This window comes from Lycium ferocissimum, chromosome 10 (assembly GCF_029784015.1).
Source record: "Lycium ferocissimum isolate CSIRO_LF1 chromosome 10, AGI_CSIRO_Lferr_CH_V1, whole genome shotgun sequence".
Taxonomy (NCBI): domain Eukaryota; kingdom Viridiplantae; phylum Streptophyta; class Magnoliopsida; order Solanales; family Solanaceae; genus Lycium; species Lycium ferocissimum.
The window spans coordinates 27,316,687-27,420,156 of record NC_081351.1 but is presented as its reverse complement, the minus strand read 5'-3'; the positions used below and the strand labels follow the sequence as shown (position 1 = coordinate 27,420,156).

The 103,470-nt window shown below is 33.8% G+C and overlaps 12 protein-coding genes across 19 annotated transcripts; 7 read left to right on the top strand and 5 right to left on the bottom strand.

Moving 5' to 3' along the window:
- Positions 1–14,710: 14,710 nt before the first annotated feature.
- LOC132033134 (putative HVA22-like protein g) lies at positions 14,711–18,539 on the top strand. The gene is made up of 7 exons (XM_059423016.1): positions 14,711–14,909; positions 15,655–15,695; positions 15,802–15,900; positions 15,979–16,035; positions 16,146–16,209; positions 16,325–16,531; positions 17,655–18,539. The coding sequence occupies exons 2-7, from the start codon at positions 15,664–15,666 to the stop codon at positions 18,090–18,092; spliced, it is 897 nt and encodes a 298-aa protein (XP_059278999.1). The 5' UTR covers positions 14,711–14,909; positions 15,655–15,663; the 3' UTR covers positions 18,093–18,539.
- Positions 18,540–19,599: 1,060 nt separating this feature from the next.
- On the bottom strand, positions 19,600–25,533 carry LOC132033132 (transcription factor E2FC-like). Its single transcript, XM_059423015.1, has 13 exons — positions 25,173–25,533; positions 22,368–22,539; positions 22,220–22,273; positions 22,037–22,122; positions 21,781–21,869; positions 21,651–21,705; positions 21,330–21,382; positions 21,195–21,245; positions 21,063–21,111; positions 20,920–20,985; positions 20,758–20,843; positions 20,411–20,576; positions 19,600–20,028 (listed from the first exon to the last, which is right to left on the bottom strand). Exons 1-13 carry the CDS (start codon positions 25,374–25,376, stop codon positions 19,960–19,962), a joined length of 1,200 nt encoding a protein of 399 aa, XP_059278998.1. The 5' UTR covers positions 25,377–25,533; the 3' UTR covers positions 19,600–19,959.
- Positions 25,534–26,650: 1,117 nt separating this feature from the next.
- LOC132033131 (uncharacterized) lies at positions 26,651–33,177 on the bottom strand. Its single transcript, XM_059423014.1, has 13 exons — positions 32,900–33,177; positions 32,317–32,444; positions 31,189–31,297; positions 30,618–30,699; positions 30,477–30,547; positions 29,870–29,911; positions 29,428–29,552; positions 29,040–29,133; positions 28,767–28,833; positions 28,467–28,654; positions 28,276–28,381; positions 27,384–27,470; positions 26,651–26,984 (listed from the first exon to the last, which is right to left on the bottom strand). Exons 1-13 carry the CDS (start codon positions 33,043–33,045, stop codon positions 26,877–26,879), a joined length of 1,353 nt encoding a protein of 450 aa, XP_059278997.1. The 5' UTR covers positions 33,046–33,177; the 3' UTR covers positions 26,651–26,876.
- Positions 33,178–42,316: 9,139 nt separating this feature from the next.
- Positions 42,317–46,546, top strand: LOC132033130 (uncharacterized). Its single transcript, XM_059423013.1, has 4 exons — positions 42,317–42,757; positions 43,468–43,719; positions 43,822–43,922; positions 45,650–46,546. The coding sequence occupies exons 1-4, from the start codon at positions 42,501–42,503 to the stop codon at positions 46,309–46,311; spliced, it is 1,272 nt and encodes a 423-aa protein (XP_059278996.1). The 5' UTR covers positions 42,317–42,500; the 3' UTR covers positions 46,312–46,546.
- A 7,594-nt stretch (positions 46,547–54,140) lies between these two features.
- Positions 54,141–54,728, top strand: LOC132032368 (uncharacterized). Its single transcript, XM_059421976.1, has one exon. The coding sequence runs from the start codon at positions 54,168–54,170 to the stop codon at positions 54,576–54,578; it is 411 nt and encodes a 136-aa protein (XP_059277959.1). The 5' UTR covers positions 54,141–54,167; the 3' UTR covers positions 54,579–54,728.
- Positions 54,729–55,190: 462 nt separating this feature from the next.
- LOC132035269 (WEB family protein At1g75720) lies at positions 55,191–57,289 on the bottom strand. Its single transcript, XM_059425542.1, has 2 exons — positions 56,985–57,289; positions 55,191–55,937 (listed from the first exon to the last, which is right to left on the bottom strand). The coding sequence occupies exons 1-2, from the start codon at positions 57,138–57,140 to the stop codon at positions 55,473–55,475; spliced, it is 621 nt and encodes a 206-aa protein (XP_059281525.1). The 5' UTR covers positions 57,141–57,289; the 3' UTR covers positions 55,191–55,472.
- Positions 57,290–59,691: 2,402 nt separating this feature from the next.
- Positions 59,692–64,419, top strand: LOC132033129 (hexokinase-2, chloroplastic). The gene is made up of 9 exons (XM_059423012.1): positions 59,692–60,299; positions 61,023–61,173; positions 61,261–61,443; positions 61,837–61,911; positions 62,015–62,170; positions 62,259–62,354; positions 62,456–62,589; positions 62,894–62,975; positions 63,725–64,419. Exons 1-9 carry the CDS (start codon positions 60,013–60,015, stop codon positions 64,061–64,063), a joined length of 1,503 nt encoding a protein of 500 aa, XP_059278995.1. The 5' UTR covers positions 59,692–60,012; the 3' UTR covers positions 64,064–64,419.
- A 1,016-nt stretch (positions 64,420–65,435) lies between these two features.
- LOC132033128 (AP-2 complex subunit sigma) lies at positions 65,436–69,036 on the top strand. Its single transcript, XM_059423010.1, has 6 exons — positions 65,436–65,597; positions 65,769–65,867; positions 65,960–66,010; positions 67,759–67,932; positions 68,449–68,508; positions 68,742–69,036. Exons 1-6 carry the CDS (start codon positions 65,595–65,597, stop codon positions 68,781–68,783), a joined length of 429 nt encoding a protein of 142 aa, XP_059278993.1. The 5' UTR covers positions 65,436–65,594; the 3' UTR covers positions 68,784–69,036.
- A 549-nt stretch (positions 69,037–69,585) lies between these two features.
- LOC132033127 (uncharacterized) lies at positions 69,586–74,598 on the bottom strand. Of its 5 annotated transcripts, none has more exons than XM_059423004.1 (12): positions 74,497–74,598; positions 73,049–73,205; positions 72,895–72,952; positions 72,401–72,522; positions 72,094–72,298; positions 71,873–72,003; positions 71,735–71,795; positions 71,297–71,366; positions 71,129–71,219; positions 70,718–71,050; positions 70,497–70,649; positions 69,586–70,296 (listed from the first exon to the last, which is right to left on the bottom strand). In XM_059423004.1, the coding sequence occupies exons 2-12, from the start codon at positions 73,112–73,114 to the stop codon at positions 69,886–69,888; spliced, it is 1,701 nt and encodes a 566-aa protein (XP_059278987.1). In that variant the 5' UTR covers positions 73,115–73,205; positions 74,497–74,598; the 3' UTR covers positions 69,586–69,885. The 5 variants fall into 5 exon arrangements, with proteins under 5 accessions (XP_059278987.1, XP_059278991.1, XP_059278990.1 ...); XM_059423008.1 differs by having other exon boundaries at positions 69,586–70,290; XM_059423007.1 differs by lacking the exon at positions 74,497–74,598 and adding an exon at positions 74,074–74,206.
- Positions 74,599–77,622: 3,024 nt separating this feature from the next.
- LOC132033126 (mediator of RNA polymerase II transcription subunit 7a-like) lies at positions 77,623–82,684 on the top strand. Its single transcript, XM_059423003.1, has 6 exons — positions 77,623–77,726; positions 79,127–79,518; positions 80,048–80,117; positions 80,848–81,014; positions 81,119–81,192; positions 82,278–82,684. Exons 2-6 carry the CDS (start codon positions 79,384–79,386, stop codon positions 82,336–82,338), a joined length of 507 nt encoding a protein of 168 aa, XP_059278986.1. The 5' UTR covers positions 77,623–77,726; positions 79,127–79,383; the 3' UTR covers positions 82,339–82,684.
- Positions 82,685–83,144: 460 nt separating this feature from the next.
- Positions 83,145–90,727, bottom strand: LOC132033124 (probable alkaline/neutral invertase D). Of its 3 annotated transcripts, none has more exons than XM_059423000.1 (5): positions 90,327–90,727; positions 89,199–89,673; positions 85,995–86,426; positions 84,466–85,024; positions 83,145–83,625 (listed from the first exon to the last, which is right to left on the bottom strand). In XM_059423000.1, the coding sequence occupies exons 2-5, from the start codon at positions 89,622–89,624 to the stop codon at positions 83,330–83,332; spliced, it is 1,713 nt and encodes a 570-aa protein (XP_059278983.1). In that variant the 5' UTR covers positions 89,625–89,673; positions 90,327–90,727; the 3' UTR covers positions 83,145–83,329. The 3 variants fall into 3 exon arrangements, with proteins under 3 accessions (XP_059278983.1, XP_059278984.1, XP_059278985.1); XM_059423001.1 differs by having other exon boundaries at positions 90,348–90,727; XM_059423002.1 differs by having other exon boundaries at positions 90,515–90,727.
- Positions 90,728–97,700: 6,973 nt separating this feature from the next.
- LOC132033123 (uncharacterized) lies at positions 97,701–102,360 on the top strand. 2 transcript variants are annotated; one of them, XM_059422998.1, is made up of 5 exons: positions 97,701–97,957; positions 98,428–98,539; positions 100,243–100,307; positions 100,443–100,985; positions 101,955–102,360. In XM_059422998.1, the coding sequence occupies exons 1-5, from the start codon at positions 97,754–97,756 to the stop codon at positions 102,063–102,065; spliced, it is 1,035 nt and encodes a 344-aa protein (XP_059278981.1). In that variant the 5' UTR covers positions 97,701–97,753; the 3' UTR covers positions 102,066–102,360. The 2 variants fall into 2 exon arrangements, with proteins under 2 accessions (XP_059278981.1, XP_059278982.1); XM_059422999.1 differs by lacking the exon at positions 97,701–97,957 and adding an exon at positions 98,161–98,310.
- Positions 102,361–103,470: the final 1,110 nt, after the last annotated feature.

Genomic DNA, 103,470 nt, shown 5'->3' with positions numbered 1-103,470 from the left:
CGCCATTATTGTTAAAGCTAGAAAGGAGAGAACAATTTCTGAGAAGACGAAAACTTAGAGAGAAAGTCTGAATTGCAGGTGGTGGTGGGTCAATATTTGTGATAAAAATTTGAATTATTTAAAATGTACTGAATTATTTTATATAATGGTAAAAAATTTAGAATATTACTAGTTGATGATAAACTTGAAAGAAATATTACATCAACCTTTAATATTCCTTAAAATATTACATAAGTATTTGTAAATGGTAAAGATGTATATGAAATGAATTGAACACTACCTTCATTAAAAAAAAAATATTAGATTAAAATAAATACAAATTTTAGTATAAATTAAAACCTCTTATTAGAGTTGCACTTTAAGCCCAAAATTGCAACTTCTCTCAATCCCTGCCCTTCCAACATGTAGCCAGTAGCATTGCTTACTCGACTTTCATAAAAATGCAATAATTTTTTTCATAGAAGCATTAGAACTAATAAATATTTATAAATTAAAATAATAAAATAGTACTAGCACAAATCAGATCTCATTTAATGACATCGTGAAGCTAACCATGTCTACCTCGTTGCAAAGCTCCCCAAAAATGAAAAAAATGTAGTCCTTTCCACCGATTTCCTTTTTAAAACAGTCAACCACCAAACGCTCCCTATTGGCTATGGCCAATTATGGGGGTTATATACGTATTTGACAAATACAAAAATAAAACCTTCTTCAGAACGGTTATATAGACCCTCTTTCTTCTTCAAAGTTACTGTTGATTGCTTCGTGACATTCCGGCAGCAGTTCAATCACGAATCAATCATTTATCTTCTGGTTGGTGTCTCGATCGCCCTTAAGTGTTATCGCCTCATTTGTGGTTCTTACCATCGGCATTATAGTCCATGAGAAGAAAAGGTTTCCTCTTGTATTTCATTAGATGTTGCATCACATATCCATCCACGTCATTTGTAAAGAATGATTTAGAATATAAAAAAGAGAACAAAGTGTAGTTATTTCGTCTCAACCTCTTATCAACACATGTAATTTAGAACCTCTAGCTATTGTATCAAAATTAGGTTATACTTTATAGTTCTTTCTATGTATCTCAAAGAAGGGAAATTTATCTGACTTGATTTCATTCTTGCAAACATGTAATTTAAGTAAGAAAATCAATCACTACATTTCTATTTTATTTGATTTAATCAAGCATAAGAATGTTCACCTCTCAAAATGGAGAAATTTAACAAATGTGTTCCTATGAGCATTATATTTTATTATCTCAAATTTTATCACTTCACCAACTTCATTTGACAATTTTGCGAATTGACCTTTCTAGTTAGCATAACCATTTATCATCAAAAATTGTATCACCTTGCTGAATTCATTTTGCAATCCACATGTAATAACATGACTTATTTAATATAATTAAGGGGTAACCAGGTGCACTAAGCTCCCGCTATGCGTGAAGTCCGGGGAAGAGCCGGACCACAAAGGTCTTTTGTACGCAGGCTTACCTCACATTTTTGCAAGAGGCTGTTTTCACGACTCGAACCCGTGACCTCCTGATCACATAACAACAACTTTATCAGTTACGGCAAGACTCCCCTTCATTTAATATAGTTATATATTTAATTAGAACTAATTAACAAATGTACTCCCTCCATTCCATAATAAGTGACTCTTTTAGCTCATGCACACCCTTTAAAAAATTGCTTACTCCTAGAAAATTATGAGTATTTTTACTAATTTACCCCTAATTAATGCTTAGAAAAAAAAAATTATTTAATGATTCTTGATTATAAATAAGGGTAAGCTTGAAAGAATAGGATTGATTTCTTTTTGAAATCCTAAAACGTCACTTATTTTGAAACAAAATAAAAAACCTAAAGGGTCACTTAATAAGGAATGGAGGAGGTATATAGATTAAAATAGTACTAGTACAAATCGGATCTCGTTTAATGACATCTTGAAAATTGTTGCAGTATTTATTTCAGACACCCAATGTAATTTTGGATATTTCTTTCACTATCTTTGTATTTGTGATTCTTTTGGAAGAGTTATGCACATTTTGATTCTTATTAAACTATGTATACTTTTTAGTAATTGCATTTTTTTTTTAAAAAGAAAGGAGATAAATCATATAGCTAGGTAATTTGAAGGACAATTACTACAGAGTTTGAATCTAGTCTAGAGGTACAAGAGCGACATTGTTCGTAAGAAAATATCAATATAAACCCAACACAACTCTCTAGGCTCCATCGACTCGCCCCATGTTGCTGACCATTAAAAAGTCTAAATCAGCCAACATATTGTTGAAAGTCGTTTCTGCCTCGACCATATAATCGACATACTCATCACAAGTATCCACATCTGGCTTCAAAAACAGCCTAAAGAGGCGAAAGAGGCTAAAAAGTGGAAATTAGGTTAACATTAATCCCTCGGTATCGGGATTATAAATTAGGTGAAACGTCAGGAGTAAAATAAGTATGAAAGTCTCCATGGGTATGTTTTTCACTCCCAATCATCAACTCCTGCAATAGTCTTGTCTTATCTCTAATTCAACATGGAATCTTGTTTCTTTACTTATAGTCAGATTGTCAGACTTCTTTTATATTATATATTTAAGGATTGAAAAAGAATTTGTTGCAATAGAATAAATCTCCTGAGAATGAAGGAAAACCTCAATTTGAGTACATGACATCCCTTTGAGTGTGACACAACACCAAAGTTTTGTGAAGTAAGTAGTGAAGTCAAAACCCTGTACAACTACAACAATAACATTCTCTTTTGTATTAGTTCTCCACTCTTCCAATGCCGCCCAAATTTCACTTCCTGATAATGGAGGATCCTGAATTAATGATAGACGGAGGAGAGAGATGAAGGTTCTGAGTTTGACGAGGGTTTAATGACTTTGAAGGATTCGAGTGTAGTAATTGCTTGCATTGATTGAAATGTCATTTCTATGTTAACAAAGGGAATTGCTTTAATATTTCTTTACATGTAAAGTGTTAATATGATATAATTGAGACATTTTTAAAAAAATAATTAAAGTCATAATTCTCTACGATATGTAAGTCGAAGTCGAACAAAATATAGTTACTGACCTATTGTATCAAACTTTATCTAAACAAAAATATAGAACTATACCGAGTTAATTTAATATGATAATAATATAATAATTTTAAAAATCAAAATTCAAAATTAACACTAAAGTTTTCCATACCTACCATAAACACCAGTAATTGCTACACGTGGCTGCCCTTTCCCCCCTCATTCAACTTGTTAAGACCGCTCGCCACCTGGGCCCTATGTTTTGGTATTACTTTCAGTTTTGTAGCTATCGAGCAGCGCGGTAAGTGAATTTTTAGTCAAATTGTTCATTTTTGAGATAATTATTTAGTAAATGATTCTCTTTTTGTTTATTTTGTTATATATAAACCTTTTAAATCATGGTTTGAAAAATTTCTTTTGAAAGAAACTGAAAATTTTATGAAAAAAGATAGAGTCCGGTTTAAAATTTTGTAATTTATCACCAAAAATTTGTCTTTAAGGTTGAGCATATGAGTAAACATTAAACTCGAGTCTAACGTTAGCCAAGGGTAATTTCTCAAGAGTTATATTTATACAACTTTTAAATATAGGGACAAAATTTAAGTGTTGGACAGAAGAAAGGATATATGAGTAAATCAGCCGAGCAGTTATGCAATTCTAAAAGTAGATTCCTGTCGGAACATATCCCGTCGAAACGTGTTGAAGTATTGAAAATGAAATCAAATAGGCAAGGAGGAAATGAGACCAATCTCTTGTTCATTCCATCCTTATAGCTTACGATTGTAATTGGGCAATAGAATGAATCCTTAAATATACACGATATAACATTGATTTTCTACGGTAATCCAGCAAAAAATTGAACTTGCTAAAATAGATTAAATTGTAACGCTAATATAACAAGAGTTTACATACATATTGTGGACTCTTTGACCAAAATAAGCTATTATTTCAACCAATTCACCAAAATAATACATTTTTTAAAAAATTTACAGAACTAGAATAAACGTATTTCACAGTAACGTATTAGATATTATTTTATTCAGAAAATTCAACGGGCAAAAAAGTTAAAGGTTAACGGTGTTAAAGGGTAATTCGTTAATGTGAGTAACGTCTTATGGTTAATATGTTACGCGAAATGAACGACTCTAAAGAATACAAAATGCGACATTGATTGATCTTAAAGTCAGTAACTCGGAGTTATAATTTCGGACTAAAACGTAGAATCGACGATAACGTTTTCTACGTAATCCGCATGTGAGCGCTTAAATCGTGGAAAGAATCCTTCAAATTACGAACCCTTCTGATTGATGTAATTATAAAATTTTACCGACAATATTGATTACCCTTAAAAAAAGTATCGATTAGCCTTACAAAAAGATACTGATTAGCCTTAAAAAATTGATTAGGATTAAAAAAATATTGATTAGCCTTATAAAAAAAAAGTATTGATTAGCTAAATAAAGTAGCAGTTTTTCAATTTCAAAACAACACCAGCAGTGGGAAATTATATGAGCAGAAGTTGGTTAATTCTCCCTTTCAACATTTTCTTGTACATTTTAAATGACAAGATGGTTAAGACCCAAAAGAAATTAAAGATACAATGTCTTAAGTTTACAACAATAACTACTAGTAATTAATGCTTATATATCACAGTCTTTTCATATATGAAAATTAAGAAGCAACCTTCTTTCATATCTATTGCTTAACAAAAAATACTCCATCTTCTAGAAGCAAAACAACAGCTAAATTTGGTCTCTCAATTTACTTCACTGGAACTAAATTTGTATAAAGCAAAACGACAACTAAGAATGGTTTCCATCAAGTTGTAGACTAAGAGACCTTAGTGACTTAGTGAATGATATATACTCCATAAAATAAAGCACTCAAATCAGTTAGGATAAAATAAAGAACTCAAATCAGTGGAATATTGAAACCATTAATTAACCATAAAACATTACTCACAGTAACGTATTAATCATAAAACGTTACTCACAGTAACAAATTACCCTTTAACACCGTTAACCTTTAACTTTTTTGCCCGTTGAATTTTTTGAATAAAACAATGCATAATACGTTACTGCGGAATACGTTTATTCTACTTCTATAAATTTTCAAAAGAATATATTATTTTGGTGAATTGGCTGAAATAATAGCTTACTTTGGTAAAAAAATTCCATATTATGAATACATATATAACTAAAAACCCCACAGTAAAGGTCATACACCAACTGAAGAGGAGACTGAGGACTTACTAATTGATTGTAAAAGTGGTGGAATGGATAGAATGTTCAATTCCTTCATCCTTAATTAAAGTTTTTGAGTTCAAATTTTGAATATAGAAAAAATTATGTTAGGAAGTTCTCCCTCAAATGAGTTTTATGGGACACGAATCTCAAATGAGTTTTATGCGATACGAATTCAAATAGACGAATTCCAATAAGAGTAGCTGACGTTGAATGTACAAACAAATAAAAATAAATTAAAGAAGGGTCAAGGGTGTGAGAGTGACAGGCCATCAAAGTGCCATCATGACAAAGCATGTGATGGTGTGACCACATCCCGTAGTCCCTCCTCTTCCATACAACAAAGTCATTTCTCTCAACTCCATCATTTTATGGTTCCCATATTGTCAAGGCCTTTAAACATGGGCATTTAAGGAATTGTCCATTTGGAAAAAGATCTTCAAAAATGTGGTATTTGATGTTGCTCGAATCCTCCAATAATATTATCATAATTGTATTAAATTCTTAAAAGAATAGTATAATTTTTGAGGAATCTACACACACAAGAATAATATAATTTTGTTGAGGATTCAAGCAAAATAGATGATATCCGAGCAATATATATACGTTACTCAAAGTATCATATGGACGGCTATAAAGAGAAAGGCAAAAGTCATGATACCCCTATACATTTTCCTTTGCACGTAAACCGAGAAAGAATATCTAAACTCCTATGAATTTGTACCCATTGGATACTTTTTGCTGATGTGGCAAAAAAAGTGAAGCACACTTTTCTTGGGCGCGTGGTTCACTCTTAAATGTTAATTTTCTTTTTCTTTTTTTGATTAAAAACTCACCTTTTGACTTTAATTAAATTTAAGAAGAAAAAAAAAACATTGGCCCACTCTTCAGTCCCCTCCCCTCTTCCCTCTTCGTCTTCTCCACTTCTGTCTTCTTCTTCGTCTTCTTCTTCTTTTTTTTTTTTCTTTATATTTTGTTCATAAAAATTAACTTAAAAAATACAAGCTGGGCCGGGTCTTCCTCCTCAATTCTTCCATCCAACTATTTTCCCACCCCTCCATTCCCGTCATCTCTCTCGATTCGACTTCTTCTATCTTTTTTTGTTTTTGTTTTTTTTTTAGTTTCTTTGTATTTTGTTCATTAGGAACATGTATCAGATTTAGGTCTCAAAAATTTCTGGCAAAGCTCCATTTTTTCCGGCAAGATTGACACAAATTAATTATTTTTTTCAGGTGAAAGTCCATTCTTGCTCCTCGTAATTGTCACACCCCAATCTTCATCAAGGCGTGACGGGCACCCGACTCTCATCAGAGTCAAGCGAACCCTTAAATGTTAATCTTTTTTTTTTTTTTTTTTTAAAACAAGAATTTAAAAATTTTGATTAAAAAAAATCGACTGGCTCAAGGCATCTCAAAAACATATCATATATATATACATACGACACGGAACAAAGGCGAGCCAAAAGGCCTCCGCCACTTCGTACAACAAAATAATGGCCGACAAGTGCCAAAAAGTACAAGACAGTATGACACATGCAGTTAAAGCTATGCAAAACAAGGACGCGTGACTCCCTTTGGTTCCCTAAATGTTAATTTTCTTTTCTTTTTTTTGATTATCAAAAGCATCGAGAAAAGTACAACAATAAGTAAGTTTAGGATACTAAATTCAATATTTAAATAAAATAGACTTTTAATTAAATTTAATAATGAAAAAAAAAAAATAATCATTGGTAAAATGATGGCCCCACGGGCATGCACTCTTCAGTCCCATGCTCCCCATCTTCCCACTCTTCGTCTTCTCCACTTCTAATGTCTTAAGTCTTCTTCGCTTCTTCTTCTCTTATATAATAAAATTTTTCTTTTTTTTTTTTAATAAAATTTCTTTATATTTTGTTTCGATCTACCTAAAAATTACGACTATTTCGAAAAAAAGGAATCATATTAGGAACATTATTACTCCACAAGATATATTACAGAACTTAATGGAGTCATTTATGAAGGTTATAGATGTTTGAACATTTTTCCAATCAAGATATGAAGATCCTAATTCAATTCTTCCATCTATGAAACAACCCTTATTAGTACACCTAGGACATCCACCCTCACGGACGTCTTATGCTCCTTATCAATTCCCGTTTCATCTCTCTCGATTCGAGTCTTTAGAGATTCATTCTTAGCCCTTTCTATCTTTTTTTTTTTCAAAACAATCACAACAACCCAACAACAACATTAGCAACATCAACAATCACAATAGTTTCTTTGCTTCCATTTTTTTCAAACCAACACCATCATTCATTAACCAAAATCATTACAATACCAACATGTATTTCTACAATATATATACAAAGTATACCACATATACAAACTTTCCAACATAAGGCCATAATTCTTCCAACACTTCCAAATCAATACAAACTTACACCATTTTTCCTCCGTTTAGATTATAAGAATCATAACAATACATCCACATATCAAACAAAACAATTCATCATTATCTCCAATTCTTCCATAGCCACGGCCAACATCCATACTTTCCAATTCAACACAATTCATTCAACTTTCATTTCCAATATAAATTTCACATGGGATCCATAACTAGAATACAACATAAAATTAACTCAACCTTACCTACACCACAACACACATACACGGCCATGCACACACACACCACAATTTCATGGTAGTATATGTAACCTTCCATAACCTAGTAAAAGCATGAAATTCTTTTTTCAATGATTTCTTCTTGCCACCAAACCACTCTCTTGCCAAACTAATTATACCAACTTGTAGAGAATCTTAAACTTAGTAGGAATACAAAGAAATAGTTCTTGAATCAAGGTTGAAAGCTTGGAAATTTTTTCTCTTTTTTTTATTTTTCTCTTTCTCTCTTGGCCGAATGGCTTCTTCTTTTTTTCTTGATTTTTCCTTTGATTTCATGAAACTTCTAAGGCTAATCATCCTTTTATAATTTAATAAGCACATGGGAAATTTAATCAATTGGTGGGTTGGGCCATGGGTTGGGTTACCCTTCCAAACTTGGGCCTAAATTTTTTTTTTTTGAGCCCAATTGCCTATGAATCTTATTTTGCAAATTCCCGAAACAAATTTCCAAGATTCCAATTTTGCCCTTGGCCTTCTCCAATGTTCTCGTGTCAATATTTTCCATAAGTAACGACATACACCACATAAAATCAAAGCACGGCCTTATTCTTACAAATCACAATTATGTCCAAATTTTAGAATGTGCAAAAACACGGGATGTAACGTAATTGTGGGAAATGGGATTTTACTAGTTGGAGGAAGGTGAAATGGGGGTGGCGGTAATTTGTGCTAAAGCCGGTGGGTGGGGGTCTGGGGTTCGGTGGGGAAGAAGAAGTGCATTGAGGGAGGGGGGGGGGGGTGTTTGGGTTAATTAAAAAAAGTTTTTAAATATATTTTTGATTTATTTAACTAAAGTGTCACGTGTCACATTTTCATTGGACCAAGTTGTCATGTCATGGAGAGTGTAATACACTCTCTTAATTTTGCTGATTATTGTGAAAAAGGTATTCAATGGGTACAAATTCAGAGGAGTTTAGGTACCCAATAGGTACAACCCTCGGTTTAGGTACCCCAGAGGAAAATGTGGCAAAGTTTAAGGGGTTATCTATGACTTTTGCCAAAGAGAAATGAATGTAACTTTTAACTGGATAAAATCTATCACTGCTACAAGAGAACCAGATTATCTAACGTAACTATAAATAAATATATACAAGGACGTGATTTTTATTATACTCGATCTATTTTATGTGATATAATCTTTTCTTTTTTAGTCCGCCCTGAAAAATATGACAATAACACACCGAAAATAATTAACTTTACATTTTCATTTTACCCTGAGCAATTTTTATAACCATACAGATGTAATGACAAGTTTAAACTAACAAGTAACAAATATAATGACAAGTTTAGAATCATACAAATTTTAGATCATATGTTTTAAAAGTTTTCACTTTTTCTTATAAAATTTGTGTTAATTCAAAGTATGTCAAGTAAATTGAAATGGAGGATATGAGCTTGCTCATCCTCTCGAACTAAAGTTAGTTCTCCGATATTATAGCCAAAAGTGAGTTGTATGATTCGCTTGTTGTTCTTTTAAAAGATAGGAGTAATAAAAAGTAAAATTTTCTCAAATAGCTACCTTTTAGCTGCTTCTAACAAGCTACAACTACAGGTTCATTATTTACAATTCGTAGCTGGTTTTTCCTATATTTAGGTCCTGAACGCGTCGCATAAATATAGCCAAAATACAGACTAAATACACAGAACTGTTGAGCAAATAATGCCTCTATTTAAGGAAAAAAATCTTTTTCAAACTAAACAGAAATCTGTTTTTAATGTTTCATAAATCACGCAAATCTCATTCTCTTCCATATCTAATCACATATCTCATTCAACATCTAATCATTCACATAAAATTTGAATTAAAAAACTCTCTTCATATTTTTTCCCAAAATATAACTAAAAAAAATCTCTTTTTAATGTTCCATAAATCACGCAAAGCTTGATTTGTTCATCAACTGAATTGCATAGTGACAAGTTGAGATTGTCTCCTGATGCTATGACCATCGGTTTTGTGTTCGTTATTAAAAATATTCAATGAAATTACATTATTAAAAATCAAAATGTTCGTTACAAAAAATATTAGTTATTGAGTGCAATAAGCTGATGTTGAATATTATTTAGTAATTTTAATAAGATGGGAAAACTTGACTTCATAAAAAAACTTTAATCCCTGAGGGTGGCTTTTGATTCACTGTATTTTATCTGTATTATAATTGTATTTTTGAGTGTATTCTAATTGATCCGTAAGATTTGAATCGTAATGAATATATTTACAATATATTTCACTTGTATTTTGTATGTATTTTAGGAGTATTAAAATTGTTCTTTAATTTTTGAAGTATATTGTACAGAAAAATAAATTTTATGGTTCAATAATGAATTCAAGTGTACCATGAATATATAGAGAAAATGCATAGAACTCTTCCTGGTTCATCAATAAAATATAGTGAAAACATGTAGGAAATACAAACTTGATATTGAAATGCATTTTGTAATTTTTAGCGATAACTATACAAGAAAAATATAAATGTAATAAAAACAGAATTCAAATCTACGATTAGACTATACAACAAGCGGGATCATTACCAAAACACATAAAACTTCTTCTAAAATCTTCATAAAAATAATGTCGCAACAGTGATGTTATACATCAAAAAAAAAGTTGGAGAAAAAAAAACAACTTAAAACATAAAGAAAGCTGTTCATCATTTTACAAATCTACTCCGAACATCTATTAAAATCAACCGCATCATAATCAACGGTAGCCTTGATAGGGTATTGGTGGTTGCTCGTTATTAATAAATGCATTCAGGGTTGCCTTGTCGATTTGCGTCGTGTCTCATACGGAGAAACTTTGCACAATTTCAGCTGGAATGCGTCAAGATATACTGAAACTTTACATTAACAAAACATGAAAAAATAACAACATAACAAATTAACCACAATAAATAACAACACATTCAAGATATACTGAAAATATAATGCAAATATATCAATGTCAAATGCACTGTGGTTGTCACTACAACAGTGTGTGACTGTGCTGTAAAAATACACTTCAAATACACTGAATATATACTACAAAATATACTTTGATAAAAAGTAAACACAAATTCAAAATCGCATAAATTTACAAGTAACAAATTAGGTAGAAAAAATATATAACACACAATTAAAAACACAAACTAATTGAAATAATAAAAAATACGACAAAAATATATTAAAATGTATGCAAAATACAGATCTGGTGAATTAAAAAAACAGGAATTAACTGAAGTTCAAAACACAAACAAATTGAAATAATAAAAAATACGACAAAAATATACTTAAAATGTATGCAAAATATAGATCGGTAAATTGAAAAAACGAGGAATTAAGCGAAGTTCATCGAAAAATATGATAAAAATATACTTAAACTGCAAGTAAAATACATATCTAGTGAAGTGAAAATAGGGTCATTAATAAGAAAAAATACCTCTCGGAGAACATGAACATTTTTACTCTTGTCAATAACAAAAACTTCGGATACGTATTCAAAAATTCGGTGGCGGCGGCGGAGGGCATCTAGGAACAGTCATGAAGCTCATCGGAGCAAAAGGAATTCCATAACAAACTCTGAAAACACCTACATAAATCAATTAACTAATGGAAGAATGCGTTTTAGCCAAAAATAGAAAATCAGAAAACTTAATTAGCATGAAACTAACATACGGGAGGGATGGAAAATCCATAATGAACTTTGTGAGCACCAACATAAATCACTTAACTAATCACCGAAACCAGAAAACTGACTCCAGCATGGAAGTGATTAGTGAAGATCCATAACATACCTTACAGCACCAAAGAAAAAATACCTCTTGGAGAACATGAACATTTTTACTCTTGTCCAATAACAAAAACTTCAGATCTGTATTCAAAATCCCTCAAAAAAAAAAAAAAAAAAAAAACCTTTAAACTTCCACTGAATACAGGGAAAGATGAAATCTGTGGCTTAGTAAAGCCCAAAAAGAAACAAAGATGATGTGGGAGAACACAAAAATAATAGAGAATCTTACATATTTTAGGAAATAGAGATGAATTTTGGCAGTAAAAGGTTAAAATTAATGAGCAGTTAATACAGAGTAAAAAAAGGAAGTGAAAGAAATCAGAAATTGATTTGAAAAGCACGAAGTTAGGGGAGATGGGAGTTAGAAACATATATTTAGGAAAAGGGGGAGAGAGAGAAAGTGTGCAGCTGAAAAATAGGGGTGTGGGGAGTGGTAAGTTAATTGGTAGAAAAGTGGGTAGGCATAAGTTGTAAAAATATAATATTATAGCTACTAAACTTAATTATTAAAAAGTATAGTTATGTTCCATAAATATGTAACATAATAAGTTATGTCAAGTAAAATTTACTAATAAAAAGGAGACATGCGTGAAAGCCACTGTTCTTTTATCTAATTTGGTAACAATTAACGTTTGGACTTAACCATGGTGGTGTCACAATTTATATGATTCTTGGAAGACTCTTTATTCAATGTAAGTACCATTATAAAAGGTATCCTGGGAAAACATATATAATAGTTTTATGGATTCTCACCAAGTAATTTTCATTAAATTGAACCACACAAATTAAAAGCAGTTATTGTCCCATCAAAATTTATTCTCTCTATATATGTAGTTTCATCAGTTCAATCACATTCACATTTCTAAAAAGAATGGTCACAACACATTCTTTTAGTGATCTTTTTTCCTAAAATTTATGAAAAATTTGGATACCATTCTACACCTGTAAGTACTCAACTGCGATATTTCGATCTATAATTAAAAAAAAAATGACACGAAAGTCCATAATTCTAGAATGTCATATATAGCCGTTATGTGAGTGTGACCACATGTAATGTCGTCCAATGACCTCAAGTGTCGAAGAAGCTTTTTCGATCACACAATAATATCATATTATAACTTGTCTGGTAAATTATATGGATATACCCCCTATGAACGTACTTGAAAATTTAACTGTAGAGGCACACTAATGAAGGCTTCGAAACAAAGCCAAATTCACCTCGTTAGGCTGTTAAAATTATTGAACAAATTAATTTCAATTATTATGCGCGAACATTGTAAGTGTTTTTATCTAAAACTACCTATAAATAACCATTGATATTAACTAGAATCAGTTATCTAAAATATCAAAATATATAATTTCTTTTAATTAGAGCTTGAACAACTAATTGCATGTTTGAGATGACAAAATAAAGTAAAGTAGCCAAGACTCGAGGGTGGGGACAAGGGGTGAAGTCAAAAGCAAGGAAAAAGCTCCAAATAAAAGTGTGGTTGAGACTGACATTGAAGAAACTCAAATATTTTTAAAGAAAGAGTTTAAATTATATATTTGTTTGCGTGGATATATTATACACAACTACGATATTTTACATGTTGCGGTAGATAATCTACCTTGTTTTCAAAATGACAATATTATATCTTAAGAAGGCTTATGATCAAATGTTTCAACTCAGCTCAGATCATCCTTGGATGCTAGCGATCCTTTTACCGAAGAACTCTTCAAAGAGGACACTGACTTTCTATCTTTGAAGGGTTTCTCCACAGACCAGAGGGTTAAGGCTCTCACCTTCTTTTCAAATCAAAGAAAGAAGAGCTCATGCCAAATGAACATCCGATTTTTTTCAGGGGGAAGAGAAGAGCTCTAGGTCAAGCCTCTTATTCTATGACGTGATACTACGCACAATTATTTTTTACATATATAACAATTAAAAAAAATAGGGAAATAAAAAGGTCTTGCATGAAGAATTAAGCATATGCATTTACCTTTTGGTGGTCAAGCATCGCAGTTGTCCACAAAGAGTGTAATTGAAGTATTATTTCCATCAATTTAAGAATATTCTTTATCTTTTCTTTTTTCTGCTGTACGTATCGCTTTATAGAGGGTTAAACAATATACTTTGCATTATCCATTATGGTTTAGTTTTCATATACTTTGCACATTATCCACTTATCCCAATTCTATTTCTCCAATCCATCTGTGGACCCAGATAGCAATATTATTAGAAGAAAAAAAAGGCAATTTTCCTAGTAATAAAAAAGGCAATTTTCCTAGTAATTGTGACGTAAAAATAAGCAAAATCCAAAAGAATTGTAGTCCATCCTTCCAGAAATGTACTCCTTTATTAATACCAAGTTGTTATATTTTTTTCATTTCGAATCTTGAGTGTTTAAAATTATGTCCACAAGTTTTAGTAATTAAACATAATGAATTATCGACATCTAAGTTTACTCCAAAAATCAATTAAATTTAGGGATAATTTCCATAATGACAACAAAGATTGCTCTTGAAAATTTTCACATAATTAATCAGGAATCAGGATTATATAGAATTGGAAGGTTTAACCGAACACAATGACGAAGACAACACTAAAATTTAAACTTAAGATGTTACATTTTGTATTGAGATATTTTATCACGTTTCAAACTTAATACTATTTCGGTACAATTTGCAAGTACTAGTTTAGCCATGAAAATCAAGAAAAATATTGAATTACCAATTTGACGGTCTCACTTGAAATTCTAATTTTTAGTCTCAATACAAACATAAATTCAAATTTCACTTTAATAAGTTATCATTTTATACCAGCAAGAGATCTGATAGAGTGATAAGTACTTCTTCATACTTAACTAGAAATCTCGGGTAACACTTTATTCTAATGTGGGACTTCCCCGTGCGAACCCGAATTTCGTTGGGTTTTTGAAGGAAAAAAAATTGAAAAACTTTTTTTTTAAATATTTGTATTAAGGAACTCAAACAAATCCAATTTAAATATAAAGTCAATAAAACGGTATGAGAAAAATCCAAAACGACATAATCTAAGGAACCCTGTTTTTCTCTCTCTCTCACACACACGCCGACATCGCAACGGTTCGCCGGAATATTAAATAACTCCGTTAAGTGGCCTGCTTTGCTTCTACTGCTCTTAAATAACGGTTAATTAACAGCCGTTTGATAATCAGTTTACTGGTGATTTGGATTGATTAGCAGAAGGTATTATTGATAAGTTTCGGCTCATAGTCATTTACTAGTTTAACTGAAATATTTTTAATTTTACCGTTTCTTGAATCCTCATATTTTGTCTTTTCGTTTTTAGATAACTTTTCAAAGATATTTAGTGTTTGTTTGACAATGTTTTGATCTCAACTTTTTGGGGTTTTTTATCCAGTTTGTTTGACATATTTTGTCTTTTACTATGTTATTAGATATTTAGTATTTGTTTGACATTGTTTAAATTTCAACCTTTTTTTGGGTTTTTTATCTTACTATAAACGTTAAATAATGAGAAATAAAGAAGATTGGGATAGTATACATGTTGCATTTTTTTTTTTGATATTCATTTGCAATTAAGTTTACCATTTCTAGGATCTTCATATTTTGTCTTTTACTATGTTGTTAGATACTTTCGAAGATATTTAGTGTTTGTTTGACATTGTTTTAATTTCAACCTTTTTGGGGGTTTTGGGATTTTACTATAAACATTAAACAATGAGTAATAAAAAAGATGCAAGGCCAAAAAAAAAAAAAAAAAGAGAGGAATTTTGTGCATTTTGGATAGTATACTATGTTGCATTTTCAGGTCATTTGCAATTTTGATATTCATTTTTATACAACAAAAACAACTGCAGCTCAATTTTTAAGTTAATTGGGTAGGCTATATGAATCGTCTACATCACTGAATTTTGTTAATAGCAGAGATTGGTTAACCAGTGCTGCCTTTTTTTTTTTTCTGTGTCAGGAATTCAAGATGATTGGATCTTTTATCACCAGAGGGCTTGTGTAAATTTTCGACTACCCTTATTAAGCTTTTTAAAGACTAGTAGTAATCCTGGATTTTCTATTCCTTGAGTTGCTAAAGCTGTGATCTTTGGTGTTCCTAATGCAGGATGGTTTTTGGTTATGCTTATCCAGCTTATGAATGCTTCAAAACTGTGGAAATGAACAAACCTGATATTCAGGAACTTCGCTTTTGGTGCCAATATTGGTATCTTTGCTACATTTATTGTTTAGACCTCAATTTGTCTTGTTGTGGATCTCGGTTCTAACTACCGCCTTCCTTCAGGATCTTAATTGCTATGATGACAGTTTGTGAGAGGTTTGGTGATGCTTTTATTTCATGGTAATCATAACGAACTTGTCCGTTTATATCGTTTTTATGTTATTCCTACTTTTTATATTTTGAAAATTTGTGTTGGTATTAATTTTCTCTTAATTTGTGTTCTTTTTAAGGGTTCCAATGTACAGTGAAGCTAAGTTAGCATTCATCATTTACTTGTGGTGCCCCAAAACTAAGGTATTCATATGTATATTTTCCTTATTGGAATTGGAAAACAAATATTTAGTCCTTGACTGGTTTCAGTTTCATATTAATCTAATTGCTTCTTCATCTTATTATAAAATTACTGCAGGGAACTACATATGTCTACGATGCCTTTTTTAGACCCGTGATTTTAAGGCATGAACCTGAGATTGATAAAAATTTGTTGGAGTTGAGGATCAGAGCAGGAGATATGTTCTTTTTATACTGGCAGAAAGCTGCTAGCTATGGTCAGACAAGGGTTTTTGATGTTTTGCAGTATATTGCTTCACAGTCAAATCCACCTCCACCCACTCAGGTTTTCATTAAGACGTGTTTCAGAGTTTATATGCAAGCTCAATCATTTTCAGCATTTCAGAAGTGCTTTTTACTAAGTGATAGTCTTAGCTGTTTCACATCTGAAGATCTTATTCGTATTAGTTTTGGCGTGCTTATGAGTCCATAAATCTGTGTTGTGATGCAACTCCGGAAAATCCTTCTCTAACTGTCCATGCCGCATAATTTGAAGGTTAAGGAGTGATGATTCATCAGAACCTAAATATACATTTATAACACATACTTGTGAAACGTTGGGGTTTCATAGATAGGATGCATCTTTTTAGCCTAAGCATCTGATCTTCTTATCATCTTCTTTATCTCTGGGCAAGCAGGCCCCCTGTTGAATTAGTTTGTAAAGCTAGTTCCAACTTGTTTTTTCGACTGTGTATTACTGCATTCATGGCTTAATTTGCCAATTAGATTGGTTATTTCAAGGTATGGCCCAGGGAGGAGGGGGGCAGAGGTTGGAGGTTCACTTGTAGATAATAGACAGATTACAGAAAATATGAACCGTTGCATTTTTTTGGTGCTTTGCTGAGTGGATTTGTTTGTGTTTATCATTCTAATTAGGATATGCTAATTAATGTTCCAGTCAGGTTGTTAATGTTAGCTGGAGCTTGGAATATATAGGGGTTAGAATCTAAAGGGGAAAGTTTGTTGCTGGTGACCCGGTGTGTATTTGTCATGCTTGTTGTTGACTTTATGACTTCCCCAACTAGAGTCACCTATACAAAATTGCGCACAAACGTTTTATGTGGCTTCACGTGTAGATAATAGCCAGTTTACAGATAATATAAACCGTAGCAGTGCTTTGCTTAGTGGATAATATAAACAGTATTTTTTGGCTAAAAGGTGAACCACCATTCATGCTTCCCTTTTCCCTCTAATAATAGTCAAGAATTATGCTCCTCCCTTTTTCACTTATCAAAAAGAAAGAAATTATTAATCACGATAATTATGGACAAGAACTAAAACCTAGTACAAGAGCTTTTGGTGTTCAATTGCAATGTTGAGTGGTATTTATTGATTAGCTGTAAGACTGTGGGAGCTGAATTTAGTCCCAGTTTCAAAATATCAATTTGAGCTGTCTTTCAAAATTGCAGCCACAAAGGCAAAGCAGTAGAGGTCGTCAACCCACAGCAACACTAAATCGCAGATCATCTGCTCCAAGACAGGAACAAGCATCCCCTGCTTCTGAATCCTCAAGCGAGGATGAAGCAGATACAACAGAAGAGGCGGAATCCTCCAAAGGTCCTCCACCGGCTTCCACTGCAGCTGCAAACGCACAAAAAGCAACTCCATCCAAATCGCTGGTCTCCACTGCATCTGCTTTTCTGAACACACAAAAAGCATCTCCATCCAAAGCCCTTGCTGAAACCACGGAATCTTCGACATCTGTTGATACTCGAGCGATGGAGATTGATTCAGTGCCTTCCTCAGCCAATGAAAGTGTTAACGCTCCTGCTGAGAAAACCTTGGAGGAAGCAGCCCCAGTTACACGAGCCAGATCAAGAAAGGCAAGGACCACAAACAACCCTTGATATGTTAGTTTGAATATGTGGTTTATATTTGCTGTGAAAAAGGATTCATCCTAGGCTAGTGAGTTCAATGTAACATTTGGCATATCTTAGTTCATTCATTACTTGAAGTTGTCCATGATTTTTGAGCATGGCTTGAATAATATGAGGGTGGAGTGGATAGGAATGCCAGATGCAATTACCATTCATTATTAGATATCCAAATTAAAGTTCTTACGTTTGTGCTCGGTGATTGGGGAATAAACTCATGATTACTTGTGCTAAGATGGGACTAGCTTTTAGGTGCTGCCGCGTAGGAAAATGGTCATGAACCTATGGAGCCAGAGTTATCTTAGAGGATCTTTGTACATATAAACATCTGGTTCTTGGGATGACTTCTTGATGTACTGAATGGTAATTGACATGGGACTGAGCATCTATAATTGTATCTCTTCACCTTTTCCCTCTTCTTCTCTGTTTGCACATGCTGTTCGTAATTTAGTTTATCACTATTTTCTCATGTGTCTGCATGCGCAATCCGATAAAGGGGAAATTTTCTTGAATATGAGTCATTGAAAACAAAACTGATTCCTATAACGATTTTACTCTTTTTTTATTTTTTTTAGAAACCACTGATTATCCAGTTCGTTAGGGAGCGTTTTCTTGGAGAGACAATAGGGTTGTATCTTTCTTTTTATCACTTTTTTATTTTATTCTTGCACTGGGAAAGACTAAAACGGTGTAGTTTATAAATTTTCAAAAGCAAAGCTGCTTACGGCTGCCAGGAAATTAAATTCCATATCCTGGAGCGTATTTTTCCAAATTATAAAATTTTCATCAAGAATTTCATTTGCTCGAACTTCGGCACATTGGTTCGCCTCATTCCAGATGTGTTTTCCATCACTTTTACATGTGTCAAAAAGTAGTAGATCGTCTGCACAAAAATTCCTTCAAATCGCCCTTTGAATTCCGGATGCCATCACTATAGAAACCAGTATAATTCCTCAAGTGAGGTCTAGGGAGAGTAGGATGTAAGTAGAAGGTATGCAGGTAGAGAGGTTTCCGATAAACCCTCGGCTCAAAAGAAAAGTTTTCGAAGCAGGGTTGTAAGAAAAATATTACAGCAAAATAGCAATAGATAAAACAACAACGACAACAACCCAGTGAAATTCCACAACGTGGGGTCTGAGGAGGGTAGAGTGTATAGGGAGGGTAAAGTGTATGCAGATCTTACTCCTACCAAGGTAGAATGACTGTTTCCAAAAGACCCTCGGCTCAAAGCAATAAACAAAACAAATGAAGTAATAAATAGTAATACACATTGAAGAATAAAAAACTAGGCGGGTATGAGGCTAGCCCCGGATGCCATTACTGTAGGCAAAAACTTATTTGAAAGGGCAAGTCTGAGAAAAAAAGCGTTGACGTAATACCACTCTCTAAGCTCGTTTATTGAAAACGGAAGAAATGTACATGTAAAATGCTATAGCTCATTCACAGTAACCAGAATCGCCAGATATATAAGATTCAGAAGTTTTGTAAATATAACAGTTCACTTCAATAAATTTAAATTTTTCGCCTTAAGCAACAATGAAATAACTGCCAACCAAAATTGTTCAATGAACTGATATTTAAGCTTAGTCCCAAGTCCCAACATTGGTTAATCTTAAGACTGGTATTTCTGTGAACCATACTGATATAAATCAGCATAATTATGAGCCAAGTTGCAGGGTTTTCCCTGAAACCCAGTTATTTGCTACTATAATCTGGCTAGAGGTAGGTGAAGGTTTTTTTGCTTTTTAAAGATATGTACATGTCTCTTAGAAGCCTTATTTCTGTGTATCTTCTGGAATCCATCTATGGAGTTGTTAACCAGGCCACTCCATTTTTAAGATTATTCAATGCCCCATAGATCAGTAGCGCTGACCTCCTCCTCCGAGCGCAACCAGTAATCATCATCTATCTGCAGTTTATGGTAAGAGCATGTTGTGGGTTAAAATTAGTGTTTTTTAAAAGCGAAAACATATTTGAATTTAGCACCATAGTACTAATATTGCAATCAAAACAACTATTGTCAGCATCCAATGTACAAGAAGTGACCGTTTATCCAACTCCTTGACAAGTTGAGATTCAAAAAGGGACTGTTTATTGTTTGGATTACTTTGCCTGTTAATATTTGAAGTCCATGACTCATACCCCATGAAGAGATATCCCTTTGCGTCAAATTACTTTGTCACTTAAAACGACACGGCAGATAGTGTTTTTATCACACTGATTCATATACATTTAAGTAAGAGCTACCAATAAATCGGAAGAGAAGGAGAGGCGTTCAGTCATATACTTACACTGTTATGAGAAGGTACTATTTTGTGAACACCCGAGAGCTTTGAGGCCGTCGAATTTAAAGAGCAAGGACGTACTGGGGATAGGTAAGCATCATCCATCTTTTCCAATTCATCCAAGGGCTTCTCATGTTTTCTGGATATGTCCTCATGCTGCCTAGCCTGTTTGCTGCATTGTCGATAATAATGTCACTCAATGAGGTCCTGAAGTTCTTTTTTTTTTTTTTTCCTTGTACAGTAGAAAATCCCTTTCATTTTAAGGGAAGACCACTGCAAAGAGAATTAGTGAACCTGCCAAGCTATACATACATTAACAGTTGTGGAGAGAAGCCTGTAACGTAGTGAGATACCTCAAGAGAAACAAATCTATCGGCCCGGTTGTGCTTCTAAGAACAAGCCTATACTGCCTATACTGCCTCTCTGAGAAATCCAGCTCCTATTAACAAAAATAAGGGATCAGAGTCTAGCATATTGTCTGTAATTCTCAATGTTGCCAAAACCAGGTGACTCACCTCACATGGATCAGGAACTTCAATAGAACTAGCATATGGAGCTTTTATAGCAATAACAGTTTTATCCTGTGATAAATGCCACAGCCATTATAGAGAACTGAAACAGCATCACGAATCACAAATGTAAGATGGATGTTACATACCCTGAAATGAGGCAAGCTCATGATATCTTCCTCAGTCAGAAAGAGGCTCCTGAAGAGTCGAACCAGATGATTTTAAGAAATTGATCACATTTTCAGAGTAGAAAGAATTGCATCAGGAGAAAAAGGGCATACTTCTGGCAATTCATATCAGATTCCAGGGTCCTTATTTGCTCGAGTTTTTCCCTGTATTGAAAATTGCTTCACATTCATAAAGTAAAAAAAGATCTCAGAAACATTTTTCTCATTGATGACAAGATATTATCAAACCTTATGCAGTTATCAAGTCGGCAATCCTCTGCATTTAGATATTCAATTTCTCCCTGTCATTTCATTGAAAAGCTAGGTTCAGTTAAAGAATCAGAATGGATGAATATACAAAGTAACAGAACATCCTCCTCATTCCTACACTCAAAAGTTATTTACAAATAGTTAGGTGCAAGCAATTTCTGTTTCAGTCGTGTATTTTACGAGATTAATTGAGGCATACCGTTACATTGGTTGCTTCGTAACTCTAACTCAAAAGCTTCGTAAAATAGTATATTGCTTCTGTTTATATAACAGCCATCAAATGAAGCAATTTATACGCACCTTTAGTGTAGATACTTGATTATCCAGCCCTCGAGATCTGGGTGACCGAAACCCTCTGTCAAAGATAAATCCAGGAGTCATTACTATGTAAGGTCATTAAAAAACTGAACCAAATGCACAAGTGTATTACTTCCAACGTATACGACTCTTTGTAGTTTTCTCAATCAATCCAATTCCCTCAAGGACATTTGTGATGTCATAAATTCTCCTCTTTGCCACCTGTAGAACAAGAAAATAATTAAATTAGTATCGCATAAGAAGCTAAGGGAGCCAAATAAAGGAAAAAGAAGAACGAAGAATGTTTTCTACTAATCGTACAGATCCACATTCATAAAACCTTTATTAACATGTAACTTCTCCAGAAGATGACGCAGGGGAAAGTTTACCTCCAAAACATCTGCAGAATGGTTCAAATCAAGGGTTCCATCTTCAGCCTCCTGAAGCAAACTAATGAACTTCTTTGTCAACAAGCCTGCCAGAAAATGGCATATTTATTAGCAAATAACTCAAACATCAGCAAGAGCAGAAGCATCTGATCCTATAAATTACATTTACAAAAAGCAGCTTACCCAAAGAGTTGTCATACCGATAATTGCCACCTAAATTCAGGTTATCAAGTTGATCTGCTTTAGAAGAAAAAAGAAAGAAATTGATACATTAACAAACTTGGCCTACAAATCAATACATATCTAGTAATATACAGCCTCATTGTAGGACCTGCATTTGTTCCTTTAGCAGCTGATATGGCATCTCTAGAAGCCTTTCCTTTACTGGATTGTTTAGTACGTGCACTAGCAGCTGGTTTAAGGGGAGAATAGTTGGCTGCCAGAATCCTCTTACTAACTCCATATGCACAACTGCAATCCTTAGACTGTTCAGTTTCATTTTTCTGCTTCAAGCAATGAAAGAGCTCCATTAGTATGAAAGATATATAGGTTACACGGCTTAGTAGTATTATGCAATCTCAACTCGCCTCATGTTAGTACGATCTCAGAACTGGGAAATGATTAAAAAGGAATCAGCAGTAATATTTATTAGCAGAACAACATGTACAATCACCAGAAAAGTTCTAAGAAATCCTCATTATAAAGGATTAGATTACTTTAACTTGGAACGAATAGTGAATCCTATCATTCAACTGTATGACATTTACAAGAGGACGTTATAGGATTTGAGGTATTAAATTATGCAAACTAAGACAGCATCTCTATAATAAGAGATTAGAAGAAATTTCACTAATTAAGGTACATCCCAATAAAAATAACATGAATTATCACATGTACATAGATTGAGTCCGGAATTTTGTTTACTCATTTTAAATTGAGTATCTGTTTCCCTACCTTTTCCACTAGGATTGGAAGTCCTGTATTTTACATAGCCATACGATTGAGTCTCTTGGGTTTCCGAAATAGTGTAAAAAGAAGTGTTTTGAATCATTGCTATTTGACTCGGACCTGTTCTGAAAAAGTCAAGGTATTTCGAATTGTTTGTTGACACAAACAAAGTAAGGGAAACCTCCGAAATTATTTCAATAATGAACGTTGGACATATAGGAGTTCCCAATCGAATCTCTTTAGAAAGAAAATATTGTCTCATGGTAGTCTGCTCCAATCCCCTTACAGAACTATCGTTCCTAGGTTAGCCATGCAGTTCACATGTCTCTTGGGATTCACATGGCATCATCAAGTGATACAAGTCTTGGATAAGAATCTATAACGCACTAGAACGCTCTTGTTGACGGTCCTTTACTCCGACAACATCTAGGATTCCTCGAACAATCTGATATCTCACACCGGGTAAATCCTTAACCCTTCCCCAGACTTCCCTTTGTCTATTAATAGAAATAAAAATCATATCAACGTTTAAATTTTGAATAAAATTTTAAATTTCTTAAAATTGTGAAAGTTGTACAAAAATGAAGTATTAAGTGTGAAAAAATGAAGTATTAAGCATAGTAGTAGGTTTCATTATAAAAAAGAGGTATCATTGTTGTAGTAGTTTTCGTATAGCCTTTAAATATATAACTTTTTCAGAATAAAAATCAATGTCTACCGCACGTTGAAAAATTTTACTGCGATCTGTTCATATAATTCGTCGTTTTGACAAACTGAAATACTTGATGCTTAAGAAAAAGGCCTTAATGTTCTATAAGTAAAGTGTCAATTAAGTAGTTAAGTGAACGTTTAAGAGAGATAAATGGTAACTAAGACAAATATTTTGGTAAACAAGGCAACTAAATAATAAGTCTGCAGTGTAGTGGATAAATTTCCTGCTACAAAGCATCAGTGTCTCTCAACCAGAGAATCCAGGCTATTCAGGAAGAATCGCAACAATTTCCTAATCCTAACGAAGTAGTTCCTCCAGAATCCAATGAACAACAACGGAGGAAGTATGTTCAACAATGGAGATACACAAGTGTAAACGATAACTCTAAACTTGGATTGACAGAGTTAATTTGCATCTGTGTTGCTCGAGATAACATATAGGCAATTAAATAATTTAGATTCGCGAAACAGTGTGGAAATCACGTTATTTATATATAGGAGAAAGCGATGAAGACACAATACTCACCGGAGCAAAAAAGAATGTAGAAGAGGCAATTAATTGTAAGCATAGGAAGATAAAGTTTAGCAAAGAAGGAGAAATCCTTCTTCTCATCTTTCTAAGCTTCAATTGACAGAGTTACTCTATACCTATGTTGATCGAGATAACAGATACGCAATTAAATAACTATGATTCGCGCAACAGTACAATACAATTTGGAAATCATGTCATTTTAAAATAGGAGAAAAAGCGATGAAAACACAACACTACTCATCGGAGCAAAACCGAATGTAGAACAGGTAATTAAGTGTAAGCATAGGAAGATAAAGTGTTGTTTTTTTTTTTTAAAAAAAAAAAAAAGAAGAAGAAATCCTTCATCTCGTATCTCTAAGCTTCGATTGATAGAGTTAACTCTGTATCTATGTTGATCGAGATAACAGATACACAATCAAATAGCTAAGATTCGTGCAACAGTACAAAACAGTACGGAAATCACGTAATTTAGAAGAAAAAAAGGAGAAAGCGATGAAAGCACAGTACTACTCATCCGAGCAAAAACCAATGTAGAAGAGATAAAGTTTCCCAAAAAAAAAAAAAAAAAAGGAGAAATACTTCATCTGATATTTCTAAGCTTGGATTGACAAAATTACTTTGCATCAATGCTGATCGAGATAACAGATACACATTAAAATAACAAAGATTCACTCAACAGTACAAAACAGTACGGCAATCACGGAACTTAAAAAATAAGAGAAAAAAGCGATGAAAACACAATACTACTCGTCATCGGAGCAAAACCGAAATGTAGAAGAAGCAATTAAGTGAAAACATCGGAAGATAAAGTAATTGACAGAGTAACTCTGTATCAATGTTGATCGAAATAAAAGATACACAACTAAGATCCGCTCAAACAGTACAAAAAACAGTACGGAAATCACGTAATTCAAAAGCGATGAGAACACAATACAACTAACTCACCGGAGAAAAAACGAATGTAGAAGAGGGACACGGATTGCCGGAAACGGAGATATTAGAGAACAAAGGCCGACGGCTCCGATAAGGTGAGCTGGCAGCAGCAGCAACAATAGCTGAAGGCGAAGAAGAAGAAGACTTCACTATATGAAGTGGATTTGCTAATGATAAGTTAAGATCCAGGTCTTCACTGGCAGTAGTAGTAGACATAATGGGAACCAAAATTAACGTATTTGTTTGCAAGAGGGAAAGAAAAAAGAGGGCTGCCACAAAACAGCGGGAATGAATAGGAATGGAGGGCGTTGGGGAGGCGCTGAGTTTTGATTCGAATGAGAGAGGGCCTACCTCCGCGCCCACTTTTTATCAATATTTTGGTAAAATTATTGTGGCCCAGCGCTACTAATATGGGCCCATACCTTTATATAGTTGGGTGTAGAGGACGATAATAAACAAAGCTAGATCTCAAGGATCTTAACAATTTTAACCTACTTACTATTTCTTCCCTTCCGTTTTACTGATCAATGATCAGGGTTATTAAATATAATAATTGGTCTAAAATGTTTATCATTCTAAAAATTTAAGAGAGGAGTTAAACTTTTTTTTATTTACACTTATATGTTAATAAATGTAGAAAGAAGTTAGTGTGGTGAAAACAAGAGTATTAAATTGAGATGAAAGGAATTTAAGAAACTTTTCTTTTTGAAAAAGAAAGATTCGGGTTATTTTCTGTTGTAGGTTTTGTCGGACTGAAAATTCCTATATTTAATTTAGACGACAAGTTAATTCAGCAGGTATCTGCAAAACTTTGCACGTAATATCTTGGAAATTTTTATTTCCTAATTGGTAAGCTTTGTTGCAAAGGAATGTCACTATTTTCTTATTATTCATTCCAAAAAGAATATTAGTTTTCTAAATCTGACAACAATTTAACTTGAACACTCATATTTACCTTTAATGACATTCTTTTTGAAGTCACATAAGTATTATTACGTGCTCAATCAAATTATATCATACTATAAATTAAAGAAAAAATCGGATGAAACTTGTCCATGCCTCCAACAGTGTGGCATGAATCATGACTAGTGGATGATAAACTGACTATATTTGGTTTTTGAATTTCAAATACTGTGATCTAAAAACAAGGCGGCACTCCGCAATCTGCTCTTCATCATATTAAGTTGCTAATATCCCTGATCAAGTCGTGTTAGATTGAGGGAGTTGATGAAAATGATAATTCACAATTTGAATAGAAGAAAATAATCTAGTAAATATTACTTGCTTGTTACTTATAAATATCTTATATATTACGATAATTTATCATAAATGTGGCAAGTTTATTAGCTACGAGCCTACCATAACTCTCTTTATCCGAGCTTAGGACCAACGATATGAGCAAACTTACACATGCATAGATTTTTTTTTGCTTCAATTCTTTGCTCAGATAAGGACAGTGATATAAGGTAAGAGTTCAATGCCTTTATAACTTTCTTCAAATACTAAAGAGACTTGTCTTTTTAATTAAAAGAATTGGTTATTCAAGAATACATCGATGAATAAAAGTACAACATGAATTACCTTGTAGCTGGCCAGACAAAACGCAAGATAATCCTTACATCTATTCTAACAGACAATATTCTCAAAATTTTGAGGCAATGGCATTGCCAAGCGACATGTACAACCAAGCAGAGAGAGATACCAAATAATATCATTCTAGTTTGAGCAGGCAACGGGCTCGCTGCTAGATATTTTCGTGCCGCTTAGTATATAGCCACCAAAAGCACTCATCTGCATATGTGGATGGGTTCTTGATGGGAGTACCTGCATGTTTTCTAATTAGTAATTCAGGCATAATTAACAAGCTAGCAAGCAGAGGCAGATCTAGAGCGGGTTCAATAGGTTCAACTGAACCCATTGTTTTTGGTTTGATCATTAAGTACACATGCAAAAAGATTTATGCTTTTGTGTTTGTATTAGACTCATTTTAAACCCACTGACTTTAAACCCTAAATTCCGATAGCAAGTATAGCAATAGTTGTCACTTGTCAGTTAAAAAAATGTTTATGCATGTATCTGGAAACAACTTCAAGTGGAGCTATTATAAAATTTCTGTGATCTGCTTAACAGTCCCTGAAGAACGCAAGTAAGAATAAAGTTAAGGAATCATGTAAGTGGGCAGATCCCCTTTTTTGGGGTGGTTTGGGTTTAATTAAAACAAACCTGATATTCACGTAGCCAAGGTTCAGAAATTTGTAAGCCAATCGCCATTTTCTCAATCTGCAGGTTGTGCATACATGTAGCAAGAGGCTGCAATTAAAACAACGGATCAGTTCTTATCTTACTTCTCCAACAGAAGGGAGGGTACTATGACAAAGAGGGCGCTCCAATCATTGATCTAATAGAAGACACACACACACCCCCAAACTTATGGGAGAAAAGATACTATTTTTACAAATCTAGCAAAAATATTATAGTGGAATCCTTAATTTACATCAAAGCTTAAAATGTTTATTTGGAAGAGAAAAAGAAATAGAAGCAGAACATGCAACAAAGTATAAATTTTACATGAAGTTATTCTACCAAGATTGTTTTTTCTGATTGAAGATGTAATGGCAAAAAATTTCATAGCCTTTTCTGTTTGGATACCAACATAGAAAATCAACTGAGACATCATGACTCTAGATGAATGTGAGATCCTGCTGCAGAATCTCCTCTCAAACGCTTGTATCACTCAAATGGAAAATGAGAATGATACTTTTTTTTTTTTTTTGACAATGATAACATAAATGAGAATGATACTTTGGAAAATCTGTTCTAATTCTCACACTTATTTACACAGTTTTGGACGTTAAAGAGCAGATAAAAGGAAGTTGACTTACTACCATGATCACTACAGGGTGCCTAAATCCAACAACTTAAGGTTTTTACAATCAAACGCATTTATCTGAACTCAATTCGCAGAAAATTCTTCTTGACAAATAAAGAATGCAGAAATTGGGCTAATAAACAAGTGGATAAGAAAGGGCTTGGGTGTGTACAAAATATGAGCAGCAGCATGGCAGCTAAATAACATTATTAAGATTGGCAAGTTAAGAACAATTAAGAACAATACCTGAGCATACTGGTGATAAATTGCAAAAGGAGCTGAATATGATAAAAGAGGAAGCACGTCTTTAACAATGCCCCATGGGTCCTGTTCTGGAGCAGCAATTATTAGGCTGAAAAAATGAATTGGAAATAAGATAGAAGGCAGCAATATAATTTGGCAAAAGAGAGGGAATGAAAACCAGATTATATCCAAACCTGGAAAAACCATTTTCTTTCCACAACTTGATGGCCTCCACGGGTGCCTTCTGACCTGCTTTTACAGATTTACAAGGCTTGATTATTGGTGAAGGAACTTCCTCAGGTGTTATATCCATGCCACCGTCCTCAGCTGACACACCAACTTCTTCTAGACGGCCAGAATGAGTGGCAGGTAAGGTTTCTTCCTGCAAAAACATGTTTTAGAGAGAAGTTTAAAACACATCCACGAGCCCATTTAGAGAAGAAATAATTTATACCAAAAAAGGAACAACTTTGGTTATTACAACTTGATTTTACCTGATTCTCAGACACTGAATCTCCAGTTTGAAGTGAATTCAGGTCGGTCAGTGATGCATGCACAATTCTAGACCCACGGAAAAACAGCAAAATCATAGTTAGCACTACGCAATATACATAGACGATTTTTGGAAAATGAAACTATAAGCTATCCACTGAAATATACAGTTTTTTTCCTCGTTTGTACTATATACTAAGTACCCCTCAAAAATCAAAATCTTGTCGCATACTGTAAATGGGTTATTTTTCAAATTTAAATGCAAAGGAGTGTACCTTTTACATATCGCATCACTTAAATTAAACATCCTTGTGATATCGACAGGATATGGTGATGATCCACGATAAGTATTGCACACATAACCAGTACCTGCTAAGATCATTGTCATTAAAAGTCTATAAAGTCACCAACTTCGAATCAATTAACAGTATCTGACAATACCATAACATGTTCCGACATGGTTTCACAACTATGAAACATTAATGCCGTGTACATCAGGACAATTATAGGGTCAGTATCAGTAACAATAGCAATAATCCACAGACATGATACAGATTCGAGTAGTATAGGCTGCATAATCAAATTTAATGTGAATAAAGCAATGATCACAAATAGCCCCTTGATGTTCTTAATGTAATTAAAGTGAAGAACAAATAAACATACCGCCTAGTCGTTCCGCAATAGCACCAGTAAGAATACCACCGAGCATGTCCACTACAAGTACATCTGCATTTGCAGTAACATTTCCCAAGGAGAGCAGTAGAGATAGTGCATCCACTCGCATGAACCTGATGGAATCAAAAGAATATAAAATCAACCCCCATGTATCCAAAACCATGAATCATGCCATGCAAGATGAGCAAGCTTAGGGTTATTATGACTACAATGAACACGTGGACACATAATTATATTCTTCACTTGCATGAGCACTGCCATACCAACAGCAAATAACATCAAGGAGAATATATCAGATTTCAACATTTTCTGATTCTAAAATAAGCAATCAAGGCCTATCCTTCTTTTCCTTCAATCAAAAGAGAAATCACAACCAGAAAACAACAGATGAAGATATTTGATCAAAAGCAAGAGCAGATCATACTATTACCCAATTTTGTCAGGATGTTTCTTGAAGTAGGCCTCACAAATGCTGAAAAGAGCAAGATATACGTTAGAAATTGAAGAAAAGATCAAGGAACACAACGACTAGGGAGTTTGCAACTAGAAACCAAATGTAGCATTACGATTTTCTACAATTGACATCACCACTAATCGCTTGGGGGATTTCGAGTCCAGAAATTAAATGCAGAACTATCCTTTTATATCCTTGAAAGAACAAATAGTGCTTAGAAATTACTGCAGAACTACCATTATGTATGATTGAAACGAGGAAATCACCTGAATAAAAAAATTCATATAAAGTGAACCCAATCCACAACAGCCCTAAAATGCTTTACTTATCAAAAAAAATAAGAGGACGTACTCAGAATTCCACAGAAAAACTGAGTATTCCACATGAATGAAGTGGTATAATCCAGTTACAGCAAATTGACAGTTACTATAAGATCATTGCTCAACTAAGAAATACCGCCTTCTTCCACTTGAAGCGGTAGGGCTACATTCTGGAGTATATGAAGTAGTTCAATATTGGGAAGAAGTACGTCTAAATAGAGATCTCCAGAATAACAAAAATAAATTTAAAGCCAGGAGTCAACCTTCGTGCAAAGGGACGCCTCATTAGCACTCTAGGTGCATATTTCTTCTGTTTCTTAACTCTATACTTTTCCTGCAAACACTGAGAGTTCAGCATAATTTCTCAAATAAATAGTAATCAACACAAAAAATATCAAGCTCACTTGTGAAAATAGTGTCTTCTTCTCAAAAGTTGCACTGTTTGCAATGAGTGCTTCAACTATTTCATCCCCTTTTGCTCCCTGCCTACAACATAGTAAGATTAATACTTTTCTTCAGAAATGCTAAATGAAGACCTAAGAATCTTGCACTTTTTTCTTTTGCTTAAGAAACTCTTTTGTAACCAAAATTTCGTCCAACATATCGGAAGAAAATATAACATGTAAATTTAGAGAAATTCTAGATTCAGAAAACCTCCAATTTGTCTGTTAATATTTCAATGAAATTGGCCCAAACAGAGTGAAACGGAGGCAGAGGTTGCATACCACCATTCCAAACTAGTTTGTAGTTCCCAAACAGCCAAACCTAGAATCCTTCTATTAACTGAAAGTAGAAATTATCAACATCCACTAAATAAGGTCCTTCCTTCGCAGAGGAGGGGAAGAAAAGTATATGCAGTTACTAATTTACTTTTGACATACATCTGAAAACATAGCATCCTTAATATCTTGAAACTGACAACTAAAATTAAATAAAAATACCACATAAAACCCTGAACCTTTGACAAACTCTTACTTTCGCATCTCGTCTATATCTTCACTAGTGAGACTTTGAGCCGTGTTATTATCAACTAATGCACGGTTGTCTTTAGATCCATCCACGTCTTTTTCTTCAAGGTTGTTACCTGATAATGAAAATGCACAAAAACTACTATCAATTCCTCATAATTTGCTAATAATTGAAGAGAACAATCACATCGAAAGTAATACAAGATGCATAAACATATTTGGTTTGGTCTATCTTTGCAAACTAGCTTGGTCCATGATCCATATACCACCTCTATAACCTAATCCTTTTGTCCCTTTTCAGCTGGTTCTTTCTCCCAAAAGATTGGGGAGAATAAGCAAGAATATACTATAGTGAACAAAGAAAAGCAAAAAAGAAGACTAGTTCTGGTTTTACTGAAGAAGTTTGAGTGCATCATAGAAAGCAAGAGCTCATTCTTTGGCATTATTTGGAAACAAGGTATGTTCATTGTTCAATGTGGCAGGAAGGTTACAGGCAAAATATCATCAACTGCAGTATAAGTCCTGCATATAATTGTCCTTATTATCAAGTTAAAATTATGTCAACCATGCTTGCTCATCCGAGTCTATAAGAGTCTATGATGATGATGATCCATAATAGGAAAGAGAAGACATGTCTCTCTAAGAAAGCCAGGCAATATATTCTTTCAGATAGAGATTATGAATTCAGGGGCGAATTTACACTAGAACTTGTGGTGCACGTGAACCCATGGTCTCTCCGACAAATTAGATATTCTATGTACATATGTCCTAGAATTGATTTAATATTGCCTGCTGGCACCCATGGTCCAAAAGGCTGATTGGTTAACTTGGTTGAATGCTAAGTTATATTTATCTAAAGGAACAGGGATCAACAATTCCCACTTAATACAATCTCTTTTTTTCCCCTTTCATTAGTGGTGCACCCATATTCTAGAAATCCTATATCCCCCTCTGATTATGATTATATAACATTATGCATAATAGGGCGATTAGCTACTTCTAATACTAAGCACTCCCAGTTAATGACTACCGCCCAAATTGAGGAAGCTTATTAATACATTAAGGAGATTTCTCATACATAAAGAACAAAACAACACAATTCACAACAAATACAAAAGCTAAATCAGAAAGTTACCTTCAGCATTCGGAACAAAACGAGACAAAATGGTTCCTTCTTTTCCGGACTCCACTTGAAACAGAGACCCGAACGGACAACCAATCAAAGGCTGAAGAGAACATTTCTTATTCCCAATTTTTAATGTCCTGCATTAACAATTCAACTTCCCCGAATAAAAAAACACATTTATCCAGAAAAAACAGCAAATAAAGGGGAAATTTTCAAAAATATACAGCCCAACATAAAATATTACGCGAGATAGCCATATTTTCAGTTTATACAATATTAAATTATACCTTGGGGGGAAAGCATTATACCTAATGTATCAACCTTGCATAAAATTGTATAATAGTGTATAAAAGGTGTTTATAGACAAGTATAGGCTAAACCGGGTAACGAGCTCAAAATATGGGCTAAAGCATGTAAATATTTTCTCCCAGTAGACATAGAGCGTAATTTTCCCAAAAAAACTGCCTCTTTATGCACAAAAATCAATCAACTATACCTCAATTTCAAATTAGTTACAACTTACAATACACTATATGAATCCTTTATACAAAATTAAATACAGCAAACAGAAACTTTAACGGTAATTACTTACGAGGCAGCAGTAAGACGAGCAAAAACCAAACGGTCGCCATCATTGATGTCAAGCAATACATTGCAACCTTCATAAGTTAATCTACTCTTATCATTTTGACATTGATTTTGATTTGAATCTTCATCAACTGCTTTATTAATCGACATTATTGCTGTTTATTTCTGGTAAAAAATCAATCTTTAAGCTTTAAACGAAGCAGTTGAGAAGGAAGTTACACTTTAAGCTTCAGTTCTCTGTTAGTTTAAACCCTAGAACCCTAAAAGAGGGGTTTAAGTTTGGGATTTATAAAACAGGGATTGTAATTTGAACAAATGAATGTTTGGGTAATGAAGTGGTGCGTTCTCAAGGGGTTTAAGTTTGGGATTTATAAAACAGGGATTGTAATTTGAACAAATGAATGTTTGGGTAATGAAGCGGTATGTTCTCAAGGGGTTTAAGTTTGCAACTTGTGCCCTTTAAACTTAAGGTGTTTGGTAAAATCTCCTCAAACGTTTTTATAGTAGCAGATAACCCCCATGATCCATGAAGGTTGACTTTCAATTGACGTCAACCCGAATCTGGTCAATATCATACTATTAAGGGTCTACTCAATTCATGTTAGATCTAGACTTATTTCAATCCAACTTGTAGCTAATCTTTTGTTTAGTAACAATAAGTTAAATGAGATTTTATTTTATTCATTATTTACTCCATTTATTGGATTAGATTATTTTCAATACAACGGCACATTAAAATATTATAATATGACAAATTTTACTATGTTTGTATGCATAAATATTTGTTAACTATGCTGAGAGATACAAAATTGCATATAAAGCTAGTTAGAGAACTGGCGCTAAGAAGGGATCGTACTGATATCATATACACATATACCGCTCTTTGTGGAGTAAGTTCCAACCAACCAAATCCTTAACAACTCTCACTACCAACGGCAAGCTAGCCGATTCGTGAGCTTAGTGGACACGGGCTCCCCAAAAGGTCAGCTCGGGTCGTAGTCACTTAAATAGGCAATGTGAGTGGGGTGCTCGGCGCAGAATAGGGTCACAAGAGTACATGTCCGCCTTATTGTGTACGAAGGGAGAAATGTTTTAGGATCAATCAAAAGTTTGATCTATTTTTCTCTAGATTTAACCTTCTTTTTTGGGTGTGTGTGTGTGTGTGAACATTTAGATTTGAATTTTACCCATTTGTAATTTACAAAGCTATAACAAATTGGTCCCATGCTAAATCTACTTAGGGTTTTCAAACATAAACGGAGTCAATAATTGAAGTTTATGGGTATGAGATTCTAGTCCTTTTAAGTTACTGACTTCTAAATTAACAACTTATACATATTGAATACATTTCTTAACCCAAATATAAGATTTGGACCAAAGCTATTGAGTTCGATCGAACTCGTAACTCGTATTCTAGCTCCGCCCTGTTTACGAACAGACACTATAAGCCTTTTAATTGACAGTATCTTCACCTCAATATTAATAGAGTAGATTCTTCCTTGTAACTATTGGATTTTTTACAGTTGATAAGACAAATTAGACATGGTAATAGATAGGTAGTTACATGGGTACCTTTTAAAGATGATTGGTTGTCGCATCAACAAAGGATGGGTATTAAGAGAAGGAAAAAATGACTTTTTATATAATATGATGTTGAGATAATAAGTGAAGCTTGAAGAGTGAATTGAGCGTTCACTAGCCTAACTTAATGTCTCAACGACATATAGTCTGATGACCTCCTAACATAGATCATACGTAGAGCTGTCAAAACGAGTTGGCTCAGTTCATTCGGACTAGCCCATGTGGGCTTTTGAATTTAACGGGCCAGGTCAGGCTGGCCCACATTTTGATGGCCATTAAACAACAAACCCAATTCATCACTATGTGGGCTGTGGGCCAGCCCACCTTTTTAAAAAGAATATTTTTCATAATTCTTTAATTTAAAAATGCTAACATATATTTACAAGGTAATATTTACATGGTGTTACTCTTTGCTAACCAAGTCTCAAATCCACAAATAAGATGATTCTATAATGCTTATTAAGTTTGACTTCAATTAAAGATTTGATTGTATGGCTTCGGTATGAAATGTCTACCATTCTATGCAAATATTTTAGGTACAACTGAACAACCGTCTGCGAAACTGTATGACTTTTTGACATGGTTAACACTTAACATATTAATAACTGATATCTCTTGAATCAAATAGAGATATTAATAGCAAACTAAACAGTTAATGAATAGCAATACAACTAGCTAGATAGGAATATTAACCTAGATTTGTTCCAATAGATCTCAATAAAACGCAAAAGAAAATGACAATACTCCATCCATTTAAAGTAAAAATAAACTTCTCAAAGAAACTTCCATGGCACTTATGACGTATCCAACACCAACACATCATCTTCATCAAGCACATTTGAATCTGCTTGTGACAAGGTTGTCTTAACATCTTCACTTTCTTTCTATTTTTTATTTTTTTTAATAAATTTTTTATTTGGCCCATGGACCGGCCCAATCCACGCGCCCTCAAGCCCACTACCCAACAGACTTACTCGGGCCAGGCTAAAAAGCCTCATTTTTAAATGGGCTCCAAAAATTCAAGTCCTACCCTATCAAATCACGGGTTGGGCTGGATTGGCCCATGGGCCTTAGCCCACATTGACGGCTACTCATAGGTTGAGATGAAATTTTCAAAATCTATATATAATATAAAGTTAGGCATAGACAAGGTGATGTGGCACCTCTCTTTGGCCAAGGATTCTATTTATCTTTTTTCTCATTTTTTTTGACAACTTTCTCTATTTTTCTATTTTCTTATTGTACAAGAATAAATAAGGTAATTACTACTCCTACATTCATTTATATTCTTTAATGTAAAATTTAAATGTCTTTAAATTTAATTTACTACTCCACTCATTCCCATTCTTTATTGTAAAGATGTAAAGATATTAGAGAAGAGTTACCTTGTAATTGACATGTTATACGAAGAGACGTAACTATTCATTAAGTAAGAGAATGCAATGATATATTGAAGTTTTATTACTGGTAATCAATGTCCATACCGTGATAGTAGAGGATTAATATATACAATTAGATTCATTCTCATCCTTATCACAACAGAAGTTTCATGTAATTTAGTCTCTTCCCCAACCCTACTTTTTCAGTTTTCACCAATATATACCAGTAAAGTAAATGCCCTTTTTGCCCAGCATTTTTTTAGTACGAAGACATGATTAATTGCTTCGATCAAGATAACCGTCATATAGTTAGATGTCAACAATAGTAAAATGATTGATCTATAGTTCATAATGGTATGTCGTTAATTTCTTCCTTATCTTTTGTTGTATCTACCTGTGTTTTTTTCAGCGTTTCTTATTTTTGGTGTACTTAATTCCTCTTCACAAAATTCTCATCTTTAATCACATGTGAAACAAGAAGACATACACAAAAGCGGGCTGATCAGTTGGATTACAAAGAGACAAAATTAGAGACAGTTCGAGACGCCCTACCTCGCTCGGATTTGGGTGAGTACTCCTCAATTCCTCTTTTGCCTTCTTTAATCTTTCTATTTTTTTTTTCTCTTTAAGTGAGCTTTTGTGAGTTCTTTTTCAACTTCATAGGGATGAAGGTAGCAGCCTTTGATGCTAATTAATAAAGTAGTTGTATGTGAGGAAGGTTACTTTTATGTTCCTTTCACTTTCTTTTCTCTTCGTTCCCTCTCTTTTTCTTTCTTTGAGCCGAGGATCTTTCAGAAACAATCTCTCTCTATATCCGACAAAGACAGAAGTAAGGTATACTACATCCTACCCTCGCATACCTCACTTGTGGGATCACACTGGGTATGTGTTTTGTTATTGTAAGAAATGAAGAATCAACAAATATTTTGGGTTTATCCAAGTAATTCTATTGTACGTGTGTTTGGTGTTGTCGAATGATGATCAACTCACTTTGCTCCAAGACACTACAATAGAAATTATTTTGTAACCATATATTAGAATTGTTCAGAAAGATTGAAGATTAGAGGCGGAACCAGAATTTCAACTTTACAGGTTATATTATCGATATTACAAAATATTATCAATTGATATAGAGTTTTGAACCACATGTAAAGTAGTTAGGCTATGATGGTCCCTACATAAATAAAATTATGCTTTCTCATTTTATATTAACATTACTGAAGTTGAAGTTATTTGCTGGCAAAACATGTCGCATTTTATATCTTTTTGTTTATTTTTTCTAATTTTGAGTTTATCATTGCTTTTACAGAAATCCCTAGGCGAATGGATCATCATGATAATTGGCAAAAATATTTATGCTTCCTAGGTACATTTTTTGGAGTGCTTAATCAAACCTTTTTTTTTTTTCCAAAAAAATACTAATCAAGCTGTCAAAAAAGTTCAACTAAAACTAAAAAAATTTTTAAGAAAATTGTAATAGTGGTATTAATGAGTCCCATATAGAAATCGTAATAAGAAATCGAATTATCGAGTTCTATTACTCGCTCATGCAATTTGCCTATGAAAGTTCACTTTTAAATTGAAAATACAAGCAAGCGTGGGAATTGAAAATTGGACGTCAATAGAGAACTTTATATATTAAAAAATAGTGATTGTATTTTAGAAAAAGTAAATAATATTTTTTGAAATTGTTTTTCACGATGAATTTTATTCATTTCGGAGAGTTGAAGTGGCACTTCTTAGACCAAAAAATATATTTATTCTTTCTATTTCTTTTTCTTTTCTTATTAAAGCCCGTCTTAATATGAGTAATGATAGACTCACATTTTTATGATATTTAATTATTTATGAGGAGCTTTTAAGTATGAAATGAAAGGAACGTCTCACTTATTTTTGTCTCTATGCAAGAGTCCAAATGCAATTACTTAAAAAAATTATAATTTAAAATAACTAATATCTTCTATGATCATTATTTTTAAACAATATGGGAACTGGAGAGTTGAGATGACGTACATAAGCCTCAAAATTCTCCATGTACAATTACTTAAAATGTTATTGTACAAAATGATAAAATTAGTAATCTTTTTCATTATTAAATTTCAAAAGTCTCCAAATATAATTAATAACAAATATTATTTTTTACAACAACTTATAATATTGTTTTCGAACAACATATATAATTACTAATAATTTTTTTCTCTATCCCAAAATTCCTAATACAGCTAATTTATGCTAACAATATTTACTTTTATGGCCGCGCGCGAAGCGCGGATACATTCACTAGTTTAAGACTAAAGTTAGTGTACCAAATTACTCTTTCTACTAATAAGCTAGTTTTCAAGCTGCTGGCATTTAAACAGATGGGTGCACTAACTATTGTAATAGCGAAAAAAAAGGAATTTCATGCCTCTTTTTCTCATTTAGTTTTCTTCAAATTTCATAGCCTCGTTTTGCTTTATTAGACTTCTTCTCTTCGAGTTACTTCAAGAATTAATTGCAGATGCAGCATTTTACTTTAACGAATCAATATTGTGCAAACAATTTTTCTCATTAGAACCCCAGACCAATTTTTCTATCAGTAAAGGCACAAGCTGTTGGAGTAGTAGTCGTACGTGTACATTTTACAAATGGTAAAATAATTATAGTGTTTTATTGCATCAACATAACTTTTGTTTTGCCAATTAAAAGTTACATACTATCATATTTGTAATCAAATGGTCAGAGACTCAGAGTAGTCGAAAATATAATTTCTGTATATCCGGACTATTCTTATATCAATTAAAATACAAAGTATATTTGATTCCATTCTACGCTTGACAGTTTTATATAGGGCTTAGAACGATCTTAATTTAAAGAACGATCTTAATTTAAAAGTATATACTTTCCAAGATTTCTTTAGTTTGATAAGAATCACTTTATGAACATTAAGAACAATATCCACTTTTATCCGTTGCAAACTCGAATCTCTAGTCAAAAGAAGATCAAGTAAGTTAATTTCCACCGTGTTTCAAAAGCCAAAAGTGGATTCTATTACTTTCATCTGTTGTTTTTACTTTTAGGAATTAAGGCTTTATTCTTGAAATATATATGCATCGCATGAGCAAATGAAGATAATTAAATGTTTAAACCGGCATTAATGAAGTTTATCTGGTTGTATATTGCTTGAATACCAACCTTTTTACTGACTAACCAAAATGAGATGGAATTTTTAGTTTATGCATTCCAGACCTTTTCTTTTGCTTACTAGCTAGGTTACAGAGATTATTTGTGTATAGTACACTAATGCAAAGTGTGAATCAAAATTATTGGGTTGAGCCGAATCCGTAACTACTACTGTGGCTCCACCCTTGACACTTATAACTTTTGTAGTCACGTTATTATTTATGTATATTTTGCGCATTGACAGTATGATAAATTTTGTGTTGTCATGTTAAATTAGTAACTTATAACATGTAAATCTCCCTATGTTGATAGATTAGATAACAGATTAATTGTGTTGATAATATAAAAAAAACTATACTGCCTTTATATAAACTTAAAACTTTTTTTAAATGAGTTGTTTATATGTAGTGTCCATGAGTGAATTAATTAACAATTGTATGTGGATCAGATGATAAGGGAAATGTTGAACAGGTCCGCATATTTTGGGACGACAAGGGAACACCTTCTGCAATATCTTCCTTAGTGAATGGTTGGCCAAATCAACATCTGACTTCTAACTACTCCCATTAAGATTCTTTTTTTTTTTTTAATTTCACAAATAAACAAAATAATGTACTAGATAAAAATATATTTATGGAACAAGTACTTGGTTAAGTATTTTTCCTTATCTTTTGTGTTTATCTGCTGGCCATCCACTTAAACTGCAAGTTGTCAAGGCATAGCATGTTCCAATTTCACATGTTGCTAAGTGCCTATAGTGGGATGAAAAGATTGGAGACAATGTGGACTTATAATAGGGATGTATTTTGGGAGTTTGTACTGAAAAGATAGAGGCAATTTGTTGAATTTGAGGAACCTATATGGATATATATTCATTCATAAAAGTCAGTCACCTGCTAGTGTTTACTAATTTTCTTGGCAAAATGTATGTGTTTATTTGGATTTTACCAATTATCATTTTGCTAACTCTGGGAATCTGGATCAAACCCACCATGTGTTTTGAGGCTCAAATTGACTAGTCATTCCAAACTAACGAGAAAGTGCGTACATATAAACAATCAGAAGCTTCCAAAAGTTTGAGAGTGATACCATATAATATGAGATATATACTGAGTAGTGAGTACACGACTAAATTTGCGAGGGCCAAAATTGATCGGTAGCGGTCGAAAATGTTGATTTTCCGACTAAGAACCGATGATTTGTGGTTGTCGGAAAGTAGCACGTCGACATTAGAAACTGATAGAATCCATGTTAATTGGTGAGAGAGAAAAATCTCTATCAAAATTGATTAAGTCCGTCGATTTTCTTAAATTAAGTAATTATAAAATGCACTAGTCGGTTTCCAAGCTAATATTACATACGGGAAAGTGCGTAGATATAAACAATCAGAAGATTCCAAAAGTTTGAGCGAGATCCAATATAAGATAAAGTAGTGAAAGATAACGTGTGAAAAATTGGAAAATGACTTGATAATTTGTTCTTTGTCAAAGTCCCTTCTTTTACACTCAAAGGCATTGATTCTAGATTTTTTCTACGCAAAATACTAGTAGTAAATTTATGCATTTTTTCGAGGGCATTGTGTGAAATGTTTTTATTTTTCTTTTGTATCTCTTCCCCCTCGCAAGAAATATTGTACAAGGAAGTTGGTTACTATTATTCAAGGTAAATTTAGAATTTAATTTTTGTGAGCTGATCTTAAACTATACTTGCACATGATCTTGAGTTCTTTTGCATATATATAAATAGTTCAAAGTGAACCCACAAAACCCGCCAAAATCTGCTTCTACTATTAGATGCTCAGACTTGCAGTAAGGTGAAAAAGCTAAATAACAGTAATGAGCAGCAAGCAGGTCCTCAAGCACCGCTAGAAACAATGTATATCGGTCCCTGCACCAAAATGGCAACAACACAACCAAATTAATTAGCCTTCTTATCTACCGTTCCACATTTGAGGTCTAACCCTCCAAGCACATAGTACATGCCGATTCATGAGTAATGATTGAGACAAAATTACTGTTTGTGTTATACTGAGAGTAAAAGATTTTTTATAATATCACATCACCTAAAAGATAGCTATAGTTAGTAATTGCTTGTATTAAGTGAAATTAATTATTTTATTAAAAAAATAAGACTGACAAAGAAATATAACAAATTAAATTATATTGATTGTATAAAAAAATTCTGCACAATCAATCTATACAAGTTAAATCCTATGAATCCGCCCATCAACGTATTTTAAAGTGATTCGTTAAACGAAAATGTAAAAATGGAAAGAAGTATTGAAGTTGCCTCTTGTATGCGCGTGTGTGTTAAATTTAATGCAATACTTAAAAAGGAAATCAACTTAGACTGACAGTGAACATCATTAATGTTGAATGTGTACATTAAACTTCACCATGGTTGATCAACTATCAATTCAATTGGTCTTACCAAAAAGTCAAATCTAGCTAATTAAAGGCTGAGATTAGGGCAAATCACTTTGATTAAGTATAGATTAATCAACGTATACATCAGACCAAAAAAAAATGAATATATATCACCGAGAGGTGTGATGAAATGGACAAGATCCTTCGATCCCTACCTAGCTAACGATCTCGAGTTCGCATGATGAATATGATATATTTTTTTTTTTTTAAAGTAGGGAGTCTTTTTCCCCTTAACAGTGTTTACACTTTATAAGGGGACTTCACAATGGTTGGTCAACTATCAATTCAATTGGTCTTACCAAAAAGTCAAATCTAATTAAAGGTTGAGATTAGGGTAATCCCTTTTGATTAAGTAAAGATTAATCAACGTATACATAAGATTTAAAAAAAAAAAAAAGAAGAGCAAATGAATATATACTACCTAGAATTATGATGGGATGGACAAGATCCTTCTGTCCTTAACTAGCGATCTCAGCTTTGCATTATAAGTATGAAACTTTTGTTTAGTAGGGAGTGATTTCTCCTTTAATAGGCTTACGCAGCGCGAATCCAAATTAGTCTCACTTCTCTTAATAAAAAATTTCGGGTTCTGAATATGAAAAATGTAACTTTAGAGGTTTTTGAAGGCGCATGTGATAGATAAGATCCCTCCATCCTTAATTAGAGGTCTCGCATTATGAATATTGAAAAATTCGGAAGGAAAATGCTTCCCTCTTTAATGGAGTTTATACGATGCGAACTCAAATTAATCAGGACCCTAATACAAATAAATACCTCACACCGAGCAGCAAACACAAAATGACAAATTCGTGATGATTATTTTATGCTATAATGCAGCAAACAGAATATTAAATACAGTAGAGGGAGTAGATAGTAAAGAACCCCAACTTCTTTCTTTTGGCCACCCTTCTTGGATCCCTCTCCATTAATAAAAAGAAAGAAACTACACACTCTTTTACATTCAAAGTAATATAGAAAGACAGAAACCTCTCTCTCTTTCTCCTCTTCTTCTCCCATAATTCCTTTGTTTCTTTTTCATTTTCTAGCTCTGCTTTTCATGGCACTCTTAACCTTTTTACCAGAAACATCAGAAAATACCCAAAAACAACCTTCTAAGAGGAGGAAAAAACAGCAAAAACAGAACAAGGAGAAACAAAAGCAGCCATCTTCATGGGATCAATTCAAGAACTTGTTAACTTGCAAACAAATTGAAAACTCAACTGTTCATGACCCTGCTTCCAAGAACCCTTCATCTACTGCTGCTGCTGGAGCTTATTCTAAGTTGAGTTCTTGCAGTTCCATATGCAATTTCAGGTATTACTTAATTATATTACGTTTCAACCATGTGCGAGCATGATTCTTTACCAAAAATACGACTCTTTTTTTCCATTTGAACCCATAGCCTTATGTAGCATGTTAAATTGTGTGAACATCTCAAATTAAAATTTAAGATAGAATAACTTCTACTGGCCAATTTATGGTCCTGTAATTGAAAAAATAATCATATTATGAAGTTTTAAATTTCATAAGTGAATCTCTACTAGCCATTTTATGGTTCTGTAATTAAAAAATAATCATTGTTAGGTGAATCTATTTATTAATAGGACATTTCTTCCTGTAACCGTCTTTTTTTACCAAAAAGCTAAGCCTACAAAATTTGGGCTTTTCTGTAGACTAGACCTTCGAATGTTTTTAGGAGTCACGATCCAGTTGAATAAACTGCCGTAGAGGGACTACCATGTGCGCTTAGACTTTACTATTTCCTCCTTTTTCCTTCCGGACCAATAGTTATTCTTGAAAGTCTCTATTTCCATGTAAAGCAAACTTTCCAAAAAAAAAAAAAAAATTGGAAACCTCACGATAATGTCTTGGAGTTTCGTCATAGAAATTTGAAACTCCATGACAATGATTATTTATCAATTATCTGAGCTGAAAATTATTATTTACTAAAAATTTTACCCAAGTTTAAGTTGTTAGAGAGATTATAATTTTAGTTATTTAATTGTATTATTTCTCAATATCAGGGATGTTGTACATGGCAACACAAGGGTGGTACATAGAGCTGATAATTCTCCAGAAAGTAGCAGTTTAGGCCAAGAAACTCGTCTTCTAAGCAAGAACAAAACTTCTCATCATGGCCCATCATCTTCGAGTTCGAGGTCTCTTGCAAGATCTAACGGTAGTGGTAGTTCCACGTACACTACTTCTTCAAGAGGAATGCAATTTCGAAAGCTCTCTGGATGTTATGAGTGTCACATGATAGTTGATCCTAGCAGGTATATATGTGGTTTAATTTTCATTTTTACATCTCCCTTAATAATTTTTCTTTGCGGGTATATTGTTATATATTAGAGTGAAATTAAACTATGAAATTATAGGTATCCTTTGCCAAGGTCAACTATATGTGCATGTCCTGAATGTGGAGAAGTTTTCCCAAAAATTGAGAGCTTGGAACATCATCAAGCCGTTAGGCATGCTGGTAAAGTTTTTATTTTCTTAAAGTTGCTCTTAATTTCTTGTTTATATGTGAAAAATCAAATACCTCTTACAATCAGAGTTTATCTTATATATATTGACAATGTAACTTTATTTTTACACTATTAAATCACTTAAAAGGTAATTATAAATAGATGTCCATAAAAGCTTGCATTAGTACCCTGAAAAAGTATAAGACAAGTTAATTTTATGCTATAACAAGTTAAATAAATATACTAATAGTATCAAAATGATGTACATTATACGTGTCTATAAATTAAATCCTTGTGTTTTACGTTCTTTTTTCCTATTTATATTCATATATCCTTTGTTTGGCATTAAGGGGTGGGGGGTGCAAAATCTCTTTTGGAAAATTGACATAAAGAGCTACCTACTCAAAACAAAAAACAAAACAAATAGCCGGTAGATGCATAATATACACATAATTTATGTATATATTATGTATATTGACTAGCGAATCTAAATATTTTTGGATGAGCGGCCAAATGGATAACTTACCAATTTTTTAAGTACCTTGATTTTCTTGCTTTCGTGTATAGAAGAATCCATCATCGTTTTAATACTTGATTTGCTCATATTTTGTATTAGAAAAGCAGATTCAATCTTGTAAAAAGAGACGAGCTTTAGACAACATTTAAGCTTTGATTTGTTTTAGGCAAAGTTCAAACTGTGGTAGTGGAGGCAAAACGGAATTGTTAATGCAATTTTATCCATGGGACTTTGTCCATCTTTTAAAAAACACGAAAAAAGTACGTCAAAAGTGTTAAATATATTTTGTGATGCATTGGTTGAACCCCCAATAAATACTTGCCTTTCTTTTGTGGAACAGTCACTGTACTATATATACACCACTTAAATATTTAAAGGACCATCTAGTGGAGTAATATTTTCCAACTACCTATTCATAAAATCGAAAGGAACTGTACAGTTACGTGGATGAAAAATTTAATTGGCTATAACTATTTTCTTTTTATTTATTATCATTTGCCCCACCGACAATATGACGCCCTAAATTGCTCCCACTAAAATTAATATTTTTTTAGTTTTATAATATTGAAGATTATTTTGTTTTGTTTAAACCAAACTTAATGCACACATAAGAAGAATCGAATCTTTTCTACTGAGATACTATTTGTCTTTGAATTATCAACATTTGGTAGCCCACTCCACTTAATAAAGAACGTTTTCTTATCTTGTTTTGCTATTTGAGTTCTAATTATTTATTATAGTACTAATTTTGGAGAAACTTATTCCTAACTAATTTCCTAATTAGTTAATTAATATCTATAATTGATTGCTTGTTGACCAGTAAGATTTGATAGCTTACCAACTAGAAGTGAGACCCCGTTAATTTACTTTCCTTTCTTGTTCACACATTACAGTCGAATGAAATTGACCCGAATAAAACAAAATCGATGTGAAAATTCCTGTAATTGATTGCGATTAATTTGGCCTGTCCTTTCTTAAAAAGCAAAATGTGAATCGTGAATTATTGTCAAATTTTTCTATAATATTGTTGTTTGTCCGAATATTCTTTTGTTGCTATATCGAATGTTGTTATGAAGAACATAATAATATAACTTGATATGAAAAATCAACTAAAGAAACTTGACAGTTATAATGTACTGTTATTATAAATGATGGTTGTTATATAGAGGTTTCACGGTATTATTAAATTAAACTAAAAATTAAAGGACTTTATATTTTCAGTCTCAGAGTTGGGTCCAGAAGATTCAAGTCGAAACATAGTGGAAATTATCTTCAAATCAAGCTGGCTCAAGAAGGACAATCCGATTTGCAAGATCGAACGGATATTAAAGGTCCATAACACCAAGCGCACGATCCAACGGTTCGAGGATTGCAGGGACGCCGTAAAGATGCATGCAGTTGCTACAGGCAAGAAAAACCCAAGATGCGCTGCTGATGGAAATGAGCTACTTAGATTTTACTGCACGAGCCTTACGTGCACCCTCGGTGCACGTGGCTCATCCAGCTTGTGTGGCTCCGTACCCGGCTGCGGAGTCTGCACTACCATACGCCATGGCTTCCAAGGAAACAAAACTAGTGGGGTCCGCACGACTGCAAGCAGTGGGCGGGCCCACGATTGCCTGGGAAACAACACCACCCGACGCAGGGCGATGTTGGTGTGTCGGGTTATTGCCGGACGAGTTAAGCAGACGGCGAAGGATGTGGCAACTTCTCCGCCGAAGGAGGAGGAGAGCTGTTCTGGCTCTGGCTTATCAGCTGTGTACGACTCCGTAGCCGGCTACGCTGGGATCTACTCGAATCTCGAGGAATTATACGTATTTAATCCAAGGGCAATACTTCCATGCTTTGTCGTGATATACGAAGCTTTGGAATCTTTGGTTTAACGTTTTTCTCTATATGTACTTCAGCTATTTGTACGGTTTAGTTTGTTATCTTCTTTTTGTTGTGCCCTTAATTTATGTAACTAATTTCGGGTTGATTAAAAATTGTAACACCTAGTTCGATGAGGTAATACTGATCCAACTATGATTTTTGTACATATTTTTATTTATTTTGCTTTTTTACATATTGTTTAGTTTGTTGAGGTGAGTAATATATTGATGGTTTAAGTTTGAGCTATCCAGCTGTGCCATAAATATCTTAAATATGGCCCCTCAATTTATGCTCGAAAAAAATGCTGTCCTTCTACATTGTACTTGTCATTTTCTATGTCAAATTCTGTCACCCTACCATATTCTTTTTATTTAGGATTTAGGTTATATACATTGGCAACATTTTTTTTTTTTTTTACAATTAACATGTATCAATTTAATCATCTATAACAAATTATTCTTCTATTTTTCATGTTATCATGCATGTCAAGCTTGTTATGAAGATTTTACATGTTGTTATACGTAAATTTAACCTATAAAAAGATATACACTGATGACAAACGGAACTTAAACTTTTTTTTTTTTTTTTTTTTTAATTCAGGGTTTTCTTTTCTTCTTCTTCTTCGAAAGCTGCAAAAACTAAAGGTGAAGAAACAGAAGGCTATGGATAGAAGTAGGGTAAAGGAAGCATCATAGTACTAAGGATAGCTTTGAACTGTGGATGATTAATTTCTCCAGAGTTGGGGCCAGAAATGAGTCAAAAAAGACTGAAAAGGAAGACAATATGATGATAGTGCTCTTAGTAATTTATTGAAGTACCTAATTGATTGATTGATAATGATAATTACAGTTCTTATTGTTACCAAAATTAAGGGAAAAAGTTGTAGTAACCGCATGAATCAATCAATCACATATAGGCTTTTTTTCTTTTTTTCTTTCGGATGTTATTAATGAATGAGCTGGTCATTAAGAAGGGCACGTGGGGTCAATATTGGGACCATAGCAAAATTACTTTAATATATGGAAAGAGATGATAACACTTTGACTGCAGCGATGAGCTAAAAATATACCCCCACTGTCCAGACTATGACCTCGTAAAGTTATTGCTTACACATGCATTTGCATATGCACAAATAGCTAATGGTTCTTTCTTTTGATTATCATTTCATTAGTTTAATATTAAAACCAAATTGGAATATTGATTAATAATTCAAGATATACAAAAATAGTAATTTGTCATGTTGTTTGCCTGTAAAATCGGTACAATTAAGTTTGTATACGTGATCAAGGATACATGGATCAATATAATCGAAATAATGAGATAAATAGCAATAGAACTTAATATGAACGAAATGTAATTGAAAATAAGGAGTTAAAATAGTCTGAGCCTTGGAGAAGCTTTTGTGCTAGAGTCTCCGGGCTAACTATATAAGTTGCGATGCCAATGAAATGATAAGTCCTATTTATACTTGGGATAAGGGGTACACATTCCATGAGCTGTGCCTCTGCTAATAATACTACGAATTAATGCCACCTTAATGATAAACAATAAAGAGGACAATAAAGCTCGTTAATGTCCCGTGAAAGGTGCAAGGTCTATTTGTAATGGTTGGCCATTGCCTACCAGCCGGTGTCAACCTATTTCAATGAGTATTCGGGTCCTTTAATGTCTTCTGATTTATTAGGTCTCCTCTGGGGGCCTTGTATGCTGAACTGTGGCTGAGTCACACCTGCTTACACGTGTTGCCACGACATTCGTTCAGCTTTGTTAAAATTTTTTACCCAATACAGATGTAAAGACTTTTATATTATAGAGAAATTTAATCTATTACAAAAAGTCTCACTCTATATTCCAGGGTTACATACCATACATAAAAATAATTTAAATTATATACACCAATTGTATAAAATCTTATATCACCTATTACGATAGGTTTCTACTCTATATATTTTGGATTACCATATGTAAGGAGTAAATTAAGTTATATACACATCGATAGTGTACACTTTTTTTCACTCTATGATTGAATTTTATCCTTTGATAGCATGTTACCATATTATCAACTAATGATTATTAAGAGATTTACCTCTAATATTTTATAAGTAAAGTGATAGTGTAAATTATTTTTGCACAATAATACATAAAATTTAAAGTCATATTAAAATTGATACGAAGAGTTTCCTTCTTCTTCTTTTTTTGTCAACTTAACTTGAGTGTAGAAACATTTACGTTATCGAAATACAAAACATAAGCTCTTGATCTACAACATGGACTAATAAAGTCCAAAACATTTGCGTTTTATTTATTTATTGGAGTATATATAAAGGGTGGTCGTCGTTCTTGTTTTCCACCCCTTCGTTGGAATACATTATATGAACGGAGATCGCTGAAAATCTTGTATTTACTTATTTTTAAATGCTGAAAATGATGGGTATATTTGTATTAAATTATACTATTGTGTAGTTTGAACTTTGAACAGGAAACTTGAGTAAGTTAGCACATCCCCCTCCCAATATTTTGATTTTTGAAACTGAGATTGCATTCATGTACAGTACAGGTATCGAGCATTCTGGCAATCTGTTCTTTAATATTGTTAAATACTCGTACTTCTTTTGATAACTGAGCTGGCATTCACAGTGCTATTATTTCGTTTAAAAATTATTTATGTGTTACGCGATGTACAAATATATTTAGCAATGTACTTGGTTCACATAAAAACAAAACTGTAGGTAAGTATTTACATTAAATATGTGTCGCAATCATCATATTAGAATCGGCAGATACAACGTTGAATGTAGCAATTAGCATGGTAACAACTAATTGCATTCTGTTGAAGGGATTGATGAATCGGGGCAAGTGCGTAGAGATTTGAGGACTGCCATTTAAGATATAGTTGAAAGTTATAAAGCATTTGAGAATTTTGGATTTGAAATTTGAAACTTCAGACCTAACCTTGGGCCAAATCTAACTTCAGATTCGTATATTTAATTCAAGAGAAAATGACCTAATAATACTTATTTAAGATTCTATATTACAAAACATAAGGATACTTTTCCTTATTTACAAAACATACCATCAAAGTTACAAAGTATGCCAGATTTGGGCTTAATGGGATACCCACAATTTTAGGCTTTTTTTAAGGAAGAAAATCTGATTTTAAATGTGGACTTAATTCTAGGATAATTACCATTCAACTTCTTCTTCTTTTTAAAAATATTTCTCTCTCTCTATCTCTCTCTCTCTCTCCCCCTCTATGATAGACACCATTTTCATACCTAAAATCCATCTTCTCTCCTAGTATAAATTTTCAAACCAATATGACAAAGTATTTTTGATTACTAACTTGTGTATTAATTGTATATAAAAATTGATTTGTATCGTTTTGAGATATCTCTGATCATTGTGTGTTTTGAAAATCTGTATAAATTATATAAACTATAGTTTTAGAAATAGTTGAAAACTAATATATGTATGAAATGTGTATGGAGTCTGCTATATGTCATTTTTTAGATACATGCGGCACAATCTATATGAAATGCGAACAAATTCGATATCAATTAGTCTTAAAAATGTTGAAAACTGATATGTGTATGAAATGTGGATGGAAATTGGTTTGTATCAATCAGAAAACTTATTATACATATATACTTTCTCATAATCTATACATACTTTGATCAAATTTTATACAATTTATATATACTTTGTCATAATCACAACATGCATACAACTTTTATACATATTTCATACGTAGAAATTATAACGAATTTATACATTTATACATATTGCATACAAAAATTAATATATATTTATTTTCTGGTGTATGAATTTTGTATGGAATCTGGTTTGTATCAATTACAAGTTTATTATACATATTTTTCTCAAAATTTATACATACTTTGATTAGATTTTATACAATTTATATGTACTTTATAATAATCAAAATACACATACAATTTTTATACATATTTCATATATAAAAATTATAAGAATCTATACAGTTATAAATATTGCATACGAAAATTATACATATATGTTTTTTGGTGTATGAACTTTGTACATAAAAATTATCGATTATAATGGACTTTTTGAGTAAAAGTTGGAGAAAATTAGGTAACAATATCTCTTAATTTTGAATGAGGAGAGAAAAGTAGATGAAATAAGGAAGCAAAAGTTGGAGAAAATCGAAACTATATCTCTAAATTTTGAATGGAGAGAGAAAAGTGGATAAAATAAGTAAAACGATTTTCTTACCTTATTTAATGTGTTTTATTTGTTTCTTTTTAATTTACCTAATTCGTATAGATTTTGTAACAAGTCTATTGATATATTTTGTAAACTGAAAAATATCGTCATGTTCTGTAAATATACCCTCTTACCATGTACATACATGTTTTTTGCCCTTAATTCAATTATTTGCGTGGAAGCCCTTCATATGGATTGGTTTTCAATTTTTGACCCTCAAATCGTTGGTCTTTAATTTTTGTCCTTGCTTTTCATTTAATGAAAATTTGTTGGCCGACGTACCTTTATTCGCTGGTCTACGAAACCAGCAGAGTTAAAAAAAAAAAATCGCAAGGCAAAGTTTCATACAAACTATGCCTTGTCAGGCAAAGTTACATAAAAGTTATGCCTTGTTCGGCATAGTTTTGTAGAAATGAACTTATCCGGCATAAATTGTGTAGTAACTAATTCACTCGTCATAAGTTTATAGAAACTTTGTTTTGTCCGGAATAATTTATGAAGAAATAAAGTTATGCCAGATAACTTAATTTCTACAGAACTATGTCGGGCAGGGCATCGTTTCTATGTAACTTTGCCCAACAAGGCATAGTTTCTATGAAACTTTGTCTTGCGAAATTCGGTGATAGATCCGAATTTCTTTTTTTTTTGTTTTTTCGATGTCAAGGTATTTTTGGCCACTTGTCGTTACTTAAAGTGCCGAAAGACAAAAATTAAGACCAAGATTTGAGGGGCAAAAATTAAGACTAGTGATTTGAGGGACAAAAGTTAAAGACCACCTCAAGATACGGGCATAAGTCCGAATTGCCCATTTACTTTTGAACTTCTGTTTAAATAAAATTCAACTTCAGACATTCATGTCTGAAATTCGCATAGCCCAAAGCTGTATAACTCATCCTCATGCTAATGCATTTGGAGGTCTCTAAATTCTAATAATATCAGGCAACAAAGCTCTTCTCTTTTCTCATTGGCGTATGCAACGATGAATTGAAGGGATGAGACCCGATTCAATTATATGATTAAATTAAATTCTTTCCTTCGTTAGTTTATCCATTGTAATTGAAAATCACATCCAACGAGAGCGTGAACATCTCATTTTCTTGTACTCCTCAGTTTTCGTATATTCAAGCAAAGTGCACAAACTTCCAATTCATGAAGATAATTGCTACGCAAGTTTGGATGACCTTCGTGATTGGACTAACAATGTCCAATGTTCTGTTTCAGTGCTGAAATATAAATACTGGCTATAATTTAAATACTTTAAAAACTTAAAAAGGTGCAAATCATATCGTTGAATCTCGAATAGCATCATTTTTTTGCGCGGATTGCCCTTCTTTTGGGGTGGTCTTTAATTTTGTCCCTCAAATTGGTGATCTTTAATATTTTTCCTTTGCTTAACACCCAGAGATCCGGGGTTCGAACCCAGGCTCAGTCAAAAAAAAAAAAACAAAAAAAAAAAAAATCGCAAGCCATAAGCTGGATTCACAACCCCAACTTATGCCTTGCACTTTTTTTTTTTTTTTCAATTTTTGACTGAGCGGGGGTTCGAACCTGGAACCAAGAGGCTTGTAGCGAAGGACAAAAAATTAAAGACCACTAATTCGAGGGCCAAAAATTAAAGACCACCCCAGTGAAGGACAATCTTGCAAATTGCCCGAATAGCACTGTCCATGGGTTGAGTTAGACCGCATATCTTGGGCCAGAACCCACCAAGGTTTTCAAACTGTCTTTACGATTGGACTCTAATTGATTGCAGGTTCCATTCCATGGGCTGGATTTACACATTTTCCCTTTTCCTCCATGCTCATTCCAATCAAAGTTTTGTCTTCTATTTTCATTCTTTTGTTTTCTTATGAAGATTTTCATATATTGGCAATTATTACAAGTAGTCCTTTTACTAAAATTCTATCATACTCTTTGATATTTTTGTGAAATTTAGCACCAATTAACTACCTTGATTTTCTTACTTTATCAAAAAAGAACAGCCCTAATTTTTTGAAGTTCTCATATTTTCTGCATCACATTTTGTGTGACTTAATAAATATTTGAAGAGTCGCGTGCGAATATTCGTATTTGACATGATTTGATTACCATATACTTATAATGGTGCGATACAACAAAGCCTTACTAGACATACAGAGTTATCCGATACTTGTGCTAATGAGAGACAACATATACCTTGTGGAATAGTTAAAGTGCAACCTTTGTGTTGGTGCAGAAGACAACAAATAAGATAGTTGAAGTGCAACCTTCATGTTGGTGGGAGATCGAGACAATATATATCTGGTGAAATAATCGAGGTACGAACAAAATAACCATAGTATTTGAACTCAAAGCAACTTTTTAAATGAAATGATTTTACATCCAATGGTAAAGCCAAATTAATCGAGCTGATAACCCTTTTAAAAAAGTAATCTCATAGAATTTAAACTCGAAGCAACACATATTTTCTGACGTATGATATAGGCCCTTGCACATGCAGTACTCATTCGGGAGTGATTCTTAGAGAATATTATCTTAGGAAAAAAGGCAAGTTATTATTCATACATACTCATTGATGTCGTACTTTAAAACTTCTTTTCTTTTAATTAGGAACTAGGCCAGTCAATCATGTCTCAGTGAACTTGCTGTCTTCGACTAATTTAATCATTTTTTAAATATAAATGTGATTAGCAAGTCATCATATTATAGCTTTTCGGATAAACCCTGTTCGAACATTGAACATATATCATTTGCATTTTTAAGTGAGATTATGGGAGTTAATTAATTATAGGTATGCATAAATAAGTTGATGCTCGATCTTTGTATGGAAAAAATTCACCCACTTTTGTGATTAGATGATAATTTTCATGTATGCATCTATAACTTATTCACATGCATGGATTAATACCCTCTAAAACAAAGAGGCAGATCTAGGAGGAGTTATTTGAATACAATTTTAGTGCATTACTTTTGGGTCGGCTTATGCTTCGTCACACACACACACACACAAAAAGAATATGTTATGAAATTCGTCACTGATCTATCACTAAATAGCTCACAGCTAACAATTTTTTTTTAATCTATCATTAATCGTTAAATAAGATTAGCGAGTATTTTTGTTGTTTAACTATCGTCGCTAAAATTCCTATTTATTTTTTGTAGTGATGCATCCATATGTGAAAAATATTTTTAAAACGCATACATATAATACAATCACACTCATTCTGAACCCATTGATTTAATATGGAGTTACAAGCTCTGCTAAACATGCATATATACCTCTAAGTTTGTCAATATATAGCTATTCATAAGAGTTATTTTCAAAAAGAATGTTGAGTCAGGGATATTATTACCATGCTAACATGATTATTTGAACCAAGTCTTTGATTTTTCTGAGTAAATTTCTATATTATAGTACAAGACATGATTATTACTTGGAAGTTTAATGAAATCAGCAATCTAAATAAATAAATATACTTTGAAAGGACAGCAGAAGCCCATACATATGATTTGGTCACATGGTTAAAGATTTGAGACATCAAACTTTTCCTTGTCATGAATATATATAACCTTATAGCCAGAACTTAGAACAAAATACAAAGGCTTTTGAGTGAAAATTTTCTAATATCAAAGGAGAAGAACAATAATGTACACTAACAAGGCCTCTATTCAAAGAGAAAGCTTTGTTATACAAGTTTCAGAAAATTTTCAATCTTCACAAGCTATTAGGCCTTCTTCTAATAAATTGATCAATTTCTCAGCCATGAAGCTCTTTGATCGCTTCCGCAAGATCATCATGCGGTTCGTCTTTCCCATTCCAACGTCCGGCCGGAGGAGGCCGAATCGGGCTGGAGCATCGATGTCAGCCTCCGGGCTGGGCTCAGGACAGAGGCGGAGGTCGTGTGACATGCCCGACCCGCCCAAGACTTCGTGTAGTTCCTATTACTCATCAACTTCTCATTATAATGAAGCTATTGCCGATTGTATAGAGTTCTTCAACAAGTCTTCACAAGATCAAGGAATTTTTAGTGGTAGAAAATCGGACGTTATTGTGTGATTATCTCCTCCTCCTCCTCCTTCTTCTTCTTCTTTTCGCTAAAGTGATTATGGTGCAACCATGCTTGTAGCTTGTGTTGATTTTTTGAATTTTATGCGTTCGAATCTGATGTTGTAAATTTAAACAAAGTATATATGTGGAATATCTTCAGCTTAATTATATTAAGTTAGCTTATTTGATTTTGAAAATTAAATTGATCTTGACAGATTACAAGGTGGATTTTTAGATTTTATGTGATGATATTAAGATAATTAACCAGCATAAGGTTTATTTATTTATTTATTAAACGAGTTCTTAAGAGCTTTTACTTGTTTTTAATTCCTTATCAAACTACAAAGTTGGATTAAAACATTATACAACACTACTAGAATGCCATTTCCCGACGGCCCGTCCCATCGGAACACTGTTGAAAAACAATTTTATTCAGGACATCCATTGCAATAACTATAAAAAAGAACAATTTTATTTTAAGATTTACGATGGTTTTGTTAGCTATTTTATATAATAGTGTGAAGATTGTAAATTGCCTTCCTACTGGATTGAGAATATGAGTAACAAAAACATAAAAGTAATAATTCTTGAATTATTAGTACAAGAAGCGAAAGGAATTCATATCATTCAAGTAATAGTATATATAACCTTATTGAAAATTTTACTCAAAGAAACATATCTAACTTCACTAGCTCAAACATGCATGTATAATTAACCAACCTTACTTCACACTTTGATTTTAAGCAAAACCATTGGAAATTATAAGCTATATGTAGAAAATTGCATATATTACTTCTTGTGATGCTGAAATCGATCTCAGTGCTCCGAAGATTCAAACTGGACGGAAACCCACAGATCTCCTAAAGGGCAGACAGAGACTTGCATATTTTGTTCGTTTTAAACTCAAGCATATTGAATATTATCGGAATTAGTACTACCTCTCTTCCTTGAAAAAAAACCCCTTATGAGTGGAATATTAAGGGGTATTTTTTTCTTCTTCTTCTTCTTGAGTGAAGGATGGCTCTGTAAGACAACATCATCATCGCCTTGTGAAGGATTTGCAAATGTCACGTATCTTTTTTTCTGAAGCTCAACATTTTCATGTGCCATAATTTGTGTCTTCTCTATAAATTTTAGGTCTTCAATTTCTGATACCATAACTTGCTGTTGCTCAATTTTTAGCTTATCAAGTTCATTTCTTGTGCGTTCAAGTTCCTCTTCTAAAGAAGAAAGACAAGTAGCCATTACCAATCTTTCTTCTCTTGCCCTTTCTAGTCTTTGTTTAGTCTCAATTAGCTCATCATCAGCTGCTATCCCATTATTAAACGGTTCGTCGCTGTCGTCTTCACTCGATCCATCCTGCTTCTTCTATTATCGACAGAAAAAAATTCAAGTTTATACACTGATAGGGTAAATAATATTTATGATATCAATAGTAATGAAATTTAACATGTCATAGTAAGTTATCAGATTATATTTACTAGTATAAACATTAGTTACCTGTTACGTTGTTGTTGGTAACTTAGTCTATTGAATTTTATAGTATTATAATATACTATATATAATATTAGAAAGTGTACAGTACTTGAAATAAAAAAGATAGAATACTTCGTTGCAAAAATTGAAGATTGATCAGAATCTTTGATCTAGTATCTCCAAACAGTTTAATTATTCTTCGAAGGATACTTTGAGTCGGTTCACTCTTTTTCACTATATATATTAGTCTTTATTCTCCAACATTTTATACTTGTATTGGCGCTTAAGCAAAGTTCATTTTGTTCTTCTTCCCCTTAGATTTTGAATTAAAGAATTCATAGTCCATCAAATCTCTCTAAATAAGAATTGAATTTACAAATATTCGATTAATGATCTAGTACCGGTCTATCACTGAACTACTAATAACATGAGATTTGATCTCATACGGATCCAATAATTCAAAAATTGAACCTTTCAGATGTATCAATTGAATAAATACGTCCATAGTGACTAGGGATGAATATCTCGTATCCTTCTTCTTCTTTCAAGTTACGCAAATTCACAGTGAATAACATATATTACATCATTATATTTCAGTACACATGGATAGGAAACTGCACCCTGCACCCGACGTATACATTAAGCTTGATGAATATATATACTTTAAGAAGAATACGCACTATTCACAAATTGATCAGACTAGAACTTTCATTTTACCTATAGCCATAGTTAACAAAAGTTCAATTAAGCACCTAAGAGACAACTACATATAATTGTCTCTAAAAGGCGAATTAGTCACTAATTTGACAAGCCAAATTACGTGCTGCAAATACATTAAGAACTCTGATAGTGTAAAAAATTCTATTATTCGCATATATAAGTTAAATTCTATTTTTATTAGTAAGGTGTAACATGAATGGAGGGAATATGATGGAGTACCTGTTTGAACTTGTCAGAAGAGTAGAGCTCGCCAGCAAGAACTCTTTCTCCGAACAATATGACTGCCTCTTTAACCGAACGAAATGGAGCCCTCGTATCAATTTCCGCCTTCCCCATCATCGTCACTCCTCCTTTTGATTCTTCCATATTTTCCATTATCAGTTTCAACGCTATTATCGATTAGATGTGTATCTTATGTTTGCAAGAGTGTGTTTGCTGAAGGAGAGATTATAAAAGAGCTTAAAAAGTGGAAACAAAGAAGATGGAGAAGTGGAGCTTCGTTTCTTCATGTCCACTTCATTGGAATTATTCTGCTCTTTCTTTTGGTAAAAATATAGAATTGATTCAAGTAGAAGCTCAGGTAAATTGGGCCGGATTATATGGGCTATTTTGTGGTCTTTTTGATAGGCCTACTTTGATTTTGACAAACGAAGAGGACATTTTTAACTTAGAGCCCAACCGCCACCTAATTACTCCTAATTTCAATCATTTTTTTGCACGGATTGTCCTTCAAAGGCGCTGGTCTTTAATTTTTGTCCCTTAAATTGCTGGTCTTTAATTTTTGGTCTTCGCTTAAAATAGTGGCAAAAAATATCCCCAAGCCCTGAGTTCAAACACGCTGAGTAAGAAAAAAAATTACAAGGTAAGGCTTCGCGAAAATTCGGTCTTAAGGCAGAAGTTTGCCTTAAGGCATATTGTTTGTCTTGATTTTACTACGAAATTCTGCCTTGCGATTTTTTTTTTTTTTTTTACTGAGCCGGGATTCGAACTCAGAACCTTGGAGTATTTTAGGCGAAGGGCAAAAATTAAAGGCCAGCAATTTGAGGGGCAAAATTAAAGACCACCCCCGAATCGTGCAAATTGTCCAATTTCAATAGGGGACTTTTACAAGGTAAAATTCACAAATATCCATTTTTAGCCCCTTTAATTGAAACATAATTGCCATCGTGGCGTTGTAAATTTATGTGTGATTATCTTGTAGTTTCACCTATGGAGTTCGAGACTTCATGAAAGTGGATATTTTTTCTATTTTTCGAAGTAGGGCCGGAAAGTAGGCAATAACCGCTATCTCTACACTTCTACAAGACTATGCAGGCGGATTAAACAAATTGGGCCATTTGCACGATTGCCATTATTCGGGGATGATCTTTAATTTTTGACCCTCAAATTGTTGGTCTTTATTTTTTGCCCTTCACCTAAAATACCCCGAGGTTTTGGGTCCGAACCTTGGCTGTGTAAAAAAAAATAAAAAAAATTCACAAGGCAGAATTTCGTAGCAAAATTAGGCCTTAGTAGAATTCCAGCAGAGTAAAAAAAAAAAAAATCTGCCTCGCAAAATTTCGCAAGGCAAACTTTTGATTCCGCCTTAAGGCAGAATTTTCACGAAGCCTTGCCTTGCGAAATTGTTTTTTTTTACTTTTTTTATTGGTGGGTTTCGAGCAAACCGAGGGTATTTTGGTTTTTTTTAAGCGAAGACCAGCGCCTTTGAAGGACATTCAGTGCAAAAAAAAGAAACAAATTACCGACCTTTACCCATCTATAAAATTTATTTACCTATTAAGAAATTGCGCAACACTTTTGGATATATAGTTGACGTAATTCTGTGTCCCGAAGTAATTTATAGCAGTAATAATAGTTAAATTAAGTTATTGTATTATACAACATGTGACTTGTATATCTCGAAAATATACCATTTTATACCATGTACATACCTAAAAAATATATTTTTTCCAAATATGTGTGAAATATAATATTTTTTGTTAGATTAATTATTTTTTATTGCATGAACATCTCCGTCAATTTTCCATTTCAATTATCCAAACTAGGAGTATTTAAAATTGGTATTTATCCACAACACCAACAGTGGGGACACAGTCAGCAGGTCAAACAAGTCATCAAGAAAACATTTGAAACTCCGACACAAACCAAAAGCAAACAAAGAAGTGAAAAAATCCAAGCAGGCAGCCACTTCTTCTCTTGTCAACATCGTCTTGTCCGCCGCTCCTTTACTTCTGTATAACCAGGAGAAACTTGATTGCATTTTATAATTTGGCACTCTGACCATTTTTAGTATGTTCTACAAAAATGATATACCCTTTTTATATGTATTTTTTTTAATTTTAAACTTCTTCTTTTTACCATTATGATATGTTTTTATAATTATAAAAGTATTAAGATATGTCAAAGGAGTCGATTGGTTGGAAACAAGTTATGGGATAATTGACCATAATAGCTTATCCCGGATTAGTTATCACAACATTTTATCCCATTAAAAGTAGGATAAATTTTAAACCTTTCATAAATATAATCCGAAATTATTTATCCTTGGTCTTATCGTACTTAGTTATCAAACGAGCCCTAAGAGTACTTGCTATGTGCCAAACGTCTTATTCTCTCTGTCTTATTTTATGTGTCTTAATTTGACAGAACATGATTTCCTTTTGAAAAAAGAGTTATTTTTGAATAATTGATTTTAAACTAAAGATATATGTATTCTAAAATATCTTTTGAATTTTATAGTCTTAAACTTGTCGGTGAGATATTTAAATTAAAAATTATTAAATATAAAAAATCATATATTTTTTTAAAGCATATTAAACAATATATAAGATATATAAAAAAAAAATCAAAATTCGTGCTAAATCATATAAGTATCAAAAAAGTTAGTCCTAGTACTAATTAAATTTTAGTTGAAGCAGAAAGGGAAGAAAAGCTCGCATATAGTGGAATTGCTACAGTTATTAGTAGTTCAGCACTATGAAAGTAACGAACAGTTGGTTGGTTAACTCCCCACACCAAAGTCGTATATTATTCGTTAAATCCTCACATATATATTTCATCATTAATTTATTCAAATCCAACTGTTCAAACTTACCATCACTCGATTAAATAGAAACTTTATAGTGTTAAATTAAGATCACAACTATACAACTCTCACCATTTATTGTACCTTTCCCTCTCCTTTTTTTCTCCGTCACACGTTGCTCTCGTTAATCTCGCAGTTAATTAAATTAATTACTATACCAAAATGTCGGTCACTGTTAGTTCGCCGGCCGTCCGATCCTTCCATGTTTCACGATCACCATCTCATAAAAGGGTCTCTAAGCCACGTGTCATTATGTCTGCCGTCCGATCTAGTGATAGTTTAGGAGTTGCACCAATTTTGACTAAGTTGAAGAAAGACTGTGCTACTCCACTTCCTGTTTTGCGCCACGTGGCGGATGCCATGGCCGTTGATATGCGGGCCGGGCTTGCCGTTGATGGTGGCAGTGATCTGAAGATGATCCTTAGTTATGTTGACACTTTACCAACAGGGTATGCTACTAAATTTATCTTGTTTGTTGACTTTTTTGTTTCAGTTACATACTGAAGGTGCTATTTTTGTTGCCATTACAACTTTTTGAAGAATTAACTTAAATAGCCGCCTATCCAACTGCTTAAACTAAAACTAACCAGCGAATGTATAATATAAGTCTCATGTATAACATGTCTATAACTGCGTATAATCAATGTACAACCAATGCATACCGGTAGAAACAACAAACAATAAATCCGGTCAGTTATTTGTGTCCTTTATTTTTACCTATTTTCAGCTATAGTTACTTTTGAGTATTGTGTGTACTTCAGAAGTTTAATTTAACGGGCAAAATCATAAGGAATGGCAGTGTTTAAAGACTTAAATCTTTTTCGCAATGAAATGTGTAGCCATCTCATTTTAAAAGAATAAAGATGAATGATTGTATTATGTCTAAACATGCCCTCACATGTGGGCCTGATTTTTGTTCATGAAACGAAATATTTTTTACTGTTTTAGGCGGAGATGTGATTTGAACCAAGGACATTTTGTCTGTTTTGCTGCCATATTGATATGTGTGACTCTCATTTAAAAGTTTGAGCTGATAGAAGGAGCATGTTTTTAGTTAGTTAATTAATTAATATATTTGTGTGTATCAACATTTGCAATTTGTAGTTTCTATTCCTTTGCTTGTTTGATTGTTGAGCTTGTTCTTATGCTACAACTTTTTATGATTTGTTAAGGAATGAGAAAGGTTTGTTTTATGCATTGGACCTTGGTGGTACAAATTTCCGAGTGTTAAGGGTGCAGTTAGGTGGTAAAGAAGAGCGCGTAATCGCAACTGAGTTTGAGCAAGTCTCTATACCTCAAGAATTGATGTTTGCCACATCCGAGGTTGTTTTACTGTTTCTTGTCATAATGCGACTTGACCAATTCTATCTTTTTTGTACTTAAATTCATCTTCACATTGGTTTATTCTAGGAGTTGTTCGATTTCATAGCTTCTGCGCTAGGAAAATTTGCACAAAAGGAAGGTGGTAATTTTGAGTTGCCACAAGGACGGACAAGGGAAATAGGATTTACATTCTCTTTTCCAGTGAAACAGACTTCAATAAAATCCGGCATCCTAATCAAGTGGACAAAGGGTTTTGCCGTCTCTGGAACTGTTAGTATTTCTTGACTCTCTCATTTGTGTTAATTTAGCCTATGGCAGGTTGGGGGTGAGTAAAATATTTATTGGAAACAGTTGCTACCAACTGAGAAGTGCTAAGATGACTCAAGTTCAAGCATCCTCATACAATGGTCTATCAATGCTGCCCAATTTCAGTTTCAGTAAAGATGGTCAATTTCATTCGCAATACTACAACTTTCAACAAACATTTTTGCATTTTTTTAATCAACCACTGGAATCATCTATTTGATAAACCTGTAATCCAAAAATACTGGATTCCAAACTAGAATAGATGAGTTCCTTGGTATTGATTTTTAACTCAGTCTCTCTTATCATTTTTCATTTCACCTGCGGATTACTTTTTGATTCCGGCATAACATGGAACAGGCAGGAAAAGATGTTGTTGCTTGTTTAAATGAAGCCATGGAAAGGCAGGGAATGGATATGCAAGTGTCTGCCCTGGTAGGTTCTTTCTCAACTTCATGCATATTGAAGAAATGTTGGATAAAATAGCCTGGCGCTTCTTAGTTCCATCATTTCATGATTTCTGTCATTGTCAAGTTAGGTCAATGACACTGTGGGAACACTTGCCGGTGCAAGATACTGGGATGATGATGTCATGGTTGCTGTCATTCTTGGGACTGGAACCAATGCTTGCTATGTAGAACGCGCGGATGCTATACCTAAACTGGCAAAAAGGATGTCCAAATCTCCAATAACGGTAAGTAGAGTTCAACTCTCCTTTTTCAAGTTATTTCATGAGCAACCATTGAGTTCGAGATAATAGCCGATGTATGATTATCTTTTAGATTGTGAATACTGAATGGGGAGCATTCTCAAATGGCCTTCCTTTAACTGAGTTTGATAGAGAAATGGACGCCGAGAGCATTAACCCTGGTGAGCAGGCAAGTTTTATTGACTCTAAGACATGGAAGTTTCTTTTCTTCATATACTTGGAATCGAACTGTTTTTCTGATCTTTTCTACTGTAATATTTCTTGATGAAGATCTTTGAAAAGACAATCTCGGGTATGTACCTTGGAGAAATTGTAAGACGGGTGCTGGTCAAAATGGCCAAGGTTGGTGGCTTATTTGGTGGCAGCTATGTTCCGGAAAAGTTAATCACTCCATTTTTGTTGAGGTAATTACATAATTACTAGTAGTATTTACTAGCTCTGTATGTCATGGTTTTGCAACTATTCCTTTTGTTCCATGAATAAGTTGAAACCACCCTATATTTTGTGGCTATATCTACATTTCGAGAATCTGCAAACTTTGTGTTGATTTTGTTTGTCTTATATTTTATATTCTGAAGGAGTGCTAGTTTATCAGATATAGAAGCTTCGCTACTGTGGCTGTTGCCTGTTATTATGCTGCATGTCATGTATTAATTGGTCTCCTATGCTTCCTGCTTATGCTCACCCGGTCTGATCTGCATCATATAGGACACCTGATATATGTGCCATGCAGCAGGATACATCGAGAGATCTTGAAGCTGTTGAATCTGTCCTCTATGATATGGCTGGGGTATATTCTTTAGTTGTCGTATTTTAAATTATTTTGCAGTACTCTTTCCATTCACCTATCTTCTAGTTCCTTTTTTTTTTCTGATTTAATAATGGTTGTCCAATAATAAATTGTTGAAGAACCCTACATTTGAAGATCTATATTCATTCCAAAGACAACATTTAAAAGGCTTAGGATCTGTTATACAGAACCTTTTTAGAATTATGTTTATAGATTTAAACGCTTAATAACAACAACTACTACTATTACTATTACGCCTCAATCCAGAGGCGGATGGAGCACTATAACTTGAACTCCAAACTTTCGATGCGGTGCATAAATTTATGTGTAAGAATTTATTAAAATTACAATAAATAGTAGATATGAACCCATAACTTTAGAAATATAATGGTTTAGTGCTAAAAATTTAAGATGTTGAACCCCTAGAATTTAAATCCTAGATCCGCCTCTGCCTCAATCCCAAGCAAGTTGGAGTCGGCATACAATTTCTCATCGTCCATGTTTTGTTAAGCCCGTCTCAGTCCAATATTCTTAAAAAGATTAGTTTGTCTACCACTAGAAGTTCTTCAGAAAAGAATTTCCTTTCTTAGTTTGTCTAGCACTAGAAGTTCTTCAGAAAATAATTTCCTTTCGTTAGTGTGTGTAAGAAACTGACTGTCCACGTTATACACAGTATGAAAATGTAGCACCTGAAAGCTGTCTACGAGCCTTTTGATTTTCACAATTTGCTTTTAATAATCGGTTTTCAGATGAAATCCGATCTAAGTGCAAGGAAAACAGTCGTGGACATCTGCGACACTATTGCAAAACGAGGGGGTCGTTTGGCTGGTGCAGGAATTGTTGGGATTCTACAAAAAATGGAGGAAGATTCTAAAGGCGTCATCTTTGGTAAGAGAACAGTTGTAGCGATGGATGGAGGCTTATACGAGCACTATCCTCAGTACAGGGGATACCTCCAAGAAGCTGTCACAGAGCTTCTCGGATCGGAAATTTCAAAAAATGTAGTGATAGAACATTCAAAAGATGGATCAGGAATTGGAGCTGCATTATTAGCTGCTGCAAACTCAAAATATGAACATGATTTTTAGGAATTGCTAAATTTCATGTCTTTTTACATGGCTGGTAAAGAGCATTTGCAATTTAGAATTTTTTAAAGAAGTATTGATTATTGGATTTCTCATTCTTTAAGTAGAGGCTCTTGTTTGTGATGCCATTTTTAAACTGCCATTATGCAGCAGTGAAGTACGAAAGAAGTGGGGATTCAAATACCAGACCTCAACTTGTATGGGACTGAGGCGTAGATGTTGTTGTATTATGCAGAGTGTTGTTGTATTATGCAGTGCGAAGTATTATATGTGATAAAAGCAGATGTATTAGTAAATATAGAACATCTTGTTTGCTTATAACTTTGATGAATAAGCACATTTTTGTGGCATTTGAGATATTTTTTGAGTTTGTTTCTTGGATTGGTTGCACAACCACATTTTGGTAGAAATTGTGTTCTTATTCTTTATACAACAAAAACTTGATTAATTACAAGATTTTGGAAGTTAAAATTTTCATGACATCAACAGATCTAATGTCTAGAATGATTCCTAAGTTTTTTCCCAAAGAAACAGAAAAAGAAAGAAGAATAAATAATGAAATTTCAATTGCACAATTAAATGACAAAAATGGTCCCTTATGTTTGAGGATATATTTAAAATCGTCTCTTAGGTACGCACTGCTTTAAGTTTGTCAAGAGTAAATCCTTTGCTTTGTCCATTATTCACTGAACTTTGTCTGTTAGGTTTACAAGAACTATGAGAAAAGAAAATTAGCGGAAATTTACATTTAAAGATACATCTTTTGCAATTTTTTAAATTTATTTCTAGAAAAAAATGTAATTTTTTGAGGTATGAATTTTTCTTATTCTTTTTATACCTTTTTAGTGTCTAGTGTATTTTTTGTGCAGCATATTTTAGAACTTTGTTGGTGTTTATGTTTAAATCTTTTTTTCCTACTATTCCCATCAAATCTAACGGACATAAATTGTTAATTGTTTGACAGAGACTAATACTATCAACTTCTGACAAACCTAAAAGACCAAAACTGTTAGGTTTACAAGAACTATGAAAAAAGGAAATTAGCCGAAACTCACATTTAGAGATAAATCTTTTGCAGTTTTTTAAATTTATTTCTAGAAAAAAAAAAAGTATTTATTTGAGGTATGACTTTTCCTATCTTTTTATACCTCTTTAGTGTCTAGTGTATTTTTTTGTGCCGCATATTTTAGGACTTTGTTGGTGTTTATGTTTAAATCTTTTTTTCCTACTATTCTCGTCAAATCTAACGGACATAAATTTTTAATTGTTTGACAGAGACTAATACTATCAACTTCTCCCAAACCGAAATGACCAAAATTGTGAAAAAGAATATTTTAGGAACTATTTTGTACCTACCCCAAACATAAAGGACCATTTTTTCATTTTCTCAAAACAAGGTGAAAATTCTGGTCTGGCACCTCGGTTATGACTTATGAGTTATGACCCTGGATTTAAAGAATCAAAGCTTCTGCAACTTTTTCAAGTGTTTCATCAGCTCCCTTAACTCTCTTTTGCCTACACATCCTTTGAGAAAATGGTAATTTTTTGTTTTATTCCCTTTGAACTCAGTGAAAAATGACAATTTTTTGGTTTTCTGTTTCCATTCAGTTTCAAGAATTTGGTGTTTTCAGTTTTATTTTCGTTTCTCTTGTAGCATACTAATTCTTGATCTTTTTGTTTTAAATCGGGTCATTTCGAAAATGGATAGATCCGTTTCATATTGCTTCAAAACAGGCAAGGTAAGACTCGTTTGGCTAAGTATTACATACCTCTCGAGGAATCCGAGAAACACAAAGTTGAATACGAGGTATTATAAGTTCTATTTTGCTAATTTGGTAAAGTAAATTTGCTAATTTTAGATTATGGGTTTTGATTATATTATCAATTTGGCCTTTGTAGGTTCATCGGTTGGTGGTGAATAGAGATCCCAAATTCACCAACTTTGTTGAGGTAATAAATTTTGAATTTTAGATATTTCTTAGGCCTCAGTTGGATAAAGCTACCATTTTTTCTGTTTTAAACCCTGAGTTTAACTTGATCAGCTTGAAATAAAAAAGGCTAAAGGTTATTGTATGTTTTTATTTTGTTTTCGTTTCGATCTATTAAACACCATAATAAGTAATTTTGATGCAGTTGTGCTAAGCCAAAGGGGAAACGTTTTTTCTAGTCTTTAATTCTCTAAATGTATTAATGTTAAACTAGCTTATGGTAGGAGTAAAAATGTCCTCTTGGTGGAACATTATTTTGCTTTCCCGTCCTTGAGTCCGTACGTTATCATACTGAGTACTGACACTTCACAGTTTTGGTGAAGTAATATTAAGAGGGTTTATCATATTTATCTTTGTATTATTGTTTCATTTACCATTGCTTCTTATATACAACATCGAAGGAAGAACTTAGTAAAATGTTCAAAGGATACTGGGGTGGGGGGTTGTGGGTACAAGAACATTGTATTGTATGAAATTCTTTTTGAGGCAAATTTCTCTATACCTACATGTTGTTTCCTAGTTCAATCTCTTGGCTTTAGAAACTTTGAGGCTGGCAGTGAGTGGGAGAGTGGAGGGGAGAGAGGGAAGGATCAAGAAAGAAGAGCCTTTCCGCTTTTGCTTGTAAGAGGATTTTTTGAGAACCGTTTTTGGTAACAAACTGTGAAATATTATCATTACTAACAAAATAATTACAAACTAAGGAGCATCTAGAGGTTCCCTACCACCTTCTAAGAAGGGTGTGCAGATCCTATTAGACCTCAGGAAAAAAGAGCAGTTACCAGTAACTAAATATAAAGTTGTTGTATCCAATATTGACATCCCCTTGCTCTTTTAGAGCCTCTAATTACTTCTATCCTCTCCTTAATCTCTTTCTGTATCTGTGTGATGACAAAACTTGTATCTACATTTAACTGTTTGAATACATTCCTGTTTCTAGCCTGCCAAGTGTGGTAGATCAGGCACCCCACATTTCTGCAACTGTCTCCTGCCAAGGGTGTATTGAGAATCGTTTTACTGAGTACTTTTTATGCAATAAATTTGGCTTCAACATCGGTGTTATATTCCTAGATCTGATTTCTTACAGAATTAGAATGCATTGCCTTTTTGAACTTTGTTGAGTAATCATCAGAGAATTCATGAAAGCGTAACCAGCTTTTTGAAAAACCCTCAGTGACAAAAATTCCAATGCAAGAAATAGGAAAGCAGATTTTTTTTTCCTTAAATAAGTGATTAATGATTGGAACTGTAAGGGGGAGGTAACACAAAGGAAGGGAGAGAAAACAAGTTTGAAGTTTGAACTTGTGTGTATATTATATTGTGTAAAATAAGATTAAAAAAGCAACTGAATGTGTGAATAATGAAGGGAAATCATTACTTTTTGTGCTGAAACCTCAATAGAATTGATGAAGGAAGTGAATCCACAGAAATTTTTTTGAATGATGGAGCTGCTCAACTTACTTTAATGATAGGTTGCATGAGATTCACGTGTCTGGCTGATCACTATGTCGTAACCCAGCATATCCATTATTTGGAAAACTTATCAAAGAAAAAGTTAAAAGAGATAGGAAAATGTTTTCCAAGCTTTAATTTTCTGTCTACCTTCTCAAAAAAAGATTTAATTTTCTGTCTCTACTTTTCAGTTTTTGTGAAGATTTGTTCTTTGATAAGTCATCATAACTAGCACATGCTTGTGATATTTTCTCTTTGCAGTTCCGAACCCACAAGGTAATATACAGAAGATACGCAGGATTATTTTTCTCACTTTGTGTTGATATCACGGATAACGAGTTGGCTTATTTGGAGTCCATCCACTTGTTTGTGGAGATTTTGGATCACTTTTTCAGCAATGTCTGTGAGCTGGATTTGGTTTTCAATTTCCATAAGGTTAGACATTTCTCATCAATGTTGCTACTTACAGTAGCAGCAAAGTTTATAATGTCTTTCTTTTCCCATCACCCCTGTTGTGGCACACTGGTCTTTTCATTGGTTGTAAATCAATCAATATTCTCGTTGAATCTTCTAAGATGCTTGTTAAATGCTAGTGTATTTTCTTTTTAAATTTTTGTGCCGCCTCTAGAAGTTATAGCTTGTGGTATTTTACTATTAGAAGTTGAGCTTTCTTCTCTGAAAATCATAGATCTTTTGATTTTCACAAAAACTTGGCTTAAGGGGGTATTAGAATAAGTGACAATTTAGGTTCTCTGGGCGGGTGGTAGATCATTCTTTCAACAAAGAATCAAATGGCCAGGAAAAAGTCGTAAGCTTGTCATGCCTCATCATGTGCACAAACTGAAAATACCAGTTTGCTAGATGTGTAAGAAATATGCTTTTCATTAGTAGAGTTGATGGCCACTGTTCTAACTCACTGTGTCATGTATGATCAATTTCTTCCCTTTACAGGTATATCTGATATTAGATGAGTTTATTCTTGCTGGGGAGCTCCAGGAAACAAGTAAGAGGGTAAGAAAAGTTCCACTTTGATACATGTGCACGTACACACATGTATATTAGTTGTTGTTTGCGTCTCACGCGTGAGAAGACAAATGTTTTGGTTTCACATGCATATTCCTTCGCGCTCATTTCTCCCACCACGCCCAGAGACAAAAACAGAAGTTAATGTGTGTTTGATTCTGCCTCGGTTATATTATTCTGTATGAGTTTGCCTTTAACAACCCTTTTTCTTTTTGTGCCAGGCAATTATCGAGAGAATGGGAGAATTGGAAAAGCAGGAGTGAAGATTTCCGTGCTTGCTTGAGATAGACACCTCCCTTTGCCTTCATATTTTGCACTTCTCTTCTGGCTGGCTGTATTTACTGCATTGGAAATTCTGTATCCTGTTGATACCTTCATGTTGCTGTGCCTCATTTATTTATATACATGATTTGTTCGTTCATACATTTAAAGGTAGTTTGCTTTTGCAAAAGAACTTCTCAAGCAATTTCATTGTTCCCCATGTACCGATTTACTAAGAAACATTATATTGGTGAATCAGCCCTTTCCCGTTGCTGAATCATACCTCTGTGTACTAAAGTTATCCAAGTCAAAATGTAAACATCTTGATCTTTAAATGTCAAATTCAGAATCTAAATCGTTGATAGTAGGAAAAAGGGTTAAAAATACATCTACAATATAGATCTGGTATATTAGATGATGTTGCCTTTTGAGACCACCCATGCATTAACAAATCATCTGACATTTGTCTTGAGTCTTGACTTTAACTAAGCTCCAACTGAAGCAATAAGGAGTTTTCTTCTTGAACAAAGCTCCAACTGAAGTAATAAGGGGCATAGTTTTCTTTTTGAACAAAGCTCCAACTGAAGTAATAAGGTGCATAGTTTTCTTTTTGAACAAATCTCCAACTGAAGTAAGGAGGAGCATGGTCAAAAGTAATTTTTCTTTTTCAAGTATTTTGACACGTCAAATTCACTCAATTCGCGTTGGAGCTCAGTTCAATATGCAGGCCATTATGAAACGACTTGCAATGGTCAAACGTACCCTAAGCACAAAAAATGATAAAATTAGGATATTTTCATGTAATAGAAGGTAAATTTGGACTCTTTCTTCTTCTTACACAAATAAACTTCCATCCAGGCGGAAACCAACAAACAATTCCGAAGTTGTTCCTCTACAATTAATTGAAAGTGAAACATTATAAGTAAGCCTCTAAGGGTATGATGTTATACTAAGCCAAAGCATCTAGCAAGGGACCCGAAATTTACTATATCCTCCCTTCTTTTGTTCCTCCTCTTGATATATTCATTAACAGAATGGACACCTAATCATGCATAAGCAAAGAAAAGAATAAATTAATTATTATTTGCAGGAGGTCCTATCTGATCAACGACGATCATTGCAAAGAAGCTGCAAAGGAGGCACATTATTGGGGTATAGTCCGTTTCCCTCCAAGCCAGAAGGGAAACTGTAATATTGTCCTCTGATTCTTGAATTTGCACGTGACGTAGAAATGGACATAAGCTCCTGTTCGTTCAACAAGGCTGGAGCATACTTGGAAGAAAGTGCTTCCATGGAGGAAGAAGAAGCTTGAGAAGGTCCAAAAATAGGCATTTGTCCGTGTGCATTTTGCCAGTCTTGCATTTGTGAGGCAGAGAGTCCGAACTTGTACTGAGCAGTGAAATGAGCGTTTCGTAGTTCATTCTGCTGTGAAGGTTGTCTTGGTAAGACCATAGTAGCTTCAAGTGAAGGACGAGTTGCTGCACCTTCAAGATATGGAGGTAGCAGAACCTGCAACTAGCCATAAAAGAATCGCTTTAATCCTCTAAGAAATGTATTAATAAGTAGTCTTGCCATATAAATGAACTTATTCCTGATTCATTTTATAAAGGTACTGACCGGTAAAATACAATTCTTGACAAAATCTTAATGATACAAAAAGATAGCCAAAATATTCTATTTACTTGTGGCTTGTAAACAGGTTAATTAGAAGTCACCTGCTGAGCTGTTGCCGTTGCAGGATGGCAACGGAAAGATGCAGAAGAATAACCATTCTGGGGCGGCAAGAAATGCATGGCTGGATGTTTATTAGCACCATTATTGCCTTTCATCACATAACTTCCAGCTGACAATGACAGGAAATCTACATTCTGCCATAGAAAGGTGGGTTATTATCGTGTATCAATGAAGAGTATCACACATTACTGAATATACTAACCTGCTTTACTAAGGAATTGAACCCGGACGTTGTAGAAGCCTGTTGCTGATCTTGGAGGAGTCTTTTGTGCAAAAGGATTGCATTTCTAACTTCAGTTGGATTCTTATCAGCAGTAGAAACAATCCCATGCATATCATTCACCTTTCCAGTTAAGCTGTTCTGAATTATGTGAGTGCCTTGCTTCAATCCATCAGGAGATGAAGACTGAGATGGATGCGATGAGATTGTGTCGGCTCTCACTGCAGTCTGCAAGACTTCAGTCAACCGACTTATATAAACATGAGCAGCACACCTCTTAAATGACTTCCTCAATTCAATTGGGACTTGAGAATCCTGCAGAATCAAATCAAATGAGTGATCCTCATAATTGTTCAAAACAGCACAAAGTACAGACGAGTAACTGAACAACACCTTCATGGTTGGGAGACACGCTTCTGTGTTTTGAGCTTGAGGATCAGAACCAGTGCTTCCAAACCAAGCAGGAAAATTGGCAATCGGAAACCTGCCATTACTCAACGCATAAGAGACCAAACAATATTTGTAGGCAAGAAAAGAGTGCTATAAGAAATGGGAAATTACTGCTGTGAAGAACCAAGAATGTCGGAACAAGACGACCCTACTGCAGACAAGCCCGGCCACAACAATGAACCTGATAACCAAAATGGCATTTCTGTTAGTATAGATATTAACACACGCAATTTGGATGGCTATTACAAGTTTACAACTAGGGTGGCAAAATTAGCCCATAAAAAACATGACCCGCCCAACCTGCCCAACTTTGGGCTGGTCAATGAACCCGCCAATTTATTAGCTCAGCATTCAGTCCAATCCATTTCAGCCCATCAAAGTTTAGGCTGATATGCAACTCAAATTGACCCATGAGAAATCTTGTCAAAATATTTTCAAAAAAACCCGCCCATTTTGACCCCCACAAATGCAGCCCAACCCGCCCATTTGACACCCCTAACTTTACAACCATTCATCAGAAAATTGTTTCTGGCAACTTGCAGGCTATACCATTATTCCTCTTCTCCTTGTGCGTGTTTTGTTGGTTGGCTTGATATCCAGAAGCAACAACCTGAATTACATAACTGTAAGATCAGCATTCATGTCACGTGTTAACCGAAGATGTATATATGTCCAAATGAAACTTACTGGTCGCAGTGAAATTTTGGGATGCTCTGTTTTGATGGATGTTTCACACCGGGAAGCATCCCCAAATGATTTTGATTTGGCAGCTTCTCCAGCAGAAACAGCTAAATCTGGAAACTGCTCTTCCCTTACAACTACACCATTCATGAATTATACTTAGTTTGGAAAATGACCAACTATAGAAGATACTAACATAGAAACAAACAAAGAACTAACAAGCAGACCTCCACTTGCAATCACAGAAGTCTCTGGTTCTGGTAAGTCCAAAGATTTCACTTCCGGCAGTTGACAATTTATTTTGCTTTCACTCAAGGTTTCAGTGTCTGGGATCATACCAGCCAAAGCATACAAAGTTTCAGCCACTTCTTCTTCATCTTTGGTGATTGGGTCCTCAAGCTCCTTTATACACCGACTCGAGCCACAATGAGTCTGCATTTAAAACTCGTCATTATTCAATTGTTCGATGGAGGAACCATGGAGACAAAAAGAACTAGTAAAAGGAAAAAGCTGCAAAATTTACAAGTCTCTAACCAGATTAAGCTTGGACTTGTTGACATATTTCCTTAATGTTTCAGCTCCATCTGACATGTGATTCATCTTTTTGAAATTTGGCAAAGGCGGAGAGATGGACTGGCAAGTTCTCTTCTTGACAGCTACAAAGGGAAAGGAATTCACTTAACAGAAGAGAAAGAAATAGAGGAAGAGAAAAATTTATTCGAAAACTTATGATCAATTGGAATTCCAAAGTTTAACTCAACCACGAAACATTTCACCTTAAAAAAAAAAAAGAGTAAAATCAGAAACTTTTTAGTTATTCAGAAAGTTATAAAAAGGAAGAAGAAGAAACATACAGAATCTTCTCATGCTTTAAAAGAAAGAAAAAGCGGAAAGTAATTAACTTATAATTTACAAAAGAAAGCAACAAGTGACCCACACTGGGCTCCAATTAACACAAAACTAATCCAATATGATAACAAACATAAGCAAGTCAGATATTTCCAAATTCAATTCACCAAAATACAAACCTGAACGAAGTTTCCGAGGAACAGAAGCATGATCAACTCCATTACACTCATCAAAAAACTGCAAAATTTAAATGGGTTATGAATAAACAAACCAAACACCATATCCAATATTTTCCAATTATAGATATACACTAATTGAGCTAAAATTTCCAACCTTTTTGGGAAACTTAAACCTCTTCCCAACAGAAACATTGGGATTCATCTCATCAATGTTGTTCATACTAGATTACACTTCACCAGCAACACTCAAGTTCGCTTCCTTTTCTTCGATTTCTTCGCAGTTATGACATTTTCATTTCCTCCATTGCAATCTAAGCGTTCAAAGCAAAACCCAGTAATATTATTATAGAATTTGGAGAAAACAGAACTTACAAGAAAATGAAAAAACAAAATTTGCCCCCTATTCTTCAATTTCTTTGCAATTATGACATTTTCTCCATTACAATCAAAACCCAGTAATATCATCAGAGAATTTAGAGAAAACAAAACTTACAAGAAACTCAAAACAAAAAGAAGGATAAATAACTATAACAGATAACTAAAAATGTAGAAAAGGAGGAATACAAGATGACACGCGTTACTCAACCTTGCAAACACCAAAATTAATCCACACATATACGGATGAATAAGAATAAGAATATTTTGCAGAAACAGACAAGAAAAACATTAATGAGGTTTTGTTATTTAGTAACCGTTAAATTTAATACGAAGAAGACGAAACAACGAGTTAAAACCAAAAAAAAAAAAAATCATATTCATCAAATTCACTTTCACACTTATAGCATTACCAATTCCACCAAAACAAAAAATCTCCCGTCTTTTTTCTTGTCCATTTCTGGGAAAAAAAAAAGTATCTCCACCAACATTAAATTGAAAAAAAAAAAAGCTTTCCAGGCCCAAAATTTTTTACAACAACCACAAGTGGGTCTATCAAAGACTATTTCTATTGACCATCGGCTCAAAAGAAATGTAAATGACACAAGAAAGGGCCCAATATTTTTCTATTCTACAAACAATTTCCACAGAAGAAGAAAAAACCTCAAAATTTCAAAACTTGTGGTAGTGAATCTACATAACCTAAAACTGCAATTTTAATGGTTTTTGGGTTTTACAATACTGACATTAAAAGAGCTCTAAGAAGGGAAAAAAGAAGAAGGAAATTGTACTAAAAAGATTTACCAGAAGAAAAAAGTGAAAATGGTCCTTTTATGTACAAACGAATCAGCTTCTTTTTATCACGTAATAAAGCCACTCTCACTGTAACTCTGTCTCACTCGTACTACTCATCAACCCAAAAAAAAAAGAGAAAGACAACACACACGCAAAGTACTCACATCAAATAAAATAGAAAGAAAAAAAAAAAGCGTACTTAATAAACAATGAAGAAATTACAGTACCATCTGTATTCATTAAAAAAAAAAAAAAAAAAAGATTAAAATTTCGGATTTATTTGGATCAAATGTACATTTCTTCACACTTTCTCAGATCATGCATAAAAGAAAGAAATCACTCACTTCAAAGAAGAGAGAATCATGGAAAAATATAATCCAGCTTAAAATCTGCTGAACTACTCATTAACTGAAAAGGATAAATTTTGATTACCAAAATAGTAACTGACTTAAGAGAGCTGAGAATATTTCTGCTTAACAAAAAACCGAAGCTTTCGGCTTTTTAATTACCCGATACTCTCAAGATTTCACTAAAATGATCACTCACATACGCACACTGTTTCTCTTTCTTTTGCGTTTTAAAAGGAATATATTAATAATTATTACGTCGTTGCATTATCTACGGACCATAGCAACGGGATTTTTGCCACCGTTGGATCAAAAGGAAAGGGGTTCCACGTGTCATCTACGTGGCAAAAATATTTCTTACAGAAGTTGCCAGCGTGTATTTGTTGCCGGAGGAAAATATATTATCGGCAACTAATTGAGTTAATACTACAGCGAATTAATGATTAATATCACTTTTGATCCTTAAATTATTAATAAATTATGATTCTGGTCCTCGTGATATTTACTGAATTACAACAACATACTTTCCGATATAGTCACTAAGTGATACCTCAAGAGGATACTGATTAATATTGAGAACTTATTCCTACCTTATGATATTTAATGAAGCACGTTCAATTTTAATCAAAATATGTGTTTTTATCCTTTTGTATAAAAATTACTCCTCCGTTTTAATTTGTGTGAACCTTTTAGGAGTATAATGGTCAAACTTTATAACGTTAACTGTTAATTTTGAAATAGATTTTTTAAGTTTGTAAAAATAAAATTTATATATTTAGAAATTACATAAAAAGTATTATAAGTCTTGATAATTTATAATTCAAATAATTTAGAAATAATGTAAGAAAAATATGGTTAAAGTACCACCTCGTAGACTCCCCAAATAGTAATAGGTTCACATAAATTGAAATAGTGGGAAATATAAATTTGAACTATATTTAGACATCAAATTTGGTGTAACAAAACAAATTTAACATAACACATAGATAATTAAATGATGAACGATTAATAATTATAAAAAAATTATGGATATTCACAAGTAAAGGAATCAAAAGTACACACTTTTGTTAATTAAGGGTTAAATATGCTTGATTAGATATGATAAGGATCAAACTTAAAATTTATCAATACTTAAAGGACCAAAAACGCTATTAACACTAATGATTTTAAATGCTTTAGGTTGGGCCCCACGTATGGTAATGATTTGATTCTCTGGCGCTGGTTGAAAGGGAAGGCCTTCATGAGTGATGCGTGAAGTTGAGAGCAATTCAGTTGAAAGAGAACGGCAAATGACTGATTTAACCTTTCCTTCCGAGCGTTAATGACGGGAATACCCTTTCAGTTGCAACAAGTGGAAAGCATAGGAGCACGTGAATTTCACCTTCCAGTACTTTTCATTTAAATTTATTATTTTGGATCCACCAATTAAAAACTTATTCAATAACATTGATTATAAGGAATATTTGGTTAAGTTATCTTTATCTCCTTTGTAAATGAGTAATTAATGACTATATGCTTTTGAAGTGTAGTGGACAAACTATTAAATGAAAATATAACTCTTGCCGAGGCCCCCATCCTTAACTTTCTTGTCAATTATCGCATTTAGGTCCAGAATTTTAATGCAGTTTTAAAACTTAAAATAGGTAAGATGATGTGATTGTTTTGTATAATTGCATCACGAACTCAACAGCTTTAGGTGGGCAGTATTAGTGAGCTGGCGACGCGAAATAAACTAAAAATAGAATTATAGTGCCAAAATATGCATCGGTCTACATACTAGGTGTTGGTTGATAAAACAATATTAGAGAATCAAATACCATACTAATTAATATCTCTCGTTTTTATAAAATGACAAATAATATTTTAGATCAATATGTCTTTTTTCACTAAAATGATGAATAAGAAAATATGGTGGTTAACAACGAGAGTTTTGCATTCTGCATTTTGCACTCCTAACATTTGCAATTTTTTTAATTTGCATCATAGCATTTTACATCTTAAAATCATTAAAACAAAAAGGAAAATGTACATGATAGGAGTGCAAAATGCAAATAATTCTTCCCTTTTCTTCATTCTTTTCCTACCTTCTTTCTTCTCCTTTATCTTCCTTTCCTCCATCTTTGCATCAATCGTTTGCGTTAGGGGTGGCCATAAAATCGAAAAAACCGACCGAATAGAAAACTTCAATTTTCGATTTTGGTTTTAGTTTTGATTTTTCGGTTTGTACGAGATTCTTTTAAAATTTATAAATTCAATGATCGATTCGGTAGCCGGTCTTGAAGTGTCTATTTTGATTAATATTTTTAAAATGAGCGTTTGGAGTTGGTTTGAATATACATATAGGCCCAAAACACAATTGATAAATCTGCAGCTAAAGCCCAAACACCGAGCCCTTTGCCTCTTTACTCTTTTGGTTTCAATTTATCGGCTTGTTAGGTCGGTTTTAGATTTTTAAAATCCTAAATTCGATGGTCGGTTTGGTAGTTGTTTCGGTTAATATTTTTTAAAATGAGTTTTGGATAACTACTCAGGACATAGGTTCATTTGCACTTTTGTCTCTATTTTGTATACGTCTTTAATTTTTGTCCCTCCGTGCAAACATCTTTGTCGCGGAACATAAATTTATATTTTCGCATCATTATATCTCTTTTGTTAGGATTAGTTTGAGTTGGTTTTGGTTTGGACCCATCGACATTCAAAATTTAAAAAAAATTATACCTTTACAAATAAATATTTTTATGTATAAGACATAAGTTCGATTTTGAAGGGAGACCAAACCAATATCTTCAAACCAAACCATTAGTCGGGTTTTTTCTCGGTTTACTTTCGGTTTATCGGTTCGGTTTGTTTGTACACCCCTACTCGGGACTTTCATTTGCACTTTTGTCTCTATTTTATATCGTCTTTAATTTTTGTCCCTGATTATATTTTCGGTTTCGAAAGACATAAGTTCGATTTTGAAGGGGGATCTTGGTTGTAATCCTTTTTCCTTTTTTTCTATTTCACCTTCCCCTACCTACTATGTAGTTTTAAAGAAAAGTTTGATTTTGAAGGCCAAAAATTAAAGACCAACTTATTTGAAGGCCAAAATTAAAGACCAGCCCATTTAGAGGATAACCGTGCAATTTCTTCCTGGACATACGTATAGGCCCAATACATAAATGATAAAATCTGCATCCTTCAGCCCAAAAACTTTACTCTTTAGTGAATGTATATACGTAATTGTTTAGGCTTTTACGATCCAAATTAAATCCCATTCACTGAAAGTAGCAGCCGGTTGCCCCCACCGGTGCTCGTCCGTCTTCCACGTGTCAGGTAAGTTTCATTATTGTGTCTTATTTTTATTTTTTCCAAAAAGAAACAATTGAAGATTAAGAAAAATCTGTTGAAATTTTCAACTTGAAAAAAGCTCAACTATACACACCATAATTGAATCGAGACTAGTTCGAAGTGTGTTTTCTGGTCGTTGAAGGTGATTAAGATAATTATTCTCATTTCTCTGTATTTGAACTCAATGTTGTTAGGTTAAATAAATAGTTATCAATCACTGATTTTTGAATGAACCATTGCACAAAAATTACATGTTGATTGATACTTGTTCTTTCATACCTGTATAGTTTTCCAAATTTTTACTTGTCCATGTTCGACTTGGCACATCTCTTAAGAAACAATTACTAAAATTACAATTTTACTGGGATTTGCCTTCTATGTCGAGCTCGTTGCACGGGGCTTGCCTAGTGCAGGTTATCTCTCTTGTGTGGTTTGCGGGCTATTGCACAGGATCGGGTTTGCCCTGTACGCACCCGAAGGGTAGCGGCTACGGGTTCCCTTGTCATGAAAAAATTACAATTTTACTATATCATCCTTAATTATTATAAATTATCTAAATAATTGAAATTAATCAAACATACTTTAGAAGTTGGGCATCCGCTAAGAATTCCTTGAAGTTTCCAACTCAGTAATTACTAATAAGGGTAAAATAGGTATGAAACGGTAAATTATCTCTTGGTTTTCCAAGCTGGACAAGTAAAAGTGGACATCTATTTTTAGCATACTGGACAAGTAAAAATGGACGGAGAGAGTATATAGCTGTACTTTGAGATAGAAGGAAGGTGTTTGAGGCTTTGAGCTATGAAAAATTCATTCAGCTTGTATGTCTTTGATTGCTTCACCTAGAACTAAAGCCTAAGCTAGCCTAACATATTTCTCTTTTTCTTAGTCCCTGAACCCAGCTTGAGTATCTTCTCGTTACATGAAAATAATGATAATTACACATATGACATGAGTTATGTGATCCTTTGGACTACTATTTGTATTTTGTACATAACAATGCTATTGTAGGGCATATAATTTAGTTAGATTCGTTTGTGGTGCATCACATCATTTTGTTGGTCCAATCTCTTCATTTAACGGTTTGATGCGCTTTCCATGAGAAATCTTGAGAAACAGAAACATGAATCGCTTAAAATCATGGTGAGAATATGGATGCACCAAAAGACAAGTACCATGACAAAACTGAGCAGTTACTTAACACTTAAACACAAACTACTCTAATGATAATTATACATGTGTCATGGGTATCTGCTCTGTTACTTGAATGATTTCTCTAGTTTAAGTAGACATTTATTTCTCCTTTCTTCAGATTATGTATCGTAAACTTGTTTTTTGTTATTTGATCCCTCTGACTTTTGAATTGTTGCTTTTACGTATTGCAGCCGGTAAAAGCCTGAAATTGTAGCTTAAGTTTGGACCAAACTTTTAGTTTAAGGTGCTCCCTTCGGCAATACACTACTGCAGAGTGAGTGCAGAGGTCTGATATTTCTCGTCCAAGTGTCGCCTCAAAGCCAAGAGAAATCACCGTTTTTGGTTTCAAAGAAACCTCGAAACTGCCCTTTAGAAGCACTTTGGCTCCGTCATAACGTAACTATTTTTGGGACAGAGAAGGAAAGAACTTTGTTTTTTGTGAAATCAGATGTCGACAGCGACATATCCACCGCCGCCGCCGTATTATAGGCTGTACAAGGACTATCTTCAAGACCCCAAGTCTGCTCCGGAACCTCCCCCTCCCATTGAAGGCACCTATGTCCTCTTTGGTGCTAACTACACTGTAAAGTCTCTCAGCTGTCCACACAACACCCCCCCCCCCCCCCCATCCAATTGCTTACTTGTGCTCAATGTGAGTTTATGAATGTGTAAGGTGTATTTGAGGCTATGCAAGGTTATGGGTAGCTCTTTTCCCCAAAAGATTTGGTTTTTACTTTTAAGATTGAGTCACATTCTCAATTTCTTCATTTGATATACTTTATATTGCTTTTGGGGTAAACGTATAGAATTTATTCAATGTGCGTATAAAAAAAAAGTAAAGGGGGAAATGTCTGATGCTAATATTAGGTTCAGTGAGATACTCAATTGGCAATGACTTGGATTTAATCTATTCTGAAATATGAATGAGGCTTCTATTAATGTTCTCACCTCACCTTTATCTTTTGCTTTCTTGAACTGGAATGAATGTTTATCAAGAATAGTTTTTCTGGTCACTCCTCCTGTGTGTGTGTGTCTTTTGTGAATTTTGTTTGTTAGTTGTATTGCTGATAAGTTGTTACTCAGTATTGTTTTTACCATTGCCATTTGTGCAGACTGATGATGTACTCCCAAGTTTGGAAGATCAGGGTGTGCGTCAATTATACCCAAAAGGGCCTAATATTGGTAACGTACACAGCTATTTCCAAAAAGCTGTATATTGTTCCTATGTTGATACTACTTGTATGTGCTATGCATATTCTTTTTTAATACGGTTATGTTTAAAAGAATCTAAGAATGTGGACACACGCATTTCACCTTAAGAGTTATATATTGTCCTGCATTTTAGATATGAGTCTGCATGGAACATGGCACTCGTGTTTATTTCCTATCTCGTAAGTTCCAAATAATTATTCTCTACAAGATTAACATATATTCCTACTGTTTATACATGGTTAAAATTATTTTTGATGTATATAGTAGACGTTGAATCCCCTTTGGCTTCTTCGTGTGTTTACTTTTTCATATTTTGAACCCCCTTAGTGAAAATCCTGGCTCCGCCACTGTCTGTTCTCTTCCCCTAGCCAGTGACTGGAGCAAAGAATAGGGAAATCTAATGAGAACTTCGTGTCTTCTAAGAAACTGTGGCTTGGATCTAGGATGTCATGTTGCATATTGCAATAGTTACAATGTTGGGGTCCTCTGATTATCCAAAGTTTTAGACAAAAGATATGCAATCAAGTATCCTACGTATTGCAAAAGTTTGTTACAGAATCAGTTCCATAGTTGAAAGAATGTAGGATAATGCCCCGTTATTGGATGATGTTGCATATGGGATGTCGCCAGAGATAAGTGTAGATGCTATTGTTGCTTGTCATAAAAGTATTCTTTCTTATTCTGCTGATTCATGTTACAGATTTCAAGAAAGAACTAAGAGCACTTAACAGAGAATTGCAGCTACATATATTGGAGCTTGCTGATGTTCTTGTAGAGCGCCCTTCACAATATGCCAGGAGAGTGGAAGAGATATCTCTGATATTCAAGAACTTGCACCACCTACTCAATTCTTTGCGTCCTCACCAGGTGATCAATTGGTGAAATGAAGTTTCAAAATATTTCCTGGTATTAGCATAGTTAGTATATAGATGATTTCAATTATCGTTTACCTTAGTTTCTTTCTTTTACAGGCTCGAGCTACACTTATCCATATTCTAGAACTTCAGATACAACGACGTAAACAAGCAATAGAGGATATTAAGCGGTATGATGTGTTTTACATGCTCTTTTTATCATATATTTTAGCTTCTTCCTTCATTAGATTTAGATGAGAACTAGGAAGTTCATTAAATGAGAAGTATCTACCTTCTTCGTAGTTGTGCTGCAACAAACTGATTGTAAGTGAAAGAAACCAGTTTACCTTTAAGCCGCTTCAGTCACTTTCAGTGATGCAGATTGTATATGTAATTATTATATCAAACAACCTATCAAAAAGAATAAGAAATATGTATTTACTGTCGCTAATAATGTAACATAAATTCACATGTTGTTGGAGTTAAGGCAGACTGTTTAATTCTTTCTTTTTCATTTTTGTTTTAACTTTCCTTTATCCTGTTCTTTCTTTAGTCGTTTTATTCAACTAATACGAAGAGTAGGAACCATTTTTACTGGTTATGATTAACTGCAATGAAATTCTATCAAATGATTGTTCTTGACGAATGTTATATATGGTGTGTCCCACATTTATATGTGTGGCAAAACTAGAGGGAAAGGAACTTGAGAGCTGTTGAAGGCAAAGAGAAATCAGTCACACAACTGCGATGAGCTAGGCTGTAATTTTTTTAAGTATTAGACAATACCCTACTTGTATAGATGATTGGGTGGGAAAGGAACTCTTCATACATAGTTTTCTCCCTACCTCTTGTATACTAGGCATAATTTGGCAAATAGAAGACTTTTACTTTTCGCTAATTAGAAGCTAGAATAAATCTCATGCTCAACTGGATGTCTGACTCGGCCATTAGATGCTTGAAGCCCCTGACTTGTTTACTTCTATGATCAGCATATGGTTTCTTGCACTGCTAAAGTAGTTTTTGTGGAGACAAATGTGTTGCACCGTATGCTTTTGCCCCTCTAATCTGTGACTATCTCCTTTAAGTTTTGATATGAAAAATATCAAACTTACTTACCAGTTTAATTCGTTCAACTAATGCAGCATTACGTTGGAATTGCTCTCCGATTATGTATCTGTTGGCCTTTACATAAAGCAAAAAAAAAAAATGTCTCTTTTCTTTTATCCTCGATAATACGATTTAAGTTGTAATGTTGGTTTTCTATTTGCTTGTATAGGAGAAGGGAAGAAGCTCAGAAGCTTCTAAAGGAGGCACTTGGTACCCTGGAGGGACAGTAGCATGCTCTTTAAACTCTACACAGTCAGCTGGCGCAGTAGGCTTGACAATTAGAGTGTCCAAAATGCTTTGAGAGCACACATATTTCTTGTACATTGGAAAAAGGAGGAAATGTCATTAGGATAAAGTCACAATTTTAGTGATGATATCTATCTGTACAATATTCTGCTTGAGGAGATGGTGGTGGTAGCATATATTTCTAGTTTGAACACTTCGTTGCCCAATGGGGAAATTGACCTGTTGGCAGTAGAATTGTTTCAAAATTTGTGTCTGATTTTGACTCTCAAGAAGATTAATGGCCGCATCTGAGATAAGGATTTGGTGTATGACTTAGAAAATTGAAAGACATTACTATATATTTAGAGAGAGAACTCATCCATATAGCTTCTGTTTTAGATATAATGATAGAAACTTTCTATGTCCTATAAAGCATTGAATCTTACAATATAGAGTTGATCTCAAAAATCAACAAAAACAGAAGTTATCTTTCGTTAATTGAACATAAGTGGATTTAAACTTTAAAAAAGGGATAGATTTCGACAAGATCATGTTAGAATCGTGGAGCAGACGAAAGAAAACCAAAAGATTAGCAATGATCAAGAAATGTGTGTCTGCACCTTCTAACGTAGTTAAAAAATTATCATACATCAGAAGAAAAGTCATATAATTGGTGGATGTTTTATCTTAAATCTTTTTCTTTTGTCGATCAGTGAATGTTTTAAAATAACCTTCCACATATGATTACTAGGTAGATATGGAAAAAGGGTCACATAATAACCCAGTGGATCAGCTAACATCACAAATCTACTGGCATTCAATGGACACCCTTAGATAAAACCAGATTAACTGGGAAAAAACGAGTAAAGCGGTCAATCTCGTGGCCAATTTCATACAAAATACAACATTTTGTGACAAACTAAAAGAGAATCGTTTAAGAATTCCAAAAAAAAAAAAAGAACATGTCAATTGAAAGAAAAATTGTGTACAAGGATATTAACAGGTCCAAGAAGCAGATCTTTTCATGGTAGGCTTCATCATTTTATCTTCTTCAAGTGCTATCATACCCAAATGAGATGGATCTTCCAACATCATTCTAGCTACCAAGTAACCAGCAATGGACCATGTCTGGAACTTACGGGCCTGCTTTCCGATAAATCGACCAAGCTTTCCATCATAATACTCCGGCCAGCTATCTTTTAGTAAACGTGATTCAGCTAGTTCAATGGCCCGTCGTGCTATTTGGGGTCGACCAGTCTTGATAGCTGCTGCAGTAAGGAGCCACAGAAGAACTAGACACAAAACCAGGCAAATCAGTATTAGCATAGACTAGTAAAATATTACAGCAGAGAACATGAATAATATGAATAATACTCCCTCTGTTTCATTTATGTGAAGGTGTGACTGATAACAGAGTTAAACATGACATGACGTCTTTTGTGGCTATAAAATCATGTCATTAAGGGTAAACGGAAGTTAAAGTTAAATTGTTTCTAACTAATAGAAAGGTATAATTTTTTTTGGAACAGACTATAAAGGCAAGAATAGATTGACGCATAAAATAACACAGCGAGAACTGTTAAGCTACCAAACAAGTAGACAGAAATATGTCATCATGATGAGTAGAGGTGGCAAAATTAGCCCTTAAAAACATGGCCGCCCAACCCGTCCAAGTTTGGGCTGGTTATTGACTCGCCCATTTACTAAATCAACCCATTTCAGCCCATCAAAAAATTGGGCTGATACGTAGCACAAATTGACCCATTAGAAATCTTGTCAAAATATTTTCAAAAAGACATTTTTTTATTTGATATGTTTAATGAAGAAAAAAATAGTTTATTAGGTCCTAAAACATTACAAAAGAACAAACAAAGAAATTAAAACTTAATAAGAATTTTGTGGGGGGGGGGGGGTTGAGTACTTGAGTTATGACCCGCTTTTTAGCCCATTTCAGCCCAAGTAACTTTTGGGCGGGTCAATAACCCGTCCATTTATTAACACAGCTCATTTTGACCCTCCCAAATTCAGCCCAACCGCCCATTTGACACCCCTAGATGAGGAAGAAATAGGAAACTACTGTTCAAAAAAATTAAGTACGTACGGGTGTTGACTACTTAGGAAGAAAATCTAACCTGGCCAAGATCCACCATTATGGTAACTCCAACTAGTGTTTTTAGGATCGCATCCCGTTACGATCCTCCATTCATGACCTTCCATAGCGGGATAACAGATTTTTAGCGGCATTTCTCCAACTAGCTCTTGCCATCTTGATTCAAGAAGATCCATTATCGCGGAAGCTTGCTCAGGTGTAGCCAAAGATGACAGAATTGCAATACAGTTACCCAAACAAAACCAACGGAAGTCCATGTGAGCAGGACTAACATTTCCAATGAAGTAACCACCACGACATGGCATGAAATCGAAAACCCACTCCGGGAGGGAATCTGGCATCACATTAAACTTGTTTACTGCAGTGTGAGAGTACTCTTCAGTTTTGTAGCGGTATATATCATTCAGTTGTTTTATGTCCAGCCAAAAGTAACTTCTCATGTGAAAGCTCAAAGCATGAAGGCGTTTAATTATTGCATCAGTACACTGTCTGTTTTCTTCATCGGGTTTAAGGAGAAGCAAAGCACATCTTAAGGCCATAAAGAAAAGTGCTTGTATTTCAATAGGGTAACCATAGACACCCTGGGAACAATATGAAACAAAGTACTTATTATATGTGAGTCTATCAGGTAAGAAATTTAAGATGTACAAAATGATACTGAAATTTTTGCTCATGATCAATTAAATGAAAGACTTCAAAATAGGAGAAACACGAAAACAAAAGCAGCCTTCTTATTAAAAAGAAGTGAACACTGTTTAATTAAGTAAGAATTCAAGCATGTAATAAGTCTGCGGGCTAACTGACACTGAATTTTGACAGATTATATATAGGCATTTTTATAATAATGTCATTCTAAAAAGTAACAGTTGATAGATATCAAGAAGAAGAATAGAAAAATCACTGTCATCATGTAATAAGTAGAAAATCAAGCATGTATTAAGTCTGCAGGCTTACTGACTAAGAATTTTGACAGGTCCTATATACGCATTTGTTAAATAATGCAATTCAAAAGGTAACAGATGATAGATACATACCAGCATATGTCTGACATAAAGTATAATGATCATATATAATAAACAGTATAAGACAGGACCATGTGTGTGTTTGGTACGGAGGAAAACATTATCCAGAAAATGTGTGGTTGGTCAAATTTTTTTAGAAACATGTTCTCTAGGAAAACAAATTCCTTAAAAATAAGGAAAATGACTTACCTATTGGATGCAGGGAAAACAAGTTACATAAGTGGCACTACACTCCTCCCCATCCCACCCCAATCACCGTAGCCCCTACCTCCACCACGTCCACACCCTACCCCTGCCCCCACCTCATAGTGTTTGCCTAGATAATGCATAAATGCTTTTGGAACAATATTTTCTGCTTACTTACCAAACACTAGAAAATAGGTAAGAAAACCACCAGAAAATAGGTAAGAAAACCACCTACTTTTCTGGAAAACATTTTTCGTGGAAAGTATTTTCCTTCATACCAAACACACCCCCTAAGTCAGGTCTAGTTAAAAACGATAAAGAGAGGAGAGTAAATCAGACTGACCATTCTGCGATCAATCATAGAGCATCCATCAGCACACAGCAAGGTTGGGAATGTATCAAAACCTTCTGAAAGACACATTTCAAGAATCAACCTTATACCCCTTTGGCATTCTGGCATCTCAGCCAAAGATGTATCCCCCGTAGACTTTGTGTATGCACGAAGTAGTATAATCCACCAGAAGCCCGAATCTACAGGAGCAACTCTACCAATAGCACTTTCACCAAAATCTGCAGTTATAGTCTCATAATTCCTAACAGGGTCGTGAAGTACTTTAAAACTTGCAGGCATAACTCCATCACCCAACTTGAACTGGTCTATCTTCTTCTCCCGAGATTGGAGGCGCAAGGTTTTCAAAAGAAAGTTTTTTACTATTTCAGGTTCACCATTCATCAAGAATGCCAAAGCGCTAGGGACAAAATCTCTGACAAAAACCTGCCAAACTTTTAAGTCAGAGTTGCAAACTGCAAGCAGATTGATAGTTATATTTGCATAGAAAGACAACATGAAAGGCTTCCAGATGAACATGTTAAGCAAGAACTAATACTCACAGCAGATACTATACTTTAATCTAACATTTGAACTCTGTCAAATGATAAATTAAGATCACTACTTATTTAGGATCAACTTCTGCATTCAAACGTTCGTACATTCATATTGCCTGATAAAGGCCATCTCCAATACTTCAACACGTAGGCTAAGGAGTATTTTTCCTGATCATATTGAATATAAACTGACAAAGACAATCTTTCCTAATTCTTTTTTGAAACTGGTAACTGAACGATCTTTCCATACTCTTATAACAAGACAAGAGAAAGAACTAATAAAAACGAAAAATAGTTGACACCATCATGGCATTTCATGCTTAGAGAGTTCTATTTGGTAATGCTTGATGTAAATTATCGCCTCTATAGATGGCAAGCCAAAAAGTTTGATAATTTACATATTCATGAAAATGAAGATGTTAAAATATATGTGTGTATGTATGGTCATACAAGAGATAATATAAGAAATGATCAAATCTGATACAAGGTGCAAGTAATTTACATAAAAGAAAAGTTTGAAAAGGCTTACTACAGCGGTTTAGCCACGTTGTACATAGATAGACCTCCAAATGTATAGGTGCTTAGGTGTAGGGGAGTATAGGTGCTTCGGTTTTTTCGGTTCGCTTCGGTTCGGTTTCGGTGTTAAAAGTTCTAAAATTTCGGTTTTCGTGTTCCAATACTTCGATTAACCTAAGAACCAAACTTTAAAAAATAATTGTTGTAATGCTTAAGTTGAATGCAAAAGCAGTACCCCTAATCAGATCTAAACCTGTAATGCTTAGTTGAATGTCACGTATACCCTATTTTGGACTCTTTAGAGTAAAACTCACCTCCTATTTTCCATCTTTACATTTTTTATTTCCTTTTACTTTTAATCTTTTACCTTTGTTTTGTCACCGTGTACAATATCTCCCAAGTTATTTCATGGATATTTGATTTAGGGAATTTTAGGTGATCTACTACTCTACTCCTCTCAAAAGGGATGGGAGTACAAGGTTCAGACATTTCTTTTAGAATATAAATTCTGATAATAATTTTCCCATTTAAATTAAAACTCATAGTTCAAATATTTAAAACATTAGACTTCACGAAAAACTATGTTACTCCTCAAATAGTAATTGAATCATTGTTTGTGATAGATTATATATTAATATTCACAAGAAGAACTAATAATTTCAAAATGATTTTACCTTGCCGAGGGCCTGTGCACCCCCGGGATTAGTCGGGGCTCAAAGAGACTCGGACACCCGGTGCTTAATCAAAAAAAAATTCAAAATGATTTTAATCATTAATCATCAAAGTAAAGTATATGTGCCCATTGTGTATTATCTGTATTGCGCATTTAATTTGCACATATGCACATTTTTCAATTGCTATGACAGAGCATTTGAAGATGAATAACACATATATGTTGCTTTGCAGAGGGAAATTACTCGAAAAATATTACTACCAAACACGTTGTCACTTTCTAATTGTGATATTAGATCATTAAGATAGTCTTTAATTCGCAATCAAATCTGAGTCTTTGTTCAGTTTGATTTGTTTTGTTTCCTGGTTCAAGTGAATCAAGTTTGTAATTGCTAGGCTGCTGCATTTGCATTTTTAAAGCACGAACAAACTTTTTTTTAATCAGATACCGAAGAACCGAATTTGAAAAACCAAACTGAACCGAATTAGTTCGGTGCTGTGTTCGGTATGCATCATTGAAGAACCGAACCGAACCGAAGTTTCGAGAAACCGAACAGAAGAACCGAACGCCCACCCCTACTTAGGTGTGTCACTATGATGATCAAACCTACTAAAAGAGAATGGAGGAAAGATAGCTCGAACTATTACAATCGACCAATGAGGCTTAGATAAGAACAGAGCACATCGGAAGCCAGGGATTCATAACTGTGATATGAAATAGTTGGTTCTAAGACTTAGTTGTTGTTACAATCTCACTAAGTCTGATGTTTGCCAATAGTTCCTTTAGTCAAGATTAGAGACTTGTAGATCTGTGTACACATAAGAATTAGATCTACAGAAGCCCAAATATGCCTTAAAAACAAACAAATCAAGCTGAATTAAATGGGTATAAAGGATTTAGATAGTCCGGTGACTCCAACTAGTTTGGGATTGATGAGTAGTTAATTATCTAACTGATATTGGACTATAATTTCCATCGATGATTATGTATGAGTCTAAAGACACTTCACTTTGTGCTTCCTCAGCCAAAGGATAAATCACTAGCTCTACATATGTTTTTATGTAAACTATTTGAATAATTTTGTCAGTCAAGACCAGCTCACATACATCGGCATAGCTGGTCCTGCATAGTAATTTTTTATAATGGTACATTTTATTCATAGCACAAAGGGTGTGCGGGCCTCTGTAATGCAAAAGGTTAAAAGCCTATGTACATAGCTGGTCCCACATAGTATGTTATCAGCCAACCGTAAACCATTCAGTTTACAACTGATACCTATAGTGTGGACATATAATTCAACATTTTCCGTTTATTACGGAAAGAAACTTCTGGTACTATACATTTCTCAAAACAAGTCCCACTGAAGCATATAATCGGCCTGCTTCATGGGATATTAAATTGCACGCAAATAAAGACAGACTTAAGAGGAAAGTTGTTGCGTCAACCGAAGAACTAGAACGATAAGTATCGTACCTGATCATAATTAAGTTCCTCAGCAGAATTATCTATAGCAGCGATAGTTCCCACTGGTTGTTCTCGGAAGTTAACAATAGAACGCCTCAAAGCTTCCCATGCGTCGCCTATAATAGGATGCGGCTCAAATCCGAAGGTTGATCTAGGTGTGTGTATGCCTGACCACCTTCCTGGTGAATACACTCCAACCATATTATCAAAAACCCGAGAAGAGTTCTCCGAATTTTTGTACACCTGACGGGGCGGTGAATGAGTCATCGACATTTCACTGAAAGATCTTTCATCGAACGACCTCTTTCTTTCTATATTAACCTGTCTTGGTCTTTCCAGCAATCTAGCCAAATCTTCCTCGATTTCAAACAAGGACGGAGCAGCTTCGACATGTCTTGCATTTCCATTTTGAGTCACATCCACAGGGCTAGGCATTTTTTACACTTCCAAAAGTCCTAGACAATAAGAAATTGAATCCAAAGATCTGCATATCATCAATGAAATAAGCAAACTTTTTAGACTACAAACATAACAGGAGTTTAGTAAACTCAAAGCTAAACACAAAACTATGTCGCTCGGACTCTTCAAAAGTGTCTGTCAGATCCTCCAAAAGTAGTGCATTTTTTGAGGATCCGACCAGGCTACAGCAACATTTTTGGAAAGTCCGAGCAACATCGACTCAAAGTGAACCAAAAATTATATTAAAAAAGGAATACAATGAACTTTTAATGTAGAGTTCAATTAATGTCTCTTAGACTAGGAATACATTGAATTGAAATGTGCAGCAGATCACAGAAATTAGGTAGCAGGACGATATTCCCTATTAGTTTAAGTCAACTGGAGCAAAATTAGAGCAAGTTCATTGTACATACTTCAATTAATTAGTCATAATCATTAACTTAATCAAACAATCTAAGTCAAACTACTGTCAGATCTTTTTTCCTTTATCAATTTATTTATTTATTTTTAATTCTTATTTTGATCAATACGGAGTCAATCTAGCAGACGCAAACGCATAACTGAAAATCTAAAAATCTTACAATGATGCAAATTAAACTTAACAAAAACCTTAATATCATCGAAATAAACAAAAAAAAAAAAAATTAAAAAGGAACATAGATTGAACAAAGTAATAACCTAAGAGTTGGTAATAATAACCTCAAAGCTTGTGGCGGTGAACTTCAATGAGATCTAAGGAATTAAAGAGCAAATTGAACTGCCAGAAAGACTTTGGGGTTACAATGGGCTTTCTCTATATAATGACTTAGAACTGTGTAATAAATGACCGGGAAATGAAGGTCAAAAGACTAGTTGACTGGATATACCGGTAAGATTTTGGGCTTGTGACGTAGGGATGGTAACTGACACGTAGGATTGTCTGTTGGAATATCCGATAGTAGTTTCTGAGGAAATCTCCGACCAAACTTTGTTCAAACGAGTTATATGAGATTTGTCCAAAAATGGATTAGTTGTTATAATTAAGGAAATTAATAGTTGTTGTTGTTGTGGACGATTATTACGATCTAAATTTTCCCCAGATCCTCGCGACCTAATAAGCAGCGTATCCCCTAAATGTTTAATTAGTTTCTTTAATTAGTAGTACTATTTTTAGTTAAAAAAGGATGAAATTATTAATGTCAGGAGAGTTCAATAATTTTTCACTTCCTTCTTCTTAAATTATTTATCGTCCTTATCATAAGTTTCTTTGATTAGAATTGCTTTTAGTTAAGAAAGGATGAATATATTTATCTCAAAATATTTGTCATTTTTAAAGTTTAAGATAAACTTAATTATTTTTTCTCATTTTACTCGCAGTAATGATTGCTCCTAAAAGACTACAAAAACAATAATTATGGCACAAATATAGAGTAAATATTCAATAAAAAAAAAATTATATCTTTAAGACATAAATAGAGGTAAAATAGTCAAATACGCTTCTTAAATAATATTTTCATAAGGGGCGGTTAAAAAAGAAACACGATAAATAATTCGAGACGAAGGGAGTACTAAAGAAATTAACTATACAACAACAACAACAACAACCCGTTCAAACGAGTTATATGAGATTTGTCCAAAAATGGATTAGTTGTTATAATTAAAAAGAAGAAATAAAGTTGTTGTTGTTGATGGACGATTATTACGATCTAAATTTAATCACAACCAGATCCTCGCGACCTAATAAGCAGCGATAATCAAAGCATAGGAAATGTTTAATTAGTTTCTTTAATAATGCGACTACTAATAAGAACGGATAACGTACTATTTTTAGTTAAAAAAGGATGAAATTATCTAAGGTATGTTAGGAGAGTTCAATAATTTTTAATTACCTCTCCCCAATACTTCTTCTTACCCCTATTACTTCCATGGCCAACCTCTCACACCTCCGCATAAGTTCTCTTTAAACCATCTCAATCTCGCTTCTCGCTTTTAGTTAAGCCACCCCACCTTATCCCGAATATATTTATCTCAAAATATTTGTCATTTTCATAAAGTTTAAGATAGAACTTAATTATTTTTTCTCATTTTACTTGCCCTTAAGTTTTGGTGGCAGTAATGATTGCTCCTAAAAGACTACAAATACAATAATTATGAAACTACTATTCTTCTCGAGGCAGTAAATATTCAATAAAAAAGAGATTATATCTTTAAGACATAAATAGAGGTAAAATAGTCTCCAAATATCGTTAACCTCTTAGGGTCTCGTTCGTGACTATGTCGGAGGAAAGTTATCACCTTGAATTTGCCGATGGGAATCCATCCATCACCAAGGAAAATAAAATGGGATTACTAATCCCATCACTTTAAAAGTGCTCGATTACTAATCCCACCTTTTTCCCATCTACATGTCCTTGATCACCCTGGATGTACGATATCAAAAAATTTCCATCCCAACTTTGTCATACCAAACATAACACCGATTAATTCGGTCCTATGGATTAATATCTTCGTACGTCCCGCATCCGATCCTTTTACTCCGAAATACAACGACCCTTAAATAATATTTCCCACACTCGTAGTATGGCTTAAAAACCTCTATAGTTGCAAACATATCTCCCTTATTCTTGTATAGAGGGATCATTACACTCGCCCTAATTCTTGAGATGAAGAGATGACATTAAACAACCTAGAAATTAACTATAGAACTTTGTAATTTAGAACATTCTTTATGTAGTTTCTAAGTAAGCTCGTCAACTTTAATTAATTAAAATATGTTGATATTGATGTTTAATTCATGTCAAAGATTAGATGTGTTAATTATCTCGTTTTAGAACCTGACATTCTTTTCAGGATTAATGTAATCCTTTTTCTTTCTTTTAAAGAAATAATTGAGGTATTTTTTATGAGTTTAATTTTTATAAATTGATGAATTTGGTCATCGAATAGATAATTAGTATTAGTGAATTTAAGTCAAATATCATCTGCGTTTATCTCACCTTTTTCGTTTTATTTTAATTTCTTTATCCAATTTGTACTTAACTCCATGCTTTCAATTGCTCAAACCAACTCCTAGGTCCTCACGACCCTATTCTCTCTTTTTTTTTTTTTTTTTTTTTGGTTATTCTTCTTGCCTTGTTTTCAACGATAAGATTAGTTTTAGCCACCGATGACTTCCATTTGCCAAAACGTCCTCCTTTTGACAAATGGAAATAAAATAAAAACCCAAAACTCTTGCTACAAATCAAATGAGACTCCTTGATTTTCTTTATTATATTATAATAAATGAGTGTCCAAAATAAGCGTCAACTTCGTTGAGAACTTGAATTGAAAAGCGCCTGTGAAAGCGGACTTAATCCTAATGTTCAAAGTGAGTCCTTAGGTGTCATTTGGACCAAGTTGATTTTCTTTATTATATTACCAAATAAGCGTCCAACTTCGTTGAGAACTTGAATTGATGTGAAAGCGGACTTAATCCTACGTGTGATTTAGGTGTCATTTGGTCTCTTGGATACGATGATCCTCTTTCAAGAATCTTAACTAGCTCGATGGACTTCCCGTTAACGTTCCAATGTTCCAAGATCCTACTCTCATAGACGCTCCTTTCACCCATTTGATTTAACCCTCGCCCCCGTCCCCCAAAAACAAAACCATCACCAAGCAAAGCCACGAAAATGATATGAACTAATAAACTTTACAAAATATTTTATACAAAAAAATGTACTTAGTGTATGGACAAATAATGGATATGATTTATAAATAATTCAACGTTATAATTTTCATAATTTTTTTCTTTTCACATATTATTTCATTTGTTCCTTTAAATTATTCTCACGAGACCAAACGGGAGTTGGAAAACAAGAAAAGAAACGAGAAAAAAGAAAAAAGGAGAGAAAGAGAGAGACGTTTTATCCCGGAAAAAAAAATCTCCGGCGATGACGCATAATGTTAAGAAGCAAAAAATCAAAAGGAGAAGAAAAGAAGAAGAGAGAAGAAGAAAAGGAAAGAGAGGAAAAAAATAAAAAAGTAGATCGGTGGCCGGCGTTACACAGTGCCGGAGTAATGCGGTCGCACGGATATGGCGAGTGGGAGGAGGGAGGAGATGTTACCGTTGGAGAGAGGAGAGAGAAAGCAGAGAGAGGAGAGGAGAAGTGTAATTGTAATTTAGAACATTCTTTATGTAGTTTCTAAGTAAGCAAACTTTAATTAAAATATGTTGATATTGATGTTTAATTCATGTCAAAGATTAGATGTGTTAATCATCCCGTTTTAGAGCCTGACATTCTTTTCAGGATTAATGCAATCCTTTTTCTTTCTTTTAAAGAAATAGTTTAGGTATTTTTTTATGAGTTTAATTTTTATAAATTGATGAATTTGGTCATCGAATAGATAATTAGCATTAGTGAATTTAAGTCAAATATCATCTGCGTTTATCTCACCTTTTTCATTTTATTTTAATTTCTTTATCCAATTTGTGCTTAATTCCATGCTTTCAATTGCTACCAACTACTCCTTATTCCTCTTCTTTCTTTTTTTTTTTGGTTATTCTTCTTGCCTTGTTTTCAACGATAAGATTAATTTTAGTCACTCGATGACTTCCATTTGCATGAAACGTCCCTCTTTTGACAAATGGAAATAAAATAAAATAAAACTCCTCTACAAATCAAATACCAAGTTGATTTTCTTTATTATATTATATATGAGTTTAAAATAAGCGTCCAACTTGGTTGAGAACTTGAATTGATGTGAAAGCGGACTTAATCCTACGTGTGATTTAGGTGTCATTTGGAAAGCGATGACGCTCTTTCAAATCGCACCAAACGGATAATTCAAGTCAAATTGAGAAAAAAATTCGATCATAATTGATTTGGTTTGATTTTAACTAAAAAAAGTCGAACCGAACCAGCCTGACAATGCATATATGCAATTTAAAAAAATATTTTATACATAAAAATACTTACTTGTAATGTGATTTATAAATAATTCTTAAAAAAATTCATAATTTTTGTCTTTTCACATATTATTTCAAGTTTGGACTTAAAATTTTGAATGGTCCAATACGTTGGCTTAAAATTTTGAATAGTCCAATACGTTTTATAGGCTATAGCCCATAATGTTAGCAACTCAACCAAAACCAAATCAACACTAATGCTAAAAAAAGAAATTCAATTCTATCGCTAGGAATGACAATAATGTTGGATATCTATTATCTACTTTTGCAGTGGTTTAAATAGTGAAAATACATAACCTTACTTTATTTTATTTTTGTCATGTAATTAATACTTACTATTAGTCGTACTTATTAGCATCATATCATTAGATTATAATCATTTTCATTATGGATTAATTAGCAATATCTATTTTATGAGATTTCATTATCTTTTTTTTTTTAATATTTTATTACAATGTCATCGCTCATCTCACATTTGGTGTATTTTCTTATGAAGCACCTTAATTATATAGTTGTATATTATTATGACTAAAGAAATATTTGAAGTAAAAGTTATATGTTTTATATGAAGACTTTTCACGAAAAAATGCGAAAAATCCGAGGTTGAAAAATTCAAAATTGAAAACCCCGACTTATATTGGTTTGTTTGTCACGACTTGCATACTTCTTTGTTTGTAACTGTAAAATCATGAGGATCCAATATGATTTATGAGTAATTTAACATGATAAATATATTGAATTTAACATGAAGTCATACAGTCTTCAAGACATGGCACAGTTTTAAAATGTACATTAACTTTTGTCTTTCGTAGCTTTGAAATCATGAAAGAGAGATATCACGAGCGAAATGAAAAAATAAATAAAGGGAAGATGTGTCATGTCACTTCCCTGACATATGTCATGCCACTTCCCTGACATAACTCTGAAATGTACTTTTTTCCTCTTCTTTATCAGTATGCTTGAAATTATGAGGATCCGGTATGATATGTGAGTTATCTAACATGATAACTAGGTTGAATATAATGCAAAAGATATAGATTGACCCCTAAACTATACCTAAAATCTCGATATTACACTCAAACTATTAAGGCGACCTATTACACATCTAAACATTTAAAAAATGAATTTATTTACCCCTTGGTACACATATAACCGGTTGCATAATGGGAAGTGTAACACACTCTCTCTCGCTACATCAGCGTCACGCCAGCTCCACCTTGGAAATTTCCTAAATTTTAATTTTACATTCATTTCCTTTTCTTTATTCATTTGATTTTCTTTTTATTAATTATAATTACACTAATTAATCCCTAATAAACCATTAAAATCCTTCAATAATTATATCTTCTTCATCACCACCACCCCATCTCACTAGAACCACCAATCCGCCACCACTATCGCCACCAGTTTCACTTCAATTAGTCGCCAGAATATGGTATTGAGCAAAAAAGATGAAATCTTTTTGCATTTGTGGACAAATGAATTTGAACGAAGGGAGTATTAGTAATTTCACTACTAGTGCTGCTATCAACATTACACCAATGGCAACATATTTGTTCTTATTAATTTTATGTGGGAAATTTCACAAGTATACCAATGGAGGGTAATTGCTTTGGTTGGTTGGAGAAATCATTGGGTGATTTTTGGAGAAGAAGAAGTGGGTAATATTTCAGATTTTTTGTTTGAGAATTTGAAATGAAGAAGAAAAAGAAGGGTGTGGGGTGTCAGGGCGGGGATGGCGTGAAAGTGGAGGAGAAGAAAGAGTGGGGTGATGTGGAGGTGGAGGACGGCGGTGAGGAGGAGGCCCGAACGAGGGAGGGGGGGGGTGGCGTGAAGATGGAGAAGAGAGGGAGAATGGGGTGATGTGGAGGGCGGCGATGGGGAGGAGGGCCGAACACGGGGGGGGGGGGGGGTAGATGGCGGCGGTGAGGGAGGAAGAGGCGAGACGAGGGAAGGGGGAGGGGCGAGGGGTAGTAGAGGGCGGCGGTGAGGAAGGAGGAGGAGGAGGCTGGAACGAGAGAGGGTGGGAGGGGAGAGAGGGGTAGAGGGCGGCAGTGATATTGTTGTTCTTTGCGAAGATGAAGAAGAGAGAGGGGTGGGGTGGGGGGGCGGTTAGAGAGGATCCTAAATATGTATATTTAGCCAAAAAACAAACATAAAAAGGTAAATAAATTCAACAAACCGCGCTTGTTTTAAATTATATTTATATTTTATGCCACATCAGTTTTCAGGGGTAAATAAATTCATTTTATAAATGTTTAGGTGTGTAATAGGTCGCCTTAATAGTTTGGGTGTGATATCGAGATTTTGGGTATAGTTCAGGGGTCAATCTATGTCTTTTGACTAATATGAAATCATATTGGACTGTCATGACTTGCCTGACATAATTTTGAAATGTATTTTTTCCCATCTTATTTAAAATCATAACAATCATATATAATCAGTAAGTAATCCAACATAATAGCTTAGATCGGAGATAACCTAAAATTATATAATCCATTGTGACTTACATAATACAAACTATCACAAGGGTTCCAAAGGAAGCAAGTCTAGCCCAAGTCCAAGGTCAAAGTCTCCAAGCTCAAGCCTCGCACTTCTATCATGTAATGTGGTCATTTGCACTTTTGTCCCTATTTTGTGTTGGTCTTGAATTTTGCTCTTAAAAAAAAAAAAATTGTTTGCGGGCATAAATTTATATTTTCACATCATAATATCCCAAAAGTTATGCCTGCATCCTTAGAGAACTTAACATGCTAGGAATAAGTTTGATTTTGAAGGCAAAAAATTAAAGACCAACCCATTTGAAGGATAAAAATTGCACGGTTTTCCCTTCAAATGACTGGTCTTTAATTTTTACCCTTTATCAATCAAAACAAAAGACATAATTTGTGGAATATTATCATATGAAAATATAAATTTATGTCCCAGAAAATTTATTTGTTGCAAAAATTAAAGACCAGCACAAAATAGGAACAAAAGTGTACATGATTAAAGACCAGCCCATTTGAAGGACAAATCGTGCAATTAAAATGGCTTCATAAAGCATAAAATAAAAGCTACTGTATTTGACCGTTGAACAAATTTTCGAACTCAACGGTACGCTCCATTGCGCTCTCTCTTTCTGAAACTCAAAAGAACTTCACAAATCTTTCTCCCTTCAAACTCTCTTCAATCTTCAATGGCGAAATCCAAAAAAGCAAAAAATTCATCGGATAGAGAGAAATGGAACCAAGTGTTCAACGCTTTAGTTCAAATGTTGACATCACAACAAACACAACTTGAATCCCTTGCAAAAGAGAGAATGATACTTGAAGATCGGATTAAATTACAGCATAATCGATGGGTATCTGATATTGACACCTTTCAACAACAAATTTATGAGGTTTGCTTTTCTTTTCTTTTGGTTTTTGCATTTTACTACTTTATTTAGGGTTTTTATCAGGTTGGAATTTTAGGGCTTTTGGTAAATTTGGATTCTTTTGAAAAAATTGGGAAAATTATGCTCTATGTCTATTTTTTATAATATTTACGCAATGTAGCCCATACTTTGTATCTAAGCACCCGATTTAGCCCATATTTGTGTATAAACACCTTTTATACACTATTGTACACTTTAGATAAGGTTGATATGTTATGTGTAATGCTTTCCCCATAGGTATAATGTTGTATAATATTGTATATTGGCTGGAATTTTAGGGCTTTTGGTGAATTTGGGTTCTTTGAAAAATTTATGAGGTTACTTTTTTTTTTTCTTCTTCTGGTTTTGAATTGTTACTTTAGTTAGGGTTTTGATTGGTTGGCATTTTAGGGCTTTTTGGTAAATTTGGGTTCTTTGTGAAATTGGGTTTGCAGATGAAGAAAGAACTTACAGTACAAGAGATGGAGCAAATGCTTGAGGTTGCGAAATCGGAGTTTGTTGTTGGTTTGAAGCAACGAGATGTTGTCATGTTCAAAAAGAAGTTCGGTGAGTTACATTTGAAAGGAAAAAAAAGTTTTTTCTGCCCTAAACTTTGTTTAGTCTATCTGAAATTGGAGATACAATTGAAAATTTGATCAAAATTTGGATCTATTTAGTAGAGTTCTTTATTTAAACTGAGTTCAAAGATGGTAACTTTCACTTCCTTTAAAGTTGCTCTTTCCTTATTTTACCTGATAAAAATGATCATGAGCCTTATTTTGTGTCTATTTTGTGCTTGGTTTTAACCAGAAACTACAGTGTTGCTGCCTAAACTATGGTGCTGTTTAAGATAATCAATTTGATAACGGAACTTGAACATACAATTTCTTTTTCTTAATCAATATGGTTCTTATTATTCAATTTGTTAAGTGGACATGGAGTTTAAGATGTTAATTTGTCTTGTACATTATGTTAGTGGTAGTAGAAAAGAATATCAAAGTAATGGTTAAACAATTATTTTGATACAAAATATTACATCACAGTCTAAAGTTTGAATAGTTATATGACTTAGGACTATTGAAAGTAGTAAAAAATGATATTATTTTCTCTTAATAACCGAGAAATCACCAAGGGCCAGTGGTGTCATATATATTAGTGTTAGTAGAAAAGAATATCAAAGTAATGGTTAAACAATTATTTTAATACAAAATATCACTACATCAAAGCCTAAAGTTGAATAGTTATATGACTTAGAACTATTGAAAGTAGTACAAAATGATATTATTTTCTCTCAATAACCGAGAAATCGCCAAGGGCCAGTGGTGTCATATGAATTGACGTGAAATGGATATGAGTATGTGTCAGGGCTTCTGTTAATTCACCCTGTTTCCTGTCAGATAAGTTAAATTTTCTCAGTGAGCTTTTAATTAACCCAGCGCTGAAATAAGGCATGTCACAGCACTTCATTCAATTCAAAGTCTATAAAGGCCCCTAACAAACAGAAGGGCATACAATCCCCTGATTTAGTAGCTAACTTTCTCCTTCTGCAATCCATGGCTTGAAGTCTTTAGCCCAAAAAAGATAGAGAAGGCAAGGGAGTCTAGGACAGAGAAGTTATGGTCTTTTATGGTGTTCATCCATGTTTTTTTCTCCTGTCACGTGAGGGAGTGAGGAAGGAAGGGAAGGAAGGAAGGAAAAAAAAAAAAAAGGAAAGAGACCTCTGGTGGGGGTTTGAGATGTGTGGTTGAACTTTCAAATGGAGACTGGAAAAAATGCATGTTACTTCTTTTGTTGCTTCTAGCTGGCTCTCTTTCTGTGACTGACTCTAATCTCCTAGTTTCCAGACTAACATAAGACTACTTCTTTCTATTCTTTGCATTTCATCTCATGCACGCTAAACTTTCTTTTCATGTATTTCTAAGCTTGTCGAAATGGATCATTTAAATTAGCAAGAATGGAGTGCAAGTTAGGGAACTAATCAATATTAAAAAATCATGCAGCCACATGTCCGATATTCACACACACACTTCTTTATGTAATAGTACTCAGTTCAGTTTTGATTTAATCTCCAGTGAAAGCAGACTTCTGTTTTAATGGTTTTTTACAAGACCGATGAAACCAAAATACTGGCAATATAGGCTGTTTTAGTTGGTTTTATTCTTGGAAATGTCAGTAGCCTTAACTGTTCCAGAGTAGACATGATCTTTTAAGTTATAGTCATCACATAATTCAATTTGGAAACTTACTTACTTTTCACCTGAAAAGTGCAGAAGATGCAGATAGTGAACTCGCTGACTTCAGAGAATGGTTTGACTATAAATGCTCTGAGCCAAATGTATGTTGTTTCAATCGCTTTTTCTTTTATGAATTTTGTTCCTCATTTCTCTTCTGAGTTTATAGTTATTATTTGCCCCCACTAATCATTAAAAAACTAGAAGATAAGTCGTATGAACCTTCATTTGATCCACAGGATGTACCAAGGGCTGCTACAAATGAAAAGGCAGAGACAAGAAAAAAGGCTTGGGAAGATGAGGTGAGACGGCTTGGAACAGAAAATGAGAAGCTTACTTCAGAGAAAAATTCTGAGATTTCTGCCCTCTTGGCAGAAAAGAATTTTATTTGGAACCAATACAATAAACTGGAGCATGACGTGACTGAGCAATTGAAGAGAAAATGTACTGAACTTGAGCATGCAAATGAGAAAATACAGGCATTTATGAGGAACATTGAGGAACTACAAACCTCCAACTCTAATAAGGATAATACAATTGCAATGTTAAGAACTCAAATGGCCAAATTGGACTCAGACTTCGTCAAAAAGAGTGAGGAGATGGCCAGTCTTTCCACAGAACTAGAGTTACTAAAAAGGTCCGGAAGTTCCTCTATCACTCCTGTACTGCGTCGCTCCACAGTTGGATCAGGACCTTCGAAGCTGAGGGGCACGTCCCGTGGAACGGATCAGAGGAATGTAACGTTCAAAGAAGAAAATCAATCTTCACAAGCTCTTCAAAAGGTAATCTCCTCTTAAATTTAGAAGAAACTATTATGCAGCTGTCCTTTTCCTGGTACATAACTTGTGCATGTTATAATGTTGTTCTTCTTTGAGGTATCTCGCCTAGTAGTGAAGTATATCATTGTCTTGGGTTCAAAAAACTTTTTTGATAATGTAGAATAGGTTATTCTTGTAATGCAGATAGATTTTTGTTATGCGGATCTAATCTTGGTTATGTGGATCTAATCTTGGTAAAAGCAATCTCACTTTGTAAAGGAAAAGGGAAAAGAAATAACCGAGAAGTTGTTGGATGTATTAGCATTGCCTTGACTCTTTACCTTTTTGAAATCGAGGGACATCCTTTTCTAACTTGATATTTGCAGATTTTTCCTTGGTAAAAATGACTTGATTTGGCATTTTCGCTAGCATGTCTTCTGTGCCTGATGTAAACAGCTCTTCGAAATTCAAGAAGCCACCAGGATCAACCTATTGGTTGTGAGGGGGGGTATTCAGGATATTGCTTAGTTTTGTAAAAGAAAAGTTCTCTTTTCTGCAGATAACGAGCTAGCATTCCCATATTAACTTGGACATTGCTGTGTCCTTTTTTATCTTAACTATGGGGGCTAGGTCTCCATCTATCAAAGATATTATATGACATTTAAGGAATGCATTGTGCACGCGACTAGAATACATTCTTGGTGCTACATTAGTCAGTGATTTGAATTTAAATGTATAAATAGGGTGCTGACATCAATGCCAACTTCTTTATTATTTAGATTCAGTAAAGGGTTGTGTATCTTCACAATTGTTTGATCTCATTTCTAGAGCATGCTATTATGTCAGAGAATTATGTTGTGTCCTATTCTATGTTGCTCGGATCATTCAAAAATGCCGCCTGGTGTGTGTCCGATCGCGGCAGCATTTTTAGAATAACCGAGCAACATAAGTCTTATGTTATATGTAAGCTGATAGAATGTCATGTTTTTGTAGGGACAAAGTTCAAAACGAAAAGCTGGTAATAGTATCTCAGGTGCTCCAAAACTATTCACTTCCTCATTTAAGGTACCTAAGTTAAGAAATTCATCTCCCTGTGTGACATGACTTCGTTACCACAATTTCGGCCCTGTATCTATATTAGATGATAGATTCTCGGTATATATGTTCAGTTATTGGATCTTGATCATCTGTAACAGATCCTTGTATTATTACTCCATTTTTTTTTCATCAAGTGGCTTAACATTAAATTGTAATCAATAATAGATGTTGATGCTGTATACTATAGATATCCATGTAACCAATTAGTTCGAGGCAAGTAGTTTCAGTTGCAAGATTTCATTGAACATGGAGACGGGATATCATTGAACATGCAAAATCAGTAAATGATTTGATTTGTGCAGTTTTTTTTTTTTTTTTTTCTCCTGTTGCACCATCAAAGTGGAAATTGTTTTCTCAATCTCCCAGCCTGTCCGCTCTTTTATTACTGATAACTAGTGAATTTGTCTGCGCTTCGCGCTGTCCGTTAATAAACTTAAAAATGATTTATTTTTTATATTTAGTTGAGATAATAGAGAAATTTTCATGTGTATGCATACAAAATGGATCAGATTGTACCAATATCAACCCCTTTTCTTCCATTTATTCCTATTCCAAGGCAAAAATTCAACAATCTCTTAACCAACCTCAAGGAACTATTCATACGTTGTTGAATAGAAATAAGGAATGTCAGTCGTTGATAATTTTGTCAGCAGCCAATTATCCTCGAATGGGGCCATTCACGGACGTAAAATATCACAGTGTGATAAAAGAATCAATTAAAAAAGATACCCTAATTCCAATTAGGAATTCATTGGGCCCTTTAGGAACTAAACCTAGTTAATTGACGAAATTGCAATCTGATGATGAATAAAATATAACAGAGCAGTACATGGCTTGTTTTAACTATATACGTCATATAACTGTTTTTTCGCTAAAACCGAGAACCCAAACGCTATATTGCTAATTTTAGATAAAAATGCACTTAAATTAAACAATACTTTCATAACAATCCGTGTATTATTACTCACTACATAACAATTCATATATTACAATTTAGACCATAAACCCAAATACCTCTAAACATTATCTAAAGAAATGAAAAACAGTTCCACCCCAATCATGAAACGTCAACACACTAATTAAGGTCCCTAATCATACTAATCCTAATCGTATACAAGTTACAACCTTTTGCCAAAGGAGTTCGTGGACAGTAGAGCTAAACAGGTTTAACCCTGTACTTTTAACACAGAGAACAAAAATATACATGAAAAGTATTAAATGTTTTCCAGATATTAAACTAAGAATCCTCGAGCAACACGTTCAGTAGTAAAACTCTAAATTTGAACCAATCACGTGCAAATCTTGAATCCACCTCTGCCTCTATATTAACATATTTTCAAAGTATACGAAACCAAGTAGATTGAAATGAATGTTGATAATGAACCATGACCAAAAGCAGCACTAAAAGCAA

What these genes read in the sequence shown, in the direction of transcription:
- LOC132033134 (XM_059423016.1), top strand. Translation starts at nt 15,664, where the DNA reads ATGATTGGATCTTTTATCACCAGAGGGCTTGT. An exon ending in GGTGATGCTTTTATTTCATG is followed by an intron (nt 16,036 to 16,145) that starts GTAATCATAACG and finishes GTTCTTTTTAAG; the next exon opens with GGTTCCAATGTACAGTGAAG. An exon ending in ATCCACCTCCACCCACTCAG is followed by an intron (nt 16,532 to 17,654) that starts GTTTTCATTAAG and finishes TCAAAATTGCAG; the next exon opens with CCACAAAGGCAAAGCAGTAG.
- LOC132033132 (XM_059423015.1), bottom strand. Translation starts at nt 25,376, where the DNA reads ATGTCTACTACTACTGCCAGTGAAGACCTGGATCTTAACTTATCATTA. An exon ending in TGCTAAAGGAACAAATGCAG is followed by an intron (nt 22,274 to 22,367) that starts GTCCTACAATGA and finishes CTTCTAAAGCAG; the next exon opens with ATCAACTTGATAACCTGAAT. An exon ending in TAGTACCTTCTCATAACAGT is followed by an intron (nt 20,029 to 20,410) that starts GTAAGTATATGA and finishes CATAAACTGCAG; the next exon opens with ATAGATGATGATTACTGGTT.
- LOC132033131 (XM_059423014.1), bottom strand. Translation starts at nt 33,045, where the DNA reads ATGTCGATTAATAAAGCAGTTGATGAAGATTCAAATCAAAATCAATGT. An exon ending in TTTTGTTCCGAATGCTGAAG is followed by an intron (nt 31,298 to 32,316) that starts GTAACTTTCTGA and finishes TTTCATTATCAG; the next exon opens with GTAACAACCTTGAAGAAAAA. An exon ending in AGAAGACACTATTTTCACAA is followed by an intron (nt 30,548 to 30,617) that starts GTGAGCTTGATA and finishes CAGTGTTTGCAG; the next exon opens with GAAAAGTATAGAGTTAAGAA.
- LOC132033130 (XM_059423013.1), top strand. Translation starts at nt 42,501, where the DNA reads ATGGCACTCTTAACCTTTTTACCAGAAACATCAGAAAATACCCAAAAA. An exon ending in AGTTCCATATGCAATTTCAG is followed by an intron (nt 42,758 to 43,467) that starts GTATTACTTAAT and finishes TCTCAATATCAG; the next exon opens with GGATGTTGTACATGGCAACA. An exon ending in ATGATAGTTGATCCTAGCAG is followed by an intron (nt 43,720 to 43,821) that starts GTATATATGTGG and finishes ATGAAATTATAG; the next exon opens with GTATCCTTTGCCAAGGTCAA.
- LOC132032368 (XM_059421976.1), top strand. Translation starts at nt 54,168, where the DNA reads ATGTACACTAACAAGGCCTCTATTCAAAGAGAAAGCTTTGTTATACAA.
- LOC132035269 (XM_059425542.1), bottom strand. Translation starts at nt 57,140, where the DNA reads ATGGAAAATATGGAAGAATCAAAAGGAGGAGTGACGATGATGGGGAAG. An exon ending in CTTCTGACAAGTTCAAACAG is followed by an intron (nt 55,938 to 56,984) that starts GTACTCCATCAT and finishes TGTCGATAATAG; the next exon opens with AAGAAGCAGGATGGATCGAG.
- LOC132033129 (XM_059423012.1), top strand. Translation starts at nt 60,013, where the DNA reads ATGTCGGTCACTGTTAGTTCGCCGGCCGTCCGATCCTTCCATGTTTCA. An exon ending in ATATGCAAGTGTCTGCCCTG is followed by an intron (nt 61,912 to 62,014) that starts GTAGGTTCTTTC and finishes TTGTCAAGTTAG; the next exon opens with GTCAATGACACTGTGGGAAC. An exon ending in ATCACTCCATTTTTGTTGAG is followed by an intron (nt 62,590 to 62,893) that starts GTAATTACATAA and finishes TGCATCATATAG; the next exon opens with GACACCTGATATATGTGCCA.
- LOC132033128 (XM_059423010.1), top strand. An exon ending in AACACAAAGTTGAATACGAG is followed by an intron (nt 65,868 to 65,959) that starts GTATTATAAGTT and finishes TGGCCTTTGTAG; the next exon opens with GTTCATCGGTTGGTGGTGAA. An exon ending in TCCAGGAAACAAGTAAGAGG is followed by an intron (nt 68,509 to 68,741) that starts GTAAGAAAAGTT and finishes TTTTTGTGCCAG; the next exon opens with GCAATTATCGAGAGAATGGG.
- LOC132033127 (XM_059423004.1), bottom strand. Translation starts at nt 73,114, where the DNA reads ATGAACAACATTGATGAGATGAATCCCAATGTTTCTGTTGGGAAGAGG. An exon ending in ACAAGTCCAAGCTTAATCTG is followed by an intron (nt 72,299 to 72,400) that starts GTTAGAGACTTG and finishes TTTTAAATGCAG; the next exon opens with ACTCATTGTGGCTCGAGTCG. An exon ending in TTCTGTGATTGCAAGTGGAG is followed by an intron (nt 72,004 to 72,093) that starts GTCTGCTTGTTA and finishes TGAATGGTGTAG; the next exon opens with TTGTAAGGGAAGAGCAGTTT.
- LOC132033126 (XM_059423003.1), top strand. Translation starts at nt 79,384, where the DNA reads ATGTCGACAGCGACATATCCACCGCCGCCGCCGTATTATAGGCTGTAC. An exon ending in CCCAAAAGGGCCTAATATTG is followed by an intron (nt 80,118 to 80,847) that starts GTAACGTACACA and finishes TTCATGTTACAG; the next exon opens with ATTTCAAGAAAGAACTAAGA. An exon ending in ATTCTTTGCGTCCTCACCAG is followed by an intron (nt 81,015 to 81,118) that starts GTGATCAATTGG and finishes TTTCTTTTACAG; the next exon opens with GCTCGAGCTACACTTATCCA.
- LOC132033124 (XM_059423000.1), bottom strand. Translation starts at nt 89,624, where the DNA reads ATGCCTAGCCCTGTGGATGTGACTCAAAATGGAAATGCAAGACATGTC. An exon ending in AGGAACTTAATTATGATCAG is followed by an intron (nt 86,427 to 89,198) that starts GTACGATACTTA and finishes AAAGTTTGGCAG; the next exon opens with GTTTTTGTCAGAGATTTTGT. An exon ending in TAATGGTGGATCTTGGCCAG is followed by an intron (nt 83,626 to 84,465) that starts GTTAGATTTTCT and finishes TTTTGTGTCTAG; the next exon opens with TTCTTCTGTGGCTCCTTACT.
- LOC132033123 (XM_059422998.1), top strand. Translation starts at nt 97,754, where the DNA reads ATGGCGAAATCCAAAAAAGCAAAAAATTCATCGGATAGAGAGAAATGG. An exon ending in CATGTTCAAAAAGAAGTTCG is followed by an intron (nt 98,540 to 100,242) that starts GTGAGTTACATT and finishes TGAAAAGTGCAG; the next exon opens with AAGATGCAGATAGTGAACTC. An exon ending in ATAAATGCTCTGAGCCAAAT is followed by an intron (nt 100,308 to 100,442) that starts GTATGTTGTTTC and finishes TTTGATCCACAG; the next exon opens with GATGTACCAAGGGCTGCTAC.